Source organism: Schistocerca cancellata, chromosome 4 (genome assembly GCF_023864275.1).
Source record: "Schistocerca cancellata isolate TAMUIC-IGC-003103 chromosome 4, iqSchCanc2.1, whole genome shotgun sequence".
Lineage (NCBI taxonomy): Eukaryota > Metazoa > Arthropoda > Insecta > Orthoptera > Acrididae > Schistocerca > Schistocerca cancellata.
Genome location: NC_064629.1, coordinates 461,819,863 through 461,964,041, shown reverse-complemented (window position 1 = coordinate 461,964,041; position 144,179 = coordinate 461,819,863). Strand labels below are relative to the sequence as shown.

The 144,179-nt window shown below is 42.2% G+C and overlaps 1 pseudogene; it reads left to right on the top strand.

The window, feature by feature from the left end:
* The first annotated feature begins 50,948 nt into the window (after nt 1-50,948).
* LOC126184260 (uncharacterized) lies at nt 50,949-94,617 on the top strand (annotated as a pseudogene).
* The last annotated feature ends 49,562 nt before the right edge of the window (nt 94,618-144,179 follow it).

The window sequence follows — 144,179 nt, the reverse complement described above, 5'->3', positions numbered from 1 at the left end:
GTAAACATGCTGCTATTCTCCAATGAGAAAATAAATATAAATGCAATTATAGTTAAGTGTAAATCAGAGATATATTTCGACTCCCATCCTTTCAACTGAGTAAACACGAATATAAAGGGCATATTTGTTTAAGGTGCTTCAACAACAAGCGAGTTTTTAGCAAAGCATCAAATGGACTGCAATTCCAAGGACGCATTATTATACCTATCGAGGAAAACAAACTCATAAAGTTTAAGAATGCTCAATATCAGGAGGAATGCCCATTTGTGGTGCACACCAACTTTGAATGCTTCCTCACTTCTGTGACCTGCTGTGAAGGTGACCCCACACCCTCACATACCACCTTTACAGAGAAAAGCCTATCATATACAGTTGCATTCCAAATTGTTTCGTCCTATGATCTGAGTATTAACCGCTACAAATCTTATGTTTAGGATAATCCAGCGGTTTGCATTCTTACTGAGCTAGAAGAACTTTCATGGGAGATAGATACGTTTTACAGCGACCACGTTCCAATGACCAAATCGAAGGGGAATGAAAATTTGTACAATAATGCGGCCGACTGTCGTATTTGTGGGCTGCCATTACATAGAGAAGCTGAAACTCCTCGTAGGGAACACCGTCATCTTAAAGGAAGTTCCGTGGCGCGGCTCACAATACATACAATCTGAAGTACCAGTTAACAAGGCACGTCCTCATTTTATTCCATAATTTAAGAGGGTATGACGTTCACATTCTTGATGGGCGCTTGGCTGATTTCAGCTGGGAGAAAAATCAGGTCGGTATCGCGTCTGAGCGCGTTGAGAAAAATATTTCATTCTCCAAACGAATGACACCAAGAATTACGCTCTCCCTACGTTTTAGGCAGGCACCACTCGAGAAATTTGTTAAAAATGTAGCTAGGGAGGATACGTATATCACTTGAGCTGCATTTCCCGATGAGGAAAAGTTTCAACTAGTGACTAAGAAGCGGGTTTTCCCATACATGAATCTGGGTAATGTGGCAAAACTCAACGAAACCAGACCATCCGACGTAACTGTGTTCTCCAGCAGCCTTACAGGCGATGCCATATCAGATGCAGAGTATGAACATGCTGTGAATGTCTCTCAGGAATTCAGTGTCTCCAGTTTAGCAGGATATGCACTGTTTTACATGGACAGAGACATGTGCTTTCTTGCAGACCTATTTGAGAAATTCCAGAGTGTGTGCATGACCACATAATCTGGATCCCGCCTTTTATTACATGATACCTGGGTTTTTCTTGGATGCTATGGTCAAGAAAACGAAGCACAGCATCGAATTATTGACTGATGCTGACATGCTTATTTTCCTTGAGCATGGGTCCCTGGGACATTTTGCCAGTGTGTCAATAGACACTCCAAGGAAAATGACCCACGTATGGATGACAGGTTCAACACCTTCCTTGATTCGAGTTGCGTCATGTGTTTGGTAGTCAATAACTTATATAAGCACGCCATGCAACAATCACTACTGATTGGAGAATTTTGATGGGTGACCGAAGACGAATGCAAGAGACTAGGTTCAAAAATTGAGGGTATGGCGGCTGATCCTGATGTGGGGTATGTGGTGGAGGCAAAACTCACATACGCCATTAGTATGCATAGTGCACACGCCGATTTGCTTTTGTGTACAGAGCAACTACCTCCGTGAGGAGTCTCCACATCAGAACTGATGACAAACTGAGAAGTAAGCGGAGATACGTTATTCACTATTGTAATCTCCAGCTGTAGCTCAGGTTGGGGATGGAGCTAGTTGGAATCACCCAGGCTATATCCTTCAAGCAGTCCCCGTGGTTGAAGGAGTACATTGATTTGAATACGGCACTGAAGGTTTCTGCGATGTGTGACTTTGAGAATGCTTTTTTCAAATTAATGAATAATTCAATTTTCGGTAAAACAATGGACAATTTGAGGGAATATAAGAAAATGCACCGCCAGCCAAAATTTTAAACAGGTCTCAATATTCAAAGGGAACTTTGCTACTGTGAAGATGGACAAGATTGCAGTTGCAGTGTTTGTACAGAAATGTTTGTGGTGCTCTGCTGCAGCCACAGGACATGGTGTGGCAAACCAGTATTCGATCGAAAGGAGACTAGGTGTACACTGTGCTGCAGTCTAAAGACAGCTTGTCGCCTAATGACGATAAAACGGTCATTTGTGATGACAGGATTGACACTGTTCTGTACTCACACTATTCACTTGTTGAGACAGAGGGGATGGGGGCTCTGATTGAGTGAGAGCTAAATAATGAGACTGGGTGTGAATGTGACTGAATAACACGACACTTTTATGATAGCTTAAGTAATTGTCCGTATGTGCATGCGTGTGTGTATGCCATGTACATTTGTTGGTAGAGTAGTTTTTAAGTGTCACCTGCTGCAAGCCATCAAAAACAGAATATTTTTAAAATGTGCACAATTCACAGTCTATCACTATTACTGTTGTTCATCCATACAATACTACTATTGGGACTGTCGTAGTGTAAGAATAAAACTATCTTTGCATTAGTTTTTTGCGCAGATTTATGTATATCTGAAAATTATAAGTATTTCAATCAGTGAATTTATGTTTGATATTATTAAGAAGAGTATTATGTGAAAAAGAACTGAATTGTGAGAACTGAATAAATGAAAATATTCGTTACCATACATCTTTGTTGTTGTTATTTACAAAAAAAAACATATCTAAACTTTAAATATAAAGGATGTGCAGGATACAAATTACATTAGTTTTTCACATGAAGATGAAGGTTAACATGGAAGGTAACAAAATACATAGGTAGACAGCGTTCTAAGTCACACATAGAAAACGCAGTTATATATGAATCGTATGCAGGTTATACCACACAACTGATACACCCATAGAGAACAATGGAAAAAATGGTTAAATGCATGATAAATGACCTGCCGAAACATCTCTCTCTCTCTTTCTACAATCTACCATTCAGTAGTCTACCATTAAATCATGCCTCGTTACAACTCCTCTCAACCGATTTCTCTATCTACTTTCCTTCATCCTTTAATGCAAATCCAAGTCAATATAAAGGCACATGGGTCTCTTTTCCAGGAAAGCATCAAAGGCAGCAGTCGACTTTTATATACCCCTATTACCTCAAAGACATATAGCAGAATGCTGTTAAAAACCATGCAGCAACTGTTTTATATGGTATTTGTTAGCTGACACCACATGGTTGTTATTGGTACAGTGTACAGACAAGCACATTGTAAACACTGTTTGTTAGACTTTAAAATACGTAAACAGTCTTGGACAGGGTCAAAATGCGATCCAATCTGTAATTGTATATTGCAGCCCCAAACCTGGTAATAGAGTGCTCTTTAGATAAGGACATTATAAAAGTTTATACGGAGGTTGCTGATAACTTTATGGTCATACCCGGGCTTGTGATCCGACATATACAAATTTATTACTCTGCATCTGGCGGTCATCCACGTTATTGGTGTCCATGAAAAATGAATGATTGTCATGTTCCTCGCCAGGTTGCAGCTGCGATTGTGGAGATGGTTGTTCCCACAATCCTGAGCCAGTTGTCAGAGAAATGGAAATGCCGTGTGGCTAGGACCTCCCGTAGGGTAGACTGGTCGCCTGGTGCAAGTCTTTCGAGTTGACGCATAGATAATAATAAGCAGATAATTCCAGACATCACCAGTAGTTGCACGTAAAGAAAGAACACGGGTTATTTGTAAGCAGAAGGAGTTATGTATAAATTAAGTATATTGTTCTGGCCCCATGACATATCCCTCAGATTATCCAGCATCTCGTCATTGTGGCGCAGTTCCCTCTCCATCTCCTCCACCCACTCAAGCATCTCCTCACCCGAACTGCGATGGGTCAATTGACTGAGGTCTCCTAAATCACCTAAAACGGCAACATACCGATTTAAAAAAAATAGGATGTACACACACAAAACTAAGGAAAAATTTGACCAACAAATATGTACTTACATAATAGCTGTGACACGGATGGCATCATGACCTCTATCCCTCCAACTGGACATACACTGAAACAATAAGACGACATGCATTCAATACTTAGTGAAAAATTTAAGATTACCAATGCTGATCTTTGAGGATTAGGAGGAGGAGGTTAGTGTTTAATGTCCTGTCAACAAGAAGGTCGTTAGAGATGGAGCACAATCTCGGTGTAGGGAAGGACTGGGAAGGAAATCGGCCATGCCCTTTCAGAGGAGCGATCCAGGTATTTGCTGAAGTGATGTAAGAAAATCACAGAAAACCTAAATCAGTATGGCTGGATGCGGGTGTGAACTGTCATCCTCTCGAATGCGAGACACTGCGCCACCTTGCTCGAAATTATGTACAACAGGGAAGACTCACTAGCTACTAAATAACAATAGCACATTATGTATATGAAGAAGAATATATAGTTGTATACTGCTGGTGCTGCCACTGCAACCTCTCTGCCTCCAACTCATCCACAATCTGGTGGATGTATGGCGAAACAACAAAAAAAGTATTGGCGCCGAAATCTGAACACACACGCTACAACACTTTTTTTAACTTTGAAATCTGAGCACACAAGTATCTAATACTAAGAAACATTTTTACGATTCGAAATCTGAACACACAGTCATTTGATACTGAGAAACTTTTTACAAAAATGTTGTTGTTGTTGTGATCTTCAGTACTGAGACTGGTTTGATGCAGCTCCCCATGCTACTCTATCCTGTGCAAGCTTCTTCATCTCCCAGTACCTACTGCAACCTCTATCCTTGTGAATCTGTTTAGTGTTTTCATCTCTTGGTCTCCCACTACAATTTTTATCCTCCACGCTGCTCTCCAGTACTAAATTGGTGATCCTGTGATGCCTCAGAATATGTCCTACCAACCGATCCCTTCTTCTAGTCAAGTTGTGCCACAAACTTCTCTTCTCCCCAATTCTATTCAATACCTCCTCATTAGTTATGTGATCTATCCATCTAACGTTCAAAAATATGTGCTACGAAATCTGAGCTCATGGTAAGAAATTAAATATGTGCTTACCTGGTAATTCCTATGCATGCATCACTTTTGCGCGTTTGTCGCCACTGGCAGTGACGCTGCTGTGGCCTGACGCAACTGAACGTTTCATGTTAGATCAGATACGAAGCGAACTAACGATTAACGCACACATGAGGGCGAATAAGACAAACTAACTGACCAAACTGCATTCGATAGCAGAATGATGATGGGGGTGGAGGGGTAGGGTATACATACCTTCACTGTTTCAGCATTAGCCAATAGGAACACAGTATTCTGAAAAGTGTTGAAAACCTCCGTCTGTGTGTTTGGACACATTGGTTCACGCACAAACAGGAAGTAGCTACCTAAGAAATGGTTCAAATGGCTCTGAGAACTATGGGACTTAACTTCTGAGTTCATCAGTCCCCTAGAACTTAGAACTACTTAAACCTAACTAACCTAAGGACATCACACACATACATGCCCGAGGCAGGATTCAAACCTGTGACCATAGTGGTCACGCGGTTCCAGCTACTTAAGAGAGAGCGGAGATGGATTCCCAGGTATCAAATATGAAAGAGTACTGACTACTTCTCCGCAGTCGCTTGCAACCAGAAGTAGCCCCTTGAGAGTGATTGATGTACATTTGGACCTCCAGTTCTGTCCCAGATTTCAGTTATGGCTCATGGTGCAGCCATGGCAAAGCGGAAGGCACATGGGCGAGCAAAGATGCCGTGTCCCAGCTGGTGCAGCTCCTAGCAGGTCTGCCATGCAATCAGTGTGAATATGTAATCAGAAGGCTTTTAACAGTGTAATTACGCATAGAGAGTTATGTTGACATCGATTTTGTGGCGGTATTCATTGTGCGGTCGGAAAAAAGCGATTTATTTAATTACTTCTTGTCAATGTATGATAGAAGACCTGCATTTTCCAGAACAGTAGAGAATGCTGAGCTTTTCTCACTAAATGAAAGAGAGATCCAATCCCTGCGAACTGAATTTAATAAATAAACAGAATATCCTTTGCTATGTAACTGACATTGATTTGAATTTCGTATCGTGAGATCCTTCCTTCTCAGAAGAGACTTAGTCTTTTTATCTCCAATATTTTGGTGAGGAAGGGAAGGGGAGAGGAGTAGGGGAGAGGAGGGAGTGCGAGGGATTTCCCAGAGGAGGAGGAGTTAATTAATTTATCGAGTTCATTAATTAGCCATTTAATCTAGTATTAAAAATGTACTTGAATTGAGTAAGGGGAGGGGAGGGAGGGTTTGGGATTTCACTGAGGGTTGGGGGAGGTGATGGAGAGAGGAAAGTGTGGGGTGGGTTCTTAAAAGGATGGATTATCACCAGGCAATCATAAATCAATCAATATATCAATAGGTTAAGGTGAGGAGGAGGGTGTCATACATCAATTAATTTTATCCCTGAATGTATGCAACCTGCACAAACAAAGTGGCTCAGAACCGCCATCACTTTGCTATTCATGCTGAAAAGTAATGCCTTCGAATTTTTTATGTGAAAACTCTTAAAGCTTTTTAAATGAAACAGACATTATTAACATTCTTCATCTTAATTCTTCATACATATTTCTCAACATAAAGACCCTGATCACGAGCACATTCTTCCCAACAAGAGACCAGTTTGTCAATACCATCAATGTAGATTGTTCGACATTGCTGATGAGGCCACAACTTTACCTCTGCTTGCACTGATTCATCATCATCAAATTGAAGTCCTCGAACGAGTTGTTTCAGTTTTGGAAACAGATGAAAATCGGATGGAGCTAGATCAGGACTGTATAGAGGATGCTCCATGACAGTGAAACCAAGGGGTCGGATTACTGCAGATGTCGCAGCTTTCGTGTGTGGTCTGGCATTATCATGATGAAGGAGAGGATGCTCCATGTGTGGACAAACACTTATAATTAAAAAATTGGGTGCAGTACTTTTTTTTCTCACACATTAACATAGTTACGTTACACACCGCAATGTTACACGCTAAAATTTTTAACCGTCTAGTGACAGAGGGCTTCAAATACGCAGATGGGAAGAATAAAGATGTAGAACGTTAGGGGTGGAGATGTGTGTGAAAAAGGAAAGTAGCTCATGACAGACGCAAATGGACAGATAATATTCAACCAGTATTTGAGAATAAGAGCACTTAGTGACGTTGCAAGAAACTTTACATATAATTCCAAACCTTGATGGAACTTTTTCTTGGTCATACTCCTCACAAAATGATGAAAGGAAAATAAGTTTATCGCTTACTACGTTTCCGCTGTTCATGTAGTAAAACTGCCGCATCAGGCATGGCCTTTTAGTTTGTCACTTTTTTTACTAACAACTCCACTCGCAATAGATTTCGCAAATTGCATTGACTGTGTATCTGCAAAGAAGACATTATTGTACGACACGTAGTTCAGTACATATGACGTCACAAAAAGTGAGAGACATGAAATACTGCCGCATCGTACGTGACGTTTTAATTTGCTACTTCTTTTCTACTAACTGTATTCGCAAAACATTTCACAAATATTGTTCACATATCCCACCGGAAGTACCTGAAAAATTAACTCATTGTGCGAGATTCAGGAGATATGACGTCATAAACATTAAGCTGCGTGAAAACGAAATTTAGGAGCGAAATTCCCTGGAGATAGAGGTGCATACGTGTACAAATATCTGTGAAATACGTTAAATATACATGACATGTGCGTACGCGGTCAAAGCCATAGCAAAAAGCTCCTTCTAATCCCCTGGATCGATTTGAACCAAACATGGTACACATATTACTGACTACCTGGAAAGAAATATTGTGGGGGTGAAAATCTCCTATTGTGGTGATGGTGATAGCGTGAAGAGAGATGGTCGGAGGAAGAGATGAAAAGAGAGAAAGGGGGAACGATTAGATGGATACAGATATGGTGAAGGAGGAGATAGAGAGAGGAGAGGGGGACATGGACAGAGTAAATATTGAGAGCTCCAACGTTAGGCATGTAAAGGAGTGCCAGTGGCGTCTCGTCCGTGACGTGGAGGAGTTTGTGCCGGAATCTGCCGAACTCACTGGGTGCAACTGGCGGCATTTAGTGGCACATGTCGGCATTAATGTTGCCTGCCGCCTAGTTTCTACATTTACATCTACATTTATACTCCACAAGCCACCCAACGGTGTGTGGCGGAGGGCAGTACTCTGAGACATTACTCGGTTGCTTACGATGGATGGCTGATTTGATGAAGGCAACTAATATCGCATGTGGGATGCAGCCAGAGGTGATTACTTGTAGCATCGGGAGTTTCCCTGAAAGCCGAGGATTCCGTTGCACAGTGCTTACTTGCTGCAGTTTTGCCCTGAAAATGGCATGGTCTGTTCCCGTTGAAATATTGACGCCTGTCGGCAACGTCACCGGGCTGCATTCCCATAACTCATTTGAACATTGTATACGCCAGGGGAAACTCAGGTCTCAATTTATGGAATGTGTTATGCTCAGCAATTATGACGTTTTTGGAGAAAGAAAATCTCCTCTATAAAAATCAACATGGATTACGCAAACACAGATCTTGCGAAACCCAGCGCGCTATGTTCTTCGATGAGATATATAGCGCTGTACACAGTGGCACTCAGATTGATGTCGTGTTCTTTGATTTCAGGAACGCATTTGACACCGTCCCGCACTGCCGTTTAGTGAAAAAACATTCGAGCTTACTGAGTATCGGGCGAGATTTGTGACTGGATTCAAGACTTCCTTACAAATAGAACTCAACTTGTCGCTCTCAACGAAACAAAATTGACAGATGTACCGTAAAGGTAATATCCGGAACACTCCAAGGAAGCGTGGTAGGACCGTTACCATTTACAAGGTATGTAAATGATCTAGTAAACGCGTCGGATACTCTTTAAGATTGTTCGCAGATGATAGGATTATCCATAAGAAAAAAAAATGGCTCTGAGCACTATGGGACTTAACATCTGAGGTCATCAGTCCCCTAGACTTAGGACTACTTAAACCTAACTAACCTAAGGACAGCACACAATCCATGCCCTAGGCGGGATTCGAACTTGCGACCGTAGCAGTCGCGCAGTTCCGGACTGATGCGCCTAGAACCGCTCGGTCACCGCGGCCGGCTCCATAAGAAATTAGCAACGGAAGAAAGCTGTATCGATTTGCAGAATGATCGGCAGAGAGTTGACGTATGTTAAAGACTCTGGTAGTTGACCATGAATGTAAATAAATGTAATATATTGCGCGTACATAAGAAAAGAAAGTCACTACTGTGTAACTACATTATTGATGGAAAACTGTATTTATCGAAAAATATCCAGAGCGACCTTAAGTGGAATGACAACATTAAACAAATAGTAGGAAAAGCAGAAGTTAGACTGAGTAAGATTCGTAGGAAGAATCTTAAGGAAACGTAACTCATCCACGAAGGAAGTGGCTTTAGAAGGCGCTTGTTCGACCGAGTCTTGAGTACTGTTCATCAATTTTGGATCCTTACCAGAGACAGAGAAGATCAAACGAAGAGCGGCACCTTTCGTCACAATATCGTTTAGGCCGCAGAAGAGCGTTACGGAGATGCTCAACAAACTCCAGTGGCAGTCGCTACAAGAGATGCGATATGCGTCAAGGACTTTCCTGAAGAGCCGGACAACATATTACTTCCTCCCACGGGTATCTCGTGAAATGACCACGACGAGAAAATTGGAGAAATTAGAGCTAATACACAGGCTTACGGACAATCATTCTTCCCACGCGCAAGTGGATCAGGGAAGAGGGGATCAGTCAATGGTGCCAGAAGTGCCTTCCGTCACATACCGTCAAGTGGTTTACGGTACGGAGTATGATATAGACGTTGATGTAAACAGAAAAAGGGAAGAGGAGGAGATGGATAGCGATGGGGCGGGGGGAGGCGATGGACAAAGAAAAGAAAGAGGAGCAGATAGGAAGAGAGAGAAGGGAGGAGGTGGATTGAGAGAGGGAGGATGAAGAGATGGACAGAGAGATGGAGGAGGAGGTGGTGGATAGAGAGGGGGAGATGATTGGAGAGAGGAGAGAGGAAGAGATGGACTAATGAAATTGCAATAAATACGTACCCAGGCAACACTGGATACTGGGCTAGTATTAAGATAATAGTTACAATAATAATAATAATAATAATAATAATAATAACACCAGAATGAAGACAGGAATCAACCAAAATTTGAAAACTGTGTAAAAAATAGACAAGTGTCCAGAATGCGAAGTCGGTGTAGCCTCAAGTATGAAAATCACAACTGCATGACCTCTGGTATTAAGAGTCTCAGACTGGATGAAATGAAATGGAATGATATGCCCCATTCGAAAGAGAATGATGGACTGCCCAGGCGAAACACAAACACCGAATCCTCATGAGAAACAGGATTCCTGATCCGCATGAGAATTCTTCAGTGCTCCTGATTGGGAGTTTCACCCTCTCCCCCCGGCACCACACCCCCGCGTACTCATGTCCTTCGGGTGCTGCGTTTGTCACTGTACCGTCTTGTGATTGATGGGTGCTAGAACTCAGTGGCGTCCCTGCGGCGGTCTCGCAACCAAGATTTTCTTGATAAACGCTTCTGAATGTATACAACGTTTCGTTCTCTACAGTCCTGAGTCTCCAAGAACGCTGCACTTTAACAGAATGTCTATTTGTTTGTAACAAGAGAGCCCTTACGGTCACAGTTCAAGTGTCTCAGGTCCCCAGGAACTTGATGGTGTCCCTCACTAGTCGATCAGTCTCGAAACAGTATACCTCTTTTAAATCGATACACTACTTTTATAAACCGCTGCCGGCCATCTTCTACAGCTTAGGGGAGAGTCTCATGATAAGAAGACGCGGCTTAACTAGAGCACTTTTTGTTCAGAATGACGGGTCACGAAGATTTACAAACTGTACCATGTAATAATGAAGAAGTCAATTAATAATAGTCACGAGAGACAACTTAGTTTCTGGAGACGATCTGGCGATCCTATGACAGGAAATTCAAGTAGCACAAAAAATATGGTCATATGAAAACAACTAAACCAATCAGATTCACCAGACAAGCTGTGGAGATCTAAGAAGCTGAAAGTGAAGCTAAAATTGGGACCTAGAATGGATGGCTGCAGTAAAATAAGGTCTGAAAGAAACAAGGATAACACTCCGTGGAATACAAGAGAGAGAAAAAAAATTGAGACAGAGAGTTTACGAGTGGACAGCTGACCACTGGCCAGGTGCAAAACCCCAACGAGTCCGGGACGGTTTGTTCTTGAGGTAGGAAAACAGCCCTTCTTGCAGAATGTAGATAATATGGGAATAAACAAAGGCTAAAAGAAAATTAAGACATTCCCTCATCCCCTTTGTTATACATTACGTGATACAGTATCACCCAGAAGAGTATATTTAGTAACACTTTCGTGATGAAATTGTCTTGTGTAAACCTCTCAGATAAATACTCCACCACATTAGAAGTAAAGAAACGCACGGTAATGCGTGTTTGATTGCCGGCTACAACTGGGAAGGTGGGTGGAAAGATAGCCGGAAGATTGGTGGGCGCCGACAGGGGCGCTATCAGCACCTGTGACAGAGCCTGCCATTGAGTGATATCTTTCTTGAGATTACGGCCCACAGGCGTTACGCAACAGAGAGAAGGTAACCGTGTTGGTAAACATTGACACGCCGCTGGCGCTTCCCGCAATCACGCCTACACTATGTACTACCGCAGGCAGGCACTGTTCCTGTTTCTGTGTCATAGCTGTGTATCGTCAGCGTTTTGTGCATATTCCATCACCATGTCGGTTGGAAACAAGGCACTTTCATTCATTATTATCAAAACAACATTGCCGGTAGTCGCTTTTTATTCCGTCCGTCAATAAAGCACTTCTGCTGTGGATTGTCCATGGTTGCCTCTACTACAACCGCTCCTGTGTATTTATTCATTTTGTACCTTTTCCTGTACAAAGTTACGATTTAATTATTTTTCTGGTTTAAAATATAAATATTATCTGTTTTAGGAACTGTTGGTGTACGTTATGGCGTACATGAGATCGAAACCACAATCGTTAATAGCACTGGAGTTTAAACGTGAGATTTTGTTGATAGGACGTACTGGAAATAGACAAACTGTAAATAAAAGACAAGGAAGTAGTCTTGGTTCACAAACGAGTTGGAGCACCGTTATTTGGACTGTTATCCAGTATAAATACATATTACTCAGAAATGTAAGTGTCGAATGGTTTTCAACTTAGACAAAACTTAAAGGACATATCGAGTCATAAACAAAAATACACGTCACGCTGTAAACGAAAATTTATTTTAGAACTTATAACATGTTTATAATATACGAAATAGATTAATCAGTGTGGTATAGCACACCTAAAGTAATTAGGAAGAGTGACTGGCCCGAGCACCAATACTGTGCAAATTGCAGTGAGTAATGTTGTTAATGATATGATTGAGTCCATATCAAGTGAACGACCTCCTGGAAAGACTGATCTCTAGGTTTCCCAGGATTGGCAAAGAGAACAACAAGCAGCAAACACCCCTCGAGAGCATAGCAATCATATTCTACGCGATTCATACTAGGAAAGTCGAGAGCAGCTAGCCACACACTAAACTGAATTGTTCGTCCGCAACACCATCCCATGTTGTCAAGCGTTGGCATCGTGTGATATGAAATCATCATCATCTGTACCAACGTTTGTATGGACAGACAAATGTACAAAAAATCAATAAAATGACGATAACCATACCAGCTGCTGTAGTGAGGTAAGCCTTTCATTCGGACAGGAACGTAGTCGTATTTTTTCGAGTGCAAAACAGAAAATACCAGTGTTATCCTAGCCCGTGGCCATCACAGCCTTCTGCTGAACATACAACTGGAAACTGATATCACAATATGTGAATAACGGAAAGACGGACGATAAACCACCGGACCATATGACTTGAGTCTGCCCTTCGAAGTGCAGAAGCGATGAAAAATCCGGCACTCAAGTTGAGGAATTACAGATTCGTTGATCCAACGAGTTGTAGCGAAATAAATAAAAAACATTTGAATTTTTTGTGTTTTTTAACTTTAGAATTTTTGAAAGGCTTTTTGACGGATCGTATTGACTGGCTTGAATGCGGACAAATACAGTGCTGCGTGAAATATGCCTGTAATATAATTTACCATTTCGATTAATTACATTTTGAATTCTACGTCATTGTTGATTTAATCAGAGTTCTCACCTTAGACGTAGAATTAGTCCTTCTGCCACAATATTAATTCATCAGTCGCCATCGAAGTTCTTCTCTTTGTTGACCGTGTGTATCTTCCTAAGTCGGCATCGGTTCACTTCACGAAGACGGTGGAAACCAAGGAATACAATGCTACGTTGCTTTAAATAATTTTCGTAACACTTCGATACTTCTCACTATTTTTATTCACAAGACAATAAGACTTGCTCTGCTAGTCGCACAAACCATAATTACTAACAACATGGCTGCCTTTCCGCACAGTCCAAAAATCACGTCCATCCTCCACGAGGCAACAATCCAAAGTGTCCCTTAGCTCCTTCTTGGAGTATGAAACAAAAGAGAATCCAATGTGAACATTACAAAGATTATAATCTACATGCCTCTTGATTTAATCTTTGGCGCAGCTTTTAAGGTATTGTATGTCTCTGCATAGGAATGTGTCATTACAACTGCCCCCCTACTGTATACTGTCACTAGAAAATTTTATTTGATTGACAGGATACAGTAGTCGACCTTGCAATTGATAGGTTTGGGGTTCTTTTATTTACAACCTTCATTTTTATTGTCTCATTTTCATGGCACTGTGAATTCTTTGGTATTACTGAGTGTGTGTCAGTTTTTGGTATACTTATGCTAATATTTACAAACCTTAATCCTAATATACAAAGTTTTGGTTAACACTGAGAAAACAACATCATGTGGTAAAGTTTGTACAATAAAATATACAATGAACACACCTCATCAGAGGTGAAAATTAAGTTCTTGTATTGCCTTCTGTATTTATTCTGGGGCGACGAGCTTTGTTCGCTAGCCCGTGTTGAATATGGGCGGGTGATACGCGCGCCTGATTGTTTGGTCGTCCGTTAGCGGGCGACGTTGGTTGAATGCGCGCGCCAGTGCACTGAATATACACCGACGTGCGGGTACCGTCAAGACTTCCGAACCTCAGTATGCGTGTGCTTTTTGTAGTTCCTTCCAGTACTTAGACTGGATACGACGAGGTACATTGGAATATGTGCCCCGAAGAACACACCACACTATGTGCGAGGTGGAGGACGATCCCGTCGATGCCGCTCCAGGTAAGAAGCGTACCATGTCAAACTTGTTTGGCATTGTCCTTTCCTATTGTGACGCCATGGGTCGTTTGACGATACTAGCTTCAATTTTTCGAGGTCCCTTGTTTAGGCTCGCTGACACTTGCAACGTAGCACTACTTTGCACAATTTCAATTTCTACACACACCACTTTAACCGCGAGTATTGCGATCGAAACTTCCTTTTCACTACACTTTTTTTTCTTCGTATTAACCCCTTTTACCTATTGTACTGAGATTCATTCCCCTCAATACTTCTGGTCAATGTACAATAATATTAACAAATTTATAAGTCACGGGACTTGGCATGAAATACAAAATACGTCACATACAATGGAATAACATAAAACACATACAATACATTGGTTACATTAATTACAGGAAAAAACTATCGACGAAAATTGAAAAAAAATTTTTGACCACTCATAGTGGCTTCTTCGTCTTGGATTTTACTGACACACACACACCTTTTTCCATTAATCAGTTAGAAGGAACAAGTCCTTTGTTTTCTTTCTTGAACTCGAGTGTAAGTTAAGGTTTACCTTCGTTACGTATTCTTCATACGCAACGACATGCATCAGCATGCAGAGAATACACCTGTAGCCGCTCCACTGCACCTTGGGAAGGGAATTTTCTACCTTCTACTTAGGGTAATGGCAACGACTACGTGTATGCTACGTTTTTACCTATAAAATATGAAAATGCACGAAATAATCATTTATATGCAGCGTAACCCTAATATTTACAGTGTTTTGTGCTTAAGCACGTTCTGGTGTGCTTGTAAATCGTTACCTCTAATAAAATTTCCTACATTAACATAGACATATAAACATACAATCTTGAAGTTCAGGGTGTAGCAACTATTAATATGTACAGTGTTTCATAATAGCGGCACGCCCTTGTGTGCGTGTATCATCTTCAATTAAAGTTCGCTTATAGGCGTCTTGTGTTATCATGGGAGAAAAAATACAGACATTTTAATGCATCGGTTGTCATGAAAATCTATGTACACGAATAATCCGACTTTCATAGCTTCAGTGCAGCATGAAATTCTGTATGACGTTTTTTTTTTTTTTCCATAGTTTATTTTATAGACGATTCCTTTGCTTACAGGTCGTCGATCACACTACTTACCTGTTTCTCGTACAGCGGCGATATCATTTTCATTCTTTGTGACTGTAAATCGTGATATGTATGTAAGATATAATATTAACGTGATTTATCATTTCATGTTTCAAGTGTGTAAAGTAATCCATACCTTCCTTCTGCATACATGAGTGAAGCATCGCTAATGTTGCACTTTGTATCAGGTTTTTCGCATTTTCTCGTAAACTCGTAGAGTCTTACGGTTTTAATTAAGTTGTTTCTTGACGTTAGGTATACCTGTTTATACGAAGTTGTCTTAGAGTTTAATTTTCCTTATACACTTCTATGTTGTTTAGGTTCCGTACATGTACACAGCTTCTTTCGCCTTTCACACATTCATACATACGTTTATACACACAAAAAATATCTACCACTTAATATACACATTGCTGGTGGGGCCCTTTTTCGGTACCCTGCACCATTCCCTCAATATTCCAAAATAATTCAGGGTGTGCTGAGCATCGTCCCTTATACTAATAATACTTACAACTAAATATTTCTTCTTACATACATAACTGCCTTACGGTCCATTAATGCGCAATCATTCCATATTTTCCTCCTTTACACTTTAGCCTTCGTACACGTAACCTCGTGTATAGCTTATATATTCTACAAAGTTGTTTGCTGAGTGCTTTAGGTGTTTCCTAACGTTAATGTGTTTCAAATCCTAGGTATTTGTTTTGAGAGCGATTCAGTTCATTACTCACGCTGCATAGATCTGTTTATTATTTTCCTATTTTAACGCTTGTGTCATTCTTTTCCTTAGTCACAAAAATTCACACGTTTACCTTGTTGTTCATTCTAAAAATCGCTAGCTACTGTGTAATGTAAATGTATGCGTTATCTCTTTGCTTTCCTCTTTGCTGCTTTTTCCCAATATGTAATTGTGTGTTGTTCTCGTGTACATAGCCTTTCTTCCGGTTATCTATCTGCATTATTTATTTTTTTTTTATTTTTTTTCTAGTTTCTTTCTCCTTCCGTACAAGCTAAGATTTTTTTTTTACTCAGTATAATATAATATTACAATACCGTCCATGACCAGTATGTACTTGTATGTTCACTTTTATTACGTAGTACCAGCTTATAATTAAATTTTCTAAGCTACTATTTACAAGACTTGTGTACCCTTTTCTTTCTTGTTTTTGAATGGCTTTCGTCTCTGTGTCTCATAGTAAGCATGGTCTCAAAACTTTTAAACGTTTCGCGCATGCGCGCTTGTGTACCATGACTGGACTGCAGGCGCGAAGAAAACTCTGCATTGTTGGTGAACATTATTCGTGATAGCCGCCATCGTGTAATAGAGTCACGAGACGCCTGGACTCGACCGCGCATGCGCCTTCGCGCTTTGTATACACTCAGCTGATCGGACAGGGAAGGGGGAAGATTTCTCCCCGACTCGCTGCCTACAGCGCGGCCAATGACCTCGTCTTGACATGCAGCTATCGCGTGCTCATCAGCTGAGCGTTGGATTGCAACTTCGACGCGTGGTTTGTTGCTCGTCTCAAGCGAACAAACTCTGGCCCTCGCGTTAATTTGGCTTCGTTCCTCTCTCTTAAATAACTGAGTTAGACTACAAAAGTACCGTATGGTTTATTTTATAGTGTTAAAGACTCACAGTAACACATGTTTCATTAGGTGTGGTTAACTATGCGTTGTTCAGCTGGCATATGCCCCCAGTTGATTACTAGTTTCGATGTTTAATTGAAACTTCAGTTATGTTTTCTAGTTTAATGCATGTTTTTCACAAACTGCAGTCCTTTGTTTTCGTGTTCGTAAGTTTCTTAGGTTAATGACAGCAATTTTACTATATGATCCAAGGTTGTATAATTTCAATTTTGCTAAAATAATATATAACCTTTAATGAAAAAATTCCTTGATATCCTTGTGGGGGTATAACCCTTTCACCTTGCCCGTTCGTGTGTTACCTAATAGATAACATCCTGGGTGGGGTTTGTCTATTATAATGAAAGGGCCATCATACAACAACTGCCACTTTTTGTTTAATGCCTTAATTTTAGAGGATTTTGGGTGGGTACGTAATAGTACCTCCTGTCCAATGTTAAATTCTGTAACCTTTCTTATCTTTTTGTTGAATTGTTTTTTCCTTATTTCTGCTTGTTCTTCCATCTGTAGTAATGCTTGACGTACCTTTTCGTCTAGTGTTATTTCCTTTGTGGCTAATTTAGGTAAAGGTTTAGCCCATTCGTCAAGTTCTGTGCCTTGAAACATTAACTCTGTAGGTGTAAAGCCTGTTGAAGTATGAATTAAATTATTTACAATATGCTGAAAGGGGGCTATGTATTCCACCCACTTTGTCTGTTTATTTGGTATATAAGTTCTTATAAAGCGATTAAATTCTTTAAAATTTCTCTCAACCGGGCTCGATTCTGGGTGAAATTTGGATACCAATATATGTTTTATGTTTTGAGATTCGAGAAATGTTTTCCATTTATTACTAGTGAAGTTTGTTGCATTATCAGTTAATATAATTTTCGGTTTTCCCACTAGTGGTATGTAGTCTTCTATCATGCGTTTGATTATTGATCCCGACAGTACTGCTTTTATAGCATACATTTTTAAGTACTTTGTGAAGACATCATAAAATGCGATCACATATCTAACTCCTCCCCTAGCTCGTGGATATGGTCCTGCTGCGTCCACGGAAACTAGTTCTCTTGGTCTAGTTGGAATGATAGGGTGTAATACGTCCAAACAAGATCTATTAAGATGTTTAACCTTCTGACATATTGTACACTTTTTTATTATTTGTTCAATCCTGCGTCTGAGGTTCGGGAAGTAACAATACGTTGATATTTTCGCTGTACATTTTGATACCCCATAGTGTCCCCATACTCTATGTGTGTGTCTTATTAAATTGTCAATGTATTCTTCCGGGATGCAGACACACCAGGTGTTGGAGTGTGGATTGCGCCTGTAGAAAAGAACATCGTTTGACATTGTGTAATATTGTTTCAGTGTACTATTGTCATCTGCCTGCAGTTTTTGTATAACTTGTCTCCATCTATTGTCTTCCTTTTGTAGTTTGCTCATGTCCTTACACATCTTTCTGTAATATGGTTGAAATGTGCCATCATGCATCAGAAAAACTCTAAAATCAGAAGTCTGTTCGATCAATTCATTGAACTCGCTCAAACCTTGTGGCAAGCGCGATAATGCGTCGGCAATTACATTCTGTTCACCCTTGATATAAACAATCTCGAAATCAAATTCCTGGAGGAATAAACACCAACGTGCAATCCGTTTGTGCAACAATTTGCATGTGAGTAAAAACGATAATGCTTGATGGTCACAAAACACTCGTGTATGCCTTCCCCAGAGATAGTACTGGAACTTGCGGAAAGCCCACACTACAGCTAACGCTTCAAGTTCAGTTGCCGAATAGGCTCTTTCACATTCCGTTAACGTTCTACTGGCAAAACTAATTATGTTTACTTTTTGTTTTCCATTATCATCTACTAATTGGAACAGACAAGAGCCTAATCCCTGACATGAGGCGTCCGTGCTCAAACAAAAGTTGTAGTTCATGTTAGGATGCTTCAGAATGGGTGCGTTTATGAGTGCCTGTTTGATTTTTTCGAAATCTTCCTCACATTTTTCTGTCCACAACCATGTGTGGTTTTTCCTTAAAAGGTTGAGTAGGGAATCACTATTCAGTAACTGTTTGGGCACGAATTTTCGAAAAAATGACGTGAGCCCCAGAAAAGCTTTCAATTGTTTCCGTGTTTGTGGTGAGGGGAAATATTTTATGGCATCAAGCTTTTTTGGATCTGGTAAAATTCCGCCTGGTGAAATAATGTGGCCTAAAAATTTTATTCGATCCCTTCCGAATTCGGACTTCTTAAAATTTGCTGTGACGTCATATTCTCGGAACTTTTGGAACACCTTGTGTACCAATTCTACATGCTCTTGCCAGGTGTCCGTGGCTATCAAGAGATCGTCTACATACAACGTCACTTTGCTAATCAGTTCTGGACCCAATACTCTGTCTAAAGCCTCTATAAACACCCCAGCACTCACGTTGAGTCCAAATGGCAGTACTTGGAATTGATAGCTTCTGCCAGCATGAATGAACGCAGTATATTTTCTGCTATCACTATGTAGGGCTATTTGCCAATACGAAGCCTTCATGTCAACGGATGTTAAATACTTCACTCCATGAAATTTAAGCAATTGCTCATCTAAGTTCTCCGGCCTAGTGCGTATTGGTACAATGATCTTATTAATTTCCCGCGCAATAAGTACTAATCTGACTGACCCGTCAGGTTTGCTGACAGCTAGGATGGGACTGCAGTACGGTGAATGCGAAGGTTCTATCACCTTCCATAGAACCATTCTATCTATTTCTTTGCGAACCGCTTCCTTCTTTGCCCATGGTATCGCATATGATTTATGGCAGTACGTTTTATGTGGGTAGACTTCCATTTTGTATTCATACTTTTTGATTATTGTCGGCTGTTTTCTAAAAATGTCTCGGTATTCATAAATAAGATCTGCCAGTTCATTTTGTTGAGTTTCTGAAAGACAAGTGGATTTTCCTACCTTCTCGTGGGCGGCCTGTTCGTTAATTATTTCCGTGTCTAATTGTTCGGGGAAAGGAATAACTATCAATAAAACTTGTGGGTAAACTAATTTTACTTCAGCTTGTTTCTGTAATTGGCCATTACGATCTATTGTTGACTTTACAAGATTAACCTTCACACTACGACTACCCACTCGGAAATAGCAAACTCCACTGCCTATGTCGATGTTTACTTTATGCTGCCGGAAAACTTCCATACCTAAAATACAATTGACGATTAACTTGTCAACGATTAAGAATGTACAGTTTATCGTGACATCGCTAATGGTAACAGGTATTTGCGTCTGCCACGTAATACTTTTTGACTTGTTACCTACAGCTGTCAAGATTTTACAATTTTCCGTTGGCAACACTGGTACTTTTAATGCTTTCGAAACTTCTTTCAATAAACTGTTAGAAATAATATTCGTAGATGCCCCTGTATCTAAAATTACGTTGGTAATTATAGTTCCTATCTTTGCTGTTATTACAGCCTGCACGAGGTCACTTACCTTGTCCGGTGCTTTCTTCTCTTCTTCACATAGATCATCTTCTACGGTCGCATCCTGATCATATCTTAAAAATAATTGTCTAAGATGTAATGTGTGCTTGTTTGTGCCCCCTGTTGTCAAATCGGTCGGCCGGTGGGGGCTCATTACGACCGATTGTTGTTTACCGGGGGAGACAACGGCGTTGCTTCAGTACTGTCCGTTACATCTACAAAGTGTACTGAGTGGTTATTCTGTCGCCAATTAGTTTCCGGACCGCTGCGTGCAACATTTTCTTGCGACCGGCCGTCGCTATTCCTCCTTGGTCTGTCATTCCTATTACTGTAACTATTGTAATTTTCATTTGTGTGCCGCCTTTCATCACGCGGGCCTGACCAATCATTCACGTGATTTCTATCATTTCCATACCGGCGTGGACCGTAATCTGCACGATACCTTCGGTCTTCACGTCTCTGTGGCGCCGAATTCTTCCGATTTCCGTAATTCCAGGTTCCATTACTTGGCCTTGTCGGATACGGATGCCAACTGTGTTGGTTTTGTCCATTGCCATTAAAATGATTCCCGTTACCGTTGTTTTGATTGGTTACGGAGTGTTCATTCCGATTACTTGTGCTCGGCTCTTCTTCGTATATTAGATCAATTGAGTCAAGCACGGAAAGAAAGTATTCAAGGTCGTTCTCCGGTATGGTTACCAATTTTTCGCGTAAGTTCGCGGGTAGTCTGTTTTTCAGAATTTTGAGAACGTCTACGTGCGGTATTGGATTATTCCAATAGCGCATCTTATTCAAGTACTTTTCGAAATACTTTCTCAACCCGCCGTTTTTTAGGTTGAACGGTTGTGGGTTGAATACCTCACGTCGCAGTCTTTCTTGGACCCCAGCAGACCAATATTTCTCCAAGAAAGCCCGTTCAAATTGTTCGTAGGTGACGCACTGTTCAGCCATGTCTGTGGCCCACAAAAGTGCGTCGCCTTGTGTGAAGCCTACTACATATCTAATCTTCTGTGCCTCAGTCCAGTTTCTTGGTAAGACATTTTTAAATGCTCTTACGAATACGACTGGATGAGTTTTTCTGGATTCTGTGGAGAAAACTGGAAACTGTCTATGTTTCAACAGGCTCTCATCGACTAGAATCGTCGAGATGCAAGGCGGCACACCTACTGCCTGTTGCAGCACCGCGTTTGGCGAATAGCCATTGTTTGCCTGTGCCGGTGCGTGCACATACGCCGGACTGGGCGCCTGATGTTCTGCGTTATTGACATCGTAATCTGGCACGGGCGAATAAGTGTCGCGCTGCCTGCTGCTTGACGTAGGCAAGTCATTTGAAACATCCAGTCTACCAGCAATTTCCTTGCGTATTCTGTCCTCGGCTACTTTGATTTCATTACCTAATTTTTCAAAAAGTTTTGTTTCCCGGTCAGTTATTGATTCATTTACATTACCGTTTTCTAAAGTTTCATTTATTTTGATAATGTCCGCCTTGATACGTCGAGTCTCCTGTTTCAGAAAACCGACTTCTTCGTTAACTTTATTAACTTGGTCAGGTATTTCTTCACATGCGGACTGTACTCTTGTTAAATTTAATTGAATAGCCTGTACGTTTTCATGTATTTCTTTTTGTACGGTTTGTGTTTGATTGTGTGTTTCTACTATTTCTGACAGTTCCTGTTTCTGTTTGTTTGTAAGATCTGACAATTTCTTTTCTAAGTCATTTGCCAATACATTGTATACACTATTGACGGTTTTGATGACTTTGTCTTCGATCTTTTGATCGATTTCATTGGTGAGTTTATTTAAGCGTTGATCGAAATGTCTGTGCATGTTCGCCAGTTTTGTGTTCGTTGTGTTGTGACTGATCTTTAAATCAGATAATTGCTCGCTCACGTTTGACATCAGACTATATAATGCCTCAAGCGTAACTGACGAAGCTTGTGTGTTTGTATTTATGCCATTATTTGTTGCCATTGTTTCTCTGCCACGGTCTGATTGAATCGAAACCGGGCTAGGTTCACTGATTTCACGCGAAATATTTTCATCTGATCTGGTAATCGATGCTTCATCGACTGTGCACAAGGTTTCATTTGCAAGTGGTTCATTATTGTTAATCCCTGTGGAGTGCAATTGAATCGTATTTACTTCTACATTATGTTGTGCTGAAAAACTAATTGCGTCATCATTTACGTCACTATTGTCAGAATCGGTGACGTGTCCATGAACATTTGTCAAATTAAAGTTCTCCGATTCCATTGTGGAGATATTATTTTTATCTGTACTTTACTGTTAATCTAAATCTTTAAATTCTCTCGCAGTTGAATTAATAGAAATATCTCGCGATTGTTATTTGTTGCGCGTCGGAAATTTACAAGATGGCGCCCTACGTCATCTAATTGTGCGATTGTTGAACATAAAAAAGTAATTATCAAAGTGTAATTGTGTTTTGCCACAAACACTACCAGGATTTTAATGTGGAAAGGAAAAGGTTCTGCTTTAAGTGGAGCTAAGCCAAGGTGCAGCCACTGCATGCGTTTGCGCTTTCCTACCTTAATTCCGGCTGAGCTGCGTCACTCACGATTACGTTAGTTTTGTAAATCCTTGTCCTTGTTCCTTCTGGTTATTGTGCCATCTGTTTATACAGTTAACATTGTTTCCCCTTATTCGTCATTTTCCATGTGCGTCATGTAACAGAGAAACAGTAATTAGTACAAGTACATTTGTAGCACAACAATGAAGTACTTACTCTTTGTTCCACCAGCACTGTCCCTGTCAGCGGTCGCCAGTGTGGCGAAATAAATAAGAAACATTTGAATTTTTTGTGTTTTTTAACTTTAGAATTTTTGAAAGGCTTTTTGACGGATCGTATTGACTGGCTTGAATGCGGACAAATACAGTGCTGCGTGAAATATGCCTGTAATATAATTTACCATTTCGATTAATTACATTTTAAATTCTACGTCACTGTTGATTTAATCAGAGTTCTCACCTTAGACGTAGAATTAGTCCTTCTGCCACAATATTAATTCATCAGTCGCCATCGAAGTTCTTCTCTTTGTTGACCGTGTGTATCTTCCTAAGTCGGCATCGGTTCACTTCACGAAGACGGTGGAAACCAAGGAATACAATGCTACGTTGCTTTAAATAATTTTCGTAACACTTCGATACTTCTCACTATTTTTATTCACAAGACAATAAGACTTGCTCTGCTAGTCGCACAAACCATAATTACTAACAACATGGCTGCCTTTCCGCACAGTCCAAAAATCACGTCCATCCTCCACGAGGCAACAATCCAAAGTGTCCCTTAGCTCCTTCTTGGAGTATGAAACAAAAGAGAATCCAATGTGAACATTACAAAGATTATAATCTACATGCCTCTTGATTTAATCTTTGGCGCAGCTTTTAAGGTATTGTATGTCTCTGCATAGGAATGTGTCATTACAGAGTGTCACACTGCTACCACAAAATTCACATTCAGCTTGCTAGTGTCGCGTCCATCCTACCGCTCATGATCGCATCCAGAATTTCGAGAAGAGAACTTTGTCGTGATACGCAGAGAACTTGTAAGGTAACGAGATCACGGAATGCGTTTGGACCATATGTAGTGGGGCGCATTCCAGTGATGTTTTTCTCGAAAAAGTCGTTGTTGGACGGGCAGACACCTCCTCCAAGCCACTAATCCTCGACAGGTTCTCAGATGGACAGGGTAGTAGTGGGACAAAGTTCATACCAGCACAGATTTGTTAGTGCAGGATGCCTACATCAAGGCAGGTATGCATTCATAGGCAAACCTATTGTTCTCCTTTGATTGACAGTTCATTAATCTATTGCTCCACTAAAAGGATCCTTCCTTTTGATTGACAGGTCCTTAACCTATTATTCCCCCACCTCTCCCACTCCCCTCCCCCCTCAGGAAACCTCCAACAGACCCCCTCCCCCTCGCTGCTGCAAGTATACTGTAAGGACTTAGTTATAGGAATACCCCTTTTACTCTTATCAATTTGATTGACTACTTAATTAAATTGATCAATTAATTAACTTCTCCTCCACTGGTAAAACCCCTCCCCTCCAAGAAATTTGCCCAAAAAACACTTGGTTGATCGGTCGTTTGGAGGGAATTCGACTGCAGTATATGGAATATTGTTTAAACAATTTAGGAAATGTATAGAATATTGTTTAATTATTTATGGCAGTGTATGGAATATAGTTTACTTATTTAGTTAAAGAATTTGTCAGGAAATCGATTGCAGTGTATGGAACAATGTTTAAACAATTTACAAGATGTGGAATATTGTTTATTTAAACAATTTAGGGGATTCAAGGCAGTATATCGAATATAGTTTATTTATTTATTTAGAGAATTTTTCAGGAAATCGATCACTCACTGCCAACCCATCCCCCTTCCTCTCCCCCTCCCCTCTCCCCCTCCCTTCCTCTGTGGGAACTGGCAACTCTGTGGTGGAGAGGAAGGGTCTCATGAAGCTAAATTCCAGGATATATTGTTTACTTATAATAACAAAATCAGTTGTGGAGGATAGAGTTTTCTTGCTCATCACTCGCAGCTATTTGGAAAGATACAGGTTTCCTAAGAAGTAATTAAATCGATTGCCTTTCTTTTTTATTCCAATTGCGCAAGGAATACAGTCATGAAACACACATCACATGTAATTACACAGTTACAAATTTTTCGACCACAAAGCACGCACCGCCCACCATCCCCTGTCCACTGGACCGCACAGGAAGCCACCGCACACACTCCCAGGAGTCAGGATGCAGCAGCAGCCTATGCAAAGTGACAATGCAGCCATCAGCTGGCGAACCACACAGACAGGTGTCAGTTCGGGTCTGCAAGGATAAGGTGGCGGCGTCCTTTTCATGCTTGACACCTGAGAAATACCTGCTGAAACACATGTTCACCTAGGCACCGTTGCTGGCGTGATGATGCATAGTTTTGTACCTGCAAAAATGGTTCAAATGGCTCTGAGCACTACGGGACTCAACTGCTGTGGTCAGAAGTCCCCTAGAACTTAGAACTACTTAAACCTAACTAACCTAAGGACAGCACACAACACCCAGCCATCACGAGGCAGAGAAAATCCCTGACCCCGTTTGTACCTGCAGTCCAGCGAGATGTTCACATAGCGGATCACCCTCAGAGAGATGTTTGCATAGCGGCTCACCCTCGCAGGCATGCCTAAAAGGTTTTCAGTGTTATACTGCCATCACATGTCTATGTAAATAACAGCACTATACAGATCTGTTGCAATGCTTCCCAGAATAGCATAGGGTGCATTGTTCCTAGTGATCCTAATGGGACACATGAGATGCGTCAACTGCACGTACATGTTTACCTGCCCAGTGAAACTAATGAATCGCCACGAGATATGTATGTAAAAGGGCTGGAATTTTCGGTGTCCTAGAGCTACTGGTCTGGAGATGTCCTAACACCACAATGTCGGATGAGAGACATCATCAAGCCAGAGATGGATGGTCTGCTTCAACTTGTCAGCTGGCCGCTGTGGCCGAGCAGCTCTAGGTGCTTCAGTCTGAAACGATGCTGCTGCTATGGTCGCAGGTTCGAATCCTGCCTCAGGCATGGAGGTGTGTGATGTCCCTAGGTTAGTTAGGTTTAAGTAGTTCTAAGCCTAGGGGACTGACGACCTGAGATGTTAAGTCCCATAGTGTTTATAGCCATTTTTTTTCAACTTGTCCTTGAACACCTGAACAAAGAATACATCACCTTACACTTAGAACCTTCCTTAGAAGGCTTGTCCCCCCCCCCCCCCCCTCCCCCATCTTGTTCAAACCAGTTTGTAGAGGTTCCTATATCCCAGCACAAAGGATGTCCTGTGAATGAATGGGGCATTCTGATTGGCTCTTACTGCAATTACCCACCAAATTACTGATGCTGCCATTGTGGAAGCACCGTCTGCTTTTTTTTTCTGCAGACGAGACTTTCAGTGACGAAACTATTTTGTACAGATCGCCATATTGCACTGACAGTTAAAGCATGCAAAACAGGTCTACAGATCGTCAAATGCATTCCACGTACTCACCGTGCTGCTGTGCAGCGATGACAGAGGAAACTGGCGCCGTAAACGCGGCCCATGACTGCAGCTGCGAGGAGCGTGTCAACCAGGGAGACGCCAGCTAGCCGTGGATGACCCCACATCCGAGGAGGACGTGAGTGATAGGAGTTCATACGTTATCAATATTCTCAGCACAAACACTCGTCGTATTGAATCATCTCAAATTTCTGCAGAGTAACACTCGACACATGCAGTCCCGAAGGCGACTCAATGAAAACTGGGTATTAGTTCACTATTTACCCATCCAAGGGAGCCGCGAGCCAAATCATGATAAGCCAGAAGCTTTATCGCACTCTGAACTGGTGTACAAAGGATGGGCAAGCCTCAGCTTGGAACAAAGGCAACTGTTGAGTTGCTGTTTTCGCCCCCAACCTGCTTGTTTGCTGTTGTGCTTTCTATGGATATCTCCAGACTCACAAGAATATTGAGAACCACACACATATTTATCAGTGTAACTACAATTAAATATTAGGCAGTCAGACAACAAGCAATGTACTGGATATGTCTCCTCTATACGACCATGTTTCTGGAACAAATCTCAGGATCTCTATCGCACATAATTTTCCACGTAACGAAAAAAAAAGTCTTTCATTCCCCTTAAGGCTGCTGATACCCGTGGTCTAGGGGTAACGTATTGGATTCATAGTCAAAACGTCTTCGGTCCCGGGTTCGATCCCCGACACTGCCTAAATTTTGATAAATAATCAGCATTGGCGGCCGAAGACTTCCGGCATAAGAAGTCAGCCTCATTCTGCCAACGGCCTTGTCAAAGAGGGCGGAGGAGCGGATAGAGGTTCAGGGCACTTTCTTGTCCTAGGGGTGAGAAATTGCCCCTAAAGGCGGAAGAATCAGCAATGATCAACGACATGAGGATGCTGAAGGCAATGGAAACCACTGCATTAAAGACACGTAACGTGTATCCACAGGACATGTGGCCTGTAATTGAAGAAGTGTCATGATGATCTCTCCATTGGCAAAAGATTCCGGAATAGTCCCCCATTCGGATCTCCGGGAGGGGACTGCCAAGGGGGAGGTTACCATGAGAAAAATGTTGAATAATCAACGAAAGGATAACGTTCTACGAGTCGGGGCGTGGAATGTCAGAAGCTTGAACGTGGTAGGGAAACTAGAAAATCTGAAAAGGGAAATGCAAAGGCTCAATCTAGATTAGTAGGGGTCAGTGAAGTGAAGTGGAAGGAAGACAAGGATTTCTGGTCAGATGAGTATCGGGTAATATCAACAGCAGCAGAAAATGGTATAACAGGTGTAGGATTCGTTATGAATAGGAAGGTAGGGCAGAGGGTGTGTTACTGTGAACAGTTCAGTGACCGGGTTGTTCTAATCAGAATCGACAGCGGACCAACACCGACAACGATAGTTCAGGTATACATGCCGACGTCGCAAGCTGAAGATGAACAGATAGAGAAAGTGTATGAGGATATTGAAAGGGTAATGCAGTATGTAAAGGGGGACGAAAATCTAATAGTCATGGGCGACTGGAATGCAGTTGTAGGGGAAGGGGTAGAAGAAAAGGTTACAGGAGCATATGGGCTTGGGACAAGGAATGAAAGAGGAGAAAGACTAATTGAGTTCTGTAACAAGTTTCAGCTAGTAATAGCGAATACCCTGTTCAAGAATCACAAGAGGAGGAGGTATACTTGGAAAAGGCCGGGAGATACGGGAAGATTTCAATTAGATTACATCATGGTCAGACAGAGATTCCGAAATCAGATACTAGATTGTAAGGCGCATCCAGGAGCAGATATAGACTCAGATCACAATATAGTAGTGATGAAGAGTAGGCTGAAGTTCAAGACACTAGTCAGGAAAAATCAATACGCAAAGAAGTGGGATACGGAAGTACTAAGGAATGACGAGATACGTTTGAAGTTCTCTAACGCTATAGATACAGCAATAAGGAATAGCGCAGTAGGCAGTACAGTTGAAGAGGAATGGACATCTCTAAAAAGGGTCATCACAGAAGTTGGGAAGGAAAACATAGGTACAAAGAAGGTAGCTGCGAAGAAACCATGGGTAACAGAAGAAATAATTCAGTTGATTGATGAAAGGAGGAAGTACAAACATGTTCCGGGAAAATCAGGAATACAGAAATACAAGTCGCTGAGGAATGAAATCAATAGGAAGTGCAGGGAAGCTAAGACGAAATGGCTGCAGGAAAAATGTGAAGACATCGAAAAAAATATGATTGTCGGAAGGACAGACTCAGCATACAGGAAAGTCAACAACCTTTGGTGACATTAAAAGCAACGGTGGTAACATTAAGAGTGCAACGGGAATTCCACTGTTAAATGCAGAGGAGAGAGCAGATAGGTGGAAAGAATACATTGAAAGGCTCTATGAGGGTGAAGATTTGCCTCATGTGATAGAAGAAGAAGGAGTCGATTTAGAAGAGATAGGGGATCCGGTATTAGAATCGGAATTTAAAAGATCTTTGGAGGACTTAAGGTCAAAGAAGGCGGAAGGGATAGATAAAATTCCATCAGAATTTCTAAAATGAATGGGGGAAGTGGCAACAAAACGACTATTCACGTTGGTGTGTAGAATATATGAGTCTGGCGATATACCATCTGACTTTCGGAAAAGCATCATCCACACAATTCCGAAGACGGCAAGAGCTGACAAGTGCGAGAATTATCGCACAATCAGCTTAACAGCTCATGCATCGAAGCTGCTTACAAGAATAATATACAGAAGAATGGAAAAGAAAATTGAGAATGCGCTGGGTGACGATCAGTTTGGCTTTAGGAAAAGTAAAGGGACGAGAGAGGCAATTCTGACGTTACGGCTAATAATGGAAGCAAGGATAAAGAAAAATCAAGACACTTTCATAGGATTTGTCGACCTGGAAAAAGCGTTCGACAATATAAAATGGTGCAAGCTGTTCGAGATTCTGAAAAAAGTAGGGGTAAGCTATAGGGAAAGACGGGTCATATACAATATGTACAACAACCAAGAGGGAATAATAAGAGTGGGCGATCAAGAACGAAGTGCTCGTATTAAGAAGGGTGTAAGACAAGGCTGTAGCCTTTCACCCCTATTCTTCAATCTGTACATCGAGGAAGCAATGATGGAAATAAAAGAAAGGTTCAGGAGTGGAATTAAAATACAAGGTGAAGGGATATCAATGATACGATTCGCTGATGACATTGCTATCCTGAGTGAAAGTGAAGAAGAATTAAATGATCTGCTGAACGGAATGAACAGTCTAATGAGTAGACAGTATGGTTTGAGAGTAAATCGGAGAAAGACGAAGGTAATGAGAAGTAGTAGAAATGAGAACAGCGAGAAACTTAACATCAGGATTGATGGTCACGAAGTCAATGAAGTTAAGGAATTCTGCTACCTAGGCAGTAAAATAACCAATGACGGACGGAGCAAGGAGGACCTCAAAAGCAGACTAGCACAGGCAAAAAGAGCATTCCTCGCAAAGACAAGTCTACTAGTATCGAACATAGGCCTTAATTTGAGGAAGAAATTTCTGAGGATGTACGTCTGGACTACAGCATTGTATGGTAGTGAAACATGGACTGTGGGAAAACCGGAACAGAAGAGAATCGAAGCATTTGAGATGTGGTGCTATAGACGAATGTTGAAAATTAGGTGGACTGATAAGGTAAGGAATGAGGAGGTTCTACGCAGAATCGGAGAGGAAAGGAATATGTGGAAAACACTGATAAGGAGAAGGGACAGGATGATAGATCATCTGCTAAGACATGAGGGAATGACTGCCATGGTACTAGAGGGAGCTGTAGAGGGCAAAAACTGTAGAGGAAGACAGAGATTGGAAAACGTCAAGCAAATAATTGAGGACGTAGGTTTCAAGTGCTACTCTGAGATGAAGAGGTTAGCACAGGAAAGGAATTCGTGGCGGGCCGCATCAAACCAGTCAGCAGACTGATGACCAAACAAAGAAAAGGGCTATTGATGTGCTGAATCTATATCTCGCTCATGATAGGACACGCAGTAGTGACCACCAGACACTCGTACATATACCTCGAAGACTGTTGTACAAAAGCTGGGTTGGTTCCCATCGGCGCAAAGACGCCACTGTTTCTGGCCCCGACCTATCTGCTTGCTTGCTTGCTTGCTTTCTACACCCATCTCCAGACTCTGGGACTACAAGAACATATGTATTTTCACATGGTTTTCCAGATTATTATAGTATTAATGCGATACTTCTCGATATCAAGCAAATAGCAGTATGCTACGGATCGCTCGCAAAACATAATTCCAAAGATATAGACTGGAAATTATTTCTCCAGAAACCCGAAAGTTTAGCGAGGTGGAGCGTGCTGTAAACCATTGAGTAAATAGAAACTTATCCCATCTGTGAAGATCTTTACGTGAATATAAATGTTGATGGTGTTAGGACAGCAACCAGCCACAAATTTACTTTCAGTTCCTTTATTCAAAGGGTACCGTTACCGGTTTCAAATCGTTGTGATTCATCTTCAGACGGTTTACACGCTTTCCTTATGACATGTGGTGTGTTTTTTACAGATTAACTGTACTAAAATATAAATAATACATAATTATAAGCACGTCATATACAGATGGTTACAGATTTTCGTTGCATGTGACTTACGTGAAAAACCATCTGTGTATGGAGTGCTTATAATTATGTATTATTTATATTTTAGTACAGTTAATCTGTAAAAAACACACCACATGTCATAAGGAAAGCGTGTAAACCGTCTGAAGATGAATCACAACGATTTGAAACCGGTAACGGTACCCTTTGAATAAAGGAACTGAAAGTAAATTTTGGCTGGTTGCTGTAATAACACCATCAACATTTGTCTTCAAATAACACCCACGGTCTCCATCATGTCATCATATAACAAAATTGCCTTTAGGTGAAAACTCGAAAAAAATAGAGGAAACTGTTACTTCCACTCGCGAATACCGATGTCGGTGATGTAACAGATTACAAATCATCCCTATAATTTACAAAGTCAACTAAGGTGTATCTCATGTCTAGAGAACCAGCAATCGTGTCTTCCGCCCGTCTTTCACCTGCTAGATGCACACAGCACAATCGATGTTCTCTCAACTAAATGAAGGCTCGAAATGTGCAGAACAGAAGCAGTCAACCGGGCAATTTACAAGTGACGGAATCATGGTCTAGCACAAACATGCGTCCATATTGAATCTTCTCAAATTTCCATGCGATCACGAAAGCTGTCCAACACATACAAAGTATTAGTTCAATATTCGACCGTCTAGAGGACGACAAGGTTGAGTCAGCTACATTCCTGCATCCCAGCAGGCCTTTCCATTCGGACGGCTCCTGCCGTTAGTGGGAAATGGGAATTATTCCTTCCATGCTTCCGCGTTGTTTAGCATGGCAATATCACAGCACAGGCCTACTTTGATGTTTTAAGCACCTTCTTGCTTCCCACTGTTGAAGAGCAATTGAGGGATGGCGATTGCATCTTTCAACACTATAGAGCACCTGTTCATAATGCACGGCCTGTGGCGGAATGGTTACACGACAATAACGTACCTGAAATGGACTGGCCTGCACAGAGTCCTGACCTGAATCCTACTGAACATCTTTGGGATGTTTTGGAACGCCAACTTCGTGCCAGGCCTCACCGACTGACATCGATACCTCTTCTTAGTGCAGCACTCCATGAAGATTGGGCTGCCATTCTACAAGAAACCTTCCAGCACCTGAATGAACGTGTGCCTGCGAGAGTGGAAGCTGTCATCAAGGCTATGGGTGGGCCAACACCATATTGAATTCTAGCATTACTGATGGAGTGCACCACGAACTTGTAAGTCATTTTTAGCCAGGTGTCCGTGTACTTATGATCACATGGTGTATTTCTGGCGCTCTCATATCTTGAAACGAGTCATCTTTCTCGAACCTATCTGCTACAGGGAAATTCCAACGTGGTTTTAGGCAGTCCCTATGCTTCTTGCAACTGTCCCTTAGACTCTGCGCTACCATTCCCGCTGCGTTGCGCACGTGATCGTTCCAAATGAAGTTGGAACTGAGCAGAAGTCGGAGGAAGCTATATGTACCACCTTCTGCAACCCGTGTAGAAACAGGCTAAGCTGAGTCAGTGCAACATGATCGTGTATTGACTATTCGGAAACGGGAACATGTTGTCATTGCTCCGCCAACTGTTCACGAGGTCAGCGCCAAACGAAGCCCGTTCCTACAACACGAGATAGTATAACAGGCAATACAGGAACTGGGAGAAGGGCGAGGATTTTGCTACTGCATTGTGGTGCTCCTCCAAACTACATACAGATACTGCCGTCCGAAGGTCCAAAGCAGATTCGCGTCCCTCAGGGCTCATTTCACCTCTATCACTCCAACATATTACCATCGTTATTCTGCATCATCCAACAGAGAAAAATTACGAACTATGAAAGCTCCACTAACTTTATCCGATAGAGAGCTCGATAAGATTTTTACCGCATCTCTCTCTCCCCAAATATCGAAAACAAATACTGCATGTATGCTGGCATAGGGCACATGTGACGATCTTATTAAATATACAGGTGTTGATCCACTGTACCGACCAGTTTAAAGTTTCATCACCTGTACTGTAGGAGGATGACCGTATCCCACAGACTATACTGTAAGTTGTAAGAGACGCTCCGTATGGCCCTGTGTCGTTGTTTAAAACGTTTTTTTTCTACTGTAACACGCTTTGTACACTGCCATACATTTTGTTTTTCCGCCATGACTTCGAGGGCTGTGTCATATTCTGAACTGGCATTAACAGGTTCTGATCCATTGATTCTCGCAGAAAACTAGACGTCGCATCGTGTAAAAGACAGCATGTTTCCCAATTTCAGTACCATCGCTAAACCACCCATTCTGCACTTTGCGAGTATCATTGCGAATGTAGGTAGATGACTGTGCAGTACATCCATTCGCTGTTAATTCTCGAACATATACATCATCAAAGTATACCAGACAGCGCTCTACATATTTGTAGCACCTCGAGCATAGTTCATAATTTACTATCCATCTCTATGCGAGCCGGCCGTTGTAGCCGTGCGGTTCTAGGCGATTCAGTCTGGAACCGCGCGACCGCTGCGGTCGCTGGTTCAAATACTGCTTCGGGCATGGATGTGTGTGATGCCCTTAGGTTAGTTAGGTTTAAGTAGTTCTAAGTTCTAGGGGATTGATGACCTCAGATGTTAAGTCCCATAGTACTCAGAGCCATTTGAACCATTTTTCTATGCGGATGGGAGTCACTGAGCATTCTCGTAGTCTTAGGATAAAATTAGAGACTGAAAGACTCCCTCGCACTGTCTCTGACCAACCTGCCCTGCAGCAGCGTTACCGATTTAATCTGCAGCTGACCCGAAATAGACCGCTACATTCTGCGTCTCGTGAATGAATGAACCTTGCCGAGTCCTCACCCATCCATGTGCACAAGATTTCTCCAGATGTGCCCATGTGTAGGAGGTTATCACGCCTTATCGGTGTATAGTAAAATATTTGAACGTGTTGTAATAGCAGACTACTAAGAACAAGAAACGGGTTGTTTATATGCATGATGGAGCTCTAAACGGATGGAATTGGAAGCATTTTACGTAAATCAACTACGCTATGAATTTTAAAGTATTGTCCTAGTGTCTGGGATCAGTACGAGGAGGGTATTTGTCAGAGAGTACATAAAAACATGCACTCCTAATGCTACAAGGTTTTGCACTTAAAACAGGCTATAATGTTAGATCGCTTCAGTTTCCGACATATCAGTCGTGTGGAATGCAGCGCTGTTGATATCCCATTGTAAGAAATATACGAGGATTGAATGAAAATTAATGCCTCCACCTTCGTTAATTGGGTTTGGATGGGAATATTTTAATAAATCAAACGCAGAGATAATCCTTAGAATGTGATCTTTAATTACCAATATTCACTTTTCCGCATAATCACTAGCCAATTCGAAACATTTCTGCCAACGATGAACGGATTCTGAAGCCGTCACGGAAGAAGTCGACACTCTGTTTCCGCAACCACAGTCTTAATCAGAAGCATAATGATGTCCCCCCATGTTGTCTTTCAGAATCGGGAACAGATGGAAGTCAGACCATGCTAAATCTGTACTGTACAGAGGATGGCGTACGGTGGTGAGATTCAGTCTCTGAAGTTCTGCCGTGGTGGCACGTGAAGTGTGTGGTTTGGCATTGTCATGCTGCAGGAAAACATTTCCCTTTTCCTTTTGGACCCTTGTTATCCGTCGTTTCAGAGTTCGCAGCGTCGTGATGTAATGCTCTGAATTTATTGTTGTTCCACGATCAAGGAAATCAACATGGATAGCAGCATCTTCGTCCCAGAACACTGAGGCCATGATTGTTCCAGCTGAGGGCTGCGTCTTGAATTTCGTTTTCTGAGGCAAGTCTTTGTGTCGATAAGCAAAGCAATAATGTGACCCACACGTTCTTGCGAAATGCCGATTGTGCTTGCAATTTCTCTCTGAGTGATCCGACGATCGTCCTGAATCAATCTGTCAACATTTTGCTTGTGAAACTCGGTGGTAGCTGTCACAGGACGTGCAACTCTTTGTTTGACACGCAGGTCAGATGTTCCCGCCTTAACATCTTTAAACTTACTCGCCCAACGACGCACAGTACTCACATCAACACAATCACCATAAACTGCTTTCATTATCTGATGAATCTCCTTTGTGGTGACACCTTCTGCTTTCAAGAATTCAATGACCGACCGTCTGCGTATGGTTTCATACTTTACACTGCAACAACACAACCGTTCAATGCTAAGGCTTGCCGCCAACTGGAGCTGTAGAGCAGAGGCTACAGAACAAGCCAGTACGTGCCGCATACCAATGCTGTCAACTACTGAAGAGTTACGAAGGTGGAGGAATTACTTTTCAGTCAACCTTCGTATTCCCAGATCATGACATACATACTTGTTGCAGGTTTCTCTACGAGAAACTATTTTAACAAACTGTAAAATGAAAAAAACTTAAAACAGCGGCTCTGTGTGATACATGTGCAATATTGCTTTTCAGAGGTGTATAGCATCCACTGTTCACATCCGATCACGATTCAGAAATTATAGTATGCTTGCATCTGTCCTTTATAAAATGAACATTAGTAACGCAGAATACCTCTTATAAGAAAACAGATAAACGTATAGCAGCGGTGTCCGACATGTGAAATTACACGTCATGCCGCCACTAACTTTGTAAACAGCACATTTGTCAACCAGGGGTTGCAGTGGCTCACAAACACCTGTCGCAAACTTAGAATCATCTTAGTTATGAAACTGAACTCTCCCTTTTATACCTTAGATGCGACAGGGAAATGGAGTACATCGCATAAATCTTCGTTCGCTTAGAGGAATGTGTCGAAACAGGATGGTCACGTTTCATCACACATGAGATGGAGGTTCTCTGATGACCGAGAGGTTTGCTGTTATCGATCGCAAGTAGACAGTGCTCTAAGTCACAAGATACAGAACACGTGGTTGTATAAGAGTCGAACGCAGGCTACCTCACGTGACTTATGCATCCTGACATAACAGCGGAGAAAATGGTCAGATGACCTGCGGCAACATCTCCATCTCTAGAATGCATCATCAGTCTGAAATTAAATCATACCTCGTTACAGCTCCATCTCAGTCGATCACCCCGTCCACTCTCTGTTATCCTTTAACGCAGATGCATGTAAGTTTAGAGGCAGATGGTTCTCTGTTTTCCTGAAAAGCGACAAATACAGTAGTCAACTCGCATGTATGACTGTTATCTCAATAGATATACAGTAGAATGCTGCCTCGACAGAAAAAAAGTCTGTTTCCCTGGTTCCATCCGCTTCCATGTCGACGTTTTCTCGGATTCCTCTTGCTGTCGCATACTTGTTCCCATGTACAAGAATTTTTCTACGCCAACCAGAAGACACACAAGTACTTCCTCAATGTCCAGGTATTTCAGTGTATTTTCCCTCAATTTATACGTATTTTCCGTTATTTTTCGAAATTCTATCGATTTTTTTATTTCACTTCTACCCACGCTATCATGACATAACCTCTCATTCCGTGTTCTAAAATTGCTTGTAAATATAGTACAGCTACCAAAATCTAGCGCAAATGCACTATTTTTCTGATTGGGAGGCGTAGTATAGCACTGTACTCGATTGCATCCAATCGCCTCCACCCTCATATTTCACATTTTCAGTGCGTTTGTTCTGTTTTCTGTATGTCTGTGTATGTGCATGTGTCGCGGATGTCTCCCAGGACCCGCAGTAGACCCGACGTAGCGTTCGAGTGTGGATCGATCTGCCGCGCAATATAGATCCAGACATGCAGGAACTTCAAAACCAGATATTCAGAACATCTCGGAGCTCTAAAAAGCAACAGCTCCCATTGCACATTTGCTGACCGTCTTATAGCCCACAATCACCACCCAACTACAATAGAAACAGATTTAAGAATACTAAAACCCAGCCACAGCCTATACAGAAAACTGACCGTTGAGGAAAACTTCATACACACAGACGAAAAATGGATACACTACACTCAGCAAAGACACACCATTTTACAGACAAAAGGAACATCAATTAAAAGACAACACAAACAGCTAAGAAGTTTACAGAAAACACACACACAAAGATAAAATGTAAACAAAATTCAAATTTGGCGCCGAACTCACTGGTGAACAAATGAACACTGACTGGGCTGCGACACACAACAACCACAATATTACACTGTGTTTTGGAGAAGTGCAAAGTGCTTTTGCGACCTTATTTGTGAAAATACGTGTTATATTTACGTGTGCATCACAACACCTCACCATGATGCTGAGAATGAAAGGGCTTGCCACGCGAAAACGTAAGTAAAAACTAATATAGTTGTGAAATATCCTGACAAACTAAATTGCGTTTAGATGATAGATTATCTCCAAACAAAATTTCTCAAAATCGTTTGGTTGCAGATGACAAGCTACCTGTAATAAATAATACACAAGTGTTCCTGAAAAATCATGCACACCAAATTTAAAGGTATTAACATAAAAGAAACGAATTATTATTTGAACTAAATATCAGCATAATTGTATAATCATTTAGTAAAAATGTTCACATTACAGAATAAATAAAACGGAAGCTCACTCATGATGCCACTGTGGTCCTGAAACATGTTTGGGAGCCTGGACAAAACGGTGTTTTGCATAACTGTCGGACCTTACAGCCTACAATTTTAACTGCAAACACGGTAAACACAAGGTTCTGCAAATCCAAATGATGAATATATCCAGATCAATGTTCGGAGGTGAATCCACCGCACGTCACATCTGGGGTAGACCATCTGGGATGGACCAACTACGCGTTACATCCGAAGATGTGTTCTATGTTCGAAGATGGGTCCATCAGCGGGAGGACCAGGTGTATGTCAGTGAACAGACGAGGTCGGTGTGTAAGCTTTTGTGCTGTACGTGTCCCTTCACTTTTTCACTTCACCATCACATCGGAAACAGTGGACCTAGGGAAGTTTAGGAGTGTGGAAATCTTGCGTACAGACGTATGACACAAGTGACACCCAATCACCTGCCCATGTTCAAAGTCTGTGAGTTCCACGGACCACCCCATTCTGCTCTCTCACGATGTCTAATGACTACTGCGGTCGCTGATATGGAATACCTGCAGTAAGTGGCAGCACAGTGCACCTAATATGAAAAAGGTATGTTTTTGGGGGTGTCCAGATACTTTTGATTATTTTTATATTTTTATTTACACGTCAGGTTCCGTGGGATCAAATTAAGGAGCAAATCTCCAAGGTCATGGGATGTGTCAGTACATGAAATTACAACATAAAATAAATAACAGATAAAAATAAATGTTTATGAACCTGAAAATAGTCAGTCCATAAGTTTAAGTAAGCGCAATCAACAATACAATTAGAATCAGCTTAATTTTTTAAGGAACTCCTCGACAGAATAAAAGGAGTGACCCATGAAGAAATTCTTCTGTTTCGATTTGAAAGCGCGTGGATTACTGCTAAGAATTTTTTTAATTCGAGTGGTAGCGTATTAAAATTGAATGCAGCAGTATACTGCACACCTTTCTGCACAAGAGTTAAGGAAGTCCGATCCAAATGCATGTTTGATTTCTTTCGAGTATTAACCGAGTGAAAGCTGCTTATTCTTGGGAATAAGCTAATATTGTTAACAAGAAATGACAGTAAGATATATATATATTGAGAAGTCAATGTCAAAATACTCAGACTCGTGAACAGGGGCCGACAAGAAGTTCGTGAACTTACACCACTTATTGCCCGAACCACCCGTTTCTAAGCCAAAAATATCCTTTTAGATTGGGATGTGTTACCCCGAAATATAATACCATACGACATAAGCGAATGAAAATAAAAAAAAGTAGAAAAAATTTCGTGTCGAACGATCACTCACTTCAGATACCGTTCGAATAGTAAAAATGGCAGTATTAAGTCTTTGAACAAGATCCTGAACGTGGACTTTCCACGACATCTTACTATCTATCTGAACACCTAGAAATTTGAACTGTCTGTTTCACTTATGATATGCCAGTTCTGTGAAATTAAAACGTCAGGTTTAGTTGTATTGTGTGTTAGAAACTGTAAAAACTGAGTATTACTGTGATTTAGCTTTAGTTTATTTTCTACAAACCATGAACTTAGGTCATGTACTGCACTATTTGAAACCAAGCCAATGTTACACACAACATCGTTTACTACCAAGCTAGCGTCTGCAGCTCGTGGTCGTGCGGTAGCGTTCTCGCTTCCCGCGCCCGGGTTCGATTCCCGGCGGGGTCAGGGATTTTCTCTGCCTCGTGGTGACTGGGTGTTGTGTGATGTCCTTAGGTTAGTTAGGTTTAAGTAGGTCTAAGTTCTAGGGGACTGATGACCATAGATGTTAAGTCCCATAGTGCTCAGAGCAATTTTTTACCAAGCTAGCTAGTGTCATCAGCAAACAGAAATATTTTAGAACATCCATAATACTAGAGGGCATATCATTTATATAAATATGGAACAGGAGTGGCCCCAACACTGATCCCTGGGCCATCAGACCTCATATAACAGCCGTTATCAACATTGCGAATAATGACCTTTTACTGCCTGTTGCTAAAGTAAAAAGTGAACCAATTGTGAGCTACTCCCGTATTCCATAATGGTCCAACTTCTGGAGCAACATTTTGTGATCAACACAATTAAATGCCTTAGTTAAATCAAAAAATATGACAAACGCTCGAAACCTTTTGTTTAACCCACCCAGTATCTCACAGAGAAAACAGAATATAACATTTTCAGTTGATAAACGACTTCTAAAGCGGAACTGTACGTTTGATAGCAAATCATGTGATAGCAAATAATCAATTATCCTTACATACACAGCCTTTTCAATAACTTTTGCAAACACTGATGGCATAGAAATAGGTCTAAAATGATCTACATTATCCCTTTCTCCCTTTTTATAAAGCGGCTTTACTAGTGAGTACTTTAATCGCTCAGGAAACTGACCATTCCTAAGGGAAAAATTACAAATATGGCTAAAGACAGAGCTAACATGTGCAGCACAGTACTTTAATATTCTGCTAGACACTCCATCATAACCATGAGAATCCTTAGTCTTCAGTGATTTAATTATTGACTCAGTCTCCCTCTTGTCTGTATCACAGAGGAGTATTTCAAACATCAATCTTGGAAAGGCATTTGCTAAGAAAGTTATACGATTCCCTGTAGAAACTAAATTTTTATTAATTCACCAACAAAGCTCAGGAAATGATTGTTAAGTACTGAACATATATCTGATTTATCAGTAACAGAAGTATTTTTACTGCAAACTGATTTGATTTCGTCCATCTTGTGCTGCTGACCATACACTTCCTTCACAACTGGCCATATGGTTTTAATTTTATCTTATGAATTAGCTATTCTATTTGCATATCACATACTCTTTGCCTTCCTAATAACATTTTTAAGCACCATACAATACTGTTTGTAATGGGCTACTGTAGCTTGATTGTGACTACCTCTAGCATTTTGATATAATTCCTGCATTGTTCTACAAGATATCCTTATCCCACTAGTCAGCCACCTGGTCTGCCTGTTACTGCTAGTACCCTGTTTAGAACGTTCTAATGGAAAGCAACTCTCAAAGAGCATGAGAAATGAGTTAAGGAAAGCATTGTATTTACAATCTCTGTTATCGGCACTATAAATACCCTGCCACTTTTGTTCCTTGACAGGGTTTAAAAAACTCTCTATTGCTGTTGTATTAACTTTCCTAAATAGTTTGTAATTAATGTGACATTTGTTTGAGTACAAAAGCCTTTTAGTGTTCAACTTTGTGCATCATGGTCTGAAAAGCCACTCACGCTTTTACTAACAGAATGCCCATCTAGTTATGAGAAATGAATAAAAATATTGTCTATGGCTGTCCTACTGTTCCCCTACACCCTAGTTGGAAAAAACACAGTCTGAATCAGTTCATATGAATTTTGGAAGTCTACCAACATCCTTTTTCTTGCACCATCGTATACAAAACTAACATTTAAGTCACCACATAAAGCTAGTTTCTGGCTCAAATGGCTCTGAGCACTATGGGACTTAACATTGGAGGTCATCAGTCTCCTAGAACTTAGAAGTACTTAAACCTATCTAACCTAAGGACATTACACACATCCATGCTCAAGGCAGGATTCGAACCTGTAACCGTAACGGTCACGCGGTTCCAGACTGAAGCGCCTAGAACCGCTCGGCCACACTGGCCGGCAGCTAGTTTCTGGTACTTCCTACAAAGTGAATCCAGAGCCCTCTCTAGCTTAAGCAGAAATGCTCTGAAGTCGGAGTTAGAGGACCTATAAACAACAATTAGAAGTTTAGTTTCACTAAATTCATCTGCCCCTGCACAACATTCGAATATGTGTTCAGTGCAGTGTCGTGATACGTCTATGGACTCAAATGGAATACTGTTTTTTACGTACGTAGCCACTCCTCCAGCCCGCAAGGAACTCCTTGAAAAACAACCAGCTAAATTGTATCCTGGTATAGGAAGCCTCTGAATTGTTAAATTATTTAAGTTGTGCTCTGATATACCAATAATTTCAGAGCCAACATCTATAAGCAGTTCACTAACTTTATCTCTAATACCTCTTACAATTTGATGAAATATGCTAATTCCTTCTCTACTTGGAAACATTACATCCTCGGAAGGTAAACCCTTAGTTAGAGATACTTGCTTTAAGCAGGTATACCTATCAGCTGACTTCAATCTAAAAAAGGTGCAGCTCTAACACCAACTACTACAGGAATTTTTCCATGAGTGATCCCACCACCACCACCACCCACTACCCCCCTGCGGGTTCGGGGGTTAGAATAGGCCCGCGGTATTCCTGCCTGTCGTAAGAGGCGACTAAAAGGAGTCTCACATGTTTTGGCCTTATGTGATGGTCCCCTCTCGGGTTTGACCTCCATCTTTCTAAATTATTCCGAAGAGCGAGCCAATTGGGGAAGGGCGCCTTACATGGTGCACTGTATCCGTCGTGCAATTAGACCTTTAGCCGTCTTTCTCGTCGTTGCAATGGTGTCCCGCTCGTTTTCGATCTCTTGGGCGATTACCACACTGCACTCTGCAGTGTTTCTTTTAACTGCGACGACGACCTTGGCCATTTTTGCACCTAAGATCCAGCACGGTAGCCAGTCCGTTGTGGTGGGGCCGCCATGTACCCTCTTGGTTGTAGCCCCCTGACAACACAGGGATCGCTCTACTGATGCCTGCGCCGTTAACTCCCCACGTATGCCAAGGAGTAGATGCCTATCCTCCTGGGGTATCAGGACTCCCGGCAACGGCCATCCTGCCAGGTGGCCTTTGCTGTGGCTGGGTGGCGCCCGTGGGGAGGGCCCTTGGTCGGAGTAGGTGGCATCAGGGCGGATGACCCGCAATGAAGCGTGGTACATCATCTCTCGCTGGCGGCCAGCCGCCAGCAGTCTCTAAGCGTTCTCGGGCTCAATTTAATGCTCAGAAGTACGATCCGAAAACGTTCCCCTCCCTGGCCACGCCGTGGGAAGAGCGTAAGTCCCAGGATGGAGGTAACAGTTATTCGCCCCGATTCTTAGTTTGCACGAGAGCTGATGGGGAGTCTTTTCTCTCCACAAAGCCTCAGTTCTTCGTCGAGCATTTAGAGGACAAGTTTGGGGAGGTGGAGGGCTTGTCTAAAATGCGCTCTGGCTCAGTACTGATACAAACGGCATCCTCCGCCCAGTCACGAAGGTTACTTGCTTGTGACAAGTTGGGGGATGTTAACGTTACTATTACTCCACATAAGAGTTTAAATATGGTCCAGGGTGTTATTTTCCATAGGGACCTCCTTTTGCAGTCTGATGACGAGCTGCGCGCCAACTTAGAACGTAGAGGTGTTCATTTCGTCCGGCGCGTTCATCGGGGTCCGAGGGACAATCAGGTTGCTACCGGTGCCTTCATCTTGGCCTTCGAGGGTGATACGTTACCGGAAAAGGTCAAGGTGATGGTCTACCGATGTGACGTCAAGCCCTATATCCCTCCCCCGATGCGGTGCTTCAAGTGCTGGAAGTTCGGCCATATGTCTTCCCGCTGCACTTCCAGCCTCACATGTCGAGATTGCGGACGCCCATCTCATCCCGATACTCCATGTGCCCCGCCTCCCATCTGCGTCAACTGCGGGGAGCACCATTCACCTTGCTCGCCAGACTGCAGAATATTCCAGAAAGAGCGCAAAATCATGGAATATAAGACCCTGGACCGACTGACTTATACTGAGGCCAAACGGAAATACGACCGATTACATCCTGTGCGAATGACAACTTCCTACGCCGCTGCTACAACACCTGTGCTAGCCCCATCAGTTTCACGCCTTCCGGCCGGATCGACGAGTGGTACAACTCCTCCTGCCCCCTTGCCAGTGGGGGGCTCTACCCACCGGGTTGCTCCTGTGCCACCTACCTCAGGAGCAACACCATCCCCCCCATCGGGGACGTCGGTCCCCGCTTCTAAGCCGGAGAAGTGTCCAACTTCTTCGGCTTCTCACGCTCGCAAGGGGTCCCTTGGGTCCCTCCCTTCCCAGGTTTCCACCGGCGGGAAGGCTGACGATCGACAGTGGCGTAAGTGCCCACAGTCTGCAGGTCGAAGGGCTTCCCGATCCTCCTCAGTCCCGGAGACTGAATCGGTGAAGCCCTCCCAGCCAGTTAAACCCAAGGAGCAGCGTGAGAAATCAAAGAAGAGCAGCTCTAAGCCCAAGGAACGCGCGGTGGTAGCCACCCCATCGCAACCTTCTAGCTCTGCGTCTGGGGACGAGGTGGAGATTCTGGCGTCCGCTGAGGACCTCGATCTCGCCGGTCCCTCAGACGCCGTGAATAGCAATAGCACTAGCACGGGTGCTCAATCGGAGGCAGCAGGTGACCCAGCGGCGTAATCTGCCGTCCCAGTCCCGGCACGCCTTTCTCAGTCATGGACAAAACCATCCTCCAGTGGAACTGCAGCGGTTTCTTCCACCATCTAGCTGAGCTCCGCCAACTTATCAGCCTTCACCCTTTCCTCTGCATTGCTCTGCAGGAAACTTGGTTTCCAGCAATGCGCACCCCCGCCCTCCGTGGCTATCGGGGTTATTATAAGAATCGAGCAGCTTATGAAAGGGTGTCTGGTGGCGTCTGCATCTATGTCCTTAACTCTCTTCACAGCGAGTCTATCCCTCTACAAACAGCTTTAGAGGCTGTCGCTGTTAGGGTGTGGACGCCGCAGGCTATTACCGTCTGCAGTCTTTACCTTCCACCGGAGGGTGATGTCGCACAGCATGTCCTGGCTGCGCTGATAGCCCAATTGCCGCCACCTTTCTTATTACTGGGCGACTTTAACGCCCATAACCCTCTGTGGGGTGGGTCAGTGGCAACAGGTCGAGGCGCCACCGTTGAGCATTTATTGTCGCAGCTCGATCTCTCGATTTTGAATGATGGTGCCTCCACACACTTCAGTGTGGCGCATGGCACCTACTCCGCCATTGACCTTTCAATCTGTAGCCCTAGCCTCTTACCATCTGTCCACTGGAGTGTGCATGACGACCTGTGTGGTAGTGACCACTTTCCGATTTTTCTGTCGCTACCACAGCGTCACTCTTCTGGGCGCCCTAGCCGATGGGCTATGAATAAGGCTGACTGGGACTTGTTCTCCTCCACTGCCGCTATTGAGCCTCTCTCAACTGATGCCATTGATGCGGTGGTTACATCGGTCACCGCCGGCATCGTCACTGCCGCAGAGTCTGCCATTCCCCGTTCTTCTGGGTCCCCTCGGCGGAGGGCTGTGCCTTGGTGGTCGCCTGAGATCGCTGAAGCGATTAAAGATCGCCGGCGGGCGCTCCAGCGTCACAAGCGACATCCCTCCATGGACCACCTTATTGCCTTCAAACGGCTGCGTGCGCGGGCTCGCCTCCTTATCCGCCAAGGCAAGAAGGAGTGCTGGGAGCGGTATGTGTCCACCATTGGCCTCCATGTCACTCCATCGCAGGTCTGGGCCAAGATTCGACGGGTCTTCGGCTATCGGACCCCTGCCAGCGTCCCTGCGCTCTCACTGCATGGAGCAGTTTGTACTGACTCCGACGTCATTGCAAACCGCTTAGCAGAGCATTTTGCTATGAGTTCCGCTTCTGCGAATTACCCCCAGGCCTTCCGCTCCATTAAAGAGCGGATGGAACGTCGGAGCCTTTCTTTTCGCACCAACGCTTCTGAACCCTACAACGCTCCATTCAGTGAGTGGGAATTTCAGAGTGCCCTTGCCGCTTGCCCTGATACCGCTCCCGGGCCAGATCGCATCCACTGTCAGATGCTGAAACACCTTTCAGTGGACTGCAAGCGACGCCTCCTCGACCTTTACAACCGTCTCTGGGTCGAGGGTGAGTTTCCGTCGCAATGGCGGGAAAGTATTGTCATCCCCATTTTGAAACCTGGAAAGAACCCTCTGGAGGTGGACAGCTACCGTCCCATTAGTCTCACCAACGTTCTTTGCAAGTTGCTTGAACGGATGGTGAGCCGGCGCTTAAATTGGGTGCTGGAGTCTCGGGGCCTTCTGGCTCCGTCTCAGGGTGGGTTCCGTAAAGGCCGCTCCGCCACCGACAATCTGGTGAGCCTTGAGTCGGCCATCCGTACAGCCTTTGCCCGCCGGCAGCACCTGGTCGCTGTCTTTTTCGACATGCGGAAGGCGTACGATACGACATGGCGTCATCACATCCTTTCTACGCTTCATGGATGGGGTCTTCGGGGCCCTCTGCCGATCTTTATCAGAAATTTTCTGTCGTATCGTACCTTCCGCGTGCAAGTCGCGGCCTCGTATAGTTCCTCCCTCGTCCAGGAGAACGGGGTACCCCAGGGCTCTGTCCTCAGTGTCTGCCTGTTTTTAATTGCAATAAACGGTCTCGCTGCGGCAGTGGGAAATTCTGTCTCCGCTTCCCTGTATGCTGACGACTTCTGTCTTTACTATAGTTCTATTAGCATTGCAGCAGCTGAACGTCAGCTACAGGGCGCAATCCGCAAGGCGCAGTCTTGGGCTGTAGCGCGTGGTTTTCAGTTTTCGGCAGCCAAGACCCGCGTTATGCATTTCTGCCGGCGCCGAACGGTCCATCCTGAGCCGCGGCTTTATCTTGCCGACGAACTTCTAGCTGTGGTGGAGACCCACAGGTTTTTGGGTGTCCTTTTTGATGCCCGGTTGACTTGGCTGCCTCATATCCGGCAGCTTAAACAAGCGTGTTGGCGGCATCTCAACGCCCTGCGTTGTTTGAGCCACACCCGCTGGGGCGCCGACCGATCTACCCTGTTGCGGCTCTACCAGGCGTTAATCCAGTCTCGCCTGGATTATGGGTGCCTAGCTTATGGCTCAGCATCCTCATCTGCGTTGCGGGTGCTGGACCCAATTCTCCACAGCGGGATACGCCTTGCCACTGGTGCTTTCCGCACCAGCCCTGTGGACAGCGTCCTAGTGGAGGCAGGTGTACCTCCACTGCGGTTCCGACGCCGACGTTTGCTGGCCGCTTATGCTGCCCATGTTTTTAGCTTGCCCGGGCATCCAAATTATCGTGTCCTGTTCCCGCAGTCAGTCGTCCATCTGCCAGACCGTCGGCCCCGGTCGGGTTGTCCGATCGCCGTACGCATCAAGGAGCTTCTCTGCGGGCTTGGGTTTTTCCCAGTTCCACCTCCTTTCCGGGCGCCTCTGCGTACACCCCCGTGGTGTGTTCCTCGCCCTTGCCTTCGGCTCGACTTGGCACAGGGCTCGAAGGACTCGGTCCCTCCAGAGGCCTTCCGCCGCCGCTTTTATTCCATCCTGGCCACGTATCAGGGCTCTGGAATTGTTTACACTGACGGTTCGATGGTTGCTGGTCGTGTCGGGTATGCGCTAACTCTAGGGGACCATTCTGAACAACGGTCCTTGGCGGCTGGCTGCAGCGTTTACACTGCTGAGCTAGTCGCCATCTTTCGTGCCCTAGAGTATATCCGCTCCTGCTCAGGTGAGTCCTTCGTTATCTGTAGCGATTCCCTGAGCGGTTTACGAGCTCTCGACCAGTGTTTTCCTCGTTCTCGTCTGGTGATGGCTATCCATGAGTCCCTGCATACTCTTGCGCGTTGCGGCCGCTCTGTGGTCTTTGTGTGGACCCCCGGTCATGTCGGTATCCCGGGCAATGAACATGTTGACCGCCTGGCGAAAGAGGCCACGAGTAAACAGTCTCTGGACGTTGGCCTCCCAGAGACTGATTTGCGGGCAGTCCTCCGCCGAAACGTTTTTGCGCTTTGGGACGCTGAATGGCGCAATCGGATCATGCCCAATAAACTCCGTGCCATCAAGGAGACGACGACTGTGTGGCGGTCATCCCTGCGAGCCAACCGCAGGGACTCTGTCGTCCTTTGTCGGCTCCGCATTGGCCACTCCCACCTGACACACAGTTATTTACTGCGCCGGGAGGACCCTCCCGTATGTCGCTGCGGGGCGGATTTGACAGTGGCCCACATTTTGTTGGCCTGCCCCCTTTTAGCTGTGGTCAGGCAGACATTTGCGCTGCCTGATACGCTCCCTGCCCTCTTATGTGATGACCCTGGTATGGCTGCCTTAGTTTTACGTTTTATTAGGGCAGGGAGTTTTTATTCTTTCATCTGAGTGTTTGTTGTGTTCTTTTGTGTTGATTCTGGCCATTGGCCTACGATTTTACGCTGAGTTTTTAATGTGTTCTCGGTGGTTGGCTTTTCCTTTTTATCTCTATGGTCGGCCAACCACTGTCACACTCTGTGTGATTTTAATTTGTTTCGTCTGATCTCTGTAGGAGTATTTCTTGTCCTGTGTCGTCTGACGTCTTTCCTGTTGTTCATTTTTTATTCTCTTTGGGTGGTTTTACGTTTTTTGGAAAAAGGGACCGATGACCGTCGCAGTCTGGTCCCTTTCATCCCCCCAAACCAACCAACCAACCACCACCCACTACACTGTCACCTATAAGCTTAGCCAGCCTCCCCTTCCCATACCTATTAAGGTGCAGGCCATGCCTAGTGGAACCCGATGTACTGATAGACCAGCCGGTCGCTGTGGCCGAGCAGTTCTAAGCGCTTCAGTCCCCAACCGCTCTGCTGCTACGGACGCAGGTTCGAATCCTGCCTTGGGCAGGGATGTGTGTAATGTCCTTAGGTTGGTTAGGTTTAAGGAGTTCTAAGTCTAGGGAACTGGTGACCTCAGATGTTAAGTCCCATAGTGCTTAGAGCCATTTGAACAATTTGAACTGATAGACCCAACTGGCACCACTGAGATGTGGCCCATGCCCTCTGCCATCAGCGCCCTCTCCAGTCCCATATTAACGCGCCTAACAGCCGCAATAAGGTGAGGCCGATCATGACGCTGAAACAGTTGCACGAAATGCACATTAGTGCCACCAGTTTGCGTAGCTATCTTTACCAGGTCACCACCTACATCATATTCCCCTTCACACATAGTGTATGATTCATTAGTGGCTGTAATCATTAAAGGACTTCTCCATAGGATCCAATGCAGGTATGTGGTTGAATGGAAAAACTTGATTCCAAATCCCAGACAGCACTTCTAGCGGATAGCGTAACACTAGAGATCTGAAAAGCCTTTGTACATTTCTTACGACCTCAATCAGCACACCATCTACTGTTTGTGATCCTTCTCAATCAATTTTCATCTATAACCAAGTGGATACATCGCAAAATTTCTGACATGGTATTGAGACAGAATGCATTACAAATACTGGAGAAATATCTAGCAGCAGAATGATGGAGTTGAAAATACTGGTTTCGTATGACGTTCCTTAGCCGAATCACTTTCTAAATTCGGTAATTTTACTGCGAGGTTGCACCGTCGGCGACATGTAACCGCACTGTTGGTCTGATAATATTCACTTCGGCGATCACCATCTATATTCAGTGTCTCGGTATTTGTCTGGAAAAATCACTTCATTTGGTGGTAATGCCATACCCTGATTTATAAAGCCGGTATAGCTTTTAACATGGATACTTATCTGCACCTGTAGAACCAAGACCGCTTGTGACAGTAACATACAGTAGTTGTTGCGATCGTGTTTTTTTAACATCTGACGGTTTGTAAGATGATTACTCCTCTCTTTCCACGGTACAGTGGTACTACTCGCAGGAAAAACTTATGAGAGATGTCCACCCATCGCAGATTTTCAGTCAATTTTACTTCGTATCGCCGGCAATCAATTATTGGCGAAGTATTATACTTAGTAGTAGGGTGTGTGTAATAGGTTCGCCTTGAGCATCAGGCTTATAAGGTGGGTGTGTGTGTGTGTGTGTGTGTGTGTGTGTGTGTGTGTGTGTGTGTATGTGTGTGTGTGTTCCGACATGTGCAAAGGAAATGACTGTGTCCAGTCGTAAGGAAGATATAGATTTGAAGTAGAATACTGTGATAGCAAAGGGAAAAGTATGTCAAGTCACAAGAATTGTATAGATATTTCTATTTCCAGGGCCACAGCCGTCAGCAGGGCGTATTTCTGATACTTCACTCATTGTCGAATGTCGTCCAATTGAGACCGCAATCGTAATATTTAATTGTAAGTACAGTGATAAAATATGTATGTGGCCGCTTTCCTAGGACGATCCTGCCTGGGGGATGCGTGGAAAGATTGGTTCACGTTTCCCACTAACGTCAGGAGCCGTCCGAATGGAAAGGCCTGCTGGGATGCAGAAATGTAGCTGACTCAACCTTGTCGTCCTCTAGACGGTCGAGTATCGAGCTAATACTTTGTATGTGTTGGACAGCTTTCGTGATCGCATGGAAATTTGAGAAGATTCAATATAGACGCATGTTTGTGCTAGACCATGATTCCGTCACTTGTAAATTGCCCGGTTGACTGATTCTGTTCTGCACATTTCGAGCCTTCATTTAGTTGAGAGAACATCGATTGTGCTGTATGCATCTAGCAGGTGAAAGACGGGCGGAAGACACTATTGCTGGTTCTTTAGACATGAGAAACACCTTAGTTGACTTTGTAAATTATAGGGATGATTTGGAATCTGTTACAACACCGACATCGGTATTCGCGAGTGGGAATATCAGCTTCCGATATATATATATATATATATATATATATATATATATATTTTTTTTTTTTTTTGAGTTGTCACGTAAAGGTCTTCATAGACGGGATAAGTTACTAGTTACTCAATGGTTTACAGCACGCTCCACCTCGCTAAAGTTTCGGGTTTCTAGAGAAATAATTTCCAGTTTATATCTTCGGACTTACGTTGTGTGAGCGATCGGTAGCATACTGCTATGTGCTTGATGTCGAGAAGTATCGCGTAAATGGTATAATATTTTGGCAAACCATGTGAAAATACATGTGTTTTTGTTCTGGAAGTCCCGGGTTAAATTCCAGATGGGAGTGGCCTTCTCCTCCTTCCAATCCCTTTACAAGGGCCTCACGTTCGCCAACGTGCTATCGAATTGAGTAGCGGCCATGATGATCGACTCTGTGGCACTAAACTTTCTTCGTTAGCAGTTGCTCTTAAAGTAATTAAATGGATTTTTTTCACTAGTAACAAGAGCCTTATTATACTTCACATTACAGCCATCATCATAACATCTGAGAAGAGATACAGCTTGGCTGTTAGGACTTTCATCTGAAAAACAGACGAACTTGTTTTCATTGGTTACTAAGTAATAAAGCCCAATGGTGACCCTTTTATTTATTAGTAAATTTGTTTGTATTATATTTCAGAATTACCAGTTGCAACAAAGCCACAATTAATTGGCCCTTTGGCAAATTGTGAGGCCCTGTGCGTGGGTAATGGAGGTGCTCAGCCAAACTGGAGCAGGTACTGAAAAGAAATGCTTACTACCCCCAACTGGAGGACTACTAGCAACCTCAAACTTGGCCACTCTGTGCCAGGTTTCTTTGTAAGTATCCTCTGGACGGCATAGGAGGATGAGGAAGTTGAATACGTATCTCGGCAGCAGATGTTGCAGGTCAACCAAGGTCAACAGAGGAACGGCAGCTACGTTGGAGGTACAATAATATTACACAGAGAACAGTGGCAAAGCATTTAATAACAGTAATTAAGCGCCATGAACAATTAAACTTTTGGTATGGAAAGAATATTTTTTGTGAGTGGAGTAGTCAGCGAACTAGAGACCTTTGTTTTGTTTTCTGCTTTCAAAAGTGATATGGTGAACCCCATCACACACTTATTAATTAGAGCAAAGGTTTTCGAAACGTGGAATTATTTTATTCTTTCGTTCTTCCTTTCTTTAGGTGTAATAAGCATGCAGTTGATGTCCATGTTCCCTATGTTCCATGTTTAATTTAGAGTAAAAGTGAAATATGTAGGAAGAGTTACATTAGACAGTTTATTTCGTTCTCTAGGATGAGTTTAAATTGAATGCTATGCTGTGGACGAGAATGAGTGGGGGACCTATAGAGGACTATACTGTATTTCTTTTAAGTAGTCACCGCAGAGAGTCAATAGGGTTAGTTACTCAGAGATATCAGAAAGTCAACTGCTGGATGCAGACATGAGGTTTAGGTCAATCAATATTAATACTATAAACATTTTCTACAGGTAACTGTTAACAGCATCGACATATTTGTTAGAATGCATGATGAACACAATGCTGTCTTGTAAGTAAATTTATTCATGACTGATGTCAGTCATAAGACAGTTTTCACTGTGCTGTACACATAAAACGAAATAAATAAAAAAAAAACAGTGAACTTCGAAATCGAAATACAGTTTACATAGGAAATCGTAATCTAATAATTTAAATACTTCCGAAAAATATCTTTTACAAAAGCAACATCACATGACACATAAGCACACTGTAGGCAACATCTCAGATGCGATGGAATTATTGTACGAAGTTTATAAAAATATTAATACAAATTTCTTAGAAGAGATTCAAATTTTTGCGAACTTGATTTCACACCCAGACAGAGTTCTTAATGAACAGACTGACTTAAAACACAAAAGTTACTTGCGTAACTTTACACATGTATCCAGAATTATATTAGTGACCTGAAAAAGTGTGGCTACAGCCTAAAATAAAAATATTTCAGCTCCCACTTTTTAAAGCCTTCGATTACGATTAGATTTCAAAATTCACTATTCTCTGTTGGTTTCGTTTTTTATGTGTACAGCATTGTGACAGTGGTCTTACGGCTGAAATCGATCGTGAACCAAGACGCATAGCGTTCGTTACGCATTTCAACAGAAATAATGATAGTGATGACCTCACTCTGGCTGTTTCGAATCGTTTATACGCTTTTCTTCTGGTACTGCACGAATTAAGCAAGTCGCTGGAGGAGATACATAAGGAATTCGCTCAATCTATAGCGTTTCTCATAATGCTAGAACGTGTGATAAGAATCTGGCACAAGTTCTTTAGGCCACAAATAAGAGACTTGATGCGTTTATGGAAGAAAGCATGCATAAATGCGCGAGAGATGTGCACACAGACTACAAAAGTACAGGGCCAACTTGATGAGCAGATGTTACAATAGGAAGCCCGAACAGAGAGAGCTGTTCAGATCTAAATCCAGATGGAAGCACAAGTTAATGAGATGATGGGTAAGGTAGACCATTTGGTCGATGAGAGGATCACCGTCAGCACCTTGTCGTTAGAGGGGCAGGTGACGGACATCGTAGATAAAGTGAAAGTATTGGGGTCGCGAAGTTGTACAAACTCATATGACCAAGGGAATGAATATGCAAGTCGATGAAGGCAAGTAGGGAATGAGGTGAGTGTGAATCTAACGGAAGAAGAAGGAGGCAGTGAGAGATTGCTGTCAGTCTGAGCGCCTCATCCTTTCTGACCCACAGAGAAAGTGTACACCGTCACCTTTGCTAAACATTTCACGCATATAAAGCCTAAAAACTGGAACGAGAAAAGGAAAATAAGTTACACGATCATATGATGGCAAGATGGAGCTTTGGCTTTGGGGATGAGAGTGATAGAGTTTGATCGAAGTTCAAAGATTTTGAAACGAAATTCCAGAACATATTCTAGTCAAACTCCACACCTCTTATTGCGAGCTAGTAAACAGATTGTAATAACACTTATAAAGTTTATTTTTGTGCAAACATACACTTTTTAAATGGAACAATGCCTGTTAACATTAACAAACTGACAGTAGGATAAATTACAATGTCAGTTGTGTTTGTTGCAGGATTTTAGTGCTAGTCGTTTACGAGATATCGTATTTTGAAAAGTTCCCAGGCCGATACTTTTACAATACCTATGGTAGGAAACACTAACGAACAACACCAGTGTGTACTTTAGTTATGTGACCAGTTAAGAGACAGTTGATCACCACAGTTCGTGTTCAAAATGACCACCGCCAGCAGTAATACACGCTTCCAGTTCGGTATGGAACGACTGCAGCACACGTGCTAGCACTTAAGCGGAGAAATCCGAGTTGGCTGCAATAATACGTCGTTACATATCATCGGGTGTAGTTGGTATGTCCTTGTAGACTGCGTCTTCCAGTTTGCCCCACAGAACAAAGACTAAATGAGTCGGGGAACGGGCTGGTCAAGATACAGGTTCCCTTGCGTCCAGTCCAATGACTTGGAAACACTTCGCGAAGATATACTATAGTACTTCGAGCAGAATGGGCTCGACAGCCATCATATTGGTACCACAGATTCCTGCTAGTCTGCAGTAGAACGTCTTTATCGTCCGTGGAAGGTGTTCCGTTAGGGGGCTGCGATACTTGTACACGTTCAGTGTTCCGTCTATGAAACACAGGTCTATGAGTTGATGGTTCACTATCCCACATCAACTTCTACACACCCCGGACGCTGACGTTCCACCAGACGAAGACAAAAGGGATTGTCAACAAACCAATAGTGCACGTTTCAGCGATTTACCTGGCCATAATTGGTAAATGTGGCTTCATCACTGAACAAGGTGCATGACACATCTGGAGTATCCCGTCTTAATGCCCATGTACAGAGTTAACACGATTCTCACAATTGTTTCCTTGCAGCTCTTGATGGAATGAGATGTGATATCGATCATACACGCAGTGTCGGCATGACATCAACCCTTAAAACATACATCTCTGCATCACTCACGGATTTGAATAGTTTATAAAATGCGGGGTGGTTCATACCCGATCCTTCGGATAGAACAGTTGCAGAGCACAAACGATTTACTGCATGCAACGCTACACACGCCTCGGATTGTGCTGACAGGCAGTAAGGTATACAACCAGTGCGACGGATAATAAGTCATACATTCAAGGAGCTCAAGAGGAGACTATGATCACAATCCCCAAGATAATATGGAAAATGCCTCACGTCAGTGTATCAGACAAGGAGCGTTTGAAGCTTTTAAAAGTTCTGAATTCCAGTACATATCTGTCACTAACATTTCGCTCGTGGGAGGTTTTCGAGTACCCAGTGCTACCGACTGCAAGCAGAGAACAAGGGTTATTATAATCTCTTTGCATCTAGAGATGCCTACATTCATCATACTTGCATTGCAAAGTAACGTAAGAGGGAATATAGCAAATGATTCCACCGTATTAGACAACTGCAAGTTAACTAATGCCAGAGTCTACCTGAATTCAGAAATCTACCCAGATGCCAGTTTACACCTGCAGTGGGATGAAAATGTATACAGTCTAGCATATGGCATGTATGCAAGGTTTCGCACTTCTTACTCTGAAAGTGCTGTAAAAGGAGGAGGAGGGTGTCTACTCATTCCACGGAAATTCAAGGATCTATCACCAGTCATTGTAATAGACTGCTCGAAACACAAGAAGATAATTAAGCCTCGACGTATAGACGTACGAATTGAATTTGAATCTTCGACAAATTTCCCGGAACTCACTGCCGCTTATGCTCTAGTTCTACATGACCGAGCTGTATAAATGAACAGTTGCTGGACCAAACCTAGCGCATTTCATAATGTCATCTCAGGGAGTAAAAATCATTGCAGACGCTCAGGCTCTCTATGATGATGAGCGTGGACAGTTCATATTTAAAGATGTTGCCTTTGTAGCGCACACAGAAGATGCCGGAATAATAGAGACATTCTCAGCAAACATAGCATCACCAAGGTCTTTTAAGGATGTGAAGTGCGCTAAAACACGAAGGAGTGCAAACTGGTTAACACATTTCTACCATGAAATTTACTGGTATGATCCTGGCATATCCTATAAAGATATGGTGACGTCTCTTCGATTATTCGACCACACGGATATCATCATCTATGTCAGGAGGAAGGAAAAGATCTCATGGATGCATCGAATCTTCAAGTTTGCTGCTATTTAAGACTAGGAATTCTACGGGTCTCCTACTCTCCATCGGCTCAGGAAGAAGATGCTGTGTGGAAATAATGTTGCTGTGTCTACTTATGGAAATGTAAAATTGCTTTTAATTTGGATGAGAAGTAAATGAATTTTTGCATTCGAAACTCTGTGTTCTTTTTTTCAAACCTGTTGCCGCTTTGACAGTGTACTGTTTTACCCAGATACTATGACAGTGGTTTTCTTCAAGCAAAGGAGGTGTAATTTATGTAATATGTTTGCTATGTTTGCTATATGTCTTTGGAAGTGGATGCGGTCACGTGCCTCCTACTCCCATTACCAAATTTGTGCTGTACGATAGGCGTAATTCCATGCAACCATTTACACATTTTGTTACCTTCCACCTTAAACGTCACCTCCTTAATAGCACTCATCTTCAGAAAAGCTAATGTCATTTGTGATCTGCACAGCTTTTATATATATATATATATATATATATATATATATATATATATATATATATATATATATACACTCCTGGAAATGGAAATAAGAACACCGTGAATTCATTGTCCCAGGAAGGGGAAACTTTATTGACACATTCCTGGGGTCAGATACATCACATGATCACACTGACAGAACCACAGGCACATAGACACAGGCAACAGAGCATGCACAATGTCGGCACTAGTACAGTGTATATCCACCTTTCGCAGCAATGCAGGCTGCTATTCTCCCATGGAGACGATCGTAGAGATGCTGGATGTAGTCCTGTGGAACGGCTTGCCATGCCATTTACACCTGGCGCCTCAGTTGGACCAGCGTTCGTGCTGGACGTGCAGACCGCGTGAGACGACGCTTCATCCAGTCCCAAACATGCTCAATGGGGGACAGATCCGGAGATCTTGCTGGCCAGGGTAGTTGACTTACACCTTCTAGAGCACGTTGGGTGGCACGGGATACATGCGGACGTGCATTGTCCTGTTGGAACAGCAAGTTCCCTTGCCGGTCTAGGAATGGTAGAACGATGGGTTCGATGACGGTTTGGATGTACCGTGCACTATTCAGTGTCCCCTCGACGATCACCAGTGGTGTACGGCCAGTGTAGAAGATCGCTCCCCACACCATGATGCCGGGTGTGGGCCCTGTGTGCCTCGGTCGTATGCAGTCCTGATTGTGGCGCTCACCTGCACGGTGCGAAACACGCATACGACCATCATTGGCACCAAGGCAGAAGCGACTCTCATCGCTGAAGACGACACGTCTCCGTTCGTCCCTCCATTCACGCCTGTCGCGACACCACTGGAGGCGGGCTGCACGATGTTGGGGCATGAGCGGAAGACTGCCTAACGGTGTGCGGGACCGTAGCCCAGCTTCATGGAGACGGTTGCGAATGGTCCTCGCCGATACCCCAGGAGCAACAGTGTCCCTAATTTGCTGGGAAGTGGCGGTACGGTCCCCTACGGCACTGCGTAGGATCCTACGGTCTTGGCGTGCATCCGTGCGTCGCTGCGGTCCGGTCCCAGGTTGACGGGCACGTGCACCTTCCGCCGACCACTGGCGACAACATCGATGTACTGTGGAGACCTCACGCCCCACGTGTTGAGCAATTCGGCGGTACGTCCACCCGGCCTCCCGCATGCCCACTATACGCCCTCGCTCAAAGTCCGTCAACTGCACATACGGTTCACGTCCACGTTGTCGCGGCATGCTACCAGTGTTAAAGACTGCGATGGAGCTCCGTATGCCACGGCAAACTGGCTGACACTGACGGCGGTGGTGCATAAATGCTGCGCAGCTAGCGCCATTCGACGGCCAACACCGCGGTTCCTGGTGTGTCCGCTGTGCCGTGCGTGTGATCATTGCTTGTACAGCCCTCTCGCAGTGTCCGGAGCAAGTATGGTGGGTCTGACACACCGGTGTCAATGTGTTCTTTTTCCATTTCCAGGAGTATATATATATATATATATATATATATATACAGGGTGTTTCAAAAAGATACGGCCAAACTTGCAGGAAACATTCCTCACACACAAATAAAGAAAAGATGTTATGTGGACATGTGTCCGGAAACGGTTAATTTCCATGTTAGAGCTCATTTTAGTTTCATTCCAAAGTGATGAAATTGTAAATTTTCACAATCAACATGTGTGGGCTGACGAGAATCCGCACGCAATTGTGCAATCACCTCATCAACACAGATTTTCTGTGAACGTTTGGGCAGGCATTGTTGGTGATGTCTTGATTGGGTCCCATGTTCTTCCGCCTACGCCCAATGGAGTACGTTATCATGATTTCATACGGGATGCTCTACCTGTGCTGCTAGAACATGTGCCATTACAAGTACGACACAACATGTGGTTCATGTACGATGGAGCTCCTGCACATTTCAGTCGAAGTGTTCGTACGCTTCTCAACAACAGATTCGGTGACCGATGGATTGGTAGAGGCGGACCAATTCCATGGCCTCCACGCTCTCCTGACCTCAACCCTCTTGACTTTCATTTATGAGGGCATTTGAAAGCTCTTGTCTACGCAATCCCGGTATCAAATGTAGAGACTCTTCGTGCTCGTATTGTGGACGGCTGTGATACAATACGCCATTCTCCAGGGCTGCATCAGCGCATCAGGGATTCCATGCGACGGAGGGTGGATGGATGTATCCTCGCTAACGGAGGACATTTTGAACATTTCCTGTAACAAAGCGTTTGAAGTCACGCTGGTACGTTCTGTCGCTGTGTGTTTCCATTCCACGATTAATGTGATTTGAAGAGAAGTAATAAAATGAGCTCTAACATGGAAAGTAGGAGTTTCCGGACACATGTACACATAACATATTTTCTGTCTTTGTGTGTAATGAATGTTTCCTGAAAGTTTGGCAGTACCTTTTTGTAACACCCTATATATATAATGCAATAGGGGATAGAATTTTTGTAAATAACAACGACAAAGGCGCATGGTAACGAATGTTTTCGTTTTTCCAATCAGGAGATTTACAGGCTTCAACAGAAAGTCAAGTCGAGTGTATATTTTACTATTTTTTTCCAATAGCAGTGGAATTTTTTATAATTCTACACTAAAAACTGATGCAGAGGTACTTTCTTTACTACATCTAAATTCCACAGTCCCAGCAGCATACCTTTTACAACTATTCCGATGGACTGTGTACACTTAGAATCTAATTTTAACAGACCCAATAGCAAAGTTTTTTACAATTATAATAATTTTGATGCTCTGTGAGCTATATATATATATATATATATATATATATATATATATACTGAAAAACTTTTAATTACAAGACAAACAAGGTGTGTAGATATATACGAGTATTTACAGGCAGCAAATATGTTAAATATGAAAAAAAATAAGTATACAAATATTTTTATTTATTTATTTTCTTTTATTCACTCGTCAAGCTCCGTAGGACCAAATTGAGGAGCGAATCTCCAAGGTAATGGAACATATCAGTACATGAAATTACAACATAAAACTAATAACAGATAAAAATAAAATGTTTATGAACCCGAAAAATGTATATAAATAAGTTTAAGTAGATGCAATCAACATTACAAGAAGAATCAGCTTAATTTTTTAAGGAACTCCTCGGCAGAATAGAAGGTGTGACGCATGAGGAAACTCTTCAATTTCGATTTGAAAGCACGTGGATTACTGCTAAGATTTTTGAATTCGAGTGGTAGCTCAAAAATGGCTCCAAGCACTATGGGACTTAACATCTGAGGTCATCAGTCCCATAAATTTAGAACTACTTAAACCTAACTAACCTAAGGACATCACACACATCAATGCCCGAGGCAGGATTCGAACCTGCGACCGTAGCAGCAGCAGCAGCCGGCCGAGTGGTAGCGTATTGAAAATGGATGCAGCAGTATACTGCACACCATTCTGCACAAGAGTTAAGGAAGTCCGATCCAAATGCAGGTTTGATTACTGTCGAGTATTAACTGAGTGAAAGCTGTTCTTGGGAATAAGCTAATATTGTTAGCAAGAAATGCCATTAAGGAATATATATATTGAGAGGCCAATGTCAAAATACACAGACTAGTGAACAGGGGTTGACAAGAGGTTTGTGAACTTACACCTCTTATTGTCCGAACCACCCGTTTCTGAGCCAAAAATATCCTTTTAGAATGGAATGAGTTCCCCCGAAATATAATACCATACGACATAAGTGAATGAAAAGAAGCAAAGTAGACTAATTTTGGTGTCGAGCGATCACTCACTTCAGATACCTTTCAAATAGTAAAAATGACAGCATTAGTTCTTTGAGTAAGATATTGTACGTGGGCTTTCCATGACGGTTTACTATCTATCTCAACACCTAGAATTTTGAACTATTCCGTTTAACTTACGATATGCCCGTTCTTTGAAATGAAACCGTCAGGTTTTGTTGAATTGTGTGTCAGAAACTGTAAAAACTGAGTCTTACTATGATTTAGCGTTAGTTTACTTTCTACAAGCAATGAACTTAGGTCATGAACTGCACTATTCGAAACCTAGCCAATGTTGCACACAACATCCTTTACTACCAAGCTAATGTCATCAGCAAACAGAAATATTTTAGAGTTACTCGTAATACTAGAACGCGTATCATTTATATAAATAAGGAACAGGAGTGGCCCCAACACTGATCCCCGAGGCACCCCCCTCCCCCCCCCCCCCCCAAAATGGTTCAAATGGCTCTGAGCACTATGGGACTTAACTTCTAAGGTCATCAGTCCCCTCGAACTTAGAACTACTTAAACCTAACTAACCTAAGGACATCACACACATCCATGCCCGAGGCAGGATTCAAACCTGCGACCGTAGCGGTCGTGCGGTTCCAGACTGTAGCGCCTAGAATCGCTCGGCCATCCCGGCCGCCCCCCCCCCCCCCTCCACCCTCAGTTGACTGTACCCCACTCAGACCCCACATCACAGTCATTCTCAACATCGTGGATAATTACCTTTTGCTGTCTGTGCTTAAGTAAGAGGTGAACCAATTGTGAGCTACTCCCAGTATTCCACAATGGTCCAACTTCTGGAGCTATATTTTGTGATCAACACAATCAAATGCCTTAGTTAAATCAAAAACATGCCCAGTATCACAAAGAAAAATGAGAATATAGCATTTTCAGTTGTTAAATGACTTCTAAAGCGGAACTGTACATTCGATAGCAAATCGTGTGATATATGATCAATTATCCTTACATACACAGCCTTTTCAATAACTTTAGCAAACACTAATGGCATAGAAATAGTTCTAAATTTGTCTATAGCATCCCTTTCTTCCTTTTTATAAAGCGGCTTTACTAGTGAGTACTTTAATTGTTTAGGAAACTGACCATTCCTGAAGGAAAAATTACAAATATGGTTAAATACAGAGCTAACATGTGCAGCACAGTACTTTAATATTCTGCTAGGCACTCCATCATAACCATGAGTGTCCTTAGTCTTCAGTGATTTAATTATTGACTCAATCTCCTCCTTGTATGTTTCACAGAGGAGTATTTCAGACATCAACCTCAGAAATAAATACTGTACATAAGGGGGTTGTCCAGAAAGTAAGTTCCGATCGGTCGCGAAATGGAAACCACTGGGAAAATTCGGTAAAGCTTTGCACAGATGTGTTGGGCAGTGTCTCTAGTACTCCCGCCTATCGAGTCGCGTCGCTCTTTTCAGTTTTGAGTGAACAGTGAGCACGTAAAGATGCTTAGGGAATAACGTCTCCCTCCAAGTATGAGGGCCTGGTTAGAGATTTCGCCTGTGTCATGCAGCCCACATAACTGTCGAGCAGTTCCTTCTTCATGCCAATTCTCGGGCGCACACTGCAGGGGCAATGAAGACGCTCCTGCAGGGTTTCTGATGAGAAGTGTTTGATCCCACATTATAAAGTCCGTAATTGGCTCCCCCTGAGTCTCATCTCTGATCACAAGAATCGCTGGCTATGAAGACAAAATTTTTCCGCAGACAACGAGCTGCAGACCAGTGCAGATAACTGGCCGAAAGCACAGGCGGCTGCTTTCTATGACGAGGATATTGGAAAGTTGATACAACCCTACGACAAAACTCGAAGTTGGAGCGGCGACAATGTAGCGAAGTAGGTGGAAGGTGTACCCAGCTGTTGCAAATAAAACGTTTCTGGTTTTCACTGTGGTTTCCATTTCGTGACAGACCGGAACCTGATTTCCGGAGACCCCTCGTATATCTGATTTATCAGTAACAGAAATAGTTTTACTACGAACTGACTTTATATCGTCGACCTTGTGCTGCTGACCAGACACGTCCTTTATAACTGTCCATATGGTTTTAATTTTATCCTGTGAATTAGCTATTCCATTTGCATACCAAATATTCTTTGCCTTCCTAATAACATTATTAAGCACCTTACAATACAGTTTGTAATGGGCTACTGTAGCTTGACTGTGACTACTTCTAACTTTTTGATATAATTCCCACTTTGTTCTGCACGATACCCTTATCCCACTCGTCAGCCACCTGGGCTACCTACTTCTGCTAGTACCCCGTTTAGAACGCTCTAATGGAAAGCAACTCTCAAAGAGCATTATATTTATCATCTATGTTATTGGCACTATAAACATCCTGCCACTCTTGTTCCTTGACAAGGTTTAAAAAAACTCTCTATTGCTGTTGGATTAACTTTCCTACATAGTTTGTAATTATATGTGACATTTGTTTGACTACAAAAGCCTTTTAGTGTTAAAATTTGTGCATCATGGTCTTAAAGGCCATTCACCCTTTTACTAACAGAATGCCCATCTAGTAATGAAGAATGAATAAAAATATTGTCTATGGCTCTGCTACTGTTCCCTTGCACACTGGTTGGATAAAACACAGTCTGCATCAGGTCATATGAATTTAGGAGATCTACCAACATCCTTTTTCTAGCACATCATACACAAAATTTATATTGAAGTCAACTCATATAACTAATTTCTGGTGCTTCCTACAAAGAGAATCAATAACCCTCTGTAGCTTGATCAGAAATGCTCTGAAGTTGGAGTTAGGGGACCTAGAAAAAACCAAAATTTTAGAAATATCTGTTCAGTGCAGTGCCATGATACATCTATGGACTCAAATGGAATATTGTTTTTTACGTACATAGCCACTCCCCCACCCCACAAGGAACTCCTTGAAAAACAGCCAGCTAATCTGTATTCTGGTAAAGGAAGCCTCTGAATTGTCAAATTATTTAAGTGGTGATCTGACATACCAATAATTTCAGTGTCAACATCTGTAAGCAGTTCACTAACTTTATCTCTAATACCTCTTATATTTTGATGAAATATGCTAATTCCTTCTCTACTTGGAAACATGACGTCCTCTGAAGGTGATCCCTTAGTTAGAGACACTTCCTTTATGTAGGTATACCTATCAGCTGACTTCAATCTAAATAAGGTGCAGCTCTAATACCAAAACTACAGGAATTTTTCCATGAGTGACCCCACCACCACCACCACCACCCATTACCGAGCGAGGTGGCGCAGTGGTTAGCACACTGCACTCGCATTCGGGAGGACGACGGTTCAATCCCGTCTCCAGCCATCCTGATTTAGGTTTTCCGTGATTTCCCTAAATCGTTTCAGGCAAATGCCGGGATGGTTCCTTTGAAAGGGCACGGCCGATATCCTTCCCCATCCTTCCCTAACCCGAGCTTGCGCTCCGTCTCTAATGACCTCGTTGTCGACGGGACGTTAAACAACACTAACCTAACCACCACCCATTACACTGTCACCTATAAGCTTAACCAACCCTCCCTTCCCATACCCATTGAGGTGCAGGCCATGCCTAGTGAAACCCGATCTACTGATAGACCCAACTGTCACCACTGAAATGTGACCCATGCTCTCTGCCATTTTGCCATCCCCAGCCCCATTTAACATGCCTAACAGCCCCATTAAGATGAAGCCGATCATGACGCTGAAAAAGTAGCATGAAATGCACATTAGTGCCACCAGTTTGAATAGCTATCCTTACCAGGTCACCACCTACATCGTTTTCCCCGTCCCTATCAAGACTGTTTCCTGCTCCACCCACTATCGCTACCTGATCCTCCTTCGTAAAATTCCTACATAACTCCCCTATGCTGTCAGTCACCTGAACCATTCATGCACTAGGTTTCACAATGCTGGTGACCTGGTACCCACTCCCCAACACTTCCTGCAACTGCTGGTCCACACCTCTACCGTGCGAACTATTTAGCAGTAGAACCTTCTCCTTTCTGTTAGACTTTGCAACTGACCTAGGCCTCCTAACTGCTGAGGACTGCTGCATGTTCCCTACATCTACAGCTTCAAGAGGCTCCTCTCCACTGAACTCTGACAGTTGATCAAATCTATAGCATATACGCAAAGTATAACTGTCTGAATACCTCCTCCTCCTAGCTGCCTTCTTGCCAACTGCCGGTTCCCATTCCCCACGACACATTCACCCTCCTCAACCTATCTTGTTCCCCCTTTGTGCGTTGTAACGCTCTTGCTCCTCTGTCAACTTATTTCTACTACAGATTCTGCATTCACAGGAGAGGATCTCACTGGAATGCCCACTGGCAACCCCGCAGCATTCCCACCCAATGAAAATACTTTGAAAAAATCCCACACCGTAACCCATTACTCACAAATCTACGACAGAGCCCACACTTCTCAGTTACTGAAAAAAAAACTGTACGTCTACGTTACGTAAGTTCAGTTACACCAGTAGAACTATTTATAGAACTAATAATAGTGGTCTAGAAATTCTCTGTCTACTAAGAAAAGCAACTACTTGTATTAATACTACTACAGCACAGCTAATACCAATACCAACAAAACTTCACAAAATTATTAGCTAAAACCAAAAATTCAAGCGGCCACTGTAACACTCAACGAAGTTAAGACACTGAATGAAAATTTTACTGAAGTATTTCACTAGGAACAATAGGAAACGTCAGCTGAAAACTAGAGCACTAAGTTTGCGAAACGACTTCAACGCACAGAAAACTATAAAAAACACGGTGAGCGAACGTTTCCAAAAGTTAATTAAAACGTTCTTTCGCCACAAACAGCACGAAACACTGCTGAAAACTATGAAATTTGATAACTGTGTAACAGAGCGTAAATAACTTGGTCAGTATTTATCTTTTTTTCTGTTTATACTTTTTTAATATTTTTTGTTTATGTTTTTTCGATTTTTTAAACTTTTTTCCTTTCACACACATGGTGTGAATATATATACATTTTTTTATTTTTCTTTTTATCTTTTTCCCAGATATGGTATGTGTGTGTACATACACGTGTACATAGACATAAATATTTACACCACACACACACACACACACACACACACACACACACACACACACAAGTATTTACACTATGATAAAAGGGTCATACTATTACTCTGCAAGCACATCCTCTCTCTCTCTCTCTCTTTCTCTCTCTCATTCTCTCACTCTCACTCAATCAGAGTCCCCCATCCCTTCTCTCGCTACAAGTGAGTAGTGTGAGTACGGTAGATTTTCAATCCCGTCATCAAAAATGGCCCTTTATCGTCATGAGGCGACAGGCCGAATTTAGACTGCGGCGCAGTGCACACTTCGTGTCGTCTCGATCGAATACTGGTCTGCCGTACTACACTCGTGGAAATTGAAATAAGAACACCGTGAATTCATTGTCCCAGGAAGGGGAAACTTTATTGACACATTCCTGGGGTCAGATACATCACATGATCACACTGACAGAACCACAGGCACATAGACACAGGCAACAGAGCATGCACAATGTCGGCACTAGTACAGTGTATATCCACCTTTCGCAGCAATGCAGGCTGCTATTCTCCCATGGAGACGATCGTAGAGATGCTGGATGTAGTCCTGTGGAACGGCTTGCCATGCCATTTCCACCTGGCGCCTCAGTTGGACCAGCGTTCGTGCTGGACGTGCAGACCGCGTGAGACGACGCTTCATCCAGTCCCAAACATGCTCAATGGGGGACAGATCCGGAGATCTTGCTGGCCAGGGTAGTTGACCTACACCTTCTAGAGCACGTTGGGTGGCACGGGATACATGCTGACGTGCATTGTCCTGTTGGAACAGCAAGTTCCCTTGCCGGTCTAGGAATGGTAGAACGATGGGTTCGATGACGGTTTGGATGTACCGTGCACTATTCAGTGTCCCCTCGACGATCACCAGTGGTGTACGGCCAGTGTAGGAGATCGCTCCCCACACCATGATGCCGGGTGTTGGCCCTGTGTGCCTCGGTCGTATGCAGTCCTGATTGTGGCGCTCACCTGCACGGCGCCAAACACGCATACGACCATCATTGGCACCAAGGCAGAAGCGACTCTCATCGCTGAAGACGACACGTCTCCGTTCGTCCCTCCATTCACGCCTGTCGCGACACCACTGGAGGCGGGCTGCACGATGTTGGGGCGTGAGCGGAAGACGGCCTAACGGTGTGCGGGACCGTAGCCCAGCTTCATGGAGACGGTTGCGAATGGTCCTCGCCGATACCCCAGGAGCAACAGTGTCCCTAATTTGCTGGGAAGTGGCGGTGCGGTCCCCTACGGCACTGCGTAGGATCCTACGGTCTTGGCGTGCACCCGTGCGTCGCTGCGGTTCGGTCCCAGGTCGACGGGCATGTGCACCTTCCGCCGACCACTGGCGACAACATCGATGTACTGTGGAGACCTCACGCCCCACGTGTTGAGCAATTCGGCGGTACGTCCACCCGGCCTCCCGCACGCCCACTATACGCCCTCGCTCAAAGTCCGTCAACTGCACATACGGTTCACGTCCACGCTGTCGCGGCATGCTACCAGTGTTAAAGACTGCGATGGAGCTCCGTATGCCACGGCAAACTGGCTGACACTGACGGCGGCGGTGCACAAATGCTGCGCAGCTAGCGCCATTCGACGGCCAACACCGCGGTTCCTGGTGTGTCCGCTGTGCCGTGCGTGTGATCATTGCTTGTACAGCCCTCTCGCAGTGTCCGGAGCAAGTATGGTGGGTCTGACACACCGGTGTCAATGTGTTCTTTTTTCCATTTCCAGGAGTGTATATGCGGCAGCTGCGGTGCAGCACCCCGAACGCTGCTTGTACATCCACCGCAAATAATCTTCGATAGCGAGTGCTCTCGATGCCATACGGCACATACCTTCCAATGTGCATACGCATACATTTTTTATCGTAGACCTACAAGCTCCACAATCGGCAATCCATTCGCCTCGTCCTTCATAGTGCCGATAACCTTGTTGTTCTGTGGAACAATACCATAAGGATTGTCGGCCGTGTATGAGAACGTGTCGAGTTCATTACTGTGGTACCTCATATGGACTGCAGTTCTTCACCCAATAGATGAAGCTATCTGTATCCACATAAAGTAATTTATGATCTGCGAAATGAGTTTTCGCAAACTCATAATGAAAGCGGTACATATGGAGTCAGGATAGGTCTAGTATCCACATCCCCACATAAATATGTTTTTTAAACCCTACTGCAGTCTTCGCCATCTCCACAGCAACTAAGTTCTTATTGAATATGGTAACCTGCTTAAAATTTGGTATGGCAAAGTATTTTCTTACACCTTAAATCTCATCCCATTTAGTTCTAGTCAATATTTCACGTCGTTCTCTCAGATTCTCAATTGTTTTACAGAAAATTGAATCATTCGTTAATTTGTAGAAATCTATTTGAAAGCCACACGTTGCGGGAGCTCTCTCTCTCTCATATTAAAAACAATATACCGACAACATACAAGTAAATCATATTAATGGAGATTATTACAGCAATTGAACTGACAATAATTAACTCTCGTTTCTACATGATGGGTCGCAAGCAATTGGCGACATGTAAATTGTGGTGTCACCGCCAGACACCACACTTGCTAGGTGGTAGCCTTTAAATCGGCCGCGGTCCGTTAGTATACGTTGGACCCGCGTGTCGCCACTATCAGTGATTGCAGACCGAGCGCCGCCGCACGGCAGGTCTAGTCTAGAGAGACTCCCTAGCACTCGCCCCAATTGTACAGCCGACTTTGCTAGCGATGGTTCACTGACTACATACGCTCTCATTTGCAGAGTCGACAGTTTAGCATAGCCTTCAGCTACGTCATTTGCTACGACCTAACAAGGCGCCATATTCAGTTACTATAATCTGAACATATAATATTGTGAATCATGTACCGTCAAGAGCGACGTTCATAATTAATGGATTAAAGTTAAGTATCAAACTAATTACGTCCGCTTTCTGAATTCTAATTCCTTGTCATGTTCCATACCTCACGTCAGTATAGTTCTTCCCTCCTCACGCCAGCCTGCGTGAGCTAAAACGCGTGCATTTCGGCCTCCTCAAGTAACACGGTGTTGGCTCTTCTGCCAACACAACATAAATAATCAATGTTCCTTGATATATACAGTTTTCATGCAAGCTATTCACACAAGTTGATAAGTCACTGCTATCGTTAATATCATTGCGGCTCTTGTAGTGCTCTCTGCTAGTCCGGATTTACAAGTGTCCGGCCGTGCCTAGGTGACTCGTTGCTATTATTCTCTTCGTGTAGATTTTGCTCTTGTCGTGGTGACGCCCTAGTCGCGTGCTATTGGCTGACGTCGTCTCACAGCCCTCTCTGCTGTATCGTTCTTGAGTTTCGCGCCGGGCTTGTCGTTACGCCGGAACATTCCCCCCTCCCCCCCCCCCCCTCCAAATCGACGGACCGTCGTCGTGCGTCGTGTAGGAAGCGCGACAACGGAAGGGGAGGCAGGAGTGTGGGCGCAGTGCTGGACGGGAAGCTGTGGCTGCAGGGGACGTCATGCTTCCGGTAGTACCCCGCCATCCAGCCTTCGTTCTCGCGGAAACGTCCCCTAGAAAACGACGTGTCCATCTCCTGATGCTACGAGCCTGACGAAGAAAGTGGCGACTGCTGAGGTGTGGGCGGGTCCAGTCCTATCGGTAGGACGAGAGGAGGTGGAGGAGACGAAGGCTCCATCTCCATGGGGTCGTCCCGCGGTGCAGTGACGACACCCTCTGGCTGCTTCTGTGGCCAAGCTGTCCTCGGGATCCGTGAATCTTGGGGAAGAGACACTGAAAGATCATCGTGCTCATGACAGAGATGAAGTTGATTTTGATGGCGGTGCTGCAAGCCATCTGGACCTGAAATAAGGTACATGCAAGCGTTAAGTCTACGGACGATCTCGCCTCTGCAGCTAAAAACCCTGTAAAAGACAATATCATGCGGCGCGAAGCGATACTATCGGCGTTCCTTCGGCACCAGATGCTGAGGAGGGTGGAGCAGGTGGAGCACTGTCCGATGGTGGCGGACGTGAAGCAGTTCCGCCGGCGATAATCCATCTCGTGGGTGTGAACGATAGGATGAGAGTAACAGTCGCACTGCTTGATCCCTGGTGTGGGCGGAGCGAAGCTAGGCCATCTGCTGCTTCAAAGTTCTGTCAAAACGTTCCACTTCGCCGTTTGACTGTGAATGGAACGGAGCACTAGTTAGATGCTGTATGCCATTGCGTTCACAGAATGTTTCAAATTCATTTGACGTGGACTGCGGTCCGTTGTCTGCCACTATGATTTCAGGTAAACCTTCGAGGCAAAAAATAGAGGACAACACCTGAATTGTGCTACGTGACGTTGTCGAGTTCGTTGGCACAACAAAAGGAAACTTGCTATACGAGTCAACCACAATCAACCAACGAGTGTTCCAAAAAGGTCCTGCAAAGTCTATGAGCACACGTTGCCATGGTGATTGCACGTAAGCCAAACAGAGAATTTTTGTGGCGGAGCGGACTGATTTTCCGCACATGCGTGACAGTGTGACGTCATCTGTTCTATTTAGGTATCCATACCCCGCCAAACACAGTGTCGACGCGCTAACTGTTTCGTACGTACAATCTCCCAGTGGCCTCGGTGAAGTAACTGCAACACTTCCTTTTTCAAAGCTTTAGGCCAGGGCCGGCCAGAAATTCTGCACGCGTGCGGTGCTCCTGCACATGTGCAACTTCCGGGTCACAGCGTACACGCCGCAGCCGTCAGCGTTCATGTAGTGCATGTTTCTACGCACAGATGTCGCTTTATCCACTTGCTGAGATACTCTGTACCGGCGCATTCTAGTGCTCTTTCCACAGCTTGCAAGCCAACCATGGGAAGGTATTTCGCGTATTAAACATTTAAAATACTGTCACAGTCTACTCACTGAGACGTCTACTTTTATGTTAACAGTTTAACCCAGTACGACAAGTAATACAGTTAACAACCGTGGGTTTTTATTAAGGCAGCTTGACTGACGGCACGTAAATACGCGTAGTGTTTTTGATCTAGTATTTAAGAAAGAGAGCACTTAGCGACTTCCAACGAACCTTAGTCATGATTTCAAATAACATTAAACTAATGCAAGGTTTCCTATAACTAATTCTCGGTGCCCTGAGTTATACCCACATAATTTCTGTCTCACTGACCTCTGAACAGAATGACAACCGCAGACCTCTCGAAGATGACCTGTACCATTATTGCTATATCTTTCATCAGTTCCGTCTGAAATCTGCACAATAACTGACAATTAGATGAATGTTATGTTTTATCGACTTCAGTTGAGCGTAGCCCTTCACACATTTTTTTTTAAAAAAGCACCTAAATGTAAGTATACAACAATCGGTTTAATGACCAATTTTCCTTATAATAATGTAACATGGAGCAGAATGAGGCAATAGTGCACAGTTAGTTAGTAAACAATAATTTTTAATTATGAAAGGAATAAATCCAAACACGTTTATCACTGGTCATGAGAAATGATATAGCTAATATCGGGCACAAAAGCACGGCTCATTGACAAACGCAAGCAGTTGCGGGAGATTTTCATCACTGATGCTTGATCAAAACGACTGAGAACATAGATCTTCCGTTCTTTGCTTTTTCACAGTACCTGCCATTTCTCAGTACTTCTCTGTTAAAGTTACGGTCACCAGGGGTAAACGAGACTGGGTATGTTGCGCTCTTGCTTGTACCACATAAACAGGGAAGAGGAGCCGCCGCCGTTCATTTAGGACACATGTCTAATAACAGATGTCGCTGTCACTCGCTGTCGCACACGTGCGACCATGTGCAGCACTTCCCCACGTCTGCACACTGTGCAGCGTTTGGCCGGCCCTGCTTTAGGCTATGCCGATGGGCGAAGTATCGGCACATTACAGTGTTCCATATGCTATGCAAGGAACGAGGCCACGATGTGCGAATGTATGGTAGCAAAACATTCAAATCTGAATCAGGTTCCGTAGCCTGTGCAATTTTCTTATAGTTCAGCGGAAAAGATTTAAGAAATTCAGAATCCTGAGCATCGATGTGACAACAAGATGCAGCAGAGGCGTCGAAGTCTGTATCTGGGCCAATCGGAAGACGTGGAATGCGTCCGCATTACCATGTTGAGCCGTCGGATCTCATACTGGTATTCAGACAACAAAGCCCATCTTTTCAATATTTGGGTCATTCGTATAAGAGTCGGTTTCGTCGGATGAAATAAGGACTTCGAAGGCAGAATTTTCTGTCATACAAATAACGGTGGAATTTGGTGACACCATAGACAAAAGCCAAAGCCTCTTTCTCAATTTGTGCATAGTTGCACTGAACTCTGGACAACACTTTTGATGCGAAAGCGATAGGCCTGTCTTTATTACTAATTCTGTGCGAAAGCACTGCACCGATTCCGTAAGAGGAAGCCTCAATTTACAATATAACTGTTTTTTTAGGATCAAAGTGAACTAAGCATCGATCACTGAGATATGCATCTTTAAGACTTCGAAAAGCTAGTTGGCAGTCATCTTTCCAAACAAAGGGGACATTCTTGCGACGCAAGCGATGCCATGGAGTCGCTGTTTGCGCATCATTCCGTATTAACTGAATATAACAGTTCATTTTTCCTAAGCCTGACTGCAATTCTGTGACATTGCGAGGAACTGGCAAATCGCGTATGGCTAACAAATGCGACTGAAGGGGATGTACACCGTCACTGTTTATGACATGACCAAGATACTGCCACTCAGGTTTAAAACAATCACACTTGTCAAGTCTACACTTTAGTTCTGCATCAGATAACACACGAAACAAAGCACATAAATTTGCAGTATGTTCTTCAGGTATACGACCTGCTACGACAATATCATCCAAATAGTATGAACAGTTTGGTACTTGCGGATCAGCTGTTCCAAATATCGTTGGAAAACGGTGGGTGCGGAAGCACTGCCAAAAGACAAACGCAAATAACTAAACAAGCCCTAATGAGTATTCACTACACACATTTTTTGAGATTCTTCATCGAGCGGTATTTGAAGATGCGCGTCGCGCAAATCAGTTTTTGAAAAGTAGCGTCCAGCACCTAATATGTCCATGAGACACTCTGGGCGTGGCAATGGATAAGTACCAATTATAGTTTGTGGGTTGACTCTAGACTTAAAGTCAACACCGAGGGGAGTGCGAAGTGAAGGTTTGGGGAGCAAAACCAGTGGATTTTTCCTATTGACTAGCTTGTATGGGCGCGATAGCTCCGCTATCTTGCTATTCTTGAAGTTCAGCCGCGACTTTGTCCCGTAATGCTATGGGAACAGTTCTAGCCCTGCATAATTTCGGCTTGGCATTGTCTTTCAGAGTAATATGTGCAACAAGATTATTAGCCTTGCCTAAACCTTCAGAAAAGAGGTCCGGGAATTCTTTTAGCAAACTAGCGACACTGTCTTTTGCATGGAATGCAGACATTGACAACACATTGTCCTGAATGTCGAAGCCAAACAAATCAAATGAATCAAGACCTAATATGTTCTCACAATCGCGTGATTGTAGCACCGTAAAAGTCACTGTTCGCACTTCCGAGCGATACATTTTAGGCAAAGTACACTTTCCGAGAAGCGGAATGTCTTGTCGATTATAAGCCGTCAGTTGTGTGCTACGTTTAGACAGGCGTGGGGAGCCTAACAGTTCATATGTGCAACGATTTAGCAATGTGACAGAGGCACCCATGTCCAATTCAAATTTGCCACGTTTCCCACAAAGAAGTAAATGGACAAAAAGCTTGTTGGACTGGCGTATCGCTGAAGAAACTGCTTGCGTGCCAATTTTGTGAATGCCTGTTGCAGACTTTGAGTATACTGCATTAATGACATGGTCCTTGTGACTAGATTTGTAAGAGTGAGCTGAATTCTTATATTTGTTCCTTTACAAACATAACGCTTGCACACGTCGTTTATAGCCACAAGCGTAATACTGTACTTGTCGGGAGGGACAGTCTTGGCGTTTGTGACTTGAATAACACCAAGGGCAAGACTCCATTCTGTTCGGCTGTGTAGCCGCCTGTTTAGCGAACTGCTTGCGTGGCGTGGAGCATTGTGTACACGGCGTGGCTAGCCAAAGCTGCCGCTGAATGGGCCGATTACAAACAAGGGACTCAACCCGACAATTAGCTGGCTGCTCAAATTTATCAGCCGACAGGGTACCTGAATCGTACTGGTATTGTATTTGCACTACTTGCTGAAATGATGGATCGTACTGTTTCAAAATCTGTTCTCTGAGTTTGATATCTGGTACATTGTACACGATCGCATCACGCAACACAACATCTGAATATAAAGTACCACAAGCACATTTGAATTGGCATTTCCTTGTCATACCCTGTAAATCTGTTACCCACTCATGAAAATTTTGTTCTGGCAGCTTTTGCAGTTAAAGAATTGATACCTTGCTGCTACCACATTCACGTTTTGGTCGTAATAGTTAGTTATCGAATCTAGCACTTGTTCATAAGGAAGTTCACTCGGAGTGGCGTTAGGAAATAGTTTGTTGATGAGGCGGAACACTGCACTTCCTACTGTGGATAGGACACAACGGCTTTTCACAGTACCTGGTGCGTTTTGTGCAAGTATGTGTGCTTTGAATTGTTGCAACCACTCGAGCCACTCTCCTTCTTGTTCACAAAATTGGCGAAAAGGCAGTATAGCAACAGGTGTTGCTATAGGTGGTGCTTGTTGCTTCGGGCGCACAGCATTGGCCAGTAGCTGCTGCACCATGTTGAGCAACGTAGATATTTGCTGCATCTGGAACTGAAACATCTTCATAAGCTGTGTTGCATCTAACGATTGCTGCTATGGCGCCTGAGCAGGGGGCCGGATAGGTGGGGTGGGCATGTAGGAAGAGACAAATGCGACAAACAGACAAAGCAAGCAATGAAAGGAAGTACAAAAGCAAAGAAAATTTATGCAACACCCACCTGAAAACACTGATTAGCAAAGAGACTGTTAAAGCAAGTAAACGCCCCTGCAAAGAAAAGACAACAGAGAATTAAGGCGCCAGCAAAACAAAACAAAACAAAATCTTGTTGACGTCTGGCTTTGGTTTCTTCTGATAACTCATCGTCAATGTGGTATCCTGAAAACTCGTCTCTTATAGGGTGCCTAGGAAGCTGTTTCCTTGGATAACTGGACAACATACAAGCAAACCATACTGATGGAGTTCATTACAGTAATTAAATTGACAATACTTAACTTTCGCTTGTACATGATAGGTTGCAAGCAACTGGCGACATGCAAATATTCAATGTCCTTTGATATATACAATTTCCATGCAAGCTATTCACACAAGTTCATAAGTCACTGCTATCAGCAATATCACTGCGGCTCTTGTAGTGCTACCCGCATCTCGTGGTCGTGCGGTAGCGTTCTCGCTTCCCACGCCCGGGTTCCCGGGTTCGATTCCCGGTGGGGTCAGGGATTTTCTCTGCCTCGTGATGGCTGGGTGTTGTGTGCTGTCCTTAGGTTAGTTAGGTTTAAGTAGTTCTAAGTTCTAGGGGACTGATGACCATAGATGTTAAGTCGCATAGTGCTCAGAGCCATTTGAACCATTTTTTTCTTGTACTGCTCTCTGCTAGTCCAGATCCATCACTGTCCAGCCACGCCTTGGTGTCGCATCGCTTTTATTCTTTTCGTGTAGATGCTGCTCCTGTCATGGTGACGCCCTAGTCAGCGTGCTATTGGCTGACATCATCTCATAGCCCGCTCTGCTGTATCATTCTTGATCTTCACGCTGGCGCTTGTCGTTACACCGGGACAAAGGAGATAGCCTGGGTGATTCTAACCAGCTCCATCCCCAGGCTGAGACACTGCTGGAGATTACAATAATGAACAACATATCTCTGATTATTTCCCAGGGTTGTCATCAATTTTTGGGTGGAGCCTTCTCACAGAACTTGTTGCTCTGGACACAGCAGCAAATCAACGTGTGCATTATGCAAACTAATAGGGTGAGTTCTGCCTCCACCATATGCCCTAAATCAGAATCAGCTGCCATACCACCATGATTTTTCCACCTAATCCTTTGCATTCGTCTTCGGGCACCCATCGAAACTCACCAATCGGCAGCGACTGCTACGTGGCATGTCTGTATAAGTTATTTACATCCACGTACATTATATAACTCGAATCATGGGATGCACTGAACATGTCCTCCATCTGTGGGTTATTTGCCTTGGCGTGCCTATTGACACATTGGCAAAGTCCTCCATGGATCCATCACTCAAAGAAAAGAAGCACGTCAGCATCGGTCACTAATCCGATACTGCACTTTGTTTTCTTGAACATTATACCCCATGACATACCTTGTGCCGTGTAATAAAAGGTGGGATTCAGAGAATATGTGGCCATGCATAGACGCCAGAATTTCTCGAAAACGTCCGCAAGCAAGCAAACGTCTGTGTCCATGCAAAGCCGTGTGTATTCTCGTAAAGTGGAGATGTTGAACTCCCGCCAGACATTCATGACATGGTCATACTCTGCATCCGTTATGGCACTGCCTATAAAGATGCTGTAGAATGAAGTTACGTTGGGTAGCCTGGTTTTGTTGAGTTTCACCCTACTATCCACATACTCGTATGGAAAGACCTCCTTCTTAGTCACAAGCTGAAACTTTTGCTGGTTGGGAAATGCAGCTCGAGTGATATGCATATTCTCCTGAGGTAGAGTTTCAACGAGTTTCTGGAGTGGCGCCTGTGTAAAACATAACGCATCAATTAAGCGGAGCATAATTCTTGGCGTCATTCGTTTGGAGAATGAAATGTATTTCTCGACACTCTCAGGTAGGACACTGACCTAATCTTTCTCCATGCCGAAATCAGCCAACTGCTCAACTAGAATGTGAGCATCATACCCGCTTAAATTATGGAAGGAAACGGGTATGTGCCTTGGTACTTGATACATCAAACTGCACGTATTGAGAGCTGTGCCATGGTCCCTATGAGGTATTTACACTTTTCTATCTAACGACAGACCGCAAATATGACAATTAACCATGTTATTGTACAAATATTCATTCTCCTTTGATTTGGTCGTTGGAATGTTGTCGCTGTAAAGCTTATCAACCTCTCATGAAAGTTTTTCGAGCTCAGTGAGCAGCCAAACTTCAGGATTATCCCCGACATAATAATCGTTGCTGTTAAGACTGGAATCGTAGGACGATACAATTTGGTACGCTGCCACATATTGTTCGTGTTTTTCAGTAAATGTGGTATGTGAGGCTGTAGGATCACCTGGACGGCAGGTCACAGGAGCGAGGTGGTATTCAAAGTCGGCGTACACTACAAACAGGCATCACTCCTGGTGGTGAGCATTTTTAAACATTATGAATTTGTTTTCCTTAGTCGGCATAATAATATGTACCATGTCCTTGGAAGCGCAGTCTACTAGATGTGCCGCTAATAACTTATCTGAGGAAAATAATAATTCAGGCATCTTAAGGAAATATGCTTTATATGACAATTGGTTGATAGTTAGGAGGAAAGGAGTCGGGACATATCTTAGTGCCAAACATAATGATAATTATCACCTTCAGAGAAAAGTAGCATGTTTTCATGCAACTTACACTCACCAGCAGATTCTGAGAAATGGAAGGGGCCGACAACAATATGCTTGTCCTGCTCATCTGACTTGCTTTTCTTCTCCAGGCCATAAGCATGAACCGATGTTTCGGTATTCTGAACCTCAAATTAGGTAGGTCCTGAATCTTGATGGGGAACTCGATACCATCAAATTATAACACTTAGGAATGTCAAGGTATCTACCGTATTGATGTGTGCTCTGGATTCCCTTTAATATTTCTTTCGCAAGTCAGCACTGACCACGCAAAACAACCCTCATTCTTTCCATTTTTGACATGCCCCCTTATTAGCTATATCTTTAGGGAATTTGTTATAGCTAGACCCACCATTTACCGGATCGTAGACATGTGTATGGATGTGCAGGTGTAATATTCAGCTGAGTGCTTTAGCTGACCCTCTGACTTCCATCTCGGATAACCGGGCCAGTATAGCATTCAAGGTGGATTTACGAAACCACTCTGCGATTGATGCGCTCTGCGTTATCACGCCATTCCCTCCCCCCCCTCCCCCCCCCCCCCAAAGATAATGAAGACTTGTCTCTTCAATGCAGGAATCGACTTTGGCAGAGTGTGACAGTTCAATGCAGAGCACTACACTGCATTTAATGGTGGGATACCATGGATCATTGACTACCTTGAGGAGCTCCTCTACCATGACAGGACGGCACACCCTTAGAAAACCGATATGTCGCGGTACTCTCCTGCCGGGTTCTCGATTTTCGTGAACGAGATTCATTCCTCTAAGGCGTCTGCAATCACCGAGTATTCTAACTGCAGTATGGTGTCACTGACCTGATATCCTTCACTAAAAGGACGGGAGAGGGAACTGCCACTAGCCACAGGATCGTTGCTATTACTAATGCTATAAGAACAGCTTGGTGACACAGCTGCTGATTACGGTGATGTGTTGAGGGGTATGTGCTATACCTCACGAGAGCAGTGAGGACGTGACGGCGGAGGAAGAGGAGGAGAAGCTGTGGAATCGGGCCGCTGTGAGCAGCCTGTTTGCTGCAGCGCTGACCAGCTAGCCTGAGGGACGGCAGTCCATGGACGCCAGAGCGGTGCTTGGTGGACGCTGCGGGGTGGCTGGGACCAGGCCGTCGTCGGCGGCGGCGACGGCTTCCCGGCGGCGCTCTTGCCAGTGAAGCACGCTGCACAGGACCTCGTTTCGATGTTATAGTCTCCGCCACCACTGGTATTACGCATACGCAGTACAATGGACATGAAAAAAGTTAATCGATATATATGTTACCGGCCAAACCAGATTTTAGGAAGAAATATGTTACGGGCCAAACCCGATTTTAGGACGAACTTGTTTCGCCTAGGTCAAACTCGTTCATCCGGTTACCGATGGGATAAAACAGTTTAGCTTAGGTCGAATCGGTTTATCCTATTTAGAATTTACGTGCTTTAGTGTAAACTGGTACGTCCTAGTCTGAACTAATTTTGCCTAGTCCTGTACGAACGGGGAATCCCCGAATCATCTCTGGCTCGCCCCTCGCGCCTCTCAACCGCTCTTCGCTCGAACTGTTCTTTGTTTTGAACGGTATTTTGCATCGACTATTGCTCGTGTTAAGTTGCTGGTTGCGTTCAAAAGATTTTATTATAATCGTAGTATAATTATTGTGAAGTGTTTCATCACGGATTAGCCTTCGTGTAGTTGACAAACTAATCAAAAGTGTCTGGAGGAAATTTTGCAGAGTGAAAACAAAAGTCTTCTCATTATAATGTGCTATCAGTAGAAGAATATGCAGATTTGGTTAAACAAGTATAAGACGCGGAAAAGTTGGAAAAAAGAACATCATTACAAAAAAGAAGACTGAAACGATTTACTGTTTTGAAAATTAGTGGTGTGAAAAAACTCATTGCACGGTGTGAAGGGAATATAATATACTTCTTTGTTCCAGCTGATGAACTTTATGATGTGATTGACGCAGCTCATGCAGCTGTGGGTCCCGATGAAAATATGGTAAGTTCTTGGTTATTGGACAACAATTGGACGATGTGGTCGCAAGGATTAAGGTATGTCCAGTTGATGAAAAATCGAGCTTACCACTCTGGCATGAAACAAACACCTTACAAAGCATTATTCGGAATCGAACCTAGAGTAGGACTTTCCACTTCCTCGTTGCCTCAAGAAATCAGAAACGATATGCAGAATGAAGATGACCTAAAGAAAGCAATCGAAGATGACAGCAATACTGAACAGTACGAAAACAGTTCTGATGATAACATTGTGAAACTGGACACAAACGACATTCAAAATGCTAGAAAAATTGCGACAGAAAATTAAAAAAAAATTAGAGTAATACTTCAAAAGACTGATGAGGGCCTCTATAACGTTGGCACCAAACACGACGTACTTCAAAAACATTATTGCAGGTATAATTTTATTAAAATTTTCCATAATTTTTTGTAATAAAATATCAAAAAATATTTGTTTTATCTTCTTTGTTATTTTTTTTACATCTGATTTCGATGTCTGCATTCAGAAGTTTCTAAATGTGGGAGATATTAACTAGGATGTTGAAATATCTTCAATGACTGCAGCCACAAAACATTCTGTTGGATCAGGGCAAGGCTTCGTGAAATGCAGTTGCGTGAAAAACTGTACAACAAACAAATGCAATTCTAAGAAAAACAAAGTACTCTGCAATTGTAAGTGCCACCAAAGTAAACCTTGCAAAAATAAGTAAATAAGTAAACTGCAGATAAGGTGATTTCTATGGATGGATATATGTAAGTTGATCTAGTGATAGATGTGAAATTACTGATTAGTTAATAAATAACTTTAATGAATCATATTGACTATTTTATTTCTATTCCTTTATTCAGTTTACTTTGAAAAGCTTATAGAAGATACAAACTAAGCGAAATTAGTTCAGACTAGGACGTACCAGTTTATTGCGAAGCATGTAAATTCTAGCTAGGATAAACGATTCGACCTAGGCTAAACTGTTTTATCCTATCGGTAACAGGATGAACGAGTTTGACCTAGGCGAAACTATTTCATCCTAAAATCGGGTTTGGCCGGTAACATATGTACTCAAACAATACGAAATTCTTAGGGAAATGAAAAAAGAAGTAACGTTTATCGATTTCGGTCCTCGAAATCATCTACAGCAACAACATAAGTAAACGATGAAAAATATGTATACTAGTTATGATTATATTGCTGCGGCATTTGGACGTTTGCCTCCAGATCTTCCATGATATGGTGTATGTGTTCTGAAAAAGCAGGAAAAAAATTAACACCTACATCTGAACTCGATACTGCAAAACTTTTTACGAAAATTTACGCTGCGAAATCCGTGCTCATGCTACGAAATTAAATACATGCATAACTGGTAATTCCCATTGCACCCGGAGTTTGCCGCCACTGGGATTGCGACTGCCTCCTGTTGCCGCTGATCTCTTCATTTTTTGTTTTCAAATAAACTGGTAGCACTCATACATACTCACACTAGCGTGAACAACACAGTCGAGCTGACCCTGCCGCGGACGATAGTAGAATAAGAGCGACTGCACCATGACGAGGGCTTATATAACCTCCACACCACTCATCTGCCATTTTACCCAGGGAGCCAATAGGAGTGCGACATTCCACCTCACCTGCAGATGAATGCTAATCTTAGCTCGCATGACAAGTTGGTGTTGGTCTGGCCGGCAGCGGTTTTCTCGCGCCCGTGGATCCGGCCAGAAAAACCCTTCTTCCGGTCTGCGCAACAGTCTGTGGTGAGCTGAGGGCGCGGGCGGACGTGCAGCAGCTTTGCAGCTCCCAAGTTATGACTATACATCGTGTAGCAAACTACTGTCATAGTGTATTTAACAATATTTTGCATGATCGTCTTCAGAACTTCGACACAGTGTATTTGCCATCATTTATTTTAGGGGTTTATTTTTTTAATTTCTAGTGTATTTTTCTGTAACATATTTCCATTCCATATGCACCTGGGAAGACAGTGCAGTGTGTTAGTGTATTTGAAGCAAATTGTTTAAAGCAACATTTGCAAATGTATTGAGGCGTTAAATACTTTATGTGATTTGTTTATGCACACAAATGTTTCAGAGTAGTGGAGGAAGATTGAGAGGTTGACAAGTGCGCCGCAATCTATATTTTAGAGTCAGTGGCGGCATACATCTCAAAACTGAAGCAAGCTACTGTACAGCGATCTTCTTGAAAGTGCGTTGAAAGACATATTCAATTGGATATAGTAGCTCCAGAAGCAGCTCATGCTCAAAGACAAGGGCGTTTCCCACAAAAGCGCGAGAAGTATCTCAGGGACGGTTTCAGAAGTGTGTCGCGATATTTTCTTTTAGAGTATGTGTTCAAGTGTGGCGGTGAAGATATTCCTCGGGAATTCTTTAAATATTCTCGAATCGTCTGCAAAATTCTCTCTCTCTCTCTCTCTCTCTCTCTCTCTCTCTCCCTCTCTCTCTCTCTCTCTCTTTGTACACTGGTGCACTTAATTCCTTTGACATCTTCAAGTTGTGTATGTGACGATATTCCGCAACACCAGATGTAATAACTCCCGAAGCAGTTCGCGAAATGTAATACAAGAAAATGCACCAGGAGGGCTAGTGCAGTTTAGAGTCCATGGCGGAATCGATTCTGAAATAGGAACTTGCCTTGGAAGGATGGAGTTCTGCCGTGCGTCGAGGGCATTAGCATGACATTCGGTCTATCAGTCGTGGAGCCCAAGTGGACACGTGTGCATGGTGCAGCCGCTTCTCAGGCTCTCGCCGATGCACCCCGACTCTAGGCAGCCTGCGTGGGTGGCGTTCTGTGCTTTGCAATCGAACGATTTTCAGCAGTGTAATTACATGTGATGGGTGGTTCCTCATGATATTAATTTTGCTATCGGAATAAGGAAAAACGATCGATTTAATTAGTTCTTTACAAGACCTGCATCTTCCCAAACAGCACAGAATGATGAGCAACAGAAATCCAGCACCTGCAAACTGAATTTTTTATAAATAAACAGTATAACCTCTGCTGTGTAGTTGAATTTCCTGTCGTGAGATCCTTCCTCTCCACTAGAGAGCAGCCAGTTTGCAGGTAGGGGAGGTTGAGGGGGAGGGGAGGGTTGGGGGTTTATCAGAGGGGGTTAGTTAATTAATCAATTTAATTAAGTAGTCAGTCAAATTGATAAGAGTGAGACGTTGCTATTCGAATAACTTAGGCCTGAAAGTGTACCTGTATCAAAGAGAGTGAGGGGGAATGGTTGGAGGGTTCCTGAGGAGTTGTGAAGAGGATGGGGAGGGGGAGGAATGGAGGAACAATAGCCTAAGGACCTTTCAGTCATAAAGAAGGATTTTTCCCAGGCGGTCATAACCTGTCAATCAGAACAATAGGGTTGTCCCTGAGTGCATACTTGCCCCTGATTTAGGCAACCCGCCCTAACGAAAAGCCCTGAAATACGCTTTGACCCCCTATTGACGCTAACCGCTAAACAACACACCATGCAGCACAGCTCGTGGCAGCTTGGTGTGTAGCTCATTAATTTTTAGGACCTTAACATAAAACATAAATTTATCATGTCTTTGGTCTCTAATCTGTTAGTTTTGTCACTACATTTTTTCAGTCATTGACTCTAGAAAAACATTTTCTGCCGTTATAGGGGTCGACAACACCAAAACCGCTACACATCACCATCCCTGATTCTGAGTAAAAAAATACTGGCATTCAAAACAGCTTTCAGTCCTCTCGAAATGGATAGATACAGGTCCTGTATGGTTTTCAAGGGTATCTTATACCATCCTGCCTGCAAATACTGTTAAGTTCAGGTAAAGCCTTGTTCCCACAGCTGTGATTTGACAAGCCTAGTTTTAAGTTTGTCAGATCTCACGCCGTGGTACCTCAAAGATTCGTTATTAATTGGGATGGCTTGCCTGTGAATCGTCGGGAAACTCTTCCAACATCAAAGATCAAAGGCTTGTAGTTCGACAGATGACAACCTGAAACGTCCCCTTAGAAAAATTACACATGACTGTGCTTAAACTGACACACAATATTTTTTAGCGCAACGCAGTCTGACTTTCAATAATCCCTACAAGAGAATGGCCCTGACTCAATTAACCTATACCTTTCACAAATCACTTACCTCACAAAAATCTTCGTTACTCAAACTACTGCAATACAGCTAGCGCCAATACTGCCAGCTAAATAAAAGATTCAGACTACTGAAAGCACTAACTACTGATAGGCATAGTTAGCAAATGAAAGATTTTGATAGAGAACAAACAATGTACACTCCTGGAAATTGAAATAAGAACACCGTGAATTCATTGTCCCAGGAAGGGGAAACTTTATTGACACATTCCTGGGGTCAGATACATCACATGATCACACTGACAGAACCACAGGCACATAGACACAGGCAACAGAGCATGCACAATGTCGGCACTAGTACAGTGTATATCCACCTTTCGCAGCAATGCAGGCTGCTATTCTCCCATGGAGACGATCGTAGAGATGCTGGATGTAGTCCTGTGGAACGGCTTGCCATGCCATTTCCACTTCGCGACCCAGTTGGACCAGCGTTCGTGCTGGACGTGCAGACCGCGTGAGACGACGCTTCATCCCGTCCCAAACATGCTCAATGGGGGACAGATCCGGAGATCTTGCTGGCCAGGGTAGTTGACTTACACCTTCTTGAGCACGTTGGGTGGCACGGGATACATGCGGACGTGCATTGTCCTGTTGGAACAGCAAGTTCCCTTGCCGGTCTAGGAATGGTAGAACGATGGGTTCGATGACGGTTTGGATGTACCGTGCACTATTCAGTGTCCCCTCGACGATCACCAGTGGTGTACGGCCAGTGTAGGAGATCGCTCCCCACACCATGATGCCGGGTGTTGGCCCTGTGTGCCTCGGTCGTATGCAGTCCTGATTGTGGCGCTCACCTGCACGGCGCCAAACACGCATACGACCATCATTGGCACCAAGGCAGAAGCGACTCTCATCGCTGAAGACGACACGTCTCCATTCGTCCCTCCATTCACGCCTGTCGCGACACCACTGGAGGCGGGCTGCACGATGTTGGGGCGTGAGCGGAAGACGGCCTAACGGTGTGCGGGACCGTAGCCCAGCTTCATGGAGACGGTTGCGAATGGTCCTCGCCGATACCCCAGGAGCAACAGTGTCCCTAATTTGCTGGGAAGTGGCGGTGCGGTCCCCTACGGCACTGCGTAGGATCCTACGGTCTTGGCGTGCATCCGTGCGTCGCTGCGGTCCGGTCCCAGGTCGACGGGCACGTGCACCTTCCGCCGACCACTGGCGACAACATCGATGTACTGTGGAGACCTCACGCCCCACGTGTTGAGCAATTCGGCGGTACGTCCACCCGGCCTCCCGCATGCCCACTATACGCCCTCGCTCAAAGTCCGTCAACTGCACATACGGTTCACGTCCACGCTGTCGCGGCATGCTACCAGTGTTAAAGACTGCGATGGAGATCCGTATGCCACGGCAAACTGGCTGACACTGACGGCGGCGGTGCACAAATGCTGCGCAGCTAGCGCCATTCGACGGCCAACACCGCAGTTCCTGGTGTGTCCGCTGTGCTGTGCGTGTGATCATTGCTTGTACAGCCCTCTCGCAGTGTCCGGAGCAAGTATGGTGGGTCTGACACACCGGTGTCAATGTGTTCTTTTTTCCGTTTCCAGGAGTGTATTTACCTTAATAGTGTTTAAAAGTCATAATATATATATATATAGCAGTTCATGTCATCCATTCTTACAAAATGTACTGTTTCTGATGAACACACGTCCAGATCATCCGCTCTCAAAAATCCGGCATCTCACTTCCCCACATCCACCACTGCTGGCGGCTCACCTCCAACTGCGCAACGCTACGCGCTGTTCACATCCAGCTGCCCAACACTACAATGGCAGACAACAATGCAAACTAGCCACAGACTGCACACAGCACAGCCAGTGATTTTCATACAGAGCGCTACGTGGCGTTACCAATATAAAAACCTAAACAGCCTACTTACATGGCCCCCATGCTTACCACAAAAAATTTTACAAATTGTTTTGGGCACTGGCCAATACATATATTTTTTAAATTTTTTCACAATTACAGTAACAAAGAAATCAAATGCACACACTTATTGATACAATGTTGGTCAAAAGCTAAAATTTTCTCACAGTCCATAAAGACAGTCCTGATCATTCATCATAGTAAAATAGCAGCGTTTTTCTCAAAGTCTGAGCAGTAAAAGAAAATGCACACAGAAGTAGTGGATTTCCATTGGATTTCCATGCAGTCTTGAAGAAGTATTGTTGTCCTTCCAACGGAAAGACAGTGCTGACTCTTGATATGCAGACAGGTAATGGGCCACATCAGAGCAAACCCACAGCAAAGTCAGTCGAAGTTTTGAAGAATATTGTAGGTAGGTCATCACAGAGCAGACCCATTGTAGTCCTGGTAGAGATTATGGTATTGGTGGGCCACCAGACGTGCAGACCCACTGCAGTCCTTGTAGAAATAATGGTATTGGTGGGCACTCACATAAATTTTTTTTGAAATATCCTTAGAACCAGCAATGCTGTTATCCAGTCCCTTGCTGAATTATCAACACATGTGCAAGCACTAACAGTCCCAACTTCTCACATACTGTGCATATATTGTGACCAACAGAAACGTGTGCAGTGAAATGTAACTTACAAGTTACTTAATTTGATGAACTGGTGTCAATTACAATTTTATAACATAAGAAAACAATAACAAAGGTACAAAATACAACATTAAAGAACATAACAATACAGATAACATTTGTAGTAAATCAGGCCTTACAAAAGAATAGAAATAAACAAGCACATCAGTGTTACAAGAATTATGACATAAGTACATACACAAAGATCAGAATAACTTTTGAAACATCAACTTCACATGTGAGCAACAAAACAGAACAGATAAATAACGTCTAAACATCTTTACAAAGTAGATAACATAGTATTAGAAAAATTCTACATCATAACTCTCATCAGCTAAACATATAAAGACAGGAAAACACAAATACACAAGGGTACACAAACACATAGCACAAAATCACAAGAGGAAAGGGCAGGGTTTGTTTCCAGTGTAACATTTGGTACTGCAGTCTTTTGCAAACAAAACTTTCCTTACTTCTCGGAGATCTCCCTTCGTTCTTCATTATTTCCAAAAAGTCCTATCTATACCTGCTTTCTGTACCTTTTTCGTATAACTTCTCAATGCATTTCTTCCAATTCATCGCAACTCATTCTCTTATATAGTCTACCCCCTGTTAAGCTAACTTTAATCTACTGAGCTCAGATGCTAAACTAAGGGACGAGGCAATGCAGCAGCACATAACAATTAACGCAAACAGCAATGACAAAAAAATGTAAATTGGCAAAGCAAGCAGCAGTAAATCTAAATTAACAGAGCAAATGCAACATTACAACTAATATGAGCAAATGTGCAGCAACAAGAAAAATAAATCAGTAGTAAAACTGGCTTAACAGAGTAATATAAAGTAAAATTCAGTAGCACTATGCCTGGCAAACAGCAGCAGCAAATGCATTAACTTATCTCTAAACATGACAAAGCTCAAGCAGAAAAAATATTACAGTAAAAATGGCCATGTTTAATACCTATGTCACATCTTAACACTAGAGTGATGCATCACGATAACATACTCTACCAAAAAAATTACCAAGTAGTTGAAAAGAAAATTATGTATGCAGTTGCTGTTATTAATCCCTTCTTATTGACCTTTCCATTCCAAGTGCTCCTTTTCCGAAGAATGTGGATCATAAAATTATTATTTAACAGATCTGTTTACAGAAAGTGTTCACATTAGCAAATGCATTTAATTTTATTTTATAAAACCAATGATGCAACACACCTGTAAAACAGATATAAAATAAAATAAGCAGCTATGTACAAAGTAAAGCATAAAAATATCATTCATTATCATGAGGCATTTCATAAGTTAGTAGAAATTCTCGCAATTCTCGTAGAAAGACACTTGTCATAATCAGGTGTACAGATGTATGAATATTTCCAATCAATTCATAAGTATTTCAGTAAGTAGCACAAAGTACGAGTAATCATATGTTTCCAAGTAATGAGCATCTCGTATTTGTGATGCTTTCTACAAAGGAATGTCAATAGCGAGGTTAATGGTCTCTCTTTTTTTCTCTGCCTAATGGCTTTTTCTCCAGGCAGGTGGCACAGCTGGGCGTCCACGACGCATTACGTGAAGGTCACTTAACTTTCTTACCGAAATATTTACGACAGCAGTGACAGTCTCACCCAAAAAAATTTCACAGGTCGAGAATTTGCGTTACAAATGTGTAGAAACAACATCCTATAAATATAACAGTGTCCAAAAAATTTTCGACAGTATTGCAATACATTCACGCATGTAGGCCTACACACATTTCATAATTCTTAAAGCACGATTCTTGGTTTCCAACATCCTTTTCCACAAATCAGAGTCCCTAACCACTACTCATTATTCCTTACCTTCTTCTACATATACATATTCGTCGACACTTCTTCAATATTTCATCATAAGAAATACGTAGCATAATCAAATTCCTCATATACGGTAGCATCATCTTATTGATCATAAACATACGTCAATAGCATAATACACATCATCGTCGTAATAATATCATAACATCTCAGTCAATTCTCAAAATCGTCATTCCTTCCTCCAATAATTTCAAAACCTAAAAATAATGCTCTGCTCATTTCAATAGTGTCATCTACCTCAAACGTACCTTAAAATCAAGATCCCATACCAAATATATCATTCAAAGCTCTCATAGTATCACAATGGTTCCGAAAAAATGTGAACAGTTCACAAAGTACAGACAAAATCAATTTCATAAGTGTGAAGTTATCCAACTGTGTAATTACGTAAACATCTGTCACTGATGTAGTAAAAATATGTTTGCTTCTCTGTTAAAATAATCAAATAGCTGTGTAATTCTGTGTCAGAGAAATATGGTACTGATGTGTTAAGTTGTATAAGGAAATTCCATATTAGCTAGGGCTCCTTGTGCTTGCCAGACACATGGTACACAAAGTAAGCGTGTACCCCCATGAGGATTAATGTAATTATACCCTCAGGTGTTATAGATTACAGCAATGGAATGAAATGAATCATGGAAAACTTTCTTTGTAATTCAAAAATCTTGAAAAATAAATAGTTTAAGTACAAAATTAATCACTCAAATGCGTGTCCTGTAGCGCTAAATGTGTGTCTTGCTGTAAGATAATTCTGTGGAAGTGTTGTAGTTATCGTCCTCTGTAAGCAAAGTTCTGCTGAAGTCAATGTACTTACCTCATCATAAACGAAAGTCAAATGCTTTGCGTATAGATATCGTAGTTATTACGTACCTTACCGTGATCAAGAAAGTACTATAATGTAACGTATTGTTGTGCTACGAAAAAGGCTGTCTCATTGTAGCTATACCACAAAAGTTACTACTAAAACATGTTCTACTTTCCAGAATAATACATAAAAACTGTGCAGATGTAAAACAGATACACCGCAAAAACAACAATGTAAACTGTGTCACACATTAGTAGCGTCGTGATATAATCGTGTAGCTGTCAAAGAAACCAAATACTAAGTCATCTTTAATCTCACAGAAATTACTTCAAATAAAGAATGTCTTTTCAAATAACCCAAAATGTTGCATTAAAATCTCATTAGCAGCGTATGTTCTAAGTATGTAAGCTTGATAGTCGTTACGTAATCGTGCAACTAACAAGCAAGAATGTACAAATAACAACGCTGTGTCGTCTGTTCACTATAACAATGCATTCGTAATTTCTGTTTAAATAAGTTCTCTTGGTTCTTGACTGGATATTTAACTTCAAACATTGTTGCATGGTAACAGTTTCTTGTAATTCATTAATTTTTCTAAGGGAACGTTTCATATGTCGACCCTTAGCCGAGGATACCTCACTGGAATCTTCTGATTTTTTCTTGTAGTTTGTGTAATTAGTGTAGCTTTTGTTTATTGCTAGCGCGTAATTGTAGAGAGAATCTCCTTTTGTAGTTGAGGTCTTTCATTGTTGTACAGTAAAACAGTTGTGGCATGCATGTAGATTTGCACCAAGTATTTCGCAGCTGCGCTTGCAATTAACTAGATATTATTTTCAGTGCTATGTTAATGTGTTCTCTTATTTTTGCTCTTCAAATTGTGCTTTTCTGTGTTATCGTGTGAAATATTGTGACAATAATGGCGTGTGAAAAACGTAACACTAGGCTCCAAAGTAAATTGAGAAATAATAGTGACGACGAGCGTAGCTTATCGGCACCACTGTGTAATGAATTAACAGACATTCGAAGTAGTAGAATGAGATTTTCACTCTGCAGCGGAGCGTGTGCTGATATGAAACTTCCTGGCAGATTAAAACTGTGTGCCCGACCGAGACTCGAACTCGGGACCTTTGCCTTTCGCGGGCACTACCAAGCACTTGCCCGCGAAAGGCAAAGGCCCCGAGTTCGAGTCTCGGTCGGGCACACAGTTTTAATCTGCCAGGAAGTTTCATTCGAAGTAGTAATTTGGTAATTGTGCATAGGGAAATGGAGCGGGTGGCAAATAATGGCGTAGACAGTGAAACAATTAGTGAACAGGAAAGCATTATTGATCGATCGGTCGGCAACAGCTCGCCTCAGGAATCCGAAATGACAGGACACAATCTCGCAAATACTGTAGATTGCCTTCCGCAGTGGCCGAGCGGTTCTAGGCGCTACAGTCTGGAACAGCGCGACCGCTACGGTAGCAGGTTCGAATCCTGCCTCGGGCATGGATGTGTGTGATGTCCTTAGGTTAGTTAGGTTTAAGTAGTTCTAATTTCTAGGGGTCTGATGACCTCAGCAGTTAAGTCCCATAGTGCTCAGAGCCATTTGAACTGTTGATTCAGATTTTGGGTCCTCACCGTTTTCTCAAATAAGTCAAGACACATTTTCTGCTTTGTCAAAATGTGAATGTTGCCGGTGCAAATTCACTGCCGAAAAGCACTGAGGAACATGTTTCAGACACCAGTGCATTGTTATTACAGTTAATGCAACAAATGGGACAAAGGCTACAAAAGTCAGGCACAATGGAACAAAATATTCAAAAGTTAGACACGATGGAACAAAATCAGAGACAAACAGCAACAGCTTCAAAATTTAGACTCATTGGAACAAACGCTTGAACAAACACGTGAAGGTTTAACTGCTGAGTTTCTTAAAATCGAATCGAAATGTCAAAAAGTCTGTAATGACGTAAAAACACAAATTTGTGAGCATTTTCAACCTATTTTTTCGCGGCATGAAAATACGTTACAGAATCACGAAGCAGCCATAAAAGAACTGCAAACTATTGTTCATGAAAATCATGAGACCTTGCAAGTTAAACTTGACTCAGTTGCATCTACCGATTCGGTTACGCAACTTGCAAAAACTCAGGAAAACTTAAAGGATACAGTAGATACTCTGAAAATTGGTTCAGAAAGACACATGGAGGAAATTAGTTCATTATCTGAGAAAGTAGTTGAACTTTCGGATCAACTAAATAATTTATCTACGATGGTAGATGATAATCTGAATGACACAAAACCGGTAGTCTTTAATGACACAGAAGAGTGCGAACAAATTAGGAAATTCAAACAAAATCAGAATCAAATTAATACGCAACACCAAAGAGAAATCTGGGAAGTACAAGATCAGCTTACACAGGTAATACAAGAATTACGTATTTCAGAGGACACTCGCGCTCCAACACGGGAAGAGGGACTTAGAAATATGGAAAAGCTGCAAAATAATAACACAGCGCATTTCGGAAATTATGAAAGAAATTGGCAAGATACACCGAATTTTGAGATGGAACCGCCGAAACGAAGTAACAATGACCGATATGCGGCTCGCCGACATGATGATTTTGAATATAAGCTGTTTATTACTACACGTAAATTCAAAACATTAAAGAATTCCGGCAACGACATGCATCCCCAAGCGTGGCTTCATCTATTCTATCATTGTTTTCCTCCCAACTGGTCATTAGAGCACAGATTAGAATTTATGTGTGGCTATTTAGAGAATGAACCAGCTGTAAGAATGCGATCGGTCATTCACGATTGCCACAGTGAAGGAGAATTTTATCATGCCTTCCTCTCAGCATATTGGTCTCAAGCTACACAAGACCGAGTAAAACATAGCATCATAATGATGAAACATTTCGAACAATCTGAATTCTCCAGTCTTGTGAAATATTTTGAAGACATGTTGCACAAGAATCAGTACCTGTCAAACCCATACAGCCCCTCAGAACTCATCCGCATTGGCTTAATCAAATTACCTGAACATTTACGACATATTATTTTGGCAGGACGTTGCAAAGACGACATTGAAGCTTCTCAGGGACTCTTACAAGAATTGGAAATTGACACTGACAATCGCGGAACGCGAAAACAGGAACACAACAATTACAGGTCACATCCGTCGCAACTCCGCGATGAAAGAAATAACAACTGGACAAAAATGCCTCTGAGCACTATGCGACTTAACTGCTGAGGTCATCAGTCGCCTAGAACTTAGGACTAATTAAACCTAACTAACCTAAGGACATCACACACATCCATGCCCGAGGCAGGATTCGAACCTGCGACCAGAGCGGTCACGCGGTTCCAGACTGAAGCGCCTTTAACCGCACAGCCACACCCGCCGGCCACAACTGGACACGACAAGGCTATTCTCACAACACAAATCGTGACCAAAGCAGACACCACCCATATGACAACCACTGTCAGAGTAGTAATAATTACAGGGAAAGATCACCTCTCTGTGGTAGTGACTATCACAGAGACAGTCAGAGAAACAGACAATATGGGAACCAAAATAATTATTATCAAGGGAGACAGAATAACTTTAGACGCAACGGTCCAGCGTGGAGTTACGACTCAGGGAGAAATTCTCCAACACGTGACCGACAAGAAAGAAACAATGGAATCTACCGACATGACGACAGACGATATGATCGTAACGACAGACCTGAATTTCATCAGAACTGGCGGGATTCATACAGGGCAGGGCCATCTCGACAAGGTGAATTTGCAGAAGTTAGGTCTCCAAATCCCAATAATGACGCGCGCCATCAGAGAGACAATAGGCAATGACTCATGCCGCTGGCAGTCACAAAACGTACTTACGAAACTGACGACGCAGCTGCCGTAGCTAGTAATTACGTAAAAATGGAAGACATTAGGGACATCTTACTCCAGGAACACGACGTAAAACATAGCAACATTGTATATCTTGTGATTCACATTACAGTAAATGACGTAAAATTTATGGCAGTACTTGACTCTGGCAGTCCCATTTCAGTAATTAGTGAAGTAGCCTTTAGCAAATGCAACAAATCGCACGATTGCCCCACACTTCCGTTATGTAAGATTAAATTACAAGGTGCAATCTTTGGAAAAAGTGTAGATGTACGCCAACAAACCAACTTAGAATTCTTTTGTCAAAGTCACAGCTTCTCTATAAACTTTCTTATTGTTCCATTATTGTCGACGGAAATTATATTGGGAGTAGACTTTTTGATTGAATACAAAGAAATCTTAAACTTTCATGATGCTGAAATAAGTTTAGAGAAAGAAGGTAAGTCAATAGCTTTGAAATTTGAAGATTGGCTCTCAAACCATGACGAAGAAATTAATAGGCTTTACCTCCTGTTAGACAACAGTTCGGAATTTTCGACGGAACTTGACGCTGACAATCACTATGCAAGTACTGACAGGGATGATATCGACGGCGCATTTGATACTAATGAGTTAATTCAGAATAAAATTCAAACTACCGAAGGCACTAACTACTGGTAGGCATAGTTAGCAAATGAAAGATTTTGATAGAGAACAAACAATGTATTTACCTTAATAGTGTTCAAAAGTCATAATATATATAGTAGTTCATGACATCCATTCTTACAAATGTACTGTTTCTGATGGACACACGTCCAGATCATCCGCTCTCAAAAATCCGGCATCTCACTTCCCCACATCCACCACTGCTGGCAGCTCACCTCCAACTGCGTAACGCTACGCGCTGTTCACATCCAGCTGCCCAACACAACAATGGCAGACAACAATGCAAACTAGCCACAGACTGCACACAGCACAGCCAGTGATTTTCATACAGAGCGCTACGTGGCGTTACCAATATAAAAACCTAAACAGCCTACTTACATCATACAGAGTGCTACGTGGCGTTACCAATATAAAAACCTAAACAGCCTACTTACAAACCCTCAATACAGCTCGGACACCCATTCCCACGATCTATTGTGGTTCGTGTTAATTTTTGTTAGTGGTTTTTGAAGTTATTCAGTCTTTTGAAGGCTTTCAGTGCATAATAGTCATAGGGTGGTCCAAAGAAATGATTATTGAGTTTTTAGACGCATATGAGGGAAAACCTTACATCTGGAACCCGCGAAGTGCCGACCACAAAGCTAGAAACCAAATATATGATGCTTCGAAGTTAATCCAAAGTAGCATCAGCGTTCAGTGCTCTTTAAATGAGCTAAAAAAGAAGAAATAAAATTTGTTGGATACTTACATGAAGCTGCCGTTAAACATCTGATAAGGTAAGCACCTTTATTAACTTTTTAAAGCGTTTTTTCTCTTGCTACCTAATTGTCATTAAAATATATATGACTAAAAGGAAGTAGGGTGTGTAAGGAAGCAAAATTTGCATAGACGATTAATTTATTTAAACTTCCTACTGCAAAAAATACCGATTTATTAACAGCACTTCTCTTGCCAAGGTAACTTGGCAATTGTGAAATACTCAGCATAGGAACTGCTAACATCCCTCGCTTTTTCTCTTGTTTTTCTAGCTAATTTCTTTGAAGATAAGAAGGGCGTCATTGCACTTTCGTCATTTCTCCAAGATCCAGGAACTGTTTCACCATCTTCTTCATTGTCAACGTGCCTAGAGGATTATAAAATGTTGCTGACGATGGGATCCTCTTTATGAAGTTATGCAAAAGGACGCATGATAGGGTGACGTTATTCACTTCCTCGAGCTCTAAAACCATTAGTTTTCTGAAAACTTGGAAAACAGATAGCACTACTCCAAAAACATTTTCAACAACATGCCTCGCCCAAGATAACCGCTATCCGAAAATTATTTTTCACTTCCTTTCTCATAAATACCAGGATATGGTTTCACCCCGTGGCGACTCAAAGCAAAAGCTGCCTCGCCTACGAACACATACGATAACATTGTAGCAAATGAAGGCAGCTTCTTGTCTGGTGGCAGTTTTAGTTGACTCCCCCGTGGTTTAAAGAACATAGATGAATTGTTGAAAACTGCTCAATAATTTATCCGATCTTATGAGAATGGAGGCTTTATCGTCGAATCTCGATGATAAAATCTTCTCTGGGTGACAGCCGAGTCAATGCGTCGTTCTTCGGCAACGTTTCAGCAAGTTTCTTAGTTGCCATCTTCGCCTGAAGATGGTAAGTAAGATATTTGCTCAAATGTTGTCGGAAACAGATGCATGGACTCGACTGTTAACCTGAGAGGATTTTATTATCTGACCTTGGCATCCAATCTCCATAAACTGCAATGATAGTAGGCACCTACTAGAGGTAGAAGTACCGCAATGGAGGTCCCTTTGTAGATGAAAAATTCCGTAGAGGTATTCATTGGGCTCTGTATTATGATGTGTTCGCTGTCAATCGTCCCCAAACAGTTCGGAAAATTGTAAATATTTTCGTAATTTTGTACTATGTCCAGCCACTCATCTTCGTTTATAGGCAAATGAAAAAATACAAGGCTGTTTTATATGCACATGTAATGTAGGTAACTTAAATGTAGTGGTTTTCTAGTGTACATCTAAAATTGAAAATGTGATTTCAAAAAGGCAGACTATATTTTGTGCATTGTTTTCAGGTGCCAGACAATAAATAGGATGATCCATCACCTACTGAACGCACAACATCTGACCCAGTAGAATCTTCTGAAATAAACACTGCGTGCTACTATGAAGAAAATCATGACGCTGAAGCTTTTGAAGGCGCTGTAATTGATCAAAGTAGGCCTCTAACCGGCAGGAAGAGGGAAACCAAAGAGACAGAAGTCTTTGAGGAGCGTATGGAGGAAGCTTTCACTACTGTGAAACAAAATAAAAACAGCAAAAGGTGAAAGCTCTTTGTTTTGTGATCTACTATGTTTGAAACTGAAAGTACTAGATGATAACACTCGCGAAACAGCGATGCACGAAATCAAGAACTTGATGTTTAATTTTAAAAAATGATTCAGCAGCGCTACCGGTCATACACTCCTGGAAATTGAAATAAGAACACCGTGAATTCATTGTCCCAGGAAGGGGAAACTTTATTGACACATTCCTGGGGTTAGATACATCACATGATCACACTGACAGAACCACAGGCACATAGACACAGGCAACAGAGCATGCACAATGTCGGCACTAGTACAGTGTATATCCACCTTTCGCAGCAATGCAGGCTGCTATTCTCCCATGGAGACGATCGTAGAGATGCTGGATGTAGTCCTGTGGAACGGCTTGCCATGCCATTTCCACCTGGCGCCTCAGTTGGACCAGCGTTCGTGCTGGGCGTGCAGACCGCGTGAGACGACGCTTCATCCAGTCCCAAACATGCTCAATGGGGGACAGATCCGGAGATCTTGCTGGCCAGGGTAGTTGACTTACACCTTCTAGAGCACGTTGGGTGGCACGGGATACATGCGGACGTGCATTGTCCTGTTGGAACAGCAAGTTCCCTTGCCGGTCTAGGAATGGTAGAACGATGGGTTCGATGACGGTTTGGATGTACCGTGCACTATTCAGTGTCCCCTCGACGATCACCAGTGGTGTACGGCCAGTGTAGGAGATCGCTCCCCACACCATGATGCCGGGTGTTGGCCCTGTGTGCCTCGGTCGTATGCAGTCCTGATTGTGGCGCTCACCTGCACGGCGCCAAACACGCATACGACCATCATTGGCACCAAGGCAGAAGCGACTCTCATCGCTGAAGACGACACGTCTCCATTCGTCCCTCCATTCACGCCTGTCGCGACACCACTGGAGGCGGGCTGCACGATGTTGGGGCGTGAGCGGAAGACGGCCTAACGGTGTGCGGGACCGTAGCCCAGCTTCATGGAGACGGTTGCGAATGGTCCTCGCCGATACCCCAGGAGCAACAGTGTCCCTAATTTGCTGGGAAGTGGCGGTGCGGTCCCCTACGGCACTGCGTAGGATCCTACGGTCTTGGCGTGCATCCGTGCGTCGCTGCGGTCCGGTCCCAGGTCGACGGGCACGTGCACCTTCCGCCGACCACTGGCGACAACATCGATGTACTGTGGAGACCTCACGCCCCACGTGTTGAGCAATTCGGCGGTACGTCCACCCGGCCTCCCGCATGCCCACTATACGCCCTCGCTCAAAGTCCGTCAACTGCACATACGGTTCACGTCCACGCTGTCGCGGCATGCTACCAGTGTTAAAGACTGCGATGGAGCTCCGTATGCCACGGCAAACTGGCTGACACTGACGGCGGCGGTGCACAAATGCTGCGCAGCTAGCGCCATTCGACGGCCAACACCGCGGTTCCTGGTGTGTCCGCTGTGCCGTGCGTGTGATCATTGCTTGTACAGCCCTCTCGCAGTGTCCGGAGCAAGTATGGTGGGTCTGACACACCGGTGTCAATGTGTTCTTTTTTCCATTTCCAGGAGTGTATTTTCTTCTCTTTTCTGGCTTTATGCCATGCTGTCACGTGATCGACATGTTACTCTGGATTTGGCAGTGTTCGTCTCATAGGGTAGCTAGATGCCCTTCCAGTCTACATCCGCGACGCCATTCATGATTAGTCAATGCTTCCCTGTCATGGCACCACTCCAAACACAGTCGTTTGCGTTGTAGTGTAATAGAGGCCTATGCTTGGAACAGTTATTCCCCAGTCCATCTACTGCTAGCCTCAGATCAGTGATGTGGGATGACATAGAATGTTGCACGGATTCCATTACTTGTTATCAGATGGCATTTGCATGGGTGAAGGGGTTACAGTGCTGCATAATATGACGATCCTCCCATGCGGTCGTCAGACATGGTCGACTGGAACCTTGGCGATAGATATACTTGCCGTAATGTTCTCATGCAGCATCTCTGTCTCCTTCACAGTAATCATTCAACATATGACCACAATTCATGAACCTTATTTACTCTACTGGATTTGATAATAACATTAAACATGAACAACACTAATTCACGGTAGTGGCCGTTCTACCTGTCATAGAAAACTGCTACTCTAATTATTTACATACACACAGATGGCTCATATTTATACAAAGTTACGTGGACATCTGACCGAGCCATATGGGTGCTTCACTTTTTTATCAGACAGTCTATTTATGTAAACATTTAAACCGACTAACCTGACATGAAGTCAGAACTGTAGATTATGAGAATTAAGGAGGAAGGGGATTGACATTGTTGTATAATTTGTTGCAGTTCTCCGCCCTAGAGTATTCTGTGCAAGTCTCTACATGGCTGTATAACCACTGGGGCCTACATCCGTTTGAGTATATATACAATATTCAAGCCTTGGTCTTCCTCTACAAATTTAACCTCACACACTTCCTTTCATTACCAATTTCCTACCGCGCTGCTGCTACGGTCGCAGATTCGAATCCTACCTCGGGCATGTATGTGTGGGATGTCCTTAGGTTAGTTAGGTTTAAGTAGTTCTAAGTCTAGAGGACTGATGACCTCAGATGTTAAGTCCCATAGTGCTTAGAACCATTTGAACCATTTTCGAACCAATTTAATTATTGTTTGATGGCTCAGTATGTGCCCTATCGATGAAACCTTTCTTTTGATCAAATTGTGTCACAGAGATTCATCATTATTCTGTCATAATACATTTCAGAAGCTTCTGTTCTCTTCGTGTCTATATGGTTCGTCGCCCGTGTTTCACTTCCACATAACGCTGCAAATAAATTCCGGTAAGACTTCCTAATTTCCTAACAAATTTATGTTCTATGTTGATGTATTCATATGTTTCAGTCAAGATTTTCGTGCCATCTTCAGTCTATACTTTATATCTGTTTTACTTCAACTGTGGTCTGTTATTTTGCTTCCATATCGCGAAACTCATCAACTGCTTCCAGAATGTGATTTCTTTATCTAATTTCCGCTGCATCACTTGACTTAAATGAAGTATACTGCATTCCTTGAGTTGTCCTTTTGTTGATTTTCATGGTAGAAACTCTTTACGAGACATTATCCATTCCGTTTGATTCGTTTTCCATGTTCTTTGGCACCTCTGATAGAATTTTAATGTCATCGAAAAACTTTACAATTTTATTTCATCACCAGAAATTCATTAATTCCGTTTACAAATATCTTCTTCGGTTCATTTACAGTCTTCTCTGTATATGACATAAGAGGGGAATGGGACGGCCACTACAACCCTGTCTCACTTCCTTTTCAATTATTTCTTTCTTTATGTGCTATGACTCTTATAGTTGCAGTGTTGTATCAGCACAAGTTGTTGTAAACCTTTCACATCTTGTATTTCAACAGTAATAGCTTGTATGAACTGAACCTTACCGTTGGTGGAGAGGCTTGCGTGCCTCCGCGACACAGATATGCGAATTGTAACCACAGCGGAGGGGTATCTGTTGAGAGGCCAGAGTAACGTGTGGTTTCTGAAGAGGGGCAGCAGCTTTTTCAGTAGTTACAGAGGCGACAGTCTGGATGATTGACTGATCTGGACTTGTAGCATTAACCAAAAATGCCTTGCTGTGCTGCTGTTGCGAACGGCTGAAAGCAAGGAGAAACTACAGCCCTAATTTTTCCCGAGGGCAGGCAGCTTTAGTGTATGGTTAAATGATGATGGCTTACTTTTATATAAAATATTTCAGAGGTAAAATAGTCCCCCAATCCGATCTTCTGGTGGAGACTACTCAAGAGGACATCGTTATCACGAGGAAGAAAACAGGCGTTCTACGGATCGGGGCGTTGAGGGCTTTCAAAAAAAATTAATGGTGGCCCTCAACTACGTACCCTCAGACTCATAGTTGAAATATTAAAAGTTTTGCGGGGCCGTAGCCCAGCTTCATGGAGACGGTTGCGAATGGTCCTCGCCGATACCCCAGGAGAAACAGTGTCCCTAATTTGCTGGGAAGTGGCGGTGCGGTCCCCTACGGCACTGCGTAGGATCCTACGGTCTTGGCGTGCATCCGTGCGTCGCTGCGGTCCGGTCCCAGGTCGACGGGCACGTGCACCTTCCGCCGACCACTGGCGACAACATCGATGTACTGTGGAGACCTCACGCCCCACGTGTTGAGCAATTCGGCGGTACGTCCACCCGGCCTCCCGCATGCCCACTATACGCCCTCGCTCAAAGTCCGTCAAATGCACATACGGTTCTTGTCCACGCTGTCGCAGCATGCTACCAGTGTTAAAGACTGCGATGGAGCTCCGTATGCCACGGCAAACTGGCTGACACTGACGGCGGCGGTGCACAAATGCTGCGCAGCTAGCGCCATTCGACGGCCAACACCGCGGTTCCTGGTGTGTCCGCTGTGCCGTGCGTGTGATCATTGCTTGTACAGCCCTCTCGCAGTGTCCGGAGCAAGTATGGTGGGTCTGACACACCGGTGTCAATGTGTTCTTTTTTCCATTTCCAGGAGTGTATAACCACAAATGTGTGGAAGTACTTTTCAGCATAGTCAGGGTGTGATTCCAGTTGGCTCATCACCTGATGGGTCTAAAAATTCGTTTTCTTTGGCTGTCTCGTCTGGACGTAATTCTACAGGCTTATCTACATCGCAGTATGGTTCCAATGACAATGAAATTAAAATACCATGTTGCAATGCAGCTGAATACTTAACACTTTCAATGTTAATTGAAAAATTACTGCTGTTACTTTTTAAATTAAATTCATTTAATGTAAATGTATAAAAGAATACAATGATGGCATTATATTTCTAATCCTATCAATTTAAAATAACGTTAACATTTACTTCTTATTGCAGCTCTCGTATTATCGCCTGACACACTTCGTCTACGCATCTGAAGACGGTTCACTTCGAGAATTTAAATAACTAAGACTAACTGGCGTAGCTGTCCCTGGTAGGAAAAAACCACACTGTTGCAACTAGTCTTCCTTGCGCGGCAATACATTCTCTAATGTTTGTATCCTGTTTTGCTGTAAATGGCCCGATTCTACTCAATAAAATTTCGAAATAAACTGTTGACATTTGATGGAAGTTTTCGAATCTGACTGACTGTTGTTTCCTCAAGCCACTCAGCATATCACTAGTATTGTATCTGTAAACAAGAAAAAAATCTGAGTTTTCGTAATTTGAATTAATTTATGCAGATAGGTATATAATTACTTTTTAAAAATTAATTCAGCACTCCGTCTTCAGGCCACAAGTGGCCCACCGGGTCCATCCGACCGCCGTGTCATCCTGAGTTGAGGATGCGGATAGGAGGAGCATGTGGTCAGCTCACCGCTCTCCTGGTCGTTATGATGGTTTTCTTTGACCGGAGTCGGTACTATTCGGTCGAGTAGCTCCTCAATTGGCATCACGAGGCTGAGTGCACCCCGAAAAATGGCAACAGCGCATGGCGGCTGGATGGTCACCCATCAAAGTGGCGGCCACGCCCGACAGCGCTTAACTTCGGTGATCTCGCGGGAACCGGTGTATCCACTGCGGCAAGGTCGTTGCCAAAAATTAATTACTCAATGCTAATTTATTTAGTGTTCCCAAACACCGACGTCTTCTGCGAGCCTTCCCATTTTCTTCACAAAATCGGCACGCAACAGTATGTAAGCTGCTAGGGCAACGCTACTTCCTCGTTATCACTGACCGAATTCATTTCCTCCGAGGCACTGGTCTTCCATTGGTTGCTGATATCTATACAATGTTATCTGGTAGTGGCTCGTAGCCCGTTCGAGATTCGCAAAGCCACGAGTCTTTCCGCGCAGTGGGAAAGGTTAGAGGTAGGAATTCGACAAACCATGACGAGCACGACGAGCAACAACAGACGGCAAGTCTGTGAGGACGCTGGTCAAACCACAGGCCGTGGGAACAAAGTTTAACGATGACGGAGGTGAATAGCGATCACGCACTCTTCTCTCCAAAGTTGAATACAAAGGCCCAATAATACTAAGGTCTGGTGAGTATGATGAGCAGGGGAGATGCGACAATTCTTCATCGTTTTCTTAAAACCAGTCATGGACGATGAAAGCTGTATAAACGGGGACTCTGTCGTCTTGAAACACAGCATCACCAATGGGGAACAAGCATTGTACCATAGAATGGACCTGATCAGCCAGTATGGCTGTCCAAACCATCACCGAAACACCGCCTGTTTCACTCTTGAGACGCAAACCCGGCCGGCAGCTGGAAAGTGTGCTACAGGACTCATCCGACCAACTGACTTTCTAACATTGCTCCGTAGTACAGGTTTTATGGCTTCTGCACGACGATTTACGGTTGTGGGTATTTGCGTCACTGGTGTGTGGTTTTGGAATTCCTACTCGCCTGGCAATTATCAGCTTATGGACCTAACTTTGTGCTTTTTTTCCACTTAGCTCCGACGTAATGCACTCACAACTTCTTAGATCAGTGTACTAGCCACGATTGACACTTGTAACGTATTGAGGACATTGCAAAGGTGCTGTTCGAGCTCAAATACATTGCAGTCTGCAGGCTTCACTAGTATCTGCATTTATGTTCAAGCATACATTTCTCACGATATTTCCACATTTTTGTCCAACCCCTGCGTCTATGAGACGTCACAGAAAATTAAAAACTGTGTTTCTTCTTTGGAAGCTCACAGTTCATTCTCAACATTTTTTTCATTATTTGTGGACTTGTTAAAAAAATAATTTACGTTTCCAAAAGATCCCTTTTTTTATTAGCTACCCCGACACTTTCTTCCTTTAGTCCGTATTTTTAGTGATTCTTTAGTTCAATTGGATTCCAAAGTGTTCCTTTCGCATTTTTGTCGTGACGCCTCACAGCCGTTGTAACAGGCCATTACTTATCGGCCTTAACGTTCTTTGTGGCGCTCATTGGGCACCCAAGGCCGTCCTGTCTTCCGCTGACGTTAGGCAGGTCAACGGCCAGAACCATTCTTGGCTACTGAACAAGCACATCGTTCACGTGCTTTAACTGTGAAAAATCTACTAAGAAGCACGCTAGCAGAGGAATGGAACATCACTGGAATCCGTCTTTAGTCGCGTGTGAGCTACTGTTACGTTTAAGTTCTTGTTATGAAAATGACAAATCGTCGAAATTAGCTAATAGCAAGAGTGAAATAAAGATCGTCTACATTACAGCCTACACGGACCATATTTTCTTTTATTAAGCATTTGGAGGCTGTGGTTCCCCACAAAAACAAAACAAAAAGTTCTTATTTCAGGTTCGCAACAGCAAACGGAAGTCTATTACAACTCCAGTCAGGCACTCTGCCTATAGTACAATTCGGTCAAAATTTGGTCTGGTAGAGCCTTATATTATAAGTACTGCCGTTAGAGGTGATTGGTTCGGATGCAAGGTCATCATGTGACGCCACCTCATAAGAAGAATTTTTAACGAAATAGTGTGCGGAAGCTGTACTTCAGTAAATACTAGCGAAAGCAGAAATTCGGCTAGCGTTTCAGGTTTTGAATTTACTGTCATTTAACGCAAAAGGTATTGATTTCTTTGATAAGATCCAGCTATATAATTACCTTCGTATATTTTAATGTCAGTATCCGAGATGGATCAGAGGAGTGTTAAAAAAAGAGTGGGGCCCACATGTAGCCAAGGTTGTTTCGACTAAGTTGCCGAAGATTCGATGGGAAGTACTTAAATATCCTCCACACAGTCCTGATTCCTCCCCATGCGAATTTCACATTTTTGGAGTTCTGAAGGAATACATTCGTGGCCGTCGGTTTGCTTCGGGCGAAGAGGTTACACCTGGGTACAATCATGATTCCGTAGACAACCGCAGAGATTTTTCCATGAACGAACTGGCCGTCTTGTCTCACAATGGGATAAATATATGAACAGTTATATCGATTATCTTATAATAATAAACAGTTCGCTTACTTATTTCGCATCTGTCTCGATTTCATTTGACTGCTCGTTATAGTAAGAATTCCGTGGAAGCTGAAGTTTCTCTAGCTTCAACAAAGTTATTATAAGACGACGTTTATCTGGAGGAAATAATACGTTGCTTGAATCATCTTGAAAAGTCCGTTGTGAAAGTTTCAAAATTTTGCTGGGGAGAACATTCCTGGGACGCTTAACACCGCTCCTTTCCTCTCCCACTGCAGTTCGCTAAAATCTTCTTTGGCTCTTCAGTTTATTTATTTTATTTATTTTATTGCTACATCGCAATACATACATATTTATACAACAATAAAATCAATGTTCTTCAAGTGCGCATGTACATATTATGTACCAAATTTGGTTACGTACTATCATCCAAACATCGGATGTAATCAGTCGCCTCATTTGTTGCTGCAAGAAAATCTTACTGAGGACGACGACACTTGCGCCATGGCTAATGCATATTAGATTTAATATCGCCCACATTTTGCGTGATTGGTTGAAACCAGAAGGCTTTTCTATGATTGTGACACTTTGATATTGTGGTGGGCGGTACTCCTGCTAGTGCTGTTTTCAGTCTTTGTGAACGTCAAAGCTTGAGTTCATCTGTTCTTTAGCAGTGGCTAGTGCTGGTCTTCTTCATTTAAGTCTTTTGCAGCTCACGTCAGCTACGTTATTATGTACGTATAGCCGGAGATTATCGTTAATCTTGTGGTATCTTCAAGAAGAGAATTTTTACGCTGAATCTGCAGAGGTGGTATGTGGCTCAAGGAGGGCAGCGATGCAGTAGCAGTGGATTTCGTTGTTCCACTGATATTGTGCATAGTGTCATTTAGTGTCACATTATTGTTGTTCGTATGTGAGCTATTTATCCACACAAGGGCGCAGTATACTGGCACCGATCTTACTACCCAAAATGCTGCCGTACGAAACGTATTTTCTGTGGAGCCATTGGTGGTGCCGCGCAGTTTATGAATGATATTAGTCTTTGTCCTCACTTTACCTGTGGCCTTTGTCAGGTACGTCCTATACATCGTGGCTCCTAGATACACTCTAAGAAAAAAAGAAAAAGAAAAAGACGCGTGACGAAGGAATTGTCCGAATGGGACGGAAATCGGTAGATTTACATGTACATTTACTGACAAACAAATGAGTAGAGTTCCAGAAAGATTGGATGAGTTATTCAAGAGAAACATCTTCAAGAATTGAGCAAATTGGTAAGGCGTTGGGACACCTCTGGCCCTTATACAAGCAGTTATTCGGCTTGGTATTGATCAATAGAGATGTTAGATGTCCTCCTGACGGATATCATGCCAAATTCAGTCCAGTTGGTTCGTTAGATCGTCAAAATCCCGAGTTGGTTGGAGGGCTCTTACGCATAATGGTGCAACCTTCTCGACTGGGAAGAGATCTGGCAACGTTGCTGGGTAAGGTAGGGTTTGCCAAGCACGAAAAGAAGCAGGCGAGCATTGTTTTGCTGAAATGTACGCCCAGAAGCGCAACAAAACTGGGCATAGAGTATCGTGGACGTACAGCTGTGTTGGAGGGGGGCCACAGATGACAACCAAAGTGGTCCTGCTATGGAAAAAAATGGCACCTCCACCATTCCTTATGGTTTCCGCGTTGTATGGTGGACGACAATGAGGTTGGCATGCTACCGCTGTCTGGGGCGTCCCCAGACACGTCTTCGGCCTAGAATCTCACTGACTGGAGTATAATTGTCTTCCGTGATGAGGCCAGCTTGGAACTGAGCCATGATAATCATCGAAGTCGTGTCTGGAGAATCCACAGACAGTGGTGGGGCAATGACAACAAAAGTTGGAGCCGAAGAAATATATTTTTCTCAATCCAGGACATTGTTCTCTAGAATACTCTCAAATACAAATATTGCCAAATTGCGATTGGTTAATACAAATAACGTTACCTATCGATGGGGCTTAACCATTCCCTATTACAGAAATACTACCTTTAAGTGGATTTAATATGTTATATGTTTGCAAAATAAAATTGGAAATGGAAGAGGTCAAAGTAAAAAGAAGCCAACAGGAGTATTTGCCAAGAACAGTTTCCACGAAGGAAGATTACAAACTGCTGTTGGGAAGTGTACGATTCTTTGCAGACGTGCAAATGAGATTTATAGATTGCTTCAAAGCAATATGTGGAACATCTGTGTATGACTGGGAATACAAGGTATGAGCATTTTCTGTAAATAGCATGCACATTGGTCATCTGTTGGACTACTCACAGAAAATTATGGAGAGGAAGTATGACACTAAAACTAGCAAAATGTGAATTTGTCAGGGCTGAAACGCAGTTTTTAGGGCATAAGCTCACATCCGAGGGGATACTACCACACAGTGAGAAGCTAAAAACTATAGCTGTATGCAAGTGAACGACTTCAAATAAACAGCTAAAGTCATATTCAGTTCTGTGAGGGTTATACTGCAAATTTTTGGGAGGTGGGAGCTTGAATGTACCGAACTTATGCAAATTACTGAAAAAGAATTCAACATGGAGTTGGAGTGATGAGTGTGAATGTACATTTAATATTTTAAAAAAACATCCCATGCAACGTCAAGATGTTATATTATCCAGATCCGTCGTCGCCGTTCTATCTTACGACAGAGAGATAAGATTATAGAGCGGGATGTTTGTTATTATAGGAAAAATTGTAAGAGGAAAGCTTGAACAGTGAAGCTAGGCTTTTGCCACTCGTATGCTGAATAAGCGTGAGCATGGTTGCAGTACATCAGAAGAGGAATCATGAAAAGCTTTCAGAAGTTCTAGATTTATCTGGAGGGACACGAGTTGGCTGTACTTTCCAATCATAAAGCTCTTGGCTTTCTACAGGGTTGTATGTAACTAAACCAATGATTCATGGGTTGTGTGCTGACGCACGCTGGTACCACCACACCATGCAGCATAGAGGTTACGAGAGTACGGATAGAGGCCAACGATACGACTCGCTGGAAACCCGCTGCCACCGCCCTCTTAGCCGCCAGTACTTACGATCGCCGCCGCGGACCGTAGGGCCAGTTTTAGCCAGTTAGTTCGAGCCTTTTTTGCCAGTTAGTTCAAGTCCATACGCCGTGGGGTTCCAGTGTGTCACCGAGACGGAGCCGCAGACTTAGCCGCTAGTACATAGAAAGGCAGCACATACCAGCATTATAGTGAACATAGCGCTCCTCCACTTCAACAGTATTGAGGCTACGTGGACTATTCAGAAGAGAGCTTGTACACAGCACATGGAAACTTACAGTTAGGTAGCTCTTTGTTTATGAATAAAGGCCTCAGTTATTAATTACGTGTAGTTTGTGTTGTAGAACGAGGATACTGGCCATCAACCAACATCCTCTCCTTGCTTCCCATGGTACAGCTCTACAGAGACAACGAGACGACATAAAAGCGGCTTAAGGAAAGCAACAGGTTGGTCCACTTTTTACATAAATTTAATTGTACCATCAGATATATTAAGAGCAGCTAAAATAGCATCACTGATGCACTATCCCATTTACCCACTGTGGAAGAAGAGGATGTTGATGAAGAAGGAAATGAAAAATTTCGAGTCTTATGTATGAAGGGAGTGGAAGGAGAAAAGGGTTTTCGAGCTGTCAGCAGAGACAAGCTAAGAGTATAAAATTAGGACTCAGTACTGAAAGTAATAAAGACAAATTTTGACAGTAAATACTATGAAAAAATACTGAGGTATTTTAAGATTTATAAGAGAGTTCTGTGTAGCAGAAAGGACGGAAGTAGTGAACTAATGGGTCTATGTTATCCAGAGAAGTCTGTTGAGTACCTTGAGGACTACATACACCAAGGTTATGGATCTTACGGAGCACAAAGCATCAAGCTCTTAGGTGAATAAGTGCATGTAAATAACGGCTAGAAAGGTGAATTAACAGCTGGCCAAATGCAATAAATGCCAGTAGATGCTACATTACACTGTGGCTCAAGAGGGAGAAATACAGAGTTCAATCCCTAATAGGGCAGGAGAATTGTTAGCCATGAATAATTTTGGACTTACATATTCGTAATGGCAGATGTATTTTCAAAATGTATCAGGCTGAATCCGATACAGAAAGGAATTAGTGAAACTCTGATATACAAAATGGAGAAGGATTACCTTCCTAAAGTGTTAAAACCATAGACGTTTTTGTTTGGCAACTAACCACGGTTCGTTTCAAATATGTGGAATGATTTTATGAACAAACAAGGCATGAGATACATTACAATGTCAGTTTACCACCCAGACAGCAACCCTTCTAACCGCTTCATGCAGGAAAATGGGATCTTGTACAAGACCTATGTGTACACAAGCATTACTGAGTGAAGTGGTGCAGTTGATAGCACACTGGACTCACATTTGGGAGTATGATGGTTCAAACCCGCATCCAACCATCCTGACCTAGATCTTCTGTGTTCTTCCTAAATTGTTTCAGGAAAATGCTGGGATGGTTCCTTTGAAAGAACATGTCGACTTCCTTCCCCATTCTTCCCTAATCCTATGGGACTGATCATATTGCTGATTGGTTCCCTTCCCAAAAATCAGCCAACCAAACGAACCAACACCAGCATCAAGCATTCAGAATAGGCTGAGTTGATTAATTCATTAGAGGATGTCTTAAATAGTGTAGAGAGCACCGCCACAGGCGCTAACCATGTGATGTGATGATGGGCTTTTGTTGTGGTCTTCAGTCCAAAGATTGGTTTGACGCAGCTCACCTTGCTATTCTATCCTGTCCAAGACTCTTCATCTGGGAATAACTACTGCAATCTACATCCTTCTGGATCTGATTACTGTATTCATTTTTTGGTCTCTCTCTACATTTTAATCCTCTCCACACATTTCCCTCCAATAATAGACTGGTTATCTCTTGATGCCTTAGAATGTGTCCTCTCAACTGATCCCTTCTTTTAGTCAAGTCTTCCCAGTTCTATTTAGTATCTTATTGTTACTTACACGATCTACCCATCTACCCTTCAGTATTCTTCAGCAGCACCAGATTTCAAAAAGTTCTATTCTCTTCTTATCTAGACTGTTTATTGTCCATGTTTCACTATCACACATTCCAGTCAAACACTTTTAGGAAAGACTTCCTAACAATCTATATTCGATGTTAACAAATTTGGTTTTGTTGCCCTTGCCAGTCTACATTTTTAATCTTCTTTACTTCGACCATCAGCAGTTATTTCAATAGCAAACTTCACCCACCACTTTAAGTGCTTCCATTCTTAATGTAATTCCCTCAGCATCACTTGATATAATTTGACTACATTCCAATATTCTTCTTTTCTTTTGTTGGTGTTCACCTATATCGACCTTTCAAGACACTGTCCATTCTGTTCAACTCCTCTCCTAGGTCCTTTTATATCTCTAACAGAATTACAATGTCATCAAAAAACCTCAAAGTTTTTATTTCTCCTCAATGAACTTTAATTCCTTAATCAAATTTATATTTGGTTTTTTTTAATACTTGTTCAGTGTACAGATTGAATAACATTGGCGATAGACTACAACCCTGTCTCGCTTGCTTCTCAACCATGGATTCCCTTTCATGCCTCTCGAGTCATATAACTGCCATCTGGTTTCTGTACAGGTTGTAAATAACCTTTCACTCCATGTATTTTACACCAGCTATCTTCAGGATTTCAAGCAGAGTACTCCAGTCAACACTGTCAAAAGTTTTCTCTAAGTCTATAAATGCTATAAATGTAGTTTTGCTTTTACTTATCCTATCTTCTAAGATAAGTGATAGAGTCAGTATTGCCTTCTGTGTTTCTACATTTCTCCAGAATCCAAAGTGATCTTCCCAAAGGTCAGTTTCTACCTGTTTTTTCAGTCTTTTGTAAACAGTTTGTTTTAGTATTTTGCAGCCATGACTTATGAAACTGTTAGTTCAGTAATATTCAGTCCTGTCAGGAAGTGGTATATTTATGGTGATTCTGATGCAAAGATCATGTTAGATTAAAAATTCCAGGTTGTGAACCAAGGTTCTAATTTCACAGTATGCCCCAACCAAAAATTTATCTATACTAAGAAATCTAATTCTCATTTAAAACTTTAAAACCCAATAAATTTTATTATTTTTAAATAAATGCTACCAGGCCTCATCTGTCGATAGAAAAAAAAACAAATTCTCACTTAAAAACAAGAATGTAATAAATTTTTCTGTTTATAAATAAGATCTGTCAAATGTTGCCTATCTATACCGTCAATTGATTTCTACATAAGTAAAACCAAAACATAACGAATATCAAAGCTGTACTACTTTAAAACTTACAAAATTACAGTAAAAGGAAATGTGGACTAAGTTTTAATGATTTTAAAAGTTATTGTGAAGAAAATGATTATTCAAATGTAGCTACACAAGATCAGATGAAATCTATTGATTATTTCAATAAGAAAGAAATGAAGAAGAGAGAGCTAAAATTTAAAAACATAAGAGAACTTCGATTAATTTGTAAAACAGAAAATGTAAAGAATTGTTCCATACTTAATAAAGAAAAGATGGTGTACTCAACGACAAACGTGGGCGCACGAATGGCAAAACGTCATTTTTTCGGATGAATCCAGGTTCTGTTTGCAGCATCATCATGGTCGCATCCGTGTTTGACGACATCGCAGTGATCGAAAATTGGAAGCGTGTATTCATCATTGCCATACTGGCGTATCACGTGGCGTGATGATACGGGATGCCATTGGTTACACGTCTCGGTCACCTCTTGTTCACACTGACGGCACTTTGAACAGTGGACGTTACATTTCAGATGTGTTATGACCCGTGGCTCTACCCTTCATTCAATCCCTGCGAAACCCTACATTTCAGCAGCATAATGCACGACCGCATGTTGCAGGTCCTGTACGGGCCTTTCTGGATACAGAAAATGTACGACTGCTGCCCTGGCCAACACATTCTCCAGATCCGTCACCAATTGAAGACGTCTGGTCTGTGGTGGCCTAGCAACTGGCTCGTCACAATACGCCAGTCACTACTCTTGATGAACTGTGGTATCGTGTTGAAGCTGCATAGGCAGCTGTACCTGTACTCGCCATCCAAGCTCTGTTTGACTCAATGCCCAGTTGTATCAAGGCCGTTATTACGGCCAGAGGTGGTTGTTCTGGGTACTGATTTCTCAGGATCTGTGCACCCAAATTGCGTGAAAATGTGATCACATGTTAGTTATAGTATAATATGTTTGTCCAATGAATACCCGTTTATCATCTGCATTTCTTCTTGGTGTAGCAATTTTAATGACCAGTAGTATATTATCCCCAGATAACGAAACTGTTGTATATCCGTTATCGATGTAAATGTTGAAAGTGTATGCTCACCAAAATTTGATGTTATTCCTCATCAAACGCCACGCTAGTAATGGTAGGTCTGTCCTGCGGCGACATGTGAAAATACGACATACGCAAACTGACAAGAAATCACTGGAGTCATTCCGCGATTATCACTTTACCCTAATGCGAATTGTTACGTGCATACCGAGTTACGTAATACGGCATCCAATACTGTTCCTAGGAACTGCACAGATGCGACGCGGCTTCCGACGCTGATACGAATGTAGAAGAGAACTGGGGCCTTACTCTAGCTCGCAGCACTCTTATTTATGTAGCCGCGGTGGGGACCGCCGATGGCGCAGCCGACAGAATTTGCTTTCCTAACTAGCCGCTCGGGCTAGAAAAGCACCAGCAAGCTACTAAATAATTAATTGGTTCATTCGCTGAAGGCCAATGAAACTATCAATTTAATTGTCCAATCAGCACACAGGTAAGTATCTGTAATAAATTTCTGATGAGGCTAATCTAAATACTTTTGGCGAAAGAATCATATTAGTTGCACTGCACTCAATACATGAGCTCTGAACTCGCCCTTTGGAGAGACGCTACAGCTGTAGTTTTATAGCTACCTTTTGGGAACTTCTCATACCTTTGTTATTATAGCATATCTCCATTCTATCTAAATCTGAACATCCTAGCTTTATTTAATCACTTACTTAATCTATCTTGCATCCATGCTCTTCGGACACAAAAACAGAGAATCATGAATTACAACAAAAATATTACTTTGTGAGATTCAGCATGCTTTTTCCATTAAATTACAATGAAAAAGGAATCTGAACATAAATTTTTAAGTTTCTAGCTCCTTCCTGTTGCGCCAATGATTTTTACTCAAAACATCCAAATTTCGAAAAATGTTAAAGTTACTGCACTGAAACTTAACACATTATTATTTTACCATCATTCCTGACATGATATTAACTTTTCAGATTATTTACTTTACTTTCAAGGTATTGTGCAACATTTGTGACATCATAGCTAGTTACAGTGGACTAGGCTGGCACACAATTGAAAGCATATGAATTCTATATGGCGTCAGTAGGCTTGTTCCCTACATCACCCTCTATTTAATTTTTTTGAATGTAAGTGAAAAAAAATTAATTACAGAAGGGGAAGCAAGAGAACAGCTTAACTCCCGATTGTAAAGAACATAAATAAGTATAAATATATATCCCTTTAAAAGGTCAAAAATTGACTTTGAAAATTATGAACATTCATTAAGGGTACCTTTTGTAATTTACGCAGATTTCGAATGTTTCTTAAAGTATATTAACACTTTGCAATCAAATCCAGAAAAATCTTATGTTTATAAATATCAGAAACATTTACTAATTTCATTCTCTTATTATGTTAAATGTGCAAATAGAAATTATAAGAATCCTGTTATGTATACTAGTAAATATGCAGCAAAAAACAATAATGACAAGAGAAGTTAAAATTAATTTCAAACATTCAAGAACTTGTCAATTTTTGAAAAGAAATTTCTGAACGAGAAAAAGAACAATAGTCATTGTCATTTTACAGGGAATTATCAAGGAGCTGTGCTTGAAGGTTGTAATCTTAATTACCAAAACCCTAAATTAATTCCAGTTATGTTCATAATTTAATAAATAATGGCATTCATAAGTTTATCAAACTATTAGCTACGGATAATGAAGATACGGATGCTATTCCAAATAATGAATAAAATAAATTTCTTCTATTAAATATGTTGAAGATGGATTAACATTAAGATTTTTAGATACATTCAAGTACAGATAACTTCTCTTCTAATCCTACAACAGAAAAATTCAGAAAAAACAGCAAAATATTTTGCAGGTGATCAATTCGATTTCATAAGAAAAAAAAAGAGTATAGAAGGATTACAAGAAACTAAATTATCTAAAAAATTATGATCTTTTTGATGATGTAATTAAAGATAATATTGTTGATGAAGATTATAATCAAGTAAAAACAAATTGCAAAAAATTCAATATTAAAAATTTATAGGAATATGCAAAATAATATAATAAATCTATTGTTTTAATTTTAGGAGTTACTTTTGTTTAATGTCTTATAAACCCAACCCCATCTTTATATTTCACAGTATGAAGATATCTTACGATTCTACATTTAAGTTGCTGTTGTTGTTGTGGTCTTCAGCCCTGAGGCTGGTTTGATGCAGCTCTCCATGCTACTCTATCCTGTGCAAGCTTCTTCATCTCCCAGTACCTACTGCAGCCTACATTCTTCTGAATCTGCTTAGTGTATTCATCTCTTGGTCTCCGTATACGATTTTTACCCTCCACACTGCCCTCCAGTACAAAATTAGTGATCCCTTGATGCCTCAGAACATGTCCTACCAACCGATCCCTTCTTCTAGTCAAGTTGTGCCACAAACTTCTCTTCTCCCCAATTCTACTCAATACCTCCTCATTAGTTATGTGATCTACCCATCTAATCTTCAGCATTCTTCTGTAGCACCACATTTCGAAAGCTTCTATTCTCTTCTTGTCCAAACTATTTATCGTCCATGTTTCACTTCAATACATGGCTACACTCCATTTTCAGAAACGACTTCCTGACACTTATATATATATATATATATATACTCGATCTTAACAAATTTCTCTTCTACAGAAATGCTTTCCTTGCCATTGCCAGTCTACATTTTATATCCTCTCTACTTCCAACATCATCAGTTATTTTGCTCCCCATATAGCAAAACTCTTTTAACTACTTTAAGTGTCTCATTTCCTAATCTAATTCCCTCAGCAACACCCGATTTAATTCGACTACATTCCATTATCCTCGTTTTTGCTTTTATTCATCTTATACCCTCCTTTCAAGACACTGTCCATCCTGTTCAACTGCTCTTCCAAGTCCTTTGCTGTCTCTGACAGAATTACAATGTCATCGGAAAACCTCAAAGTTTCTATTTCTTCTCCATGGATTTTAATACCTACTCCGAACTTTTCTTTTGTTTCCTTTACTGCTTGCTCAATATGCAGATTGAATAGCATCGGGGAGAGGCTACAACCCTGTCTCACTCCCTTCCCAAACACTGCTTCCCTTTCATGACCCTCGACTCTTATAACTGCCATCTGCTTTCTGTACAAATTGTAAATAGCCTTTTTCTCCCTGTATTTTACCCCTGCCACCTTCAGAATTTGAAAGAGAGTATTCCAGTCAACATTGTCAAAAGCTTTCTCTAAGTCTACAAATGCAAGAAATGTAGGTTTGCCTTTCCTTAATCTTTCTTCTAAGATAAGTCGTAGGGTCAGTATTGCCTCATGTATTCCAACATTTCTACGGAATCCAAACTGATCTTTGACAAAGTTAGCTTCTACCAGTTTTTCCATTCATCTGTAAAGAATTTGTGTTAGTATTTTGCAGCTGTGACTTATTAAACTGATTGTTCGGTAATTTTCACATCTGTCAACACCTGTTTTCTTTGGGATTGGAATTACTATATTCTTCTTGAAGTCTGAGGGAGTTTCGCCTGTCTCATACATCTAGCTCACCAGATGGTAGAGTTTTATTAGGCATGGCTCTCCCAAGGCTGTCAGTAGTTCTAATGGAATGTTGTCTACTCCCGGTGCCTTGTTTCGACTTAGTTCTTTCAGTGCTCTGTCAAACTCTTCACTCACTATCATATCTCCCATTTCATCTTCATCTACATCCTCTTCCATTTCCATAATATTGTCCTCAAGAACATCGCCCTTGTATAGACCCTCTATATACTCCTTCCACCTTTCTGCTTTCCCTTCTTTGCTTAGAACTGGGTTTCCATCTGAGCTCTTGATATTCATGCAAGTGGTTCTCTTTTCTCTAAAGGTCTCTTTAATTTTCTTGTAGGCAGTATCCATCTTACCCCTCGTGAGATAAGCCTCTAGATCCTTACATTTGTCCTCTAGCCGTCCCTGCTTAGCCATTTTGCACTTCCTGTCGATCTCATTTTTGAGACGTTTGTAAACCTTTTTTCCTGCTTTACTTGCTGCACTTTTGTATTTTCTCCTTTCATCAATTAAATTCAGTATCTCTTCTGTTACCCAAGGTTTTCTACTAGCCCTCTTCTTTTTACCTACTTGATCCTCTGCTGCCTTCACTATTTCATTCCTCATAGCTACCCATTCTTCTTCTGCTGTATTTCTTTCCCCCATTCCTGTCAATTGTTCCCTTATGGTCTCCCTGAAACTCTGTACAACCTCTGGTTCTTTGAGTTTATCCAGGTCCCATCTCCTTAAATTCCCACCTATTTGTAGTTCCTTCAGTTTTAAGCTACAGTTCGTAACCAATGGATTGTGGTCAGAGTCCACAACAGCCCCTGGAAATGTCTTACAATTTAAAACCTGGTTCCTAAATCTCTGTCTTACCATTATACAATCTATCTGAAACCTTCAGCTATCTTCAGGGTTCTTCCATGTATACAACCGCCTTTCATGATTCTTGAATCAAGTGTTAGCTATGATTAAGTTATACTCTGCGCTAAATTCTACCAGGCAGCTTCCTCTTTCATTTCTTAGCCCCAATCCATATTCACCTACTACGTTTCCTTCTCTTCCTTTCCCTACTGTCGAATTCCAGTCACCCATGACTATTGAATTTTCGTCTCCCTTCACTACCTGAATAATTTCTTTTATCTCATCATACATTTCATCAATTTTTTCGTCATCTGCAGAGCTAGTTGGCATATAAACTTGTACTACTGTAGCAGGCGTGGGCTTCGTGTCTATCTTGGCCACAATAATGCGTTCACTATGCTATTTGTAGTAGCTTCACGCACTCCTATTTTTTTATTCATTATTAAACCTACTCCTGCACTACCCCTATTTGATTCTGTATTTATAACCCTGTATTCACCTGACCAAACGTCTTGTTTCTCCCGCCACCGAACTTCACTAATTCCCACTATATCTAAATTTAACCTATCCATTTCCTTTTTTAAATTTTCTAACCTACCTTACCGATTAAGGTATCTGACATTCCACACTCCGATCTGTAGAACGCCAGTTTTCTTTCTCTTCATAACGACGTCCTCTTGAGTAGTCCCCGCCCGGAGATATGAATGCGGACTAGTTTACCTCCGGAATATTTTACCCAAGAGGACGCCATCATCATACAGTCATACAGTGAAGCTGCATGCCCTCGGGAAAAATTACGGCTGTAGTTTCCCCTTGCTTTCAGCCATTCCCAGTGCCACAAGAGCAAGGCCATTTTGGTTAGTGTTACAGGGCCAGATCAGTCAATCATCCAGACTGTTTCCCCTGCAACTACTGAAAAGGCTGCTGCCCCTCTTCAGGAACCACATGTTTGTCTGGCCTCTCAACAGATACCCCTCTGTTGTGGTTGCACCTATGGTACAGCTATCTATATCGTTAAGGCACACAAGCCTCCCCACCAATGACAAGGTCCATGGTTCGTGGGTGGGGGGGGGATTTAAGTTATGAAAAGATTATTACATTATTTTGTTTCTTGAGAAAGGAATTCAAGGTGATATTTCTCAAAGTATTAAAAAGACATTCTAAGTCAAATAATAGTTATATTTTAAGCCAGGAAAACAATCCAATTATGTTACACATTTACAAGCAAATTTTACATGATTGTGCAGTATTTTAGTTCTTACCATTTAAATATTTCAGTTGGTAAGAAGCATAATGTTTTACTTCTGACCAAAAAATACATAAAATGCTATATTTTACATATCGATTTAGAATATCCAAAGAAATTATGTGATTTACATAAAGATTTACCATTAGCATCAAAAATATAAAATACATGACTAATATTGTCAAATAATAAAGAAAACAATTTTTTCATTATAGAAATTTCAAATGATGTTTAAATCTTGATTTAATACTATCGAAAATTCATAGAATCTTATCCTTTGATGAGCAGATTGGTTGATGCAATACTTTGATTTTAATACAGAAATGAGAAAAAAGGCAGCTAACGATTTTGAAAAAGATTTCTGTAAGTTAATGAATAATTCAGTATTTGGAAGACAATGGACTATATTAGAAATATCCAAAATATTAAAATAATAATGGATCTAAGAAAAAATATAAATTATATTTCAAAACCAAATTAGAACATGCTACCATACTTTTAGAAAATCTAGTTGCTGTTCATATGAAGAAAACAAAAATAATTGCAATGAACCAATTTATAATGGAAAGAGTATTCTAGATATTTCGGAAAGAAAAATCTAAAATTTTCACTATAATGTAATGAAACAAAAATAGAGTGAAAATACTGATTTGTTATACACTCATGGAAATTGAAATAAGAACACCGTGAATTCATTGTCCCAGGAAGGGGAAACTTTATTGACACATTCCTGGGGTCAGATACATCACATGATCACACTGACAGAACCACAGGCACATAGACACAGGCAACAGAGCATGCACAATGTCGGCACTAGTACAGTGTATATCCACCTTTCGCAGCAATGCAGGCTGCTATTCTCCCATGGAGACGATCGTAGAGATGCTGGATGTAGTCCTGTGGAACGGCTTGCCATGCCATTTCCACCTGGCGCCTCAGTTGGACCAGCGTTCGTGCTGGACGTGCAGACCGCGTGAGACGACGCTTCATCCAGTCCCAAACATGCTCAATGGGGGACAGATCCGGAGATCTTGCTGGCCAGGGTAGTTGACTTACACCTTCTAGAGCACGTTGGGTGGCACGGGATACATGCGGACGTGCATTGTCCTGTTGGAACAGCAAGTTCCCTTGCCGGTCTAGGAATGGTAGAACGATGGGTTCGATGATGGTTTGGATGTACCGTGCACTATTCAGTGTCCCCTCGACGATCACCAGTGGTGTACGGCCAGTGTAGGAGATCGCTCCCCACACCATGATGCCGGGTGTTGGCCCTGTCTGCCTCGGTCGTATGCAGTCCTGATTGTGGCGCTCACCTGCACGGCGCCAAACACGCATACGACCATCATTGGCACCAAGGCAGAAGCGACTCTCATCGCTGAAGACGACACGTCTCCATTCGTCCCTCCATTCACGCCTGTCGCGACACCACTGGAGGCGGGCTGCACGATGTTGGGGCGTGAGCGGAAGACGGCCTAACGGTGTGCGGGACCGTAGCCCAGCTTCATGGAGACGGTTGCGAATGGTCCTCGCCGATACCCCAGGAGCAACAGTGTCCCTAATTTGCTGGGAAGTGGCGGTGCGGTCCCCTACGGCACTGCGTAGGATCCTATGGTCTTGGCGTGCATCCGTGCGTCGCTGCGGTCCGGTCCCAGGTCGACGGGCACGTGCACCTTCCGCCGACCACTAGCGACAACATCGATGTACTGTGGAGACCTCACGCCCCACGTGTTGAGCAATTCGGCGGTACGTCCACCCGGCCTCCCGCATGCCCACTATACGCCCTCGCTCAAAGTCCGTCAACTGCACATACGGTTCACGTCCACGCTGTCGCGGCATGCTACCAGTGTTAAAGATTGCGATGGAGCTCCGTATGCCACGGCAAACTGGCTGACACTGACGGCGGCGGTGCACAAATGCTGCGCAGCTAGCGCCATTCGACGGCCAACACCGCGGTTCCTGGTGTGTCCGCTGTGCCGTGCGTGTGATCATTGCTTGTACAGCCCTCTCGCAGTGTCCGGAGCAAGTATGGTGGGTCTGACACACCGGTGTCAATGTGTTCTTTTTTCCATTTCCAGGAGTGTATGTATAGTGCTTCTTTTATTTATGAGAAAAGAACCAAAGATTTTTATAAATCACGTAATAGGGGAGAGAGTGTGGCAGATATGAAAGTCGAGTTGGGATGGAAATAATTAAAGGAAAGACGTTTTTCCTCACGGCGACATCTATTTACGAAATTTCAGTCACGAACTTTCTCTTCCGAATGCGAAAATATTTTGTTAAGCCCAATCTACATAGGTAGCAATGATCATCAAAATAAAATAAGAGAAATCAGAGCTCGAACAGAAAGATTTAGGTGTTCGCTTTTCCCGCGCGCTGTTCGGGAGTGACACAAGTGAGTAATCAAAACATAATACTTAAGGATTTCCACAAGTAAAAAAGAAAAGTTTAGGAAAATTGAAAGATAAAAATTGTTGAAAAACTATCATAGAACACATTAATTTAAGACGAAAATGTATGCTGATAAAGTTGGTGATAAAGAAGAGAAAAAAATCTAAAGGAGTTAAAAAGAAATCTGTTGTGACAAGAGAAAGAAGTTTTTCTGATAAAAAAATTGTTTAGAAAACAAGATAAAACAATACAGAAACATGAATCTGATTAGATAATGTAAACACGAATTGTGTATAGTTGAATGTAATAAAATAGTTTTAGCTACTGGAGATGATAAGCTTGTTATATTATAAGATGTAATTATTTAATTACCAGTTCTTAATATTCTTTCATGATATGGTAATTTTTGTTGTTTTTGAACATATATTTTACACACAAATTGTTCATAAAATGATTCCACGTTTCGATAATCTCTTTCTTGATGTCTTTGATAAGTTAACGCTATTTTCTTATTTTTTGATTGACTACAGTTACGAATATATTAATAGAATTTTTGACTTCATTTCCACATTTTTCACAAGTAAATATTTTACTTTGCCACTTATGAACAAAATATTTTATATATTCAAATTTATTATACTTATATTCTCTTTGTTTCTTTTTTATACAATCAGTACAACTTGGTTTTGAAAGCGAATTCTATTTTGGTATTTTTATTTCTTTCTAAATCTATTTATGTTGATTGCGCAGTTGGTAAGCATTTTAATTTCATATTCCACTTCTAAAGAAAAAAATTTATTGGCATTAAAAATAAAAATACAAAATGTTTATTATATAAATGATATCGATTCTAGATCTAAAAAGTAATAAATGTATATATAACAAAAAACAAGTTTTAATGATAATTAATGAAAAATATAATCCATGATTTGAAGCAACAGATATCTGTGATTTTTTGGAATATGTTAATTCGAGAGACCATTTGAATGTATATGGAAACATAAAGAATTAAGCAGTAGTTCACAGCTACACTTACATTCACACAAAAATTTTGTAAATAAATCAGGTTTGTAATCTTTACTTATAAAATCAAAAATATCTGCAGTACAAATTAATCAAGCTTCGATTTATAAAGTCGTTTTACTATCGATTTGGAAACACAGTGTATATAAAATAAATGTTACTGTAAAATTACTCTATTGAGGTAAAATAAGTCATTTAAAAGATCTGAATAACATTAAACACAATTATATCAAAAAATCAGATGAACATTTTGACACTATGAGAAATAGATATCTAAATTGTGAAGAATTTTTAAGAATCCATTATGTACCAAATTCCGTAAATTTATATCCTGGAATGAAATAAAGTTTAAGAATTAGTTGGGACTGAAATTATTTCAATACTTTGGATAATTTTTCATGAGAACAATTGTGGTATGATATAATTTCGAAGTATTTTTACGTATTTAAATTTAAAATAACAGTCATAAATTTTTTTATGTAATCTATCACACAAAATCCCATTAATTCAAACTTAAAATCTTCAAATGATCCTGACATATTAAGTCATTAAAATGAACTCTTTTCTTCTATAATGAAACAGTAAACATAATGAATTTTATACTTAGTGTGAAACATGTAAAATACTCAATAACAAACTCCATTTATGTATTAATTTTTATTAATATTTTAAAGAATTGCATTGGTTTTATTTACCTGTCTATTGCGTGAATTGTCAATTTCCGACTATTTAACATATAATGTATTACCTTTCTTATTTAAAAGTATTTCAACAAGAGAAACATCTGGAAAATTAATTTTCAGTAATTCTTGCTCATAAAAATTTCTTTTTATTTGTCCACCATTTAAAGTTTTCAGTTTATATGTGATTGGATTAGAATGAATAACACCTTCAATTCCAAACATTTCTGTTGACTGCTTGGCTTTATATCCTTTTTCAAAAATTCCTTTCAACTTACCTACTCTTGTTTAACCACCAGTTTTATATTTAGCATCAGTATCTAACAAATTTGTTATGTAAATGGTTTTCAATAAATTTTTTTCATTTTCTTTGTCTACATCTTTTGGCTTCATTTAGACAGTTGAATGTTTTGTGTTATTATATTCGTCAATTAATTCAAAAAATTAGTGAACCCATTTAGAATTTCTATGAAGAGCAAATGTTTTCCACGTCTTGTCTTTCGATGTTGTATTAAATCGTTGAACAACAGTGTTTTTAATTCACTAAAAGTTGAATAATGATTCCTGTTAAATTATTTCATTTATTCCTATCTCTTTGTAAATTTTTTTGGTTTTTTCGACTCAAATCATGTATCGTAAGAGTCAACCATATTGTTATCCGTTTTATCTTTAATTGGAATAGACCAAGCAAATTTTAAAACAGTTAATGAATATTTATATCCTTTATTTAATTTTGAAATTCCTTTTAATTTTCCAAAACACATTTCGACTAAATAACCTTCCTGTAAATCATCTATTCGAAGAGAAATAACATTTCTTCTTTTAAAATTATTTCTCATTGCTTTATGTATTTCATTAATAATACGTTCCCAAATACTTAAGCCACCACCTATAATTTTTTTTAACGAATTTACTCTTTTTACTTTTCATACTGCACAAAGACATTTGGTTCCTTGTCTTCCATTTTTAGTTGTTAATCTATGAGGATTATGTGTATGAGTAAGCTTCATGCAATTCAAACAGTAAATTCGATTATCATTCTTCATTTACAAAGAATTAAAAAAATTTATTTACTTACTTTTTCGTCTTTATTAGATTCACCACATAAAACTATTTTTATATATACTGGAACAGTTTCAACAGAATGTTTTTGTCTTACAGTTAGAAAACTATATTTATTTGAATGATATGATGACAATAGTTACTTGATAAAGTTTATCAAAAATACTTATTGCAATATCAAACTCGTTATGGTTTTTTATTTATAATTTCACCAACAAAAACAACTTTAATAAGAATGTAATCATACTGAAAATGGTGCATTTTTCATTGGCCACCAGTTATAAATGAGAATTCAAAAATTTGTTTAACACTGATTTTTCTACATTTTAGCATTTAAAGTTGCTTAAAGAAATCATTAGATATTAAAAAGTCTGATAACGATTTTTTGTGTTTATTGTTTTGTATAGTATTTACTTTGTGCTTGTTTAATAATATAATTATTGAGCTGTGTTAAAATGCTTGTGTGTTCAGGTTTTGCACCAAGATTTGATAACTCATTCAGTAAATATTGTTTGTTCACTACATCTTTTAAATCTATTAGATTATATAAATTCAAAATTCTTCTACCTTTGAAACCAAGATAACCCTTAGCAGTATTAGAAATGGCACTCAATTATTTTTGAAATTGTTTAGGTACATTAACATTCTTTCACTTATATTTATTTTTTGAAGTCTTTTCCTTTTAATTTTGATCTTACTTTTTGATAATTCTATAACAAACTCCTTATTTCTGATTCACTTAACATATAATCTCTTTTATCACTAGAATGTTCTTTGACTGATAGTATATTGTTAAACTCTTCTAAATAACGTCGATTATAAGGAAGCATTTCCTTTTCAACTTGTTCTTTTTCTTCAATTGCTTTTAAAACTTTTCCTCCTAATCCTTCAATACCTTGGTTAACCTTTTCAAATGTGTCGATAACTGGTTGATCTCCTTTCTTAAATTTTTCATATTCTGTTACATTCAACATTCGTATTCAACATTTATGTTCAATAGTTATTCAGAATTATCCTATCTGCATCATAAATATATCTAGAAGAATGAATGTCATAGCTACTCAATAAAGAACAATGAAATTATATGCATTCTTTAATGACAATATACCCAATAATACGATTGCATACATTATTAGGTATGGTAAAAAGAATTTGACTTGTGATTCTCAACATAATTTAAAGAACAGTCAATAAAATTCTTCTGGGTATGGGTCCACATTGTCAACTACAGAATTCGGGTGTTTCAACGACTATTGCAAGATGTCTACCTAAGGGTGTATTGCTAACTGCTGAATTGGCGCTAGGTGCTAGTTTGATTACTTATATACTATGGAGGAGTGCTGTCATTGGATGTGGGGGTGAGGAGAAAGGGTATCAGGTGTTCTTTTATTGGTCTTTGCATTGTGTATTGTCATTGGCGGAAATAGGCGTTTTCCATTGGAGTTTTTTTATTGCTTGCCATTGGTGGAAATCAGCGAATAGGAATTGAACGGCTACTGCAGTGTAGCGCTGTTTATTAACTGCCCAGTATCGAGTAGGGTATGTCAGTACTCTGTGTACCCTGTTGCTGTGGCCTGGTTTCTTAAACTTATCTAGGTCCTATCTTCTTAATTTCACAGCTTTTTGCAATTTCTTTAGTTTTAATCTAGAGTTCATAACATATAATTTGTGGTCAGGGTCCACTTCTGCCCCTGGAAATAACTTGCAGTTTAAAATCTGGTTCCAAAAGCTATGGCTGACTAGTGGGACAGGGATATCATGTAGAACAAAATGGGAACTATATCAAAAAATTAAAAGTAGTCACAATCAAGCTACAGTAACCCATTACTACAGTACTGTAATGTCCTTAAAACGTCATTAGGAAGGCAAAGAGTATGTGGTATGCAAATAGAATAACAAATTCGCAGTATAAGATTAAAACCACATGGTCAGTTGTGAAGGAACTGTGTGGCCAGTAGCACAAGGTCAACAATACAAAGTCATTTTGTAGAAAAAATATTTCTGTTACTTATACTGGTGGACTAAATAAAAATTTAGTTTCTGCAGGGAATCACATAATGTTCTTGCCAAATGCCTTTCTAAGATTGATGTCTGAAATACTTCTCTGCGATACAGACAAGGGGGAGATTCAGTCAATAATTAAATCATTGAAGACTAAGGACTCTCATGATTATGATGGAGTGCCTAGCAGAATATTAAAGTACTGTGCTGCACATGTTAGCCCTTTATTTAGCCGAATTTGTAATTTTTTCTTTAGGAATGGCCAGGTTCCTGAATGATTAAAGTACTCAGTAGTAAAGCCACTTTATAAAAAGGGAGAAAGGGATAATGTAGATTATTTTAGAACCATTACTATGCCATCAGTGTTTGCTGAAGTTATTGAGAAGGCTTTGTACATAAGGATAATTGATCATTTTATGTCACACAATTTTTAGCAAATGTACAGTTCAACTTCAGAAGTCGTTTAACAACAGAAAATGCCATATTGTCCTTTCTCTGTGAGGTACTGGATGGATTAAACAAAAGGTTTCGAACGCTAGGCATATTTTTTGATTTAACTAAGGAGTTTGATTGAGTTGAGGGCAAAATATTGCTCCAGAAGTTGGACCATTATGGAATACGGGGAGTAGCTCACAATTGGTTCACCTCTTACATTAGCAACAGATAACTAAAGGTCTTATTCATGATGTTGAGAATGGCTGTGATGTGAGGTATGAGTGGGGTACAGTCAACTGATGGTGCCCCAAGGATCAGTGTTGGGGCAATTCCTGTTCCTTATTTATATAAATGATATACCCTGTAGTATAACGAGTAATAATGATAGTGCAGTTCATGACCTAAGTTCATTGCTTGTAGAAAATAAAATAATGCTAAATCACAGTAAGACACAGCCTTTACAGTTTGTAACACACAATTAAACAAAACCTGACAGTTTAATTTCACAGATTTAGTGAGATTGAACGCTTCAAATTTCTAGGGGTTCATATAGATAGTAAACCGTCATGGAAAGCCAACGTTCAGGATCTCGTTGAAAGACTTAATGCTGCAATTTTTACTTTTCCGACGGTATCTAAAGTGAGTGATTTTTCACAACGAAAATTAGCTGTGAGGACCGGGCGTGTGTCATGCTTGGGTAGCTCAGTTGGTAGAGCACTTGCCCGCGAAAGGCAAAGATCCCGAGTTAGAGTCTCGGTCTGGTACACAGTTTTAATCTGCCAGGAAGTTTCATATCAGCGCACACACCGCTGTGGAGTGAAAAATTCATTCTAGAAACATCCTCCAGGCTGTGGCTATGCCATGTCTTTTTAATATCCTTTCTTCCTGGAGTGCTAGTTCTGCAAGTTTCGTAGGAGAGCTTTTGTGAAGTATGGAAGGTAGGAGACGAGGTACTGGCGGAATTAAAGCTGTGAGGACGGGGCGTGAGTCGTGCTTGGGTAGCTCAATTGGTAAAGCACTTGCCTGCTAAAGGCAAAGATCCCGAGTTAGAGTCTCGGTCCGGCACACAGTTTTAATCTGCCAGGAAGTTTCATACCAGAACACACTCCGCTGTAGAGTGAAAATTTCATTCTAGAACCATTCCATAGGATGTGGCTAAAGACGTCGGCACACGGACCATGCATCCGAACGTTGAGCGTTGAGCGTGCCGAGTTTCTGACGTCATAGCATGGAACAGCACGTTCGGGAGTCTTTCCGAACGTGCAGAGCAATATCTGGCATGTCAGATATTCTGAGCGTGCGTCTGAGCGTTGACCAATGAGATGGCACAACGCCATCTAAGTTACACGCACGCCGTCTCCCTTCAGTACATAGTTGTGAGGCGCCATATTGGCATTCATTTCAAGCGTGTATGTATATATGCCGTTTCTGAGCACCAGCAAACTGAGAATCACTGGAAAACCCGTTGTTAACTGTGTGATTCGTTCCAACAAAATAATGAGAAATATCATATTCGTGGCAAAAGAATTATTGTAACTTGCGTATTATGAGAGTAGGCTATTTGAAGTCAGCGACACACTGAAGATCCACCCAAAACGCATTGTTCTTGGTACAATTTATTGTAATTAAATATCAATTGGTAACATATCTACGATTAAGGTTTTCAGGAAGACGTAACACAATATGTATAGGTACCAATGTCAAGGTGTTGGTTTAGCGTAATGAATAGCGTCAGTAAAGTATTTAAAACTATTTGTTGGGTGGTGGTTCGCGTCTTGATACTTCCAGATTTTTTTTTCCTAACATTCGCGTTATTATTAGGTTCTGATACTTTATTATTAGTTTAATGTAAGTATATACTATAATAGTTGATGTTATCTAAATATAAGTTCAACTTTTTTTGAGGGATGATTTTGTTCGATTGGCTTAATCTACAGGACAGCTTGCGCTTCTTGTATAAAGATATTTTACTCCTTCTCCTTTTTCTTCTTTTACGCTTCGTAATTCACATATTGCAAGGATCTGCTACTGGGTAGGAACAGTGATCAAGTATTCGAAATTTGTACCGCAGTGTTTGTAATGGAACTTTTTGTAAGTCTGTGTCCCTATTGATTGGACATGGTACTTTTCTTTTCATGGACGATGGAGGAAATGTGCGTTTTAATAGAGGTAACGTGGGAATTTTACGCACGCTCGTTGAGTAAAAATTATGATTTACGAACTAGAAACATCCCTCAACTGCCGCTGGAGTGCGTTGCGATCGCGTATACCACGGTGGTCCCAGGTACCGTATGCACAAGTCGCATCGTTCCTGAGCATTGAACTTGGAACGCTCAACGTTAACGTTCAACAGCACGATCCGTGTGCTGACGGCTTAAGCCATGTCTCCGCAATATCGTTTCTACTAGGAGTGCTAGTTCTGCAACGTTCGCAGGAGAGTTTCTGTGAAGTTCGGAAGGTAGGAGACGAGGTACTGGTGGAAGCTGTGAGGACGGGCCGCGAGTCGTGCATGAGTAGCTCAGTTGGTAGAGCACTTGCCCGCGAAAGGCAAAGGTCCCAAGTTCGAGTCCCTGTCGGGTACACTGTTTTAATCTGCCAGGAAGTTTCAAGTTTTAGTGATAATTAAATTATGATCTTTGCAAAATTCTACTAGGCAGCTTCCTCCTTCATTCATTTCCTCCATTCTAAAACCACTTACTATGTTTCCTTCTCGTCCTTTTTCTGCTATCGTATTTCAGTCCCATAACACATCAAATTTTCGTCTTTCTTAACTATCTTAGTAATTTATTTTATCTCATCACAAATTTCTTCAATTTTGTCATCATCCATGTAGCTAATTGACATCTAAAATTGTACTACTCTGGTAGGTGTTGGCTTCGTGTCTACCTTGGCCACGATAATGCGTTTGCTGTGTTGTTCATAGTAGCCTAATCGCTTTCCTATTTTCTTATTCGTTATTAAATCCACTCCTGGGTTACCCCTATCTGATTTTGTATTTATAGCCCTGTATTCACCTGACCAGAAGTCTTGTCCCTCCTGCCACTGAACTTTCATAATTCCCGATATATCTAACATTAACATATCAATTTCCCTATACAAATTTTCTAACCTACCTGCCCCATTAAGGGACCTAACATTCCACGCTCCGATCCGTAGAACGCCAGTTTTGTTTCCCCTTATACTGATGTCCTCCTGAGTAGTCCCCACCCCTCATCTGAATGGGGGACAAGTTTACATCCGGGATAATTTACCCAAGTGGACATCATCATTTAACCATTTTGTAAAGCTTCTTGTCCTCAGTAAAAATTAAGGCTGTGGTTTCCCCTTGCTTTTAACTGTTCAAGGTACCAGCACAGCAAGTCCATTTTGGTTGATGTTACAAGGCCACACCAATCAATCATCCAGACTGTTGCTCCTGCGACTACTGAAAAGGCTGCTGCCCCTCTCCAGGAACGACGTATTTGTATGTCGTCCCAAAAGATACCACTCCATTGTGGTTGCACCTACAGTGTATCTGTCTGCATCACTGAGGATGGTGGTTAGTATGCTTCAATTCCTGCTAACACAAATCATTAATATCTCTCCGAGTAAAGAAATCATGGCAAATGAAAGAGAGAAGTCAGTAAATTATCGATTGAGCAAAATCACAAACAAAAGAAAAAGGAGACGTGGTGGATGATGTAAGCCTATAAAATGTGAAATCGGGGACCGAGCGTGAGAGAGGAATAAAGAGAAATTGAATGATTTTGTTGGAGAAATAAATAAGTTATTCGAACCATATCATGCACCATTCATTGTCGCAATATATCTGATCATGAATGCATACAGATTGAAATATCTTTTGTCCTGGAAGAGACATGGATTGAGAAACGTGACTGATTTGCGATAGTATATAGAGAAGTGAAAGCTGAAGTTATTTGTGTGTAATTATGTGAGTTAATATTTGTATATCTTCTTAACAACTAAGATTTTGTTGGGCCATTTATGCATTGTATTACTGAATATCACTGTACGTTTTGGAAAATGAATGAGGATACACACTTATAGGTTCGCGGAGGTACGAAAATTATAACGGACTATATCTGATTTAAGATGACGTACGAATTTCCTGTTGGACAAAAAGTAAATGGTTCAAATGGCTCTGAGCACTATTTGACTTAACATCTGTGGTCATCAGTCCCCTAGAACTTAGAACTACTTAAACTTAACCAACCTAAGGACATCACACACATCCATGCCCGAGGTAGGATTCGAACCTGTGACCGTAGCGGTCACGCGGTTCCAGACTGAAGCTCCTAGAACCGCACGGCCACCCCGGCCGGCCACAAATGGGTAAATTTCGATGCCGAGTAGATGTAAGATATTTGTGGATAATTTAGCTGGGCTAACTTTATCCAGTCATGTATTATATTGGAAGGGTTTTAATGTTTTGGTGTGTACATGTGGTTCGTTAAGGAAAAATTTATTTAGTGGTACAATATTAAGTTAATCGTAAAGCTACGAGAAATTTAAGATTTGTGTAATGTAGCCTATCTGTTGATACAAGAATGTTTAGTGGGAAGAACTCTGGACAGTCATATAAGCGTAAATGTTTTGAATTTAGTCATATTTTAATTGTGGTCGTGGAAAATTTTGTTGGTTACTTTGCTTAACGAATCTCTTAACCCAAAGTCATGTTTTCTTGTGAAAAAGTGTAAGAGATATTAGAGTGGTTTTCGCACTAAGTCAGTTGTATTTTGCCAACCCCTAAAGTTTGCAGTCTATTGCGTCAGGCGTGTACGTCGATTCGACTGGGGAGGACGTTCAGATCCTAATCTATAGTGACTCTTATATTATAATTTTACTCGGAGCTATACGTTGGTCATATTTCGAGAGATTTATTTTCATCATTGCTGTTGGTGTCTGCAAATTAATAGATGTATAGGTTCAGTACTTGGAAACTGGAGCCCTGCAAATCCACAACAAATTCTGGAGCATAGGTGAGAATGGTAACCGATGCCAGACCTCGATAAGGTGCTGTGCACATGAATGAAAGTGTAGTGTGACGTCATATTAAAAGTTTTAAACAACATAACATGTGGAATAACTGCAGGCAAAAAGTTAAACATTGTTTCAAAAATTATTACAGATAACAAATGGGTTTTAATGACCTAAGCAAAGATTTATTTATACACTCCTGGAAATTGAAATAAGAACACCGTGAATTCATTGTCCCAGGAAGGGGAAACTTTATTGACACATTCCTGGGGTCAGATACATCACATGATCACACTGACAGAACCACAGGCACATAGACACAGGCAACAGAGCATGCACAATGTCGGCACTAGTACAGTGTATATCCACCTTTCGCAGCAATGCAGGCTGCTATTCTCCCATGGAGACGATCGTAGAGATGCTGGATGTAGTCCTGTGGAACGGCTTGCCATGCCATTTCCACCTGGTGCCTCAGTTGGACCAGCGTTCGTGCTGGACGTGCAGACCGCGTGAGACGACGCTTCATCCAGTCCCAAACATGCTCAATGGGGGGCAGATCCGGAGATCTTGCTGGCCAGGGTAGTTGACTTACACCTTCTAGAGCACGTTGGGTGGCACGGGATACATGCGGACGTGCATTGTCCTGTTGGAACAGCAAGTTCCCTTGCCGGTCTAGGAATGGTAGAACGATGGGTTCGATGACGGTTTGGATGTACCGTGCACTATTCAGTGTCCCCTCGACGATCACCAGTGGTGTACGGCCAGTGTAGGAGATCGCTCCCCACACCATGATGCCGGGTGTTGGCCCTGTGTGCCTCGGTCGTATGCAGTCCTGATTGTGGCACTCACCTGCACGGCGCCAAACACGCATACGACCATCATTGGCACCAAGGCAGAAGCGACTCTCATCGCTGAAGACGACACGTCTCCATTCGTCCCTCCATTCACGCCTGTCGCGACACCACTGGAGGCGGGCTGCACGATGTTGGGGCGTGAGCGGAAGACGGCCTAACGGTGTGCGGGACCGTAGCCCAGCTTCATGGAGACGGTTGCGAATGGTCCTCGCCGATACCCCAGGAGCAACAGTGTCCCTAATTTGCTGGGAAGTGGCGGTGCGGTCCCCTACGGCACTGCGTAGGATCCTACGGTCTTGGCGTGCATCCGTGCGTCGCTGCGGTCCGGTCCCGGGTCGACGGGCACGTGCACCTTCCGCCGACCACTGGCGACAACATCGATGTACTGTGGAGACCTCACGCCCCACGTGTTGAGCAATTCGGCGGTACGTCCACCCGGCCTCCCGCATGCCCACTATACGCCCTCGCTCAAAGTCCGTCAACTGAACATACGGTTCACGTCCACGCTGTCGCGGCATGCTACCAGTGTTAAAGACTGCGATGGAGCTCCGTATGCCACGGCAAACTGGCTGACACTGACGGCGGCGGTGCACAAATGCTGCGCAGCTAGCGCCATTCGACGGCCAACACCGCGGTTCCTGGTGTGTCCGCTGTGCCGTGCGTGTGATCATTGCTTGTACAGCCCTCTCGCAGTGTCCGGAGCAAGTATGGTGGGTCTGACACACCGGTGTCAATGTGTTCTTTTTTCCATTTCCAGGAGTGTATAAGCGCGACTGCGCAGCACACTCAGAATTTATATAAACTTAAGGCTACAATTTGTCAAAACTCAAATATTTCGTGCAAATTTTAACATTTGATTAATAATTTATTAAATTTATATTTAATTCTGTTTGTGTAACGTAGTTAAAGTCTTGCTGCTTCATGCAATATTACAAAGTTGATTTCACCAATGGTCCAGCACCAGCTGAAGTATACTAAGTTTTAAATGAGACAATTTTAGGTGCTACTTAATGTGTCCATTTAGTCAAGTAAATGTTACATTAAGTGGAGCTGTATAACTTGACACTGAATAAGAGCTGGCGTCCTATCTTTAAAAACAAGCTCACCAAGTTGTGTTTACGGATAACGAAAGTCAAATTTTATACATACATCAAAAAAAGTTTTCCATCACCTCGGTTCAGAGAGTTCCGGAACCTGTACAGAAAATTGGAATAGAGATCAACATAAACATAATTTCCGCCCTTCTTATTGCTCATGAAAACCATACATTGCATGTTTTACCACATACAGCGAGACCTTCAGAGGTGGTGGTCCAGATTGCTGTACACACTGGTACCCCTAATATCCACTAGCACGTCCTCTTGCATTGATGGATGGCTGTATTCATTGTGGCATACTATCCACAAGTTCACAAAGGCACTGTCGGTCCAGATTGTCTCACTCCTCAACGACGATTCGGCGTGGATCCCTCACAGTGGTTGGTGGGTCACGTCGTCCATAAACAGCCCTTTTCAATCTATTCCAGGCATTTCCGATAGGATTCATGTCTGGAGAACGTTCCGACCACTCTAGTCGAGCGATGTTGTTATCCTGAATAAGTCATTCACAAGATTTGCACGATGGGGACCTGAATTGTCGTCCATGAAGACGATAGTGCAACCATATCGGCAGCATTTTGGCAAGGCATTCGTCTTCATGGACGACAATTCGCGCCTCCATCGTGCACATCTTGTGAATGGCTTATTCAGGATAACGACATCGCTCGAGTAGAGTGGCCGGAACGTTCTCCATACATGAATCCTATCGAACATGCCTGGGATAGATTGAAAAGGGCTGTTTATGGACGACGTGACCCACCAACCACTCTGAGGGATCTACGCCGAATCGTCATTGAGGAGTGGGACAATCTGGACCAAGAGTGCCTTGATGAACTTGTGGATAGTATTCCACGACGAATACAGGCATGCATCAATGCAAGAGGACGTGCTAGTGGGTATTAGAGGTACCTGTGTACAGCAGTCTGGACCACCACTTCTGCAGGTCTCGCTGTATGGTGGTACAACGTGCAATGTGTGGTTTTCATGAGCAATATGATGTTTATGAGCAAAATGATGTTTATGTTGATCTCTATTCCAATTTTCTGTACAGGTTCTGGAACTCTCGGAACCTAGGTGATGCAAAACTTTTTTTGATACGTGTAAAATCTTGTAAGTTATTAGACCGCGTCATGCTCCTCTTCACTTTCGTATACAGGAATGTGACGGAACCTAATGGCCAACAAGATCTGATCTTCAGTGACAACGGCCAAAAAGCTAGCGGATATAAATAGAATTACGATGTCACTGGCAAACCTCAAGGTCTTTAATTATTCTCCCTGATATTCAGTTACCGATGAAAATTTATCTTTGGCTTCCTTTACAACTTTCGCAACGTGCGTAGTGAATAATATTGGGGATAAATTACAACTATGTATCACTTCCTTTACAGCTGTGTCTTCCTTTTCATGTTCTTTGCCTCTTACAACTGTAGTCTGGTTTATGTACAGGCTGCGAATAAATTTTCGTTGCCTGTATTATATCCCTGTTGCCTCAAGTATTTGAAAGATTTTATGCCGGTCAACATTGTCAAAAGTTTTCTCTGAAGCTACAAACGCTATAAGCGAAAGTTTCCTTTTTTCTTCAGATGAGTCGTAGTGGCAATTTTACCTTGTGCGATCCTACAATTCTCCGCACCCAAACCAATTTTTTCCGAGATCAGTGTCTACCAGTTTTTACTTTCATCTGCAAATAATTCGTACCAGCATTTTGTGGCCATGACTTCTTAAAGTGAGGATTTGGTGTTATTCAACCCTGTCTCTTCCTGGCTCCTTTGAAATAGATGTTATTAGACTCTTATTAAAGTCTCATATATTTTCCATAGCAGCTGAAATGGTTTTATCGTGGTATATTCTGCCAAGGATCTCAATACTTCTGAGGGAATGTCGTCTGTTTCATCTCCTATAGTTATCACAAGGAAATCGAATGGGAAAACAGTCTTTTGCAGGCTTTAAAGCAATGCTCTTATTTCACGCTCAAACAGGTATTGATTCTTTGCTGCTCCCATGTATCAGGGAGCGTATACATCACGTAGCAGGTGGACGACTCTTTCCCAGAACTGATCTAGCCAATGCTTACCTTAAACTTTTTCTGTATGAGGAAACAAAACAATTTATCACACAATGAACTGTGAAAGGTCTTGGTAGCAAAGCAATTGCATGAAGTGTTTCTCTGTGAAGTGAAGATAAAATATATGGTGGTCAGTAAGTACGTCAGCTTGTATCAATACCATTTCCTTCCCTTCGGAGACGCCTCTGCTCCTGCGTTGTTTAATTGCTTTCTCGAATAGTGATGTGGAAACTTCCGTCCTGTTCAAATGACATGGATGACATAATTGTGTCCGGACAAACACTGGAACAGCATCTCAATGATTTAGAATTTCTTTCAAGTTTTAACTGATACAGGACTCAGGAGCCATTCATAGAAATCTTCATTTTTAAATACTCAAACTTAATATTTGGGACATCCATTTGGCGCCCGTGGTACTTGTCATTCAACTAAGCATTTACAGGCCATCCGGAGGTTGCCTTCTCCTACAAATTTATGGGAACTGCAAGCGGTTCTTAGAAAACTTACTAATAAGATTAAATTTATTCCAACTGCAGCGCAAATTGCTGATCTTTACCATCGTCTTGAGCGTAATGATGTTCCTTTCCATTGGACTGGAGAGTGCGAATAATCATTTCAAACGTTGAAAAATGCATTGTTTAGTTACCCATATCCTCTTCATTTCGATCTGCAGAAATTGGTATTGCTTGCAGTTGACGCATCACCACAAGGAATAGAGGCAGTTTTATCTCACAAGGTTGGAAACACAGGGTGCCCCATAGCATTCACATCTAATACGTTGAACAAGGCTCAAGTCAACTACAATCATCTGGTAAAGCACGCTTTAACCATCACGTCACGAAATTTCTTCGAAATCTGCAGGGCAGAAATTTTTTTCTGCTGACTGATCATAAGACGCTGACTGCTCTTTTTTCATCCGATGAGATATTCCCCTGATCGTACAGTACAGAAGTTTCAACGCTGGCCATCGTTTCTTTCGAATTACCAACATGAAATTCTTTACCGCCTTACAGTACAGCGTGCAATGCAGACACTCTGTGTCTCCTGTCAATGGGAAGTGATCTAGAATTCGATGCATCAGAAGCTTCTTCAACTTGGTCAAAATGATTCACAAGCACTAAAACCTATTCCAGGTAGCAGGTTGGTGGTCATAATGTTATGTAATGGTGTAATTTTCATATCACCACAGCAAAATATTTGGAAAGTTTTACATAGAGGACATCGGGGAATTGTCAGAACTAAGCAGCTAGCGTGCCAGCATTGTAAGTTGTCCAGTCCTGATAAGTAGACTGAACAGATGAGTGCCCGCAGGCACAAATTCTCGGACAACGACGCAGCCCGCGCCAAGAATTTTTCAACTAATCTCGTCTGGATGGTCCTTGGCTGAGCATCCATACTGACCTTGGTGGCCGTTTTTGGAACACGCGGTGGCTACTTATCATCGATACATACAGCAGATATCCATTTGTCATTCCAATGAATTGGACAATTAGTGCTACACGATCATAGCAATCGCATCTGTCTTTTGTTTGGAAGGCTTGCCATAAAATATCGTTTCGGACAGTGGTCCACAGTTGTTTTCATTGGAATTTCAATGATTTAGCGGGAAAAGCGGGATCCCACATGTTCAATGGTTCCGTTCTCTTCTCAGTCGAGTAGTGGAGCTGAACGTTGTATTGGTACTTTCATGGCTCAGATGTCCTAATTTCGTGCTTCACACTCGAGGGAAAATGCTTTGTTGTTGTTTCTGAGCATCTATCGCACTCTGCGTTTTTAGATGCTTCACCAACAGAATTTTTACACTGTCGTCGTCATCCCACTTTGCTGCATCTACTCTATCCTCGACAGCCTTCATCAGACTTCGGAACGAAATTCTGCACAAAGCACAAAGTTTTCTATCGTGTCTACAACAAACCTCACAACTGTGAATCTGGCGTCGTGCTGTCGCCGCTGCAGCCATTGCATCCTTGGTCTTTGATAGCGAAGTCAGTCACAGACACAGAGCCTGCAACAGCCGTACAGTCTTCGGCATCCTCAATAGCACCAATGCTGCATACACTTGTATAGCTGGATGAGCGTTTCAACTCTTGGTTTTTCGAAGATGTTCTTTGTGTTTCGCGAGGCGAATGTCGGGACGCGGGTTGGTTGACGCCAGCTGCCATGGTGTTACATTCTCCTCCATCAGCTGCACCCTGGCACGGACCGTCCCCACATCGTCGCACACAATCACCCTATGTAGCGACAATGCACAGTTTTGCATGTGTGTTGGGTGTGGCTACGGGGGTGGTGGGGTGGCGGTGGGGGGGTGGGGGGGGTGGGGAGGAATGTGGTATTGACAGCGGCCTTGTCGACCGCAGTGTGCCGTGCGTCGCTCATATCTCCGCGGAAGAATCAAATATTTATCTTTGATCACTTATCAAAAATACATATTTAGTTTTTATCCTCTGTATAGTGTAAATAAATGTTATCTTTCATTTATATATTAATTTTTGTGGGGTTCTACACTACATCGTGCAACTCTGGACGTGAGAGGTAATATTTGGTGTCTGTCCTCGAAGTTCATGTAGTCAACTGTCTAAGAAATGAGGCATACTAACAACAACCTCACGTCTCACTATACATGTGCTTCCTTGTGAAGCGTCTTGTGAAAATTTATGCACAATTTGAAAATAATTGCTGCACTCATAAATATAACATTAGAAACAAAAATAGCCTCTGCTATCGACAATTTAGCATTATTTCTGCACAGGAAGTAGCAAAGTATGCACCCATAAAAATATTTAACTGAAAAACAATAAATCCATTTAAGCAGATGGCCGGCATGTAGCCGTCTATTTACACAAAAATGTATCTTCTTGGTAAACCTACTGACACGTTCCACACCATGAGGAATTATAAATGAGTGAAAATCAACTTGCCCTGCTATATTATGCTTTGAGAATTTGCATAAATGAACATTCCACTGCTAATACTTAATAGCGTTTTTGCACTGAACCTAAGTAGGTATTAATTTAAATTTGAAATTATGTTGATAATTGTTCTTTCAATCAGTGCATCAGGCACTGAAAGATTTTGCCAACAGTCACAATGTCTGTGAGAAGGGTAATTATTGAGTTAAATGAACGAGCTCCATTTGGGATTTTACATTCCTCACAAAGTTTGCTTATTCTTGTTATCTCCAAAAGCATAATATTGAAAGATTACGTCAGTTATTTTCTTCACTACAGGCAAGTTGTACATGGAACTCAGAATTATTTGTAGATCGTTTGTCTCTTACCAGAGACTTACACTACTGGCCATTAAAATTGCTACACCAAGAAGAAATGCAGATGATAAACGGGTATTCATTGGACAAATATATTATACTAGAACTGACATGTGATTACATTTTCACGCAATTTCGGTGCATAGATCCTGAGAAATCAGTACCCAGAACAACCACCTCTGGCCGTAATAACGGCCTTGATACAACTGGGCATTCAGTCAAACAGAGCTTGGATGGTGTGTGCAGGTACAGCTGCCCATGCAGCTTCAACACGATACCACAGTTCATCAAGAGTAGTGACTGGCGTATTGTGACGAGCCAGTTGCTCGGCCACCGTTGACCAGACGTTTTCAATTGGTGAGAGATCTGGATAATGTGTTGCCCAGGGCAGCAGTCGAACATTTTCTGTATCCAGAAAGGCCCGTACAGGACCTGCAACATGCGGTCGTGCATTATCCTGCTGAAATGTAGGGTTTCGCAGGATCGAATGAAGGGTAGAGCCACGGGTCATAAAACATCTGAAATGTAACGTCTACTGTTCAAAGTGCCGTCAATGCGAACAAGAGGTGACCGAGACGTGTAACCAATGGCACCCCATACCATCACGTCGGGTGATACGCCAGTATGGCGATGAAGAATACACGCTTCCAATTTTCGTTCACCACGATGTCACCAAACTCGGATGCGACCATGATGATGCTGTAAGCAGAACCTGGATTCATCCGAAAAAATGACGTTTTGCCATTCGTGCACCCAGGTTCGTCGTTGAGTACACCATCGCAATCACTCATGTTTGTGATGCAGCGCCAAGGGTAACCGCAGCCATGGTCTCTGAGCTGATAGTCCATGCTGCTGCAAACGTCGTCGAACTGTTCGTGCAGATGGTTGTTGTCTTGCAAACGTCCCCATCTGTTGACTCAGGGATCGAGACGTGGCTGCACGATCCGTTACAGCCATGCGGATAAAATGCCTGTCACACTGACTGCTAGTGATACGAGGCCGTTGGGATCCAGCACGGCGTTCCGTATTACCCTCCTGAACCCACCGATTCCATATTCTGCTAACAGTCATTGGATCTCGACCAACGTGAGCAGCAATGTCGCGATCCGATAAACCGCAATCGCGATAGGCTACAATCCGACCTTTATCAAAGTCGGAAACGTGATGGTACGCAATTCTCCACCTTAACGACGCACCACAAAAACCTTTCAGCAGGCAACGCCGGTCAACTGCTGTGCTGTTTGTATATGGGAAATCGGTTGGAAACTTTCCTCATGTCAGCACGTTGTAGGTGTCGCCACTGGCGCCAACCTTGTGTGAATGCTCTGAATAGCTAATCATTTGCATATCACAGCATCTTCTTGTCGGTTAAATTTCGCGTCTGTAGCACGTCATCTTCGTGGTGTAGCAATTTTAATGTCCAGTAGTGTAGTTATTGTGATTGATTGGTATTTGGTTCGGTTTTCTCATGCAAAACCTATGTGGCGCATAAAAATTGTAATCAGTATCAGTACATCAGTAATGTACATGAAAATGGGCTCATAACCCGAAATCTAGGTTGTACGATAACATTAATAATAAGATGTAAAAACAAGGCTAAAAACAGTGTTTATTTAGTTAAAAATTGCTTCTTTTCTACATTTCTTACCGCCGTAGACTTACATTTTTTAGAGGTTTTAGTCGAATGTTCATAATTCTTTCAAAGTTTGAGATGTAAAGTTTGTAGCTTCGGTTACTCCGAGAATCTTATGTACACAGCTGCTATGATAAAACGAAATCAGCACACATAACAAGCTGGTACAATGACGCTCACTATTTTAGGTCTGATAAAGAAATTTGAAAATTTAACAGCCTGCACTTTGTTTTTACGGTAAAGAAAGTACTCTCTAAAAAAAAATTAAAAAAATAAGACGCACCATGAAGGAATTGTCGAAATGGGACGGAAATCGGGAGATGTGATTTATATGTACAGACAGACAAATGATTACAATTTCAGAAAAATTGGATTGTTTATTCAAGAGGAAGAGCTTCACAAACTGAACAAGTCAACAGCGCGTTGAGGAATCTCTGGCCCTTATGCAAGCGGTTATTCGGATTGGCACTAATTGACAGAGTTGTTGGATGTCCTCCTGCCCATAATGCTTCAAACATTCTCAACTGGGGAGAGATCCGGGGACCTTGCTGGCCAAGGTATGGTTTGGTAAGCACGAAGACAAGTATTAGAAACTCTCGCCGTGTGCGGGCGGGCACTATATTGCCGGAATGTAAGCCCAGGACGGATGCCATGAAAGGCAACAAAACGGGGCGTAGAATATCTTCGACGTCCCGCTGTGCTGTAATAGTGCTGCGGATGACAACGAAAGGGGTCCTTTTATGGAATGAAATGGCACCTATACCATCACTCTTGCTTGTCGGGCCATGTGGCAAGCGACAGACAGGTTGGTACTCACCATTGCTTGGGGAGTCACCAGACAGGTCTTTGATGGTCATCGGGGCTCAGTTCGAAACGGGACTAATCACTGACGACAAATCTACTCCAGTCAATGAGATTCGAGCTTGAATGTGGGCTACACCACAGCAAACGAGCTTGTTGATGTACAGAGGTCAATGGTAGTTGGCGCAAGGGAAGACGTGAACTCAGCTGCATTTCTGTGAGTCGCCTATTAATGGTCCTTGTGGTCACTGAAGCACCAGTTGCGCGTCGAATCGATGATAATGATGAATCCGTGTCTCTGAATGCTCCTCTGACGTCTGCTCGGTCCTCACGTTCTGTTGTCCCTCTAGGTCGACCGCTTCCTTATGGACGCTCTGCTTGGCCATGATTTACCCATACCTGTCAACTTCGTCAAATAGTGACATTGCTTCTGTTCAGATATCGAGCGATTCGCCGATTACTCTAGCCGGCTCCTTTGAGCCCAACTAACCGTCCTCTCAAACGCTCACAGTTGCGTTTATTGTTCATGTGCCTGTCTGTGAGATATAGTTTCTGTCCAACTGAGTACACGGAACGAAATTCGCAAAGACTTTATGCCGTCGTATCGACATGTCCCCTGTTTACTATCCTTGCCATCTGCGCACTGCAATTGCGCTGCATCGTCACACTCTCATCCATCGGCCGCCAAAGCTTACAGTTTTGCATTTTCCGTCGATACCCTTGTGACAATCAATTTGTAACCTCTCTGCATAACTTTTTCGTGGTGGATCTCTTTTTTTTTCTTAGAGCGTCATTCTCAATAACTTAATTTGTGAAATGGATAATCATAGCTAAATTTAGATCCTAGTATTTATGATTTTCTAAAACAATGTCAGTGCATCGAGTCTACTCGAAGTAGAGTTACCTTCAGACTATGACGTCTTACCCGAACTGTAAAAGCCTTCTTTTCTAGATGGCGTTGCCGGTGGTCGATGGCTGGCGACCACTGCATTGAGAGCAAATTATCGATAACAAATTGGTCTGAGCTGTACAGCCACGAACCCATATGCGGGAAGGTTTAAGGAAAGTTTTGCTATTATTCTCAGGTCGGACACTGAAATAAATTGTCTCGTATTCCATTAATATGATACTTTTCACATACAGACGAAATGATGTTTAAAAAATCAAAGAAGGATTAATCTCGAACTCTCGACTACTGCACCAGACCAGCTCGAGTAAATGACAACCGTTTCTGCATGCCACAGTGTCGCCAGTTCGTTCTGATGGCTGGACTTATGATTCTAAGGCGTGTTCAAGTTTATTGGCGCCTTAAGTGAACGATCTGATCTTCGTCTCTGCGGCGGGCATCTGGCGACTAAGTTTTATTTCAGAACTGTACATTGTGTTATATTGGTCACTGTATGGCCATCCATACAGCTTGCAATGGATTACCATATTTTGAAGACGAGATACCCTTCAGACCCATTGTCGTAATTTTTTATGCACATTGCTACAACTACAATATTTTCGCACAGATCCTGAGGCAACAGCAACAATCAGTATTCTAACAGTTACGTGATGTTGCCAGTGTGAATTAAATAGCTCAGAAATAACTGATTTAGAGTAAATGGATTTATGGAACACTTACTTTCCTTACAGAATCAGACATACGAAATTCTCCACACTTCCTATTAGAATTGTTAGAATAACTACTAGGGTCATGCTGCTAGTTTTTCGTAAAACTCAGTGTGAGAAAAGTGCACATGAAAGTTGTTTTCTTAATATTATGAAGACTAAATGAAATCAAAATTATACTCATCATATATCCGATGGTTAAGAAGAACGGGAGTGGAGATCATCTTTAAACCCTCCCGTCACAACCACTTGTAACTAAAGAGTGTGTAGAGCAGACCTCATCTCTGCTCCTACAACGGCATCACCTTTTGCTAGTCAGAGGTAGCCTCTACCCTCTTCATACTCATGGATTTTATTTAATAATTGTTAGAGATAGCCTGTACCCTATTCGTGCTCATGGATTTTATTTAACAACTGTCAGAGAAAGCCTCTACCCTTTTTACGCTCATGCATTTTATTTAATAATTGTCAGAGGTAGCCTCTACCTTTTTCATGCTCACGGATTTTATTTAATAATTGTGAAAATTATTAAGTCTGCCTGCTGCTTGTTTTTTACTTATTGTTTCGTTATTAACTACGCATTCTTAGATGATACGCTCAGTGCCTGTAACCTGACTCCCTGCTGTATTCGTTTTTCCGTCCTGTAAAAAGCATCGGCCATCCTGTCACTAGTAGCGCATACATCTCGTTAACAAGATGTTTTGACTCACCACAGCTAGCCAATGACAAATCGCAAGCCTCAGGCCGGGGAAGTAATACCGTCGTAGCGGCTGTGGCTCGATATTTTTCTTAGTCCAATGTTTCTGATGATGTTTAGTTTAGCGGTTAAATTTTTTTATTATAGCTTATATCCCTAACAATTTATCCTGTGTTTATTCTGTTTTGTGTTTACGTCCCTCCTAGGAATTTAACGTTAATGAAGGTCACTTTATTTGGCATATCAAATGTTTGCTCTCCAGCAACTACTCATAGTTAATCAAAACGGTTCTGTTCTCTTTACAGTGCCGAGAAACGTAGCATGTAGTTATCTCCATTCGTTGATAATGGAACTCGTAGCACTCACTTTATTTTTTGTCCACTATTTTAAATTTCCAATGGTTGATAAAACAGTATAAACTTGAAATTCATTGTGTAATGTGTTTACTACAGATATAGTTGCTGCTGTCAGCGTTTTTTGCGTCTGATCATGTAATGTCATAATTTCACATCTCGGTGTTGAGATTTCAGATTGAGTGAAATCTCTGTTTTTTAACTATAGAGGATGATAAAATGGAGACGCAATTTAAGACGCGCCACTCCACTAGATTATTGTATAAATTAACAGACGGATATTAACTATGAACAGTAAATCATTTTATTATAAATATTAGACACCTGGAGAACAGTGGAATCAAATTCGTAACAATGGTTCTCACTTGTTATTAATTGTAGGAAGCACGGAAAGACATACGCATTAAATTTTATGCTGTCGTCGTATATACTCGTAGAGTAACTTTCCAGTTCGGAACATGGTGTATTCTACTAATAGACTCACCTGATAGGAGGTTTAGTACTAACGAGAGTTTAGTATATTAAATGACAATCTTTGACTTTCGTTTACCTTTCCATTATCGTAGAGTCTCAGATTGCCAACAAAAGCCACAGTGCTACTGAAAAGCCGCAATTTGTTTGAGCCACATGAATTCGGATATTTTTCTCTTTCTTGTGCTATGAAACGATCGTCATGAACTATGTATTTACTGTCGCCCCTTAAAATAGACTTGTTGAGCGAAAGGACAGAAGCATGATCGCAAAACTTGGTCGCTTAGGATTTTCAACGTGAGCAAAAGGCGCTCGGCTGGTCCCAGCAAGGGCCGGCCGTTGTAGCCGAGCGGTTCTAGGCGCTTCAGTCTGGAACCGCGCGACCGCTACGGTCGCAGGTTCGAATCCTGCCTCGGGCATGGATGTGTGTGCTGTCCTTAGGTTAGTTAGGTTTAAGTAGTTCTAAGTTCTAGGGGACTGATGACCTCAGATGTTAAGTCCCATAGTGCTCAGAGCCATTTGAACCATTTTTTGGTCCCAGCAAGACAGTGAGTGGTACATGCTAAAGAAGGTTACAGGCTTGGGAAAATCGTGCAGGAACGATCTATTGAGGTCTGCTTCACTAGGGAACTAGTAGAAAGAAGAAGAGGACAGATAGAGCGCAGATTAAGATCTCATCGATAACAAGATCATTTAAGAAGGCACATTATTTCATTTCGGCAAACAATGTGCCGTGGCGTTGTTGAAAAAATTTTCCTGATATTCCCATAAAATGCAACAAAAACGGATACTAACGTAGCTGACTATTTTTACATTGACTTCGCAAAGACCTCTAGGCGATCCGCTACTGTTATACTAAAGTGTGACTGTTCATCTCAGTAATATCCTGGCGAAAAAGGTAAAAATGCATCATTACTTGTTATTTCAGACTCAGATGGTAGATTTTATCATTAAACGTAATAACTGCCTAAAAAGTTCAAAGATCTTCCCTCAGTTAATGCAGATGAGTAGCAAAACCATTCCTTAATGTTCGACTATAGAATGAGTAGTGTGCTGCTTAATACAGTCACGTCGATTAAACATCTAGACGTTACGTTTCGAAGCGATATGAGGTGGAACGAGCATCTGAGGTTCATAGTAGATAAGCCGAATGGTTGTCTTCGGTTTATAGTGAGAATTTTAGTAAAGTGTGCTTCATACGGAAAGGAGACTGCGTATGAACACTAGCGCGACCAATTCTTGAGTGCTCCTCTAGTGTTTGGAATCCCCAACAGATCCGATTAATGGAAGACGTCGAAGCAATTGAGAGGCGGGCTGCTAGATTTGTTACCAGTAGATTCGATCATCACACAAGTATTACGGAGATGCTCCAGGAACACAAATGGGAATCCCTGGAGGACGTTGTTATCGAGGAACACTATTGAAAAATTTTAAGGAACCGGCATTTGAAGCTGATTGCAGAACGAGTCTACTGCCACCAACGTACGTTTTGCGTAAGGAGCACGAAAACAAGATAAGAGAAATTAGGGCCCGTATGAAGGCTTATACACAGTCGTTTTTCCCTCGCTCTATTTGCGAGTCGAATAGGAAAGGAAATGACTAGTAATGGTAGAAGGTATACTCATCCACGCACCATAAGGTGGCTTGCAGAGTACATATGTAGATGTAGATGAATGACGGTGGAAATGTTAATCTACCGTGGCCCTGTTTAAGATGCAATCCCGAAATTCACCTCAAATGGTTAAACGAAAACGCACAAAACCAAAATCAGGAAGGCCTACCGGATTGTTAGGACCCCACTACTCCAGAATACAATGCACCTGATAAGGAGAAAAAGTAAAGAATCCAAGCTGCCAATAATAATTTCATTTGGCACAATGGCGGGAGGCAAGTCTTTAACTGGACGCCACTTCGTCGACTTGCGATCCCTAACCTACACTAGTTATCCAACCTGAGAAAGCGGACCTAAAGTATGAGTTGCAGTCCGAAATAACTGTTGTTGCTGACGGCTCCTTGTATCTTTGTAATTAGGAGGCTAGATTAAAGACAGACTGAAAATTATCATGCTCTGATCGGGATACAACCCCACGATCTTTCGATTTCCAGACAACCTCTTTATCACTACATTGTCAGGGGCGAAGAAGCTGCTAATTTTCTGCTACACTAATTTCGTGTTTCTATAGGATGCGTTTCCTCGATGTTTTGACGTTTACCTTTCCTTCATTTTCTATTCCTACCTCTCTAAGCTCATCGCATTACTCTCAGTCTGCCAGACGGCGTAATGATTATTTCCTGCACTCGGGAGCAGTGGGGTTCAGGTCTGCGTCCGACCTCATTTATAGAGGTTTTCCGTACTTTCACTAAATTGAAGCAAATGCCGGGCGAATCCTTTGCAGAGGAGGCAGATGATTTTCGTCACCAACCATGCCCAATCAGAGTTTGTACTGCGCCTCTAATTTGTCACTGACTACATGTTCACTCCTGATCTTCCTTCCTTTCTTTTCCCCACTATTACGTGAAATTTCCGTGCTGTGCGTCCGCTCATTTTGAGGTTGATGTGATATTTTGGGAAAACTGAATAATTTGTCAAAATTTTTTGAAACTACGCCTGAAAATAATATACACACCAAATGATTTGAACCAAGCACTGCTTAACTGCCATCTAAAGAAACAAATGATTTGCATAGCCTTATCATAGTTGAGATATATCGGATAGACAGTGAGAATCACAGAGTCCAAATTAGAATCACACTGAAGAAACTGAAGTCCCAATGGGTTTCTTATCAGCATAACTTCCTTAAATATTGGTAAGTTTAATACCTTTTTCACATATGCGTAAATTTTGTTGGTTTACGTATTTATCGACAATGGTTATTTTTGTAGCCAACGTTTGAAAAGTATAGACGTAGTTTGGTTCTTCTTTATATGATGTTTCGTAACTTATATTCAGTTATCTTCGGAGGAACAGTACCGTTTTGTTCAAACGTTTGATTGCGTAGGCGCAACACGAGGCAGTTGCTTTCATAACTGCGAAAGATACGCAGTAACAAAGCGGAGACGGGAAATACTGGTGGTGACGAAATAGTGGAGAAACAGTTTTGAGGCCGGCCGCTTTGGTAGAGCGGTTCTAAGCGCTTCAGTCTGGAAACGAGCGGCCGCTACGGTCGCAGGTTCGAATCCTGCCTCGGGCATTGATGTTTGTGATGTCCTTAGGTTAGTTAGGTAGGTTTAAATAGTTCTAAGTTCTAGGGGACTGATGACCTCAGATCTTAAGTCCCATAGTGCTCAGAGTCATTTGAACCATTTTGAACAGTTTTGAGAAAAATAACTATTCTGAAACTTTTCTGTATTGTATGTATACGAGTAATTATGGGTGCACATATA